This window comes from Mercenaria mercenaria, chromosome 18 (genome assembly GCF_021730395.1).
Source record: "Mercenaria mercenaria strain notata chromosome 18, MADL_Memer_1, whole genome shotgun sequence".
NCBI lineage: Eukaryota > Metazoa > Mollusca > Bivalvia > Venerida > Veneridae > Mercenaria > Mercenaria mercenaria.
In genome coordinates, this window is record NC_069378.1 from 19,843,426 (window position 1) to 19,983,544 (window position 140,119).

A 140,119-nucleotide genomic window follows, 5' to 3' on the forward strand; every position below is an offset into this window, starting at 1 on the left:
CTTTTTACAAAATTTGCCCTTTTTAAACTTAGGAGTTTTGGGTTAAATTTTATATGTAGTGGTACCAGTACCCACTAATGGGAAGGATTGAAATTCATAACTTGTCCACTGTAAAGCTGATAACACTATGAGGTTCCATAACCCCTTTTTTACTTTTTTACTAAATTTTGCCCCTTTTTCGATTTTTTTTTTAAAACGACGGCTTTTAAAATGTCGAGCGTTCTGCCCTCCAAACAGTTTTGTTTATTATGTATTTTAATGAACGGGTATTATTAGTCCAAACTTACTGTAATTACAGCTCTTATTCAATGCACTTTTGTTAATTTGGTCACTTTTATTACCTGCAAATTTAAAAATCGGGGAAAACGTCAATTTCCTGTTTGACACCTCCCCAACAATGCATTGACTGTTAAAACCCAGCAGTACCCTGGATTTTATTGTTAACCCTAGGTTCAGAAAAGTACCACTGAAAAGGTAGGGGTCAAATGCGTTGATTGACAAGCACTTTTAAATCAGCGTATTTTTAAAACGAAATTGACACATTAATGCATTGAAAAAAATCGAACATGTTTCAAGGAAGTAAATGCTGACTGCAAAAAAAAAGGAGGGTCAACGTTTTTAGTGAATACATTTTTCCATTGAATTTCTCAATGTGTTTCTACTTTGATTGTCACTTGATATTTTTACGTTTTTTTTCCTTTTTTCCGAAAGGTACTTTGTCAAAATCTTTTTTTTGGCATGTCTCGATAAATCAATTAAATGGCTGTGAAATTATTCAGGTGAAAACTTTTTTTGTTAAAAAAATAGACAAAATAATTTTAAAAACCCAATTCTGTCTTCACGTAATAAAAGTTTGTCAGCTCAAAATGAACAAATGACCAAAAAGTTAATTAGTTTCGGGGGAGTTGCTCATAAACCTAGGCATTAAAAATGGCACTGACTCTAAAGATATCAGGATGCGTTTTTTTAAAAAAAGAATTTATCTTTTTTTCCCTTTAAATTTTAATAAAAAAATTTTAAAATTTGTGTTTAAAATTTTCCCACATCAGGTATTAAAATGTTAATTAAAGTCAGCTCTCGAGAATCGACGGAAGTTTTTCTAATGGTTTGTTGTCTGCTTGACATGCCACAGCATCACAACAGATAAACAACCAAAAGGGCCAAGTGCGGAGTAAAAGAAAAATGTAAACAAATTTTTAATTCAAAAATGCTATGAATATTTTGAAACTTTTGAAGAGGAGCAAGATAGTGTGGGGGGGGTGTGTGTGGCATTTAATCACTAATACAAAAAAGTACCAGTTGACAAAGTATGTCAGGCTCTGAAAGTATTGTTGCAAAAATACAAAATTTGATGTTTGAATAGTTTTTTTTAGCAAAATAACACTTGAGGAAAGTGTCAAGAACACTCTTGAGAATGAAATGACTGCGAAACAAACACCACTTCACTGCATGAAGTGCGACGTAATTGTGTAAATTTGGGCTTAATTTTTTGTTTTTTAAAAACATTTTAAAACGTCACCTTCGAAAAAGCCTCCGGTCAGATGCAGGAATTCTTGTTTTTACAATGCTTGTCTCCATTAATGTTTGTTTAAGTATTTTAATACGTACTGTAAGGAAATATGTTAATGTATGAAAAATTTAAAGAAATATTGTGACTTAACAAATGGATTGAAATTTAACTTAAAGGCCAACCTAAAAATTCCTTTTCTAGGATGCTCTGGGGTCCCCCCAACCCGATTTTCTCCCTCAGAAGATCTCCGATTCGATTAAATTGTTTATTAACTTTAAACCCCGCTAATTTCAATATGGACTGGGCCCAATCTTCTTTTGGGCAAACCATTTTTTTATTCGAAAGGGGTGTTCTCAAAAAATTTACTGACGGAATTCATAACTTTATCATGACATCACAGTACATTAGGGGTTCTAACTGACCAATCAGAGAGCTGCATTTTCAAGTACCTGCCAGTTTCCACTTGGGTATAACAAAGTATATTTACAATGAACATATAGTGACTTTAGAAACAAATATCACAGCATTTTAGAAATCAAATTAAGATTTTTCACTGCTCATGTCCCAGATGATGCTACAAACGACAAAACTTTGAAGTTTCATTGAAATATCATATCGATTTAATAGCTTTATTTTAGTTAAAAGTTTGAGATTTTACACAGGGAGTCTATGATAAAGTCCGAGTAAAATGTAATCAATACCCAAGTGAAATAAGTATCATTCCACAATGTTTTGGACATGTTAAAATTATGAATAGCGAACAGTGCAGACCATGATCTTGGTCTGTAATGGTCGCAAAGGCAGAATCATCTGTCGCCAGCAGGCTAAAGGTTAAAGTTTCATCAGTTTACACATTTACATTTTGTGCAAGTATAAAACCATAAAATATTGCATATAAGCCAAGCTGAAATGAGACTTTTCTACATTTTAAGTGTTGATAACAAATATAATATTAATATAATGATAAAAGGTGAATGCATAGTATATTTTTAAACAGTTTCAAATAAGTGATGAGATAATTCAGCTTGTGCAAAAAAGAAGATTGATGAAACAAGAGTTGATAAACTGAAAAATATGTAAGAATGGCAACATTTACCTATGAAGGGCAGGGCTTTTGAATGTTTAACAAAAAACTGACAACATTTATGGGCCTAATGATATTGTTGACAGCTTTTTTTGCCGTCATATGCAGGTGAACAAATGATATTATGCGAAAACATTTATCTGTGTACAAAAGACTTGTGTTACAATTGGTCATTTCGTGTCAAAACATAAATAGATTTCACACTTTACAAGTTACCTGCATAGGTTTCCTATGGTCATCTTGTCATTGTGAAGTGTCGGTAAAGTATGTTTGCCGTCTGACACATTATTATAGTTCATTTTCATAACCATATTTGCTAATTTGCTAACACAATGTTTCGGTTTGTTCACACAAAATTATGTTTGACCTGATTCGGAATAGTTTGTATGTATTTTAATGGTATAGAGTAAATATTTGAAAATCAGGTGTTTCAAAATTTTATTATTGTTTTACAACATGCTAAATGTGTTTACACATACTACATGTGTTATGTTAAGATTATAGGTGAACTACATACTTATTTTTGTTTGTGTAAGTAAATTAAAGTTTTTAAATCACTCTCAAGTTGAGCTTTCTTGAAAAAGTTTATATTTTGAGACATTTAGAATGGAGCCTTGTCATTGGTTAATTTCAAGAATGAGTCGAGAATCAGCCAATCAAATGCTGAAGTTGTATGACCAGTGAGGTTGTTCTCTGCAGTGGACTTTGAACTAAGGGTTGAAGAGCTGACACCTGGATTGCTCATTTTAGATGATTATGCGTTTAGATGTCTGCATCAGTTTATGTATTTAAGCCCTCCTTTGACTTAGGTTAGCTGCTTAAGAGATCATTTTTTGTAATTACTTAATAATAACAATATACTGTGTCATTATAAATGTGTTGGTGCGACGTTAAAAAAAAAAAATATGTCTTCATGTTCGTCTCATTAAATATCCTAATAGAGATATTTGTCACTTGGTAGCACTGTTTAAATATTTATTCAAAACATGGCCAGTCTGACATTTAACAACTTATTTTTGGTACCTGTCACCGAAGTTTTACAAACCTTAATAAGTATATAGCTACTGTGGAGCAGCTTGAGGCATATTTTCTAGGTTATTACCATCTACCTGTGATATATATGTCAATTTAAACACCGATATATTGTAAACAAAACTTCTGTCATACTATACAAAGGTCCGTTTGACCACCATCTTTATTATCACACATTTAAACTTTATTATGATGTTTATTGTAAACTTTCTGATAACTTTAAGCTCTATGTTGGTGTGGAAAAATGTTTTGAAATACAATTTTACTGTTATGTTAATTTTCTCTGTCAACAACTTGCAAAGCACCAAATGTTTTTGTACAATTACAATATATATATAAAACAGCACTCCATCTGTTGATCTTTGGTTGGTCTGTGAATCAGGAGACCCATTTCAGGGGTGTAAAATTCTTTTTCACACCACTCGCCCTGCAGGACTAGTAGCTAGTAAAATCTACTCGCCCTTAGTGGACAGTCACTCGCCCTAATAATTGACATTTTGAATACTGTCACGTTTTATGGAAGGAGTATTATGTACAACAAGCAAATTTCAAACAAACACATAGCTCGTACACTACATTTCCTTTTTGATTATTCATTTTTGTTACTCTTAAATTTCCTTTTCACACCAGACATTTTTCTTTCACTAATTTTGTCACCTCCACCATCAAGTTGCTCTCCATATAATAACTGCATTGATAGTAAAAATAATCACAGTCTAACCCCTACCGTAGTTTCCCAAAGTGTCAGGAAAGTATTAAACATCAGTTATTTTCATTTTCTCAAGACTTATTTCCCGAAAAATAATTACCGTATTTTCCCGAATTAAGGCCCCCCCTCTAATTAACGCCCCCCACCCATTTTGGAGGGGAAAAAAGTCAACAAGAACGGGAAAAAATCACCTACCTCATTTTTATAAGTCCATGTAATAAGTAATTTACAGTACTAAAGTCCAATGTATTAAAAATTAAACACACTTTTAAACAGTCTATGTACGGTAAGTCCAAAACATTTGTACTAAGTACGGTACATATCCAATCATCAAACAGAAAATTAAACAGTAAATACAAGCAGCGTGTCAAACCATTGACATTGTGTATAGGAGAGATCGTGTTTGTATACAAATTCTATTTTTAGAACTGATAAGACAATGATCGGGTGGGCAGAAGCCGACCGCCCATGTTTTTTGTAAACAGTGATGTTTTTCTAACGGTCTAAACTTTCTTAAAACACAAATTACATAAATAATTTTTTGATCAATGGAAAGGTTATAAAACAAGCAATTTATTGATTATTTTTAATTGTTATTTCGAAATAAAATGGATTAATTATGAACGCTTAACTTACACTGTTTTTCTAAAGGTTGTGAAAATCACTACGCCGCTTTTAAAATTATATGTCATTTAAAACGGTTATTCATTGAAAAAAGATATTTGGATACAAAAATATGAAGACTGTTAGTATTTCAAATCTTTTTGAATTTTGAAAATCCATAAATGAGCAAAAAAGTTATTAAAAATTAAAAATTCTGATTCAATACGCAAACGGTGTTAAAATCATTTGTTTTGCCAACCACCAGATAAACAGATGTTAACGCGTGACGTCACGGCGATCTCTCCTATTGTGCTATTAGCTACCTGCATGTACTAACGAAAATGTTATCGGAGTACACAGCTGTTTGGGTCATGACGTAATGTGTAGTGTCGCGAGCGTGTCAAAATACACGAGGTATCGATACCGTATTCAAATGCATAAACACACTGCATTAAATTGGATGCCAAATAATTACGTTTTGGGGGGATTAAACAACACAGAAACACTTTACAGCTAGTTTGAACGATGTTTTTAAGTTTTGTAAAAATTTTCATTTTTTATTTTTTTACCTCAAATAAACGCCCCCTCTTTGGAAAATGTAACGCCCCCGGGGGCGTTAATACGGGAAAATACGGTATTTTGAAAAGTGTCTTATGGACACCATAATCATCATCCACCTACCCGTCTTGATAGCGAAAAAAAAAAGTTGAAGATCATCGGTAATTATTCTGTTGATAAACTAAGTAATTGGCCTGTTTTCACCATCAATTAACATCCCCTCAAAGAGCTAAAAGAAGTGTGTCGGTATCATGACATCTGAAGTGGAGATCAAAGCGGTATTGTTGCACGAGATTGTCATGGCATTACGTCATATTACAGTTTTCGCGCCATATGACCTATTTGCCCTCAAGGAATTTACATTATCGTTTGAGAAGAATATTTTATAAAAAAAAATACATGTACAAAGATTAATTTAAAACTTATTTAAAACCGCAACAACATCATTTTGTTTTATTTTAAAACCACATTTCTATTTACGTCCACGAGGTCACGTACCCTATTCGCCGCACTAACAGAAACCTTTTTACAAAACAAATCGTTTTACTCAATGTGTTTAATTTACTGTCGCTTTTTCATTATTTAAGATTTTTTAATTCTGTTTTTTGTTCTTTCTGGTCAAAAGTCTGAATTTTATGCCCATTGTATGTATCATTTATTTTCTCTTAGAAAGAAATCAGTAATTAAGATCGCGCTGTTTGAAATTTAACAAATGATTATATGAAAATTCAACCGTTTTCATACAAATTTGCTTACATTTCCGTCGATATTTTATTGAAATCTTAATAGAATTCAAATTGTATTACTTCTCAAGCGGTGTTGAAAAACTGAAGCGATAATGTTAAAAATGAATGCACTACGCGGGTTTTTTGTGTACTTGTCGATAAACAAAAGTAACGGAGATGTAAATTGGATATTACGATAGGTCGCACGTGCTCTCGGAATGGAAAATTACCGGCATGACGTTTTGATATCTTTACGATTCGCGGGTAAATTCCAGTCAATCAAAGTAGCAACTGAACTATCTCAAAGTTTGTTGACGTTTTTCAAGATGTAATTTCTGAATTTCATTAAAGCAACGACGTAAGAACCACTCGCCCGATCGGTCGAGTATACAGCGAGATCCACTCGTCCTATCCAGACTTTAACTCGCCAATGCGAGCGGGCGAGTGGAATTTTACACCCCTGCATTTCATATCTCAAGATCTGATCTAGAAGATTTGAATGTTGTTTACATAGTGGAAAATATTAGTGAATTTATTGTTTGTGATTACCTCCCTTTATCGCTATAACTAAAACGTTCATGTGTGATATTGAAGGTAGAGATTTTCTGTTCGTATAATTATGTATAACATCTAAACAGACATTTGCTTTATTTGATTTTTTAACATTTAACTTTCAAAATATATTTTTGAATATGCTCCGGTTGATGGGATATTGTTGAAGAATAAGCGCATATGTTAGTGCTCTGTATCATAGTCGTAAAATGAAAAGAAAAAGATATAAACATCATCTTGCATTTGTAAAACCGACTGAAGGTGTTATGTTTTAGGTAACCTTTCTAAACGCTGAAAATATCGTACATAATTACCTTGAACAACGCGATATAAAATGTTTCGTCCTCTGAGGTTACAGATTGTTGTTTATTATTTCATTACATAAATTTATGGGGAATAAATAAGATAATGATAAACTTGTAAAAAATAATAAAGTAAAATGCGCTTACCGCTACATCTCGTTTTTATCATACAGAATATTCCGTTTTGTATTTTTTCAAGACCGCGTTGTCTTCACTCATGGCTTAAGTCCTCAATAAATCACGATATAAATTAAAAGGAAAAAGGTTTATCTTTTCGTCTCGGAAATGTTTTGCAGAATGCTCCTCACTGTCAATGCGGTTTGCTAATAAATACAGACCGTGATAGGGTCGCCGGCTTAGGGATTACGTAGGATTAGAGCCTAAACGCAATTCCTGATGTTCTAATAACATAACTCCTACTGCCCCGCTGCCCCATTGCCCCGATTACGAGGGGATTAAGCCAGATTAGGGATTATGTCGGATTAAAATGCCCCGCTGCCCCGCTGCCCCAATGCACCAATGCCCCAATGCCCCAACTCTGTGAAACGCCTCGTTATATACTACTCACGCGGATACATACCGTCACCTCAGTGCAAGAAGTGGATAACTGCATTGACTTAAAGAAGGACTTATTCACTTGTTGCGCTAAGGTGACGATACTTACCTAAAGAAAAATACCCAAAATCGTGATCTGAAAAACAACAGCATTGGATTTAAAAATGAACATCTGAAAAACAACAGAAAACTACAGCATTAGTTTTAAAGGGATTACGCGGATACATACTAACCTGAAGAATTTTTTTGAAAAAAAAATACGCGGTCTGAAAAACAACAGCATTAGTTTTAAAGATGAACATCTGAAAAGCAACAGAAAACAACAAAATTAGTTTTAAAGATGAACATCTGAAAAGCAACAGAAAACTACAGCATTAGTTTTAAAGGGATTACGCGGATACATACTTACCTAAAGAAAAATACCAAAAACCGAGATCTGGAAAACAACAGCATTAGTTTTAAAGATGAACATCTCAAAAACAACAGAAAAAAACAGCATTAGTTTTAAAGATGAACATCTGAAAAACAACAGCATTAGTTTTAAAAATGAACACGCGGATACATACTTACTTAATGAAAGGATGAACATCTGAAAATCAACAGAAAACAACAGCATTCGTTTTAAAGGGGAACACGCGGATACATACTTACCTGAAAAAATTCTTTTTAAAAATACGTGGTCTGAAAAACAACAGCATTAGTTTTAAAGATGAACATCTGAAAAGCAACAGAAAACAACAGCATTAGTTTTAAAGATGAACATCTGAAAAACAACAGAAAACAACAGCATTAGTTTTAAAGATGAACATCTGAAAAACAACAGAAAACAACAGCATTAGTTTTATGGATGAACATCTGAAAAACAACAGAAAACAACAGCATTAGTTGAAAAGGGGATTACGTGGATACATACTTACCTAAAGAAAAATACCAAAAACCGAGATCTGGAAAACAACAGCATTAGTTTTAAAGATGAACATCTGAAAAACAATAGAAAACAAAAGCATAAGTGAAAGTGAAAATGAATATATATGGAGGTGAACAAAGTGAAATAAGCAACAAATATCAAGTTCAATAAAATGTTTAACAATACCAGAAAGAAAGACATTACAAGTATACAACAATGCAAGTCACAATTACATTTAAAGCCAAAATTAAAAAATTCTTTGTTTGCCCTTTACCGACCCTAGATTTTAGAGGTAGGTAGGTAGGTAGGAAAAATATTTTATTTTATTCAGGAAATTTTAACTGAACGTATAGTGGTTTGAAGGAAATGAAGAAGTGTCTTGACCTCTTTAAATGATTAATTGTATGTTGTGCTAGTATTATATGAATAAATTTATAGTAGCTTCTGCTCAGTTTGTTTTTTAAAACTTTTTCCTGTGCCATTTACATTTCACATATGAAGAATCCTGCCAGACTGAACCACACCATAGTATAAAAACAAAGAATAATATTTGGCCAGCTATAAAAACAAAATTGACTAGAAACAAACAAATATGTCAGGTTAGGCAACAACTATTTAACATATATACACTGATTTGAAACAAACTAAAGTGACTAAAAGAAACAAACTATATATCTCTGACTAATTGTGCAAAACAAGTGACTGAAAACACATCTATAATGGTATCAATTGTAAAAATGTCAAATAATAGTCAATTTGAACATCGATCATGAATTTTATATCGGGATACTGACCGTTTCTATATTAAATAGGTTGTTATATATATTTTTAAAATATTAAATTTTAAGTATACATTGAACCTCTTAACACTCACTACTAAAAGACCGCATGTAGACTGGGCAACCACATTGATTTGGGCTACTTTAGATAATTTGTAAATGTCTTTGTTGATTTTAAAAGAGACTGTACCATAAACAGCTAAAACAAGTACATTAGTCATTAATTTTTTTAAGCAATCCATATTTTTGTTGTCTTATTTTGCACATTGCCTAAACGTGGGTGGGGTATGGTGCCTTTGCATGTTTTTATTCTCGAAAAATGCTTCAAAATAAGAGCTGCTTTTGTAACAGTTATCACATTTTTCTTATATGCAGACTTTCCATTGGCTTTTTATTTAGATTGTACCAGAAAAATCTTGTGAGAAATGATAAAAATGTCTAAAAATCACAGTCGCAAAAACAGATGACAAATCAGGGTTTAAGCTATAGGCTAAGATTTTAGGGAGAAGTCACTTCTCCCTCAGTTAAGATTAGGAAGAAGTGGCGAGATTTTAGGGAAAACGTGGAAAGATTTTAAAGACCAAATGAGATTTGCAGAGATGATGTGATGTCCTGTTGCATATATTAGTGTTATTTCATTTGTTCAAATTTAAGATGATAGCGAGTTACTACGGTTTTTAGGTTTATTCCTAATTTTTCAACAGCCCGTGCTCGTGCTCGCATGAACATAAAGCCGAAATGGTGAACACTACAGCCCAGAGGCATGCCTTTGTATGGTGCACATCCCTGACAAACCCACGTTTGACATCCGGCATATATTTAGATGAAAGCCCTGAAACATTTAGACATTTTAACTATGAATTGCATACAACATCCTCCGTTAAATGATATATGCATCTAAATGTAACCAAACAGATGCAATGCTTCAGATTATCCAGTTTAATTGTGCATGCTTGCCAGATTTTCATTACGCAGCTGCATATCTGTGTATAGGCAGCTACACCCCTGTCTGACCTGAATTTTTTTGCCTAATTGCCACATTAGTTCAATAAAATGTTAAAACATTAAACACATCATTACCAACTTTTAGTAACATCTCGAAACCGATAAAGCGGGACAGATCTACCTATCATAAAAATCAATAAAACCAATAATCCAATATCATCGCTACCGGACGGATTCGTTGATTTCCGTACTAATTGTTGTTGTTGTAGTAACACGGGGGAAAAAATCTTTGGTCATTATCTGATGCATTTACAGGCGGGCGGTTTCCTAAACGATATACTTGAATTGAATAAAGTTTTGATAATTATTAAAGTGAAAATCGGAACAAGTCGAAAATTTATATAATACTTTATTAATTGTCAAATAAAAGTAATATTTGAGAATATGTTATCTAAAATATTTAGAAATCGTTACATTTTATATATCGAACACAGATTTACTTTCTTTTTAATACATGAAACATCATGCTAATGTATATCTATGTACAGAAAAGAAATATTAACGCACAAGAAACTGTCTGTAAATAAAATAAATATTCAAGAATATGAATATGTTATCTAAAATATTTAGAAAGAGTATATACTTCCTCTATACGCGCTTTCTTTCACATATTATGAACATTAGAATATGAGCTTTTGTTTCTAAACTATTTTCAAGATTCTGAATCACTAACGTTTTCCGATTTTCATCATAAAAGGTAGTAAACTCATGTATTTCCACAACATAAAGTTTTTCAGTAATTAGTTTTGAAGCCTTCATAAGAAATATAGCTTTTTTGTCAAGATATATAAAAAGTATTTTTGTTGTCGAACGATCTGCAGGCCGGTCGCTTTAAAGAAAAAGAGGGATAGAAATAAGACTTATACTTTTAAAAGGAAATGCTTTTAAAACCCTTACCATGCGGGACACGATTGGTTCTTCCTTTGCAATCAGTGTAGATCATTATCAGCCTGCAAATCCGTGCAGACTGATCATGATCTGCACTGTCTGCCATTCAGCCAGTAACTGGTATGCACCCTTTTCTTAATTAATGGTACTGTCCAAATTGAAAGATATACAAGTTCATTATTGTAATTTAGCATGGTAAGGATTAAGTTTCTTATATCGTGCCTAAACAGAAATATCATATTTGCGTGACTTGAATAAGTACTGCTGACAAATACTACTACCATAGTATATATAAATATATTGTTACAGGAAAAAACAACAACATTAAATAACAATAACTTCATCAATATCTCAATTTAAGAATAGCAGACTTAACTAATAACTTAAGATTTTTCTTGAAATTTAGGCCAGGATCTTTACTCAGTAAATATTTACGGAACAACTCCATTAACGATGTGAATTCTAAATTTGTACTGATTTTTTCTACTGTCATACGATTCATGGAACAAGGGTAAAAATCTAGAAAACAAAATTCCTGAAAGAAAGGGAAAAGACTATGTAAAGACAGAAGAAAGTGAAAGACATATATTACAACGCAAAAACCATAAAACCATAAAAATACCTATCACTTATAGTAGGTGGGGTAACATATCTTTTATGACCCGCCTTGAAACAACACTGACCGGATATTGCTTACCCCTAGGCAATATTGTAATACACAATAAAAGTCAAAGGGTAATTTTAAGATATTTGTTACAATTAAATCATTTTATGCTTAATGTGATCATGTGCAATCTTGAGACTAAAACAAATAATAGTTATCGCAATTTTTTAAAACGAATGATTAAAGAATGTACCAAAAACATGCATTAATTTAAGAATACAGAATAATATATAAATAGTAGGTACGGAAAGAAGCAGAATTATCAGTTTATCAAGGCCATCTTTCAAATTAAAGTTTGGTCATATTATGAATAATAGAAAACGATTTTGTTTTTCAAAATTATTAAAAAAAAATCCCATATGAAGAAAAAAAAAAACAAAAGATGACCGCGTCGGAGATCGGACCCGGACCGCCACGGCAATAAAAATATCTCCAGATCGTTCGGCAAAAAATAATATAGGTATCTGGAAATTAATCATCGCTATATTTCTTAAGAATGCTTTGAAACTCAAATACTGACAGACTATATTTTACGGAAACACATGAGAATTAGTTTCTTTAAGTATTTTTTGCGATGAAAATTAAAAGCATTAATTTTGTATTTTTAATGCGAATTGATCACTAAATCCTCCATAGCGTTATTTTAAACGACAGCGGATCTAGGTTTCGGCGTTTCTGAGTTCAACTTATAATTTGTTTTAATTTGTCTAATTACAATCTCAGTTTTTTTTTTGTCAGTGTGAAGTTGCCTACAATTCATAGGCTTTGAGCTATAACAATTTGTATCGACAAAGTCAGACTAGCAGACGACAATATTTTCCGTAACAGCTTCCGAGTACTTACGGATAACGGCGGAAAAAGCCGGAATTTTTTAAGAAATGTTCACTGTACACACTAAAATGCAAAAAGAACCAAACAAATCATTAAAAAATTTAAAACAAATTACACATAACGAAAATTGAATATTTTTTCTACATTTTTAGGGGTATCGAATTTTTGATTATTTGCGGAAAATATCTCATTTTATCTGTTATATTTGAAAAAGTCAGGTTTTTTTACCCGTTTCCTACAGAGTCTATATGAACTGAGGTGGGTCTATTTAAAGTCAAAAAGGACCAACCAAATTTTAAAATATTTCTAAAAAAAAAATATTCATAATATCCGGAATAAATTAAACTTTTATTTGTGGGGTATCGAATTTTTGATTTCCAAATAGAACTTTTTCTATTTAAGTTTAAGTAACTTTTTCCTTCTTTGTTTATATAGGCAAATTTATCGATTTTCCGATAGATCGATGTTACTAAAAGTTGGTAATGTGTCTTGGCCTAATATATGTTGCCGTCAGTTCGAAACTAAATTCTTGCATTATCTCATATTTTCATGCAAATCATGTATAACTAGAGCTGCTTTTGAGAAAAGCACATGTCTCCCACAACTGCCTAAACATATAAATAGTAAGTCAGTCTTTACATACTGTTTACTCACTACAAATATACCTTTGAAGAGTAAAAAGGCTGATTTTGGGTAGTTCAAGGGCCATCATAACTCTGAAGTGCCTTGGCCTTTTTGGCTAGTTATCCAACTTGGCCGAGGACTTATAGATATTAACACATTTTGTTCAAGTTTGGTGAAGATCGGATGAGAAATGCTCTACTTTGATTTATTTATTTTAATGTCGCACCGACACAATCATAGGTCATACAGCAACTTCAGCTTTGATGGTGTAGAACACCCCAGGTGCCCCTCCGAGCACCTGTGTAGAACCACCGACCTTCTGTAAGCCAGCTGGATGGATTCCTCACATGAAGAATTCAATTTCCAGAGTGAGGCTGAGAACTCACATCGATGAGGGGCAAGTGATTTGACCTTAACCCCGATTTTTAATGTTGGTTGTTACACAGCGTGTCCTAGTAAAACCCCATAGCATTTAGGCAACATAGGGACCTTTTTAATCTATCAGTATGCCTGTTTCTCGTCGATTCTAGCTTTCTCATCGATTCGAGCCCTTGTGTTTTAGTAAAATCCATGCTCATAATAGCATGTTCTTCCATCAGAAACTTGTGTCATGTACATTTTAAAATACCTTGGAAAATATTAGTCATGAAACCGCTGAAAAATAGGGTAAATACCTGTTTTAATAATTTGCATCAAAAATTGCATATTTCAAAAGGAAATTACACAGAGTGTCATACTGTGAGCCAAAATTCCAAGTTAAAAACAACCTGAGCATATTTCGACTGTTGTAACAATTAAGTGAACAAGAAGTCAATCTTGATAGAAATTTGCTTTATGGAAATAGACTGCAAACATTAACACTTATTGACCCACCAAACAAAGGGCTCGAATCGATGAGAAAGTTTTAAAATGATGTGGAGTTTGACCTCCTTTAGTCTCATGCAAAAAAGTACATATAAATGATGATAACATTATAATTCTTAATGTCAATTGTTAAAGGCAAATATTTTTGTAACAACAAACAACAGTTCTTTAATTGAACAGGTTTACAAAAATATGCACACCCTAAAAAGATTTAAGAGGCTTGAATCTAGGAGAAAGCAGCATATATACAGTCAAACCTGTCTTTAAAGACCAACTTTGCGAGAGCAAAAATGTGGTCTTTATTGTGAGGTGGTCTTTATTCACAGGTTAAAATACACTGTTAATATTAAAAATGGGAAACAAAACATGTGGTCTTTAGAGCCAGGTGGTCACTGTTCAGAGATGGTCTTTAACACTAGGTTTGACTACCTGGCCTGGACCTAGGCATGAGCCGAACCCCTGTGATTAGAGCTAGATCTATCTTTTTTAAAACAAAAAGATTTTTTTTTTCGTTCTAGGATTAAAACAACTTAGTTTTTAACTTTTTTATGGGGCCCATATATGGATACCAAGACAGTATGGTTATGCATAAATAAGAAACAAAATATGTAAACTGAAAAATACAGAAAATGACCAAAAAATATCAACAACAACCAAGTTGAAGTTACCAAGTCAAGTGATTCTGAAATAGTAGAGATGGTACCTACCCAAATAAATCAAAGGGGGACAACTCTGAATTGACCAAAAAACTGAAGCCAACATTAAACATTGATCAAATGTGAAAGAAAAATCAGATAGGTCCTTATTCAAACAACTTATCAGGCAGACAAAATATGACCTACATTTGTTTAAATCCCTTTGTATTCAATATACAATATGCATGCTTTTCTCATGACTTACACTGACAGTTATTTTGTAAGTTGTAGTGAGGCTCTGATAGAAAGTTTAGTAATGCATGAAGATGATATAGAATAATGCATACATTCCTTTGAAAAAAATTAACGACATTAAGAAACGTTATTAAGTTTTGATCTTTTAGCCAAAGTTATTTATTTATTGTTCTCAATGGTGATACATTGGTTTACACAACATTTATGTATCAAAATGTAAAATGTATATATCTAACAATGAGAAATAACAAAAAACGTTAAACTGGTAACACAAAAATTCATTGTCATCAAATATAATTACAATGTTTTAAGGTAGTGGTTGTAATTACTACATGTTAAGGTAGCTGATAGGTAATGACTATATGTAATGTATTTTAAGCAATTCTCAATTTAAACATTCTCTGGAGGGAACTAGCACCGAATAACCTGTGTACAAACAGGTTGGTATCTTTCTTTCGAGTGATTACAACTGGCATTCTCATATCGACTATGTCACGAGGAAGGCTTGAAAAAGAGTAAATAGCAGCGTAAATTAAAATTCTCTCTTGACCGTAGATTATTGGAGGTCATGTATACATTATACTTTAAAATCGGTAATTTCTAGGGGAGTAATTGTACCAGATATGAATTGTCAATATCCAGGACGAACGTGCCCGCATGTCGACTGATTATTTCATTGGAAACGAAACAGTACTGGAATCACTCGCGGAAGGAAGATATAAACAAAAACAGTGCTTACAGAGCAATGAATAAGCAGTCTAAGAATCTCGGAAGGTGTCTCGGAAGGTGTCCATAGAGTTCAAGCCCGTACCACACTTTATTTCAATTCATATTCACCTTTGGTTATCCGGGTCGGGACTAGAACCTGTTGACTATGTGTGTTCGATATGGTGGCATATTTCTGCCAGGAGATAGCTAGGTAGCTATCGCTATACTTCAAAAGGTTATCTTGATAAAACGAGGTTTTCTGAAAAGACTTTCTCAATAGTGGAAGGTTTCCTGGAAATATTATTGCGACAACTTACATTATTTTCTCGATACCTTTTGTGTAATTACCCACAACTGCCATTTATTAGCTAGATAATCTTTCTCGAACGTTTTTGAAAAGTTTATCTCAAGAGTCTAAAGTTTCCTGGAAATAAAAAGCATATCGAGAAAAAATAATTTATTGCGAAAATGTTGTCAGAAAAACGCACAACTTTGCTGGAAAATTTAAAATATTATCGTGATAGTTAACGCGCATCTCGTGGCAGTTCCAAGCATTAACGCTTAAAGTTTTGCGCTCAAACATTTTCAGGAAATAATTAAATATATCTAGAACATTTTATTTATTGCTGAAATGCTCTCAGAAAAAATGCACACGTATCCTGGAAAGTTTACAAATTATCGTAATAGCTACCTAGCTATCTCGTGGCAGAAATATACAACCATAAACAGTCTGCCTTTCTGTACGTTTCATAAACCGAAAGTAATGGTGTTACGTAATTTATCCGGATACCGTTAAATAAAGCCTGAACTCGGTATTCGGAACATGAAATCGTTTTATGTATTAATGGCAAACATTCAGTAAATTTTTAAGACTGAAACGTTACTATCTTTCTAAAGGTATAATGTAATATTAATACGTTTAACTCTTTAAATAAATCTAAATAATCATCGTGTAATGAGCGCATATCTCTAATCATGTGCAAATATCTCAAAAAGAAACACAAGGACCTATACATTTTATTTCGTCATGCACTTCTTCGTACAAAATGTAGTTCTCTCAACTGTCATCTGTTTCCGAAAAAACATACCCTCTATGCCTTTGTGCGGTTGTGGTGAAATTGAGAAAGATTTAATGTTCTATTATAATATTCTTATGATTCTGCTTAACAGTCTTCAAAACTTCTAACATAATCCAGGACACACTATTATTCGGTAAACCAACAATTACAGATCAAGAAAATACCTTAATCTTACATAAGTACAATCTTATATATCAGACGCAAGGGTTTTATCCAATTATCCAAACAGATCCATTCCATTTGAAGTGAGATATTGCTTTTCCTTTCTTTTTATCTGCCTTTCCATCTTCCCTCTGTAAATGTCGTTTCAGTTTCAGTCATATACTTTGAAATGAATTTTTAAGTGTTTTTGCCTTTTCCATTTGTTTCCTCCTTAACTATAAATATTCCGTAAGTCCTAAAACTCAAAAGCTCTGGTTAATACAAATAAAATAATACAAAATATGTCAAACAAAAAGAAAGGATTCTACAAGACGCTGTCTAAATTGGTTATAATTCTACCTATTTAAAAGTTATATGTTTACACAAATAAATGCACATTTATTTGGAATAAATATTTTTAAAAATAATGTACTTTCGTTCTTAATTATCATACTATGATAATGGATTTCACTCTATTGTAAAATCAATGTGTATATGTGTGTTTATGTATATTTATGTAACCTTTTAAAAATGGTTATGGTTGTATATTGATTATAAGAGCACGGTGACATCATTCAAGTTTCTATCTCAAATGAGATTCAGTTTCATAATGATTCTAGAAAAAATGATATGCATAGTTGTTTATCTTGGCGATATAATAATGTTTTCCACAATTGTCTAGTGGCAAAGCACAATACTCAGACTCAGCAACATAGAAGTTACATAGTTTGGAATGATTCCTGCACCTGGTCTTTCAGCATTGTTTTCATCCCATGTACGTTCTCTGTCGACACCGTTTTCATCCTGTGTGCGATTTATGTCAACACCGTTTTCATCCCATGTACGTTCTCTGTCGACATCGTTTTCATCCAATGTACAGTCTTTGTCGATACCGTTTACATCAGCTTGACCGTTCAGATAATAAACATTGTAACTGTTTTCTTTTATTGGACCTTTATCTACTTTAAAGATATTGCAAGATTTGATTATTACTTCTCCTTCGAACGAAAACTGTGAAAAACTTGAAACGGCCACACCATAAACATTGGATATCTTAAAAAGGTTACCATTTTTGCATGAAATAAATCCCTCAGCGATTGATTTCGAAGTACTTGTACTAGTAATTTGATTAAAGAGGAAATCTTCCCCAACAACTGGACTTGTATTTATATTTCGACATCCCCTGTAGAGTAAACTATGAATCGTTGGTCCAAGAATATCTAGGCCCCTGTTAATAAGGTCGCCAGCTCGTTTCCATATATCAGTTGTATTGTCTGGGTACATGTTTCGCATTTCGTAGTTCAGTGTTGAGTAAAACTTACTCTGTTGTGTGTACAAGTTGATAACACCAATTGCGTATTTCCTGTCCCATGTCCCTTCTGATGTACTGATTTTTGTCTTTGCACTTGCTATATTGGTCTTGTATGAGGTTAGATCTTCAAACAAAGCTTTCACTTCACCAGAATAACCGTCTGTCTCTGTATCTGTAACATAAAACGATTCTAGTATTCAAAATGCTGAAGTAAGATACAACGACAAACACAGTCTCAATGCAGCTTCAAAATATTCATTCAACACAAATACAGTAAATTAAAAGAAAAACTAAGCACATTAGAATAATAAAAAGAACACATTGACGAACATGCGCCTTTGAGTTGAAAATATATAATTTTCACATGAAATGCTCAAAAATATAATTACCAGTTCTTACAACTCCAAGATAACAGAGAAAGATGCACAAAGAAACAACTGCTGCAGTAGACATTTTGTTATTAAGACCTTCCCCGAAATCTGAATTTATTTCCTTAAAACTTGAGTTTTGAAAATAATTTCCTCTCGAATTATTGTCCTTATGACGTATTTGTGGCATATAGATATTTTGTTTCCTCCGTAGCAGTATTCTGTTCATATGAATACACATTGGTATATACATGATGTCTGGTCCCCCTGTTGTGAAGAATTATTCTCAAATCAGGCAAGAAAATCTCAGTACATTTAATCCGATTAGAATATACAAATAAAAGTATATATTAAAATTTCAACAAACACTATCTGACTATTTTAAGATACAGACTTTATTTAAAATACAACTCAAAATACCGTTCAGTAACACTAGTTTCAAGACGGGATGTAATAATGTTTTAAGTGCTTACAGCTTATAATAACGTTTTAAGTGCTTACAGCTTTTAATAACGTTTTAAGTGTTTGCAACTTATAATAACGTTTTAAGTGCTTACAGCTTATAATAACGTTTTTACAGCTTACAGCATAAACTAACCATAATGCAAAGTATACTCGTATGTTAATACCTAATAATTGTCTGGTTTACATGTTGGGGCAAAATATGATTTACTCTTGATAAAGCATAATTACGTTTCAATACATACACAATTTCCAGATAAATTTAACTTAAAAAAATGAACAGAAAATTTAATATTGCAACACGGACATGCTTTAATCAGTCGAATTTACGTTTGAAATGGTACTAGAAACCGACAGTCAAAACCTTCCTTGTGGTTAGAAATTATTGGTTATAAAATCTTTGAATAAACACGGCAAAAAGATCATGCTTTTTTCCTTATATCAAAAGAAAATGAGTCAAACACTTTTTGAGATATTGCGACACAACCTTGTATGCCTTTATGTATATTTTTACTTAATCGAGAACCATAACTCTGGTTAGAGCAAAAGAATCCCAATCAAAACACCAGGTGTACAACTTCACATGCTGAATAATATCCCTATTATGTTTCTTGACCCTAAGCCAAATCCATTTAAAAAATGCCAGTAACCCAAACTTACATGCCCTTTATGTATATGTTTTTACTAAATTAAGGGCGATAATTCTAGTCCGGCTAAGTGAACACTCCAACAAAACCTAAGGTACGCAGCTTCTCTTGCTGCACAATATTCTTGTAATGTTGCATAATCATAATCCTAAGTTAAATACTTTTTGAGATACATGTGACACAAGCTTTAAGGCCCTTTTCTGCATATTTTTGACTAATTCAAGGGTTATATGAACTAGTCTGGCTGTGTGAAATCAAACTTAAAACTTTAGGTGCACAATTTCACATACTGAATAACAGTCCTGTGAGGTTTGATGACTCTAGGTTAATTTTTGTTTTGAGATATGTCCGACAGAAATTTGGACGAACGGTTTGATGGACAAACACATGGACAAAATTTAGTGCCCCCACCCCCGCCTTAACAAAGAAAAATGGGAAAAAAAACGTGATTTTATGATCCATCATAACCCATTAAACTTCAAATATTCGTCATAATCAAGAATTGTGAATACAATTAAAATAAAAACTTATTACTATTGTATTTTAACAAAACACTTACTGGACGACTTGCTAGTTCCCCAGAATAACAAAAGTATCAAAGTCATCTTAAAAATCTTATAAACAAGCAACGCCGCTAGAGGCCGGAGTCATTTTTTTCGTGTAAAGTTAAGGTATTAGGCCCCTAAAGTAATGTTAAAAAAATGGTATATTCTTAAAGTTGACTGTGTACAGTTAAGGTATTAGGCCCCTAAAGTAATGTTAAAAAGATGGTATATTCTTAAAGTTGACTGTATTTTGCATTGTGTTGCAAATTTTAAACAACTTTTACCGTGCCGTTTTTTTCGTTTTTTTTCTTTTTGTTTTTTTTTTTAATTTTGTATAATTTATGGTATTTCCTCAAGCTCAAGTAGAGACAAAATGCAAAGTGATGGCCACTGTCCAAAACGTTTGCAGAAAATTCATTATACCGTTAATTTTAATAAAAGAAACACCAAACTATTGGTAAACAATAATAAAACACAAAATAAAAATGTCAATATCATTGTATTAAGGTGACTCAAGTAAACGGATTTAATGAGACAAAATGCTAACTCCAACATTGATAAAAATTATGGTCGAGTCCTTTGGGACTGTTTTAAATTTTGCTCACTTCATTCAAAATTAATCTTGGGGCAGAAGTAAAACCTACCTACATTTCTTCCACAATATGTAATCTAAAGAGTAAAGGCAAAATAGAGAACTTTTACCGCATGTAACTCAATATTTTTAAAGACGTCTAACTCTGCTCTCTTCTGTTTCAGAGGTAAATTCACTTTGAACAGCAAGAAATTGCTTATCAAATGAAATATGTCCACTTTTGTACAATAAATCAATAATAAGTCTTGAAAAAAGTAAAATCTTACTAGGAAAAAAGCAAAATAAGAAGAAGAAAATATTGGTCCCAGAGGGGCTTGAACCTACGCCCCCTGAAAATTTCAGTCAAAGTAGTTTCATTGTAGGAATTGAATACTCTTCAAGAAGGAGGTACTCTATTATGGGCCTAATACCTTAAGGTAGCAGGGTACACTTAGATTCAAAAATTTTGGGCACGGCCACGCTTATATGTAGAGAGTCGTAATATTGCACTTCCCTAATGAGCAGAATCAGGGTGGCCATTTTATAAATTGTGTGCTTGTTTTGTGCTTTTAATTAATGACAAGATCAGGACTCTGATACAAGAATACAGAAAGTTATGAAAACGAAAGTTTCGCACCATCCATTAAAAATAACATGCCAAAATCATCAATTTTGCACTTTTTGAACAGCCTGCAATGATCCCGTTTTAGGAACAATGTCCAATTTTATTGCATTTCTCAATTTAATAGTCCCTACTTAACTACAGGATATTAATGGAATTGGGGCCCATCCGTCTCGTTTTTTCACAAAATAGCAAAAATGCTCCTGAGTATCAATCAACAAGCATGGAACCCTTCTATGATTTGAACTTCCCGCGTCAGTGTGACTTCGATTCATACAAAGCTAGCAGAAGATAGTTTTACAACTGACATCAGAATTTTACATGTATCAGCTGTTTAAATTTTCTGAAGAATTAACAATCATCATCTCTCACTTTAATTTACAGACATCCAAAATCACGAAGTTCTAATTATTACAGATATTGACGGGGGCCAAATTCGAAGTGTACCCTGCTACCTTAAACTCAGATATAGCGTACTTTTCGGGACAGTGGAAATTTGTTCCTTCTGAGCTGATCTGACTATCATATAATGAACAGTTCGCTATATATTGGATGAACTATGAATCAGATCGTTATATGTATGATTATTTATCTGCTAGATGCTTATTGTGATAATCTTTTGTAAGCATAAACGAAATTCTGTTGTAAAATCGCCTGTTTTTGGTTAAGCTATTTATTGTACCCATATCGGCCGTCTATAACTTCATTAGATGATTGTATAATGTTTTTTTTTTCAGTACGTTAAATAGAAGGTGCATTGTTCTGTAAGTATAACTTATTTATTTCAAAGATCCACAGTTAATAAGATTAAATCTACCTTTTTAAAAAATAAATTGATTGTTGAAATATGATTTACAGTAATACGTTAATTCTTATTCAAAAGATAGCATTCGCTGACAGCTTGCCGGAATAAAGCATAATGAAATACTTGTTAGAATTAAGTTATCACTTCCATTTATATTGGTATTATAAGGGCATATAATTGAGCCGCACCATGAGAAAACCAACATAGTGCGTTTGCGACCAGCATGAATACAGACCAGCCTGAGCATCCGAACAGTCTGGTCAGGATCGATGCTGTTCGTTTTTAAAGCCTATTGCAATTAGATAAACCATTAGCGAACAGCATGGATCATGATCAGACTGCACGGATGCGCAGGCTGGTCTGTATCCATGCTGGTCGAAAACGCACTATGTTGGTTTTCTCATAGTGTGGCTCATGTGTCAAATAGCGTTTAACCTGATAATTCACCAACAATCATGTTTTTGACCTCAGTGATCTTGTCCAACATCTTGACAGCATATAGTTTTAATAAAGAAAAAACTTTACTAATGTTAATGCATGATAACACCTTGATTCTACATTGAAATCAATTGTATTTAAAAGTATTGCTTGATTTCTTAGAAAACAGTTTATTTTTTTTTTCGATTTCAGCACTTCAAAACATGCGTTCGCAGCGTCAACTTAGCCGGCAAGTGATTCTGCCTTTGCATCCGTGCAGACTCATCCTTAAAATGATAAATGGTACTATCCAACTTGAATAATAGACCAGCCCGTGGTAAAGGTTAATATGAACGTTTGAATATCAAAATATCATCAAACACGATGTTTTAATGCAGTTATAACATATTTTTGACTGTGTATATGGAAAAGTCTCGAGCTACAATCTCTTTCATTACAATATACAGTGGAATCCTGCTATTACGACTACTAATGGTTCTTAAACTGTTCTTAATACCGGGGTGGAATATGCATTACATGACTTTTTGATAGGGCCTGTTTTGCCTGTTTGCGGACATTTAGAGAGCGTTCTTCATACGCATGTGATTTGGTTCAAAACGGTGGAAAAAAGAGCCGATCAACCCCATGTTTTTTTGTGGCTGGAATTTTTTCTCTTGAATATTTCTGCAGAGTTCAGGTATTTTTAGGGGGTTGGAATGCATGCAAAATTGCAGTAGTGTCCAGTGCCTATATAGAACATATTGTAAAAATAACTGTGGTCTTATGCGAGTGGTCGTATGTATCATGTAAACTGGAATCGGACTGGTAGTGGTGGTCGCATAAGTGGGTTAACGGGATGGTTGCATTTCTACACAAGCGATCATTGCATTTTAAAACAAATTATTCCGCTCTTTGAAAAATCGGTCGTATTAGCGGGGCGGTTTTATTTCTTTGGTGTTCGTAAGTAGGGATTCTACTGTATAAACAAATCTTACGATTGACGGTTCAAAATGAATTTCCATGGGAATACCAGTTATGTAAAGTGTAATAGAAACTGCATATCAATAAAATCTATGAAAAGATCTTTTGGATACATAAAACGTATCCAAACAAACAAAAATAACAGCCTCGGTTTGACTGAGTCTGTTCATGAGAGTTGAGAGGCCCAATACACTTCATGCCCCCTAGCACCGGTTTAAGGGGAACTCTGTTATTCTTAAACATTTAATTGACTCCATGATCCCAAAGGACCAGAAAATTTAACAACATTGAATATAATAAAATGGCACAATAATACCAAATATTACAAAAACTGCATAAATATTTTCAGTTAAAATGTATAGTTACTTCCGTCATATGTCAACATCGCACAATGATTAACAATGCTGCTAATACTGAACAAGAGCTTCACAGAAATTTAGCAATCTCACTAGCAAAGTGAACCTTTTCTTCAGTAGTTAGCTAGTCACTTATCAAATTATGTGGTCAAGTGGTACAAAGGAAGACAAATCATGTGTTCTTGAACATGTAAAACAAAGATTTTGGGTTTTCATGGTTTAAATGTACATAGGAATCAAAGCAAAATATGAAGAAAAACATTTTTGAAGTTTAATATACATTGTCAATGCTCATCAGTTCACTTTGTATTGTTTTGTTACTAGATAAGAAGTTAAATGCTCATGGTCAGATCATTTTGATGAGATGTTTCAGAATACAAATATAGTTTCTATGATTATAATTCTACATATTTTGTTGTTTTAGCTTCATGTTGTGTTATTAAAACCGGTATATCAAAGGTAATTATTTTAAAGTTATATGTAAGAATGGATCAGTTGGACCGCAATCATCAGGCAAATAGATGAGGGGTATGTAATGTTATATACTAGTTCGATTCTAATATGTCTTTTCTGTAAGCAAGTACTAGATGAAATAGAGAAGCAATATTTCATGGCGCACATATGACGCCAAATATAGTAGGCCGATGTGACATCAACGAGTAACCATGCTTGAAAAGTTTTACAACACGGAAAGTAACACGTCCCGCGGACTAATTTAAGAGGGCGTAGACGTCTACACATCTAATAACCTATACAGTGTGTACGAATTTAGCTGTAACACCTTTCTGTTATATAGTCTCTGAAAACACTGAAATGTGCATGGATTTTTCATATTAGAGCATTTATTGTTACACTTCAACATTTGAAAACGAAGTGTTCCGCAGGCATGTAACCTCCTCGTATAATTTCGCTATGTAAAAGAATGATTCTGCTAACTATCATTTCTTAAAAGGTATGGGATTGCATAGCTCGATCATAATGTCAAATATATTTGTTCTTAACAAAAGATCTTTCATTTCAAAGAAATCCGTGCAGTAAAAGGGTCGAAATGTGTACCTTCTGCGAAAAGCATAAAAGTTGGCACGGTAGTACATAAATATTATACGCTTCATTTAAGAATAGGAAGCGGTTTGTGGAAATCCAAGATGGCCGCCATAATACAGTTTACTAAGAAAATGGAAAAACAAGTGTGTGTATCCTGTAAAAAAGCTTTGGAATAATAGTGGAATATATACCACGCTTCGAATGAGTTTGCGATTTATATTGAAAAATCAGTATGGCCGCCCAATCCCAAGATGGCCGCCAAAAATCTACTTTTATTTGAAAATGTCGAAATAATTGATTACATCACATAAAAAGGTGTTACTTGGAACAGTCATATATATAATATATACCCTTACATAATCAAGACAATCGTATTAAGACAAAATCTTTTATGGTCATTATATTTTCAAGTTGGCCAGCACTATGAATCTATAGATTCGCTACTGATACTTGATTGTCTCTTCTAACGTATACAAGCCATGTTTTATATATTAAATTGGACTGAAAAATCACATTATCTTATCCTATGCTACTTGTATTCCTTGATACTAAACAGTTATGTATAAAATACATTTGTTTACATGCAAAAATTATAAAAGAAAGTTGCCCACCCCCACTTGTTTAAATGAAACCTAAATTAAAACAGTACCTAAAATGTCAAGGGACAAAGCTCAGAAATTGATTTAAAACTATTCAAATTAGCAAAATATTATTTTACCAACTTATCTTTTTTGTTCATAATAATAAATGTTTTGTCAATATAAGTAATTGCTTGTAATTACAAAAAATTGTGCAACAATTGGCTCAGATAGGTATATAGCAGGTACTTGTGAGGTTAATAATGCATATGTTAGTGTACAGTGCATAAAGTAAATGGGTACCTAGTATATTGAACAAGCGATAATTTATCTTCCATCGTGCACCAGTCACATTGTCTCAATATTCCATGTTGCTGAGATTATCAACATATTTTATGCTTTCGTTAACGTTACAGAAAAAACTTGCGTGGCCTTCCCTAATGAACATCCGGTCTAGAGGTCATGGCAGTGTGCACATGTTTGGGGAAATGTTAACAAACAAAAACAGAATTATAAAAAATCACAGTTTTACGCTAAAACTCGAAATGATGAATGAAATTCATCTTGTATATGATCTTTAATTTGAAATCGTACATTTGTCTGTATCTGTTCTGTTTATTTTATTCATTTTGCACATTTATGCTGCATTTTCACATTTTAGCGAACACGTGTAGTAAAATGACGATTGACATATATTTTCCTAACAGCCAGTCAGAATGGTTTTGTAATCTAGAACGGAACTTCACCAGGGAAGTTCAAGCAAGTTTTTTGTGTAACGTTGAAATAACTATAAACTATCCGTTGTTTTTTCTAAGATAAAATGTATTGAAAAAATGTGACCGGTACACGATGGAAGATAAATTACCACTTGTTAGATATCCATAGTTCACATTTACAGAACTGTGTGTTTTAGGTATGAAATGCGCGATTGAAACGGGTTAGTATATTTTCCCCTTAATGACCATGGTTCTTATAGAATACCTAGGGGTAAGGTATAACATGTACAGGGGCATTTTCTTTCTGTTCTGGTGCCAGTGTATTTGATATATTGATAACGTAAAACAAAAGCACAGAAAGTTCTTGTCAAGCTACATTTACTATAATTATAGTTCAATTGCTGGAAATAATAGGATTTGGGTCATTTATGGATGATTCGGGTAATTACAGAGATAGCTGGATCCCAGCATCACATATTATGTTATATACAAAAGTTAAAGGGAACCAGATATTTGTTAGAGCAAGTACTCGTTGTAAAATATTATGTACGAATTTGAACCAATCAGAAACAAGTTCTATAAATAGCACCAATCAAAGCTCACTTCTGCTAAGGTATAAATAGGTAGATGGATGCCAGGGAGATCATTCTGTATCCAGCGGTAGAAGAAGACACATCAAAGATTCAACTAATAATTTACCACAGTACCTTGATAAGGAAGTGCTTGCAACTGCCCTGTCAAGGCGGATAAATTATTAAAAAGAAGGCGTTTGAAGCTCATAGACTAAAGAAGAGTTGCAGATTTTCAACAAGGTTTTGAGCTATAGGGCCAGTGCATAGGAGTTTACCTTAAGAGTAGTTGAAGGCTAAACACGATAGCAAATATAGGCTGTGCATCGGAAAGCTGAGACAGAGACCCAGAGTTTGGTAATCTACTGAGAGAGTAGGATAGTTCCAGCTTATAGACGGTTCAGCGTTATTGGCGGAGTACAGTCAAGGCATCGGGGTTATACCTATATGGTAGTTGAATGTTACATGTGATAGCATTAGGGCTGGGACGATTTCAAAATTTTGAAACCGGTTAATCATTTGTATGAAATCGAATTGAACAAGATAATCGGCCGCCATATTTGAAATGCTGTTTTCTTTTCTGACGACCGTATAAAGGTACTTTTCAAGCAGTGTGATAATTAATAAGTTATATATTGGTGTATTTTATTTCAGATATATCGTCTGAGACTTTTGATTATGTTCAAGCTAACGTGATTTAGAGGAAATATACTGTGGATCTATGTGCTGGTCAAAGAAATGTATAAAGATAAAGTATTTGTGATGTTTATTGTTTGAGAGCGATTAGCGGTTTTGCAAAATTGAAACCGGTTTCACCTTGTAATCGAATCGGATCCGATTAACCGAGTAATCGTCCCAGGCCTGGATAGCATATGGGCGCTGAGCATTCAGGAGTCTGGGCAATCATATAGATTTGCAACTTCAATTAAGAGGACAGAGGCCGAGCATCTATGCGATAGGACTCGTATGTTGTTGATTCAAAGACACTGTCTGACGGGAACTTCAACAAAAAGACTAGTCTCAAGCATATAGGAGTTTGAGCTAATTATTATTTACTGTAGATTGTTAGTTTGAAACATTTAGTTATTTGACTGATCTCTGAAATTATCTAGCTCATAACTGAAATCATTTACGAATCAGTATTACACGAATCATTTAGACAAGGTAGCCAGAGGAAAATTTATGTATGAGATATTTGGTCTCACCAGCTATACGTTTAAACAAAGGATATTCTATATCGTTTGTCAGCTAGTCTAAGACATAGTCACCTTAATGATTGGATCCATTTTATTGTTCAAGATACTAAAGGCGTAGGCACTTCCCTGGGTCATATAACTCGTATCCTGGCAGGCTGCACACTATACGTTCATACTCTGAATCAGTAGACACTGTTTTTTTTTGACATTTCATGTTTACCCGTTGACATTTGAGATGCTGTCTTCCTTTCAGAAAAGAATCCTGATATGTTTTGTATATTTTCTACATTCTGCCCAGTTAACTGAAAAATCAAAATTCTTTTCCGGTTCTCTCGACGTTGGGTAATTTGCGGTCAGAAACAATTCAAGAACTACTGTCAACACTTGAGAATCTGTCTACGAGTGTCACATCAACAGACGCATCCAAAATTAATGCAGAGATATTGGATGGGCTGCAATTCTGAACAGACTGAAACGGATCCCACTAAAGCTTTCATTGAGTAGATACTTCAACCATACATGTAAAGGTTCTTCCAAGAATTCTCAACAGGTGTGACATCGTATGGGAAATCTATTTGTAGGATATTCTCAAAGCTATTTGTGATCAGACCCCATTCTTCTGTTTTGAAAAATGGAAGAAACCAGCACTTCTCTTGAAAGCAGCATCGGTGCTTACAGTGTGGCATCTGGGACTTCACAGGTTAATGTAATATTGCAATTATATGTGTAGTTTGTTGCCTTTCGTATGACAGAATATGTGCAAAAAAATTATTGTCAATACTGCCATAATGGAGCTGTTAACATATTAGGGACATCAGATTTGTCTATATTTGCAGTCTTACTGCGACATACCAAGAGAGGGGTACTAAGCATTGTTATTTGTCCGTCTGCTCAATTATTATTTTGGTAATGTTTCATTAATTGCTGGAATGAAAAATGTTTAAACTAAAAGGCAGTTAAATCTAGGGTCAGTCAATGACTGAAGAACAACATATACCAACATAAACAACCGGGGCTGTATATGGCTAATTAATCCAACGGCAATAACAATGACCTGTTGTAGATCTACGAGGTCAGGTGTGCATTTCCGAAGTAAATCCATTCTTTCTGATTTTTTGCGGCCATTTTGGATTTCACTGGTCATATTCATGGACTTTTTTTACCCAATGTAAGTGTTATTTTTTATGAGCATATTTTACAAGTCTATATACAATCATGCAACGTTTCACAATATTCACACAATATGCCCGACTGATGGAAGATTTTCATGGAAAAATTATTTTATGGCGGCCATCTTGAATTTTATTGGCCATATTAAATTTATTTCTTCAAAAGTTTCAATGTCAGTTTTACAATTATTTGAGGAGCGTATTATACGAATACATATACTACCATGCAATGTTTCAAAATTTTCACACAATATGACCAAGTGACGCACAGTTTCCATGGAAAAACCATTTTGTGGCAGCCGTCTTGAATTTTGTTGGCCATATTGAATTTTTTTATCCGCTGTTAGTGTGAATTGTTTGAGGTGTGTACTTCACAAATATATATTCTATATGCAACGTTTCATAATTTTCGCACAATTCGTCCATTTGAAGAGCGATTTTCATGGAAAAATGATTTTATGGCGGCCATCTTGGATTAGGCCGCTATATTGGACTTTTTTCTGTTTGCATATAGTGTTGATCTGTCGCTAAATATTACTTTCTGCTACATTTTTTTCTATTTTTTTTCTTCTCGCCATGTATACAATGCTAGAGCATTTTTACAAAGATGTTAATTATGGCGGTCATTTTGAATTTTGATGGCCAATTTGAATATCCAAAACCTGCTTCCCAGTCAAAATTGAAGAACAATACATCCATCTACAATCATGCCAAGTTTCATATTTTTCACAGGAAGCGCACAATTGTTTTACGAATTTCTTGGACTAGTTGTCGTTTTAAAAGATTTGTAAAGTGTAGATACAACCCATAGGTGCACGGCGCGTGGCCATGACTTAAACTACTACCCTCCCCCCCTCTCTCTCTCTCTACAACCCCCCAAAACCCTTGTGCACATCAAATGTATTCTAAAATCTAATAAACATCATCCAAACACCGTAACTAATGACAAAAGTCAATTATATGGACCAGCAAAAACTTTATACTCTTAAAAAAACACAAGGTATTTGACTCTACATTCATTGTCTATGGGAAAAATACAGTCGTCTCGTGTTTCATCACATTGGTGTCAATTCTTAGAGAAATAAATACTTATTAAGGAAAAATAATGGCAACTCCTATAATTACACGTCGCCAGAAATATTCAACCTCAAACTGTCAAAAATGACACTAGGCAGAGATCTGATTGCACCGTTTTGCTAAAACTATCACGTGTATAACACAGTCAAATCGTAATTAATGCACACTTTTCGGCAACAATTATTTCAAGTCTATCAAATGAAATCTCGCTCCACACTTAAAGTCACTATAAATCTATTAAACACAATAAAACGAACCTGTTTTCTTCGCGATGTGTTTACAATCGTCCTGCAGCGGCCATGCTAATCCAACGCGCATGCTTCGGCAGATTTTGTAAGACGACGTCTCATTGATCAGCGGCGGAGATGTGTCTGGGCCCGGCATCTCATGTACGGTAATGCTGGAAACAGAGAATCATAGTGTGTACATGTCTCGCGCCATATGCCAACATTAAGATGGAGCTTAACACGGCACAGTCTCAAGCGTTTAGATATGTTTTAAGCGGACATAATCTATTGATACTTGGAGCAGCAGGCACAGGTAAAACGTATCTATTGAAACAAATTGTCCAAGCACTGAAAAATGAAGGCAAATATGTGGCACTTACTGCAACAACTGGAATTGCCTGTTGTTTATATGACGAAGCATCAACAATACATAGGTGAAAAATAATGTTCAGTTCGCTGAAGTGAGAAAAAGAATAACCCAGACTGATGTTTTAGTGATTGATGAATGCTCAATGTTGAGCAAGAGACTGTTTGAATCTCTTGATGAAGTGTGCAAATTGAAGTTCCAAAAGCATTCCTTTGGTGGTATTCAGTTGGTACTATCCGGTGACTTTACTCAACTGCCACCAGTTCCCAACCAGTTATATGGAGAAGAAGGTGAATTTTGTTTTCAGAGTAAACTGTTTGAAAATATCTTGCCACACAGGGTCACACTGACAGAAGTAAGACGCCAATCAGAAAAAGATCTAATAAAAGCCATACATGAGGCTGCGAATGGAAATGTGACTAAAGAAACTGAAACTTTTATTCATGGATTAAGTCGACCTTTGCCTTGTGATACTGAATCTATTAAATTATATGCTAGAAATGAGCAAGTTGATGAATACAACCGAAATAGAATTTTTGAATTTCCTGGACAGTTGTTTAAATTCCAGTCTTCAGATGAGTGTGACCAGATGCATCTTAACAAAATATAAGCTCCTAAAACACTTTGGCTTAAAAAGGGTGCACCAATTATATTGCTTCGTAACTTGTCGGATAAATTGGTTAATGGTCTGCGTGGTCATGTGTATGATATCTGCGAAACAGGACCAGTGGTAGAATTTCCTACTTTGAGCATTAAAGTGCCACTTGAAAAGTTGAGATTTTCAGGTAAGTATCTTGCATAAACATTGACCTAAGATGTAACAAAATTTTACATTGATTTGAATAGACATTCCTTAGATTAAACCTTGATATTTTAGCCTTGTTGACCAGTGTAGGCCCATTCTAGCCATGCACATGCTGGAAATGAGAGGTCAAAAACCAGCTCCTGATTTTCTTTAGTAATTTAATTTTGAATATTACATGATTCATGTGAATATACCTAGTGCTTATAGTATGCTTGATTGCTTTCTGTACTACAAAACATAATATTTATTGATTTTATTACTTAAAATTAACAACTTTATAAGAGCTTTTAACATCATCTCTGTGTAATAAACTTTTCAATAACCTTGTGAATCAATTTTAAAATGCATTTTTCAGTTTTCAGTCCATCAAGAAACACCGATGTGGCCATAAGGCTTCAGTATCCAGTAAAACTGAGCTTTGCTATGAGCATACACAAGTCACAAGACTTAACACTGGAAAGATAAATTATTCAGTATCATAAAATAAATATGTTTTACAAATTTCTAAATCAATTTCAACTTAACACATACTTATGATTAATCTCACTCAATATTTTACATGCAAAAAACAGTAAATGCAAGCAAAAATAAGTATTATACCACTGCATGTAAATTTGCTTTAAAACAAAAACAAAATGGAAATAATTCAACTGAAAATACCAGCCCCGTTCTCAATATGCTTAAAACAAAGAAATATTTCATGACTTATGCTAAAATACTTTTCTATAAATAGTACTGCTCTTTTACTGCATTTAGGCATTTATCAATCTGTTGCAGTTTAGACATTGACTGTCGCCAGATCTTCAAGCCGGGACAACTTGGCGTTGCTCTTGGTCGAGCTCGGGAAACAAAGGGTCTGCGAGTGATCAACGTTAATGCAAAACAAAGCGTGATCCTTCAGTCTGCTAGTGTCATGAACTTCCTGCAAAAATCATCTGCTGGTTTTGAAGAGGACAGAAGTTGTTGCAACAATAAACAGCAAAGGTATATATGATTATTAAACTATTTCACTTACCAACGTTCATAGCTCACAATTGATCAGGTACCTAGGCAGAAGATGTTTTCCATTCAGGATGACTGGTGAAGCAGGAAGGTGAGGTTTATAAATGGTAAAGTATATCTCCCTGGTATACTGGATATGCGTAAATCCGATAAGTATCAAAGTTCATACTGGTGCTGTTGTGATCAGAATATCACTACAGGTTGACAAGTCAAGTAAATAAAAGTCAGTTAGGTTATATTACACCTAATGACTTTTTTGATGCTCACTATCCGTCTATAAAATATCACATCATAAAATGATAAATTGGCACTCAATAGAACGAATGAAGGAGAAAGTCACAAAATTTACATTTGTTTTTTTTAAATACATCTGCGGATGTCTCTTAATTGTTTTTTTGTACTTTTAGCATGTGTAAATGTTGAGTTCTGCTCAACCCGGGGCTAGAGGGCGTGGATGGTAGCATGCATTTCCAATACTGTCCATGAACAGGCTCAATCAAACCCAGCCTGCAACATATTCGTTTTTGTTGTGTGAAGTTTCCACTTTTTTCTATTTTGTAGAGTATAAGTGATATATTGCCTACCATTTTAAAATACTTACATTCTGATGACTTTGATTTTGGTGAATTCCTTATTTTCTGATTTTCTTTTTTTGAGCTGGCACCTGCTTTCTTAAAGCACAGTTATATGAAACAGCGATTTTTCCCGGCATTGGCTTTTTGTGACACTGTGGTTTGTCCCAAGACGATACTGTTTAATGCCTGTCTATACTGGAGAGCATTTGGATTTGAATTCGCACCATGATATGTTGTCCTTTGCTGGTTGAATGTATTTTCAATAACATCAGAGTTTATGAGACCAGGAGAGATATAAATTCTGGTTGCTTTACTTAGTAGAATTTTGGTTAATTGAATAAAGTCGATGATACATGCCTGGATGTCTTCGTGGCATTGTGCAGACATTATCTGCTTTTGTCTATCCTTTGGTGAGACTGAACTATTAGACATAGCACTGACTTTCCAATCATCAAACCATTATGCAACTGCAAGTAATTCATTTAGTCTGGGATAATCAATTTTTTTTTATAGGACGCATGCCTTTAAATATTTGTATTAATTTAGAAGTTTGTCTCAAAAATTCAGTTGTGCAATTCAATACAGAACCATTACTCCCTAGACTTTGTTGATACTGTAGCATCACATGCAGCATGTCTGAATCTAGGACATCTTCTGCCAAATGGTGTCGCATTTTAAGCTGATTTGATGGGTACATATGGTCGTTAGTAAGTTTTCGGTGTAGCTGGAAAGCATTTAACTTGTCTCACTTGTAACAGTCTACAAACATCTGCCATTGTACTGATTCTGAATTTGGAAGTGTTTATAATCTTGTTGATGTCTTAAGAATGCCACTTTTTAATACATTGTTCCTAATTTTCTTTATGACATGTTTACAGTCCATAATAAATACCATTTTTCCAAAGTTGCATGGACAGTCACATGTAAAATATTTATCTGCAATGGTATCGATGTGCATGAACGTTCTGTTGCTTTGGGTATGGTACCATGCACGTATAAACAGCCTTAAAGCCAAACAGACTGAGGCCATCTACGGCTTCCCAGAATAGCGGATACAACTCAGGGGCTTGAACACCGTCAGATATAAAATGGGCGAACGGAAACCGAAAACCATTTACACCAAGAAAACAAACTGTAATGCATGCGTACCAGGGATCTTTTCATTCTTCCCTTTTTTCAGAGTATTGCATAGATTACCGTCCTCCCCAACATCCATTGATCCAGAAAGCTCAATGACATCGTTATTTTACAAATCTGTATGTCTGATTGGATCGACATTTCATCTGTTGTGATACCACCAGTGTAACCTTCTTCTGGTATGTCTCTTCTTTTGGCCTCCTCAGGCATTCAGTCAAATATGCTGTCGTCAAAATGTTCATAAGACTTCGGACTTTTACAGTACCACTGCAAACAGACATTAATCATACCCTCTGTCCACCGCCTACCCCTCGGATCTTTACTGGCATTATTTGCTTGACTTAATATAAGTTCTATCATTTCGTCAGTTGCGCCAGGAATTAATTGTTTGATATCTTCTTTTTCACATTTTTTCGGTAACTTTTTTGACATATCTTCCTTTTCATTTTGTCGTAATGTGTGAGTATTGAAACTTTTGTTGTTTTCCATGTCATCTGTGTCTTTATCTTCATTCTTTTCATTTATCATTGTCATCTTCTGGCACTTAATACAAGTATTGTTAAGTGCATTAAATGGTGTCACTCTATTACACAGTTTTGATCTTAAAACCAGCCAGTTTTCAAGAGTATGAAATCTTGTCATTATTATATTTTTGATTTCTGGCACTCCTTCACATAATTGCACTTTTCTGGCAGCACTTATTACTTTCTTGTACTCCTTCTGTGTTTGACTGATATGTATTTGATATCTGAATCTGGTCAAGATCAACATTTTGGTCACTGATTACTAATTTCCACTCACCGGAATCTGTAAAAGTTATCACTTTCATTATAGAATTATCATTACTTTTGCATGTTGTTTCTAGGCTGCACTTTAACGTATTTGAGCTTTCTTCCACAATTTTAATATCACTTTCACATTTCGTAAGAATGTCATTTACTGTAATCAGATTCACATTCACAGGTATATTCATATCAACAGGTACTATACTTATTCCCGTACACTGTGTCACAGTTGATTTCCGTAATTTCTGGACTCTTTTCTTCTCATCAGTCGGGTAGACTTTAATAATGTGGTCGACAAACACACGTTTTGAGGCAATGTTTTTTGCACCGCACTCTTCCATTTCAAACTTACACGCATTGAAGAGGTCATTGACCTCCACACTTCCACTTGTGTCTTCTTTGACTCTGGTCAAAAGCCTGAAATGAAGGATATTCATTTATTATAAATATATTAACATTCTGTAGTCTTTTACTATATACCCTCATTAAAGTCCCAATTTTCTTGCTTTCCAATATTTATAAGGACTTCAATTTTATTATAGAAAAAATGGTAATTTACTGCATACCAGCCACAAATAAAAACTTCATTTTTCTATATATTGATCTGTAAATGTATGAAATTGATATAGTTTAGTGTCAGAATACAAAATATAAAATCTGGTATAATTATGACTCTCACTTTTGGCTTTATTATTAAGTGAAGATTAGTACTAAACACATTTATAAGAATCTGACAGTTTCTGAGAAGAAGAAGTGCCAAGTCAACTGCAGTTCTGAATGGATTTTAATTCTTGGGCAATTTGAAAGGGGGCCACCCAAGGATCATTTTGTGAGGTTTGGTGTAAGTCTGCCCTGTAGTTTTGCAGATTTTTTAAATTTACAACATAGCCATATAGGAACTAGAAATGTGTCCATGGGACACAGATGCCCCCACTACATGACATTAGTCAGGGGCCAGAACTCCTACAATACTGAATGAATCCGGATGCGAAACCCTAGGTGCACAACTACACATGCTGACCAACATTCCTGTAAACTTTGGTGATTCTAAGTCAAATACTTTTGGGGCTATGCGCGACACAACATTAAAATGACCAATTTTTTACTAAGTCAGGGGCCATAACTCCTACATGACCGGATGAATCCGGACGCGAAACCCCAGGTGCACAACTACACATGCTGACCAACATGCCTGTAAAGTTTTGTGACTCTAGGTCATATACTTTAGGAGCTAGGCACAACACAACATTAAAATGACCAATTTTTACAAAGTCAGGGGCCATAACTTCTACATGACTGCATGAATCCGGACGTGAAACCCCAGGTGCACAACTACACATGCTGACCAACATTCCTGTAAACTTTGGTGATTCTAGGTCAAATACTTTTGGAGCTATGCGCGACACAACATTAAAATAACCAATTTTTTACTAAGTCAGGGGCCATAACTCCTACATGTCTGGATGAATCCGGACGCGAAACCCCAGGTGCACAACTACACATGCTGACCAACATGCCTGTAAAGTTTTGTGACTCTAGGTCATATACTTTTGGAGCTAGGCACAACACAACATTAAAATGACCAATTTTTACAAAGTCAGGGGCCAGAACTTCTACATGACTGAATGAATCCGGATGCGAAACCCCAGGTGCACAACTACACATGCTGACCAACATTCCTGTAAAGTTTTGTGACTCTACGTCAAATACTTTCAGAGCTACGCGCTACACAACATTTTCGGAAGGACAGACGGACGGACGGACAGACGGACGGACGGACTGACAAGAGCAAATCTATATGCCCCCCCTCCCAGAGTGGGGGCATAAAAATAAGCCCCGCCCCCTGGCGGCCTTGTTTTTTACCGAAATAGAACGGCTTAAGCAATTTTGGTAGTGGGTCACCTAGAGATCATTTCTACAAAATAATTTTGAAATCCAGCTAACAGTTTCTGAGAAGATTTTTTTAAATTTTCCTTTCGGTTGCCATGGCAACAAAAGTTCTGCATGGATTTTAATTCTTTGGGCAATTTTGAAAGGGGGCCACCCAAGGATCATTCCTGTTAAGTTTTGTGTAAATCTGCCCATTGGTTTTGAAGAAGAAGATTTTTTTTAGAAATTGTTGACACATGACGGACGACTGAGGATGTTGACACACGATGGACGACGGACACTGAGTGGTCACAAAAGCTCACCTTGAGCCTTTGGCTCAGGTGAGCTGAAAATGAAATACCATTACATTATTTTGTTGGCTTTTCAAGTCATATTGGCATAGTTTTTAGGTCATGTGTCAACTTATTGCCACTTCACTGGCTAAGGCAGCCCTGGGAGAAGTCAGGGGACCCTTGGAGCCCTGTTTCAGCGACAGGAATTCAGATAGTTTCCTCATAGGAGAGAATACTATATCCCCAGTGTCGGTTAAAACCCAAAACATTGAGAAGTACATAGCCGCTTCCATACTTTCTTACCTGTAAAGCATAGGACACTGATAACCCCACTAGTGCCCCATTGATGTTATTTCTCTCGACGACAGCAAACAGTGAGGCAGCCAGTACAATGACTGCTCCCATTATCTCTAGACGGAAACCAAGCCACCTAGGAAAATATATCAAAACATCCATTTTGGTGATTTCACAAACACTTAAAAACTTTTCAAGAAATGCAAAAGAAAATTCTTTTTCAAATAGAAACAGTGATTGCCACTGTTTGCAGGCAGATTATTTAGTAAGCAAAATTTATTTCTGCCAGTATGCCTGTATCACTTCAACTTTCAAATTCAAAACTGTATTCCTTGCAGCTTTAATGCCAGTCTAAAACAATATTAAATACCAGTAATTTAAGCAGGAGAATTAAGTGTTACCATAAGTTCTTTAACTTTATATGTAGTACTTTTAATATTTTACCTGTTAACTGGGTATGTGCTATCATAAATATCCTACCTGTTAACTGGGTATGTGCTATCATAAATATCCTACCTGTTAACTGTGTATGTGCTATCATAAATATCCTACCTGTTAACTGTGTATGTGCTATCATAAATATCCTACCTGTTAACTGTGTATGTGCTATCATAAATATCCTACCTGTTAACTGTGTATGTGCTATCATAAATATCCTACCTGTTAACTGTGTATGTGCTATCATAAATATCCTACCTGTTAACTGGGTATGTGCTATCATAAATATCCTACCTGTTAACTGTGTATGTGCTATCATAAATATCCTACCTGTTAACTGTGTATGTGCTATCATAAATATCCTACCTGTTAACTGTGTATGTGCTATCATAAATATCCTACCTGTTAACTGGGTATGTGCTATCATAAATATCCTACCTGTTAACTGTATGAGTGGTACTATTCATAATTTACAGTATTTACCTTGTATATGATGCCATAAATGAGCTGAGCCACGAGAAAACCAACATAGTGCGTTTGCGACCATGCTGTTCGCTTTCAAAGCCTATTACAATTAGAGAAACTGTTAGCGAACAGCATGGACCCTGACCAGACTGCGCAGATGCGCAGGCTGGTCTGGATCCATGCTGGTCACAAATGCACTATGTTGGTTTTCTCATAGCATGGCTCAAATAGTTTACCCAAAACTGTGAATGTGGTAAAATAAATATTTTACCAGTAAATTGTGTATGTGGTACCATAAATATTTTACCTGTTAAATGCAAATATGATACCTAATTTACCAATTTTATTATATATGTAGTACCATAGATATTTTACAAAGTAACTGTATATGTGGTTCCATATCTTATTAATCTTAGAATTTACCATGTATGTGATACTGCAATTATTTTACCTAGGTATCATAAATATTTTACCTCTAACTGAGTATATGGTACCATAAATATTTTACCTGTTTACGGTGTTACTAGCAAATGCATATTCCTGGTTGAAGTCCACTCTATGTTCCGACTCATCTATAAACCTATCTTGCACGTTGAAAGCTCGTATAACACTGGCACCTGTGAGACTCTCACTGAAGTTGTTGTAAATTGGTGACCTGGTTTTAGACTCTAATCTCTTTAATTGTCTTGAGGTAGGTATATAGAATCTCTAAAACATTGCAATATGAAAAGTTTGAAGTCTGATGAAACACTGGTGTTGCAAAATTGACAATTAGGTACTGCAAAATATATATCAAACAAGAGGACCATGATGGTCCTGAATCGCTCACCTATCCCCACATGACCCAGTGTTGAACTGAGTATGACGTCGTTATTTCTATTATTTGACATAGTGACCTAGTTTTTGAGCACATGTGACCTAGATATCATCAAGATAAAAAATTCTGACCAATTTTCATGAAGATCCATTGAAAAATATGGCCTCTAGAGAGGTCACAAGCTTTTTCTATTATTTGACCTAATGACCTAGTTTTTGATCCAACATGACCCACTTTTAAACTTGACCTAGATATCATCAAGGTGAACATTCTCACCAATTTTCATGAAGATCTCGTGAAAAATATGGCCTCTAGAGAGGTCACAAGGTTTTTCTATTTTTCGACCTACTGACCTAGTTTTTGACCGCACATGACCCAGTTATGAACCTGACCTAGATATCATCAAGCTGAACATTCTCACCAGTTTTCATGAAGATCCATTGAGAAATATGGCCTCTAGAGAGGTCACAAGGTTTTTCTATTTTTAGACCTACTGACCTAGTTTTTTACCCCACGTGACCCAGTTTCGAACCTGACCTAGATATCATCAAGGTTAACATTCTGACCAATATTCATGAAGATCTCATGAAAAATATGGCCTCTAAAGAGGTCACAAGGTTTTTCTATTTTTAGATCTACTGACCTAGTTTTTAACCCCACGTGACCCAGTTTCAAACTTGATCTAGATATCATCAAGGTAAACATTCTGACCAATTTTCCTGAAGATCCATTGAAAAATATGGCCTCTAGAGAGGTCACAAGGTTTTTCTATTTTTAAACCTACTGACCTAGTTTTTGACCGCACTTGACCCAGTTTCGAACTTGACCTAGATATAATCAAGGTGAACATTCTGACCAATTTTCATGAAGATCCATTGAGAAATATGACCTCTAGAGAGGTCACAAGGTTTTTCTATTTTTAGACCTACTGACCTAGTTTTTGATCCAACATGACCCAGTATCGAACTTGACCTAGATATCATCAAGGTGAACATTCTCACCAATATTCATGAAGATCTCATGAAAAATATGGCCTCTAGAGAGGTCACAAGGTTTTTCTATTTTTAGATCTACTGACCTAGTTTTTACCCCCACGTGACCCAGTTTCGAACTTGACCTAGATATCATCAAGGTGAACATTCTGACCATTTTTAATGAAGATCCATTGAGAAATATGGCCTCTAGAGAGGTCAAAAGGTTTTTCTATTTTTAGACCTAATGACCTAGTTTTTGACCCCACGTGACCCAGTTTCGAACTTGACCTAGATATCATCAAGGTGAACATTCTGACCAATATTCATGAAGATCTCATGAAAAATATGGCCTCTAGAGAGGTCACAAGGTTTTTCTATTTTTAGACCTACTGACCTAGTTTTTGACCCCACGTGACCCAGTTTCGAACTTGACCTAGATATCATCAAGGTGCACATTCCAACCAATTTTCATGAAGATCTTTGAAATATATGGCCTCTAGAGAGGTCACAAGGTTTTTCTATTTTTAGACCTACTGACCTAGTTTTTGATGGCACGTGACCCAGTTTCGAACTTGGCCTAGATATCATCAAGGTGAACATTCTGACCAACTTTCATAAAGATCCCATGAAAAATGTGACCTCTAGAGTGGTCACAAGCAAAAGTTTACGGACGCACGCACGCACGGACGGACGGACGGACGCCCCGCGATCACAAAAGCTCACCTTGTCACTTTGTGACAGGTGAGCTAAAAACAGTTTAGTCCCTTTGTGTTTCATAAATTTACGACTCTAACACTGGTTTGCGTAAGGTAGTTCTGCACATTCCGCTCAATTTTTTTCTACAATGCAGAATGATTGTAATTAAACCCTGATTTAAAGAGGTCTGCAAATTTCAAGTCAATTTCACAAGTCAACATAATAATTATCTATTCTTAGAAAGAAAGCAAGTTGCACCAGTTGCTATTAATTCATAGGATAATTTTCTTTTCAGTATGCAGAGTTTAGGCTCTATTCTATGTAATCTGGCTAAGTGACATTATGTCATTACATAATATTTACATTCGCCCTATTCTTTTCCATTGAAAATTATGACGTTCATTTCGTATGAACAGCAATAAGAAAGGCGCGAAAGTTACGTTAACGCTGCATAGAGACAACGGGCCCCGTTCTGACGACAGGCGGGAGAACGTTCCTTAGATGACGTCAAAGCTGTTCTGTCTGGTGAACAGAATGGCTGGGATGCTGATTTTAATGTTAAATGCAACAAAATGTGTGAAATTTATAATAAAATCTTGTTTACGAATGGAAAGGAAATAAAATGTAAATATAAGAAATGAAATATTTTTTCGGTGTTCATGCGAAATGAATGACAGAATAGGATTGGCAAATAAAACATGAATCGCTAGTGCGATTCATGGATTTGCCAATCCTATTCTGTCGTTCATTTCGTATGAACACCGAAAAAAATATTTCATTTCTTAAATGCATATACAATGTGTACTTCATGTAAGCATGTACACATAAATGTGGGCATGGCACACATTTAGCAAAAGCTCCTATACCAATTATCATTTTTACATTGATTTGATTCTCAAAGTAAAACACTCGGTTTCTGGGATTTTGCGATATCTAGTTTCAACTATAGTTTTTGTCTTACCTGTAACATGATATATATAACTCCAAGTGGAAGGATGACACTCAGGAATACAGGTGTGCTGTAGGATATAACTATCAGTATGCTCATTACCAGATAAAAACAGTACAACACTTCAACAAACATGTGTGGCAGTGTAGTGTCTATCGCCTCGATATCTTGAGAAAACCGGTTCACAATGCGCCCCACTGGTGTTGTATCGAAGAACCACATTGGTCCGCGTAATACGTTGGTCAGCATGTTTTCGTGAAGTATTTTAGAAGCTTGGACACAACGGATTGCTTGAAGAATGGAGTAAGAAATGACAAGAACACCTGAAAATATAAATATCATATATAGAAAACATCTGCTTACATACAAGTATTAAAACATTTCTTTCTTCTTTCTTCTTCTCGTTTGCAATCATACTATTATTACATTAAATTAGGCCACACTTCTGCACTGTAATATCCAAAGACAGCACACTGCTAATTTCAAATACACAGCAGTTATGAAACAAGAGGACCATGATGGTCCTGAATCGCTCACCTCTTCCCACATGACCCAGTTTTGAGTATGACGTCATTTTTTCTATTATTTGACATAGTGACCTAGTTTTTGAGCTCATGTGACCCAGTTTTGAACTTGACCTAGATATTATCAAGATAAAAATTCTGACCAATTTTCATGAAGATCCATTGAAAAATATGGTCTCTAGAGAGGTCACAAGGTTTTTCTATTATTTGACCTATTGACCTAGTTTTCAAAGGTATGTGACTCTGTTTTGAATTTTAACTAGATATCATCAAGGTGAAAATTCAGATCAATTTTCATGAAGATCCATTGAAAAATATGGCTTCTAGAGAGGTCAAAAGATTTTAATAATTTCAGACCTACTGACCTAGTTTTTGACCGCAGTTGACCCAGTTTCAAACTTGACCTAGATATCATCATGATGAGCATTCAGACCAACTTTCATACAGATCCCATGAAAAGTATGGCCTCTAGAGATGTCACAAGGTTTTTTTTTATTATTTAACCTACTGACCTAGTTTTTTAAGGCACGTGACCCAGTTTCAAACTTGACCTAGATATCATCAAGGTGAACATTCTGACCAATTTTTATGGAGATCCATTCACAAGTATGGCCACTAGAGGTCACAAGGTTTTTCTATTTTTAGACCTACTGACCTAGTTTTTGACCGCACATGACCCTGTTTCAAACTTGACCTAGATATCATCAAGATGAACATTCAGGCCAATTTTCATACATATCCCATGAAAAATATGGCCTTTAGAGAGGTCACAAGGTTTTTCTACTATTCGACCTATTGACTTAGTTTTTGACAGCATGTGACCCACTTTTGAACTTGACCTAGATATCATCAAGATGAACATTCAGACCAACTTCCATACAGATCCCATGAAAATTATGGCCTCTAGAGAGGTCACAATGTTTTTCTATTATTTGACCTACTGACCTAGTTTTTGATGGCACGTGACCCAGTTTCGAATTTGACCTAGATATCATCAAGGTGAACATTCTGACCAATTTTCATGAAGATCTCATGAAATATATGGCCTCTAGAGAGGTCACAAGGTTTTTCTATTTTTAGACCTACTGACCTAGTTTTTGACCGCACGTGACCCAGTTTCGAACTTGACCTAGATATCATCAAGATGGACATTCAGACCAATTTTCATGCAGATCCCATGAAAAATATGGCCTTTAGAGAGGTCACAAGGTTTTTCTATTATTTGACCTACTGACCTAGTTTTTGATGGCACGAGACCCAGTTTCGAATTTGACCTAGATATCATCAAGGTGAACATTCTGACCAATTTTTATGGAGATCCATTCATAAGTATGGCCTCTAGAGAGGTCACAAGGTTTTTCTATTTTTAGATCTACTGACCTAGTTTTTGATCGCACATGACCCTGTTTCGAACTTGACCTAGATATCATCAAGATGAACATTCAGACTAATTTCCATACAGATCTCATGAAAAATATGGCCTCTAGAGAGGTCACAAGGTTTTTCTATTATTTGACCTACTGACCTAGTTTTTGAAGGCACGTGACCCACTTTCGAACTTGACCTAGATATCATCAAGATGAACATTCTGACCATTTTCATGAAGATCTCATGAAATATATGGCCTCTAGAGAGGTCATAAGTGTCACGAGGTCCAAAACCACTGAATATCAGTATTTTGTCTATATGTTGTTTTGTCCTTGTTCCGTGTATATATTGTATGAAATGTCTTTATGTGTTATTATTTAGTATTATTTCCATACAGCCCGATCCTATATGAATTCCTATATCATTTTCTTTTCATTCATCCATCTAACATTTTCTAACACTTACCAGTTAATTAGAGGCCTTAACAAGATTTGCATGCCGGGCCTCATTTTTTTGAATTTTTCCCGGATGTTACTACACGCATGCGCACTTGGAAATATATTCTTGATGGTTTGCGCCTGAAGTTTTTCCTTCTGATACATTTATTTATCAAGGTCTTGTTTTTGTGCCTTTACAGGTAATTGTTATTGCATTCATTTTGTCATGTATTCATGCATCTTTCCATATCGTATTTATGTAATTCGGTGCTGTATTTATTGAATTGCACTTGGAAATATATTCTTGATGGTTTGCGCCTGAAGTTTTTCCTTCTGATACATTTATTTATCAAGGTCTTGTTTTTGTGCCTTTACAGGCCAAAACGCCCCATCCCAAGAGAAAGAGAACACACGACATTGGTGGCCAGTGTGGATTTTTCAAATACAGATGGGCGATATTTTATGGTACGAAATTTTGGGGACGAAACAGGTACTACGGGAATGACGTCACGGATTCCCGCGAACAGCCAATGAAAACGGTTGTAATAAAGAGTATTACTTCCGGAAGTTGGGTACTTCCTCAGGAATGTCATGTAAACAAACACATGGACATGACTATTAAAGTGCACATATTGAAAGTTTTCTTTATTTCTTTTAGAGCTCAGTTAAACTATTTAATTAAATACAATTCGGTGGACTACCTTTCTGGATTGTGTCGTCGTTGGAAATGAACCAGGTTCAAAGGATTTTCTACACTTTCAATGTACAGTGACTTTGACAGTTCACTGACAGATTTGACAGCTGTGACTTTGTAAAAGTTTGGGAGTTTGTGATAAGAGTTAGTGACTCTATAAGTGATTAGATTTATTGTGGCAGTAAATATTGACATTTTACTGGATACCTCACCACACTTTATTTAGAAAAAAAAAAAATTCATTGACACATTTTGTACATGTATATTATAAAAATGTATTCTTAGAAATTAATTTTGCATTGATATTTTCAGGCTGAAGTTTAAGGAGCCTTGTATCTCAGGCTGCCTCACTATACTTTGAATAATTTGCTGATTGATTGAATGGTCTAAAGTGTACAGTGGTTGGCACGGGTGACAGCATCACAACTTGACACAAGCACAGATTTACAGGTGGTGAAGGGTTGGTTACTTGGTATTTGGTGAGCTAACAATTTCATACTTCATTAAATCATACCCCAGTCCAAGAAAATCCTATATTGAAATATATCAAATATATTATAAAATATTCACACAGTACATTATTCCGGTCACAATACATTATTCCGGTGTAACATCATTTATTTATTTGTGTGTAATTTTCATCAGTGGTGTTCTTCTTTTAAAAAAAAAAAAAAAAAAAAAAAAAAAAAAAAAAAAAAAAAAAAAAAGGAACCAGCTTTGAACAGAATTTCTTGTAGCTTAGTATTAGATAAGGGCAGTATAGCATTTAGATTAGTTTGACACAGTTGTAAAGGACTGAAGAAGCCATATTTTAAATCTAAACCAGAAGTGATCTTGTTGAGCTTGTTAGATTGGAGCAGAAGTTTTGAAATGCAATATTTATTCTTTAGATAGAATAAATTGTTCATTTCAAAAAGTTGTCGCAAAATTTTGAACGGTGATCAAGACTGAGGCGCAGTAACTTAGGTGGAAGATATACAGTCAGGTGGTAAGGTCTGAATTGAAAATCAGACTTATTATTGAATAAAATCTGAAACCGTGTTGTGTTATTTCATCCAAATTTTCTGTTTTTGTGCAGAAAAATATAGAAAGCATTTGAAATTAATATTTGCAGAATATATTTCTTGTGTCTTCTTATTATCAAGATTACTGGTTCAAATTAAAATTTAGTTTGATCAGTATTTATACACAAAACCGGTTACCACAGAAAAAGCTGTTTTCCGGATTACCACATTTGGCAATTTATTGCAATAATTTTGTCCGTGGTTGAAAAATTTGTTTACAACTTTGTGTTTGAGTTATACAGCTAGTGGTGAAGCTGTCATTAGAATATATTGTAGGGTGAGAAGCAAACAGTGTTACAGAAAAATTGTCTGCATAGTATGGTGTACCAGGCAGACCATAACAGTCATTGATTTTACATAGAATATTTTTCTAGAGTAATAGAAATTGACTTCAAGATCTCTTGTTTGTGTAACAAGTTTGATCTTTTGAACACATTGATTGATACTCATACTATTGTCAGAACAGATTGTATGGTGTACAGAGAAGGCCATTGTGTATGAATTGAGTACATTGGTGACTTAGCCTTATCAGTGATAGCTTTTTGATTTTTTTCAGTGAACTGCTGATAGCATCATCGTTACCCCGACTTACGTTTTATAAATAGTATGGTGTCTTAGTAGAGCCATTTCCCAAAACCTGAATTTTATGTAACATTTTTTAGTCTTATCAGTGATAGCTTTTTTTTGATTTTTTTTCAGTGAACTGCTGATAGCATCATCGTTACCCCGACCTGTGCTTTACAGATAGTATGGTGTCTTGGTAGAGCCATTTCCCAAAACCTGAATTTTATGTAACATTTTTTCTTTTGTCATATGTGATCCCACACTTCCAGTATTAGTGTACTTTATTTTGTGAGGTACAGTTGAACCTTTTTGAATTGATTTGGTATATTTGTTTGCTTTGATCATGGCGGATGGAACAACACGGTCAATGGAGTATTCTCCTGCAGATCTTGAATATTTTGCTTCAGAGTTACGCAAGTCTGGCAAATTTCATGTCAGTGAGTTTACTAGTACCCCACATACTACAGGTGTATCCCATACTACCACGTATAACGTGACACCTACCCCAATACGAGAATATAATAGGAGGTCCAGTAGATTTGGTGCAGACAGACCACATCCTGATGAAGCTTCTTTTCATCCTCCTACTACTGCCCGTTTATTTCCAGATCTAGCCCTTCCCAGTATGCTGATAGATCTTTTGTGACCCCTCGCATGGATTATGTACATCCTCGCATTCCTGAGTTACCATCTTTCTCTGGTGATGGAAAGTTAAATTCTTCCATGTTTGAAATTTGGAGGTATGATGTAAATTGTCTCCTTGATGAGGGCATTTACCCCTCCCATATTATTAGGGAGGCTATCCGTAAGTCCCTCAAGGGTAGTGCCAGAGGTGTTTCTTCTCCATTGGGTGAATATGCATCTGTTACAGAAATTATAGCTGAACTGGAGGGTATATATGGCAATGTACAGTCGAGCGAACGACTCAAAGAGCAGTTTTATAGCGAGAAGCAGAACGCAGAGGAGTCAGTTGCAGATTATAGTCTACGTCTAGAGCGACTTCTTAGCAGGGTCCCTGGACACCTTGATAGAACAAGCAGGAACAACATGCTGAGGAGTAGGCTATGGTCAGGACTTAGAGATATGGACCTAAAGAATGCATCAAGGTACCTCTTTGAGAAGCACATGGATTATAACACGCTTCGAAAAGAGCTGAGAGCCATAGAAGAGGATCTTCGCCAATCCAGAACTCCAACATCTGTCCTTAAACCTTGTAAACCTGAAGTGAAACAGGAAATATCCCTTCCATCTGAAGACAAGAAGTCGGATACAGCTGACCCAGTTGCTGCCAAACAGTATGCTACCACCGTAGAAAGTAGACTACTTAAGGAGATCCAGAGCATGGCCAAGCAAATGGAACGGATGGATGCCAAAATCTCTGGCATGGAGAAGGACATTAGAGACTTGAAAGCTAACCAAGCCAGTAGAAAACAGTGGAACGGTGGTAAGTCCAAAGGAGCAGATACTCCAAAGGAAGAGAATGTTGACAAGCCAGATTTAAACTCCAACCGACCTTCGTCGTAGGGCAGATCGAAGGTCGAGCTCATCACAGTGTTAGCCCTAGTTCGTCTTTGCCACTTGTTGGTACATCTAATGAGGCCGATATTCTTATCAATGGTACTTTGACTAAAGGTTTGATAGACACCGGATCTATGGTTTCTACCGTCAGTAAATCCTTTTTCAAATCGTTAGATCCACTGCCAAAGTTGTGTCAGCTTTCAGACTTCAGTTTGGACATTACTGGTGCTAATGGTTCTCAGATACCATATTTGGGGTATTCTGTTTTAGATGTTTCTTTTCCATCTTTTGCATCAACTACCATTCCAGTCCCTATTCTGATTGTCCCTGACACTGCATATTCACTCACTGTCCCATTGATAATAGGTACCAACATTTTGAACTTTTTGAAGTCATCTGGAACCGAAGGATTATCATCTTCTCTGTCGGATGCCTTGGCTTCCCTGCCCGGAGAAAATACCACACCTGTCACACTTCTTCATCAACGCACAGTTATCGTGAAACCGTATGAGACTACGACTCTTGACGGCAAAGCAAGGAATATTGGTAACATGTCAGCAGGTGTTACAGAGTCTACTGATTCCTTGATGTTGAATGTTTGTCCTAGGTTAGTAAAGTTGCAGCCAGGTAGCTCTTTTTGTAGAATTCCTGTGCGTGTATGTAACTTAACTGCCAGACCAATCTCTATACATCCTAGAATGACACTTTGTAATTTACAGGATGTTTCTGTTGTGCGGTCTATTGATCCCTGTGAAGGAATTGTTGATAAATCACACAACTCTGACAAGTCTCTGGAAGATCTTGGTATCATGATTCCCACTGACACATTAACTTCTGGACAACAACATGAAGCCATTTCCTTTCTTTGTAAGTGGAAACATATTTTCTCGGCCGGACCTACAGATCTTGGTTCCACAGACTTAGTTGAGCATGAAATCAAACTATCCGATCCCACTCCTTTTAAAGATCCTTACCGTCGCATACCTCCAGGAATGTTTGAAGAGGTTCGTGAACACCTGCGAGACATGATCAATGCTGGAGCGATCCGGGATTCGAACAGTCCTTTCTCTTCCAACGTAGTTCTTGTTAGGAAAAAGGATGGCTCCTTGCGTTTTTGCATAGACTACCGGAAATTGAATAATCGCAGCATCAAAGATGCATATTCACTCCCTCGTATTGATGAAACTATAGACTCTCTTGTTGGTTCTACTCTCTTTTCTAAACTTGATCTTCGCTCTGGTTACTGGCAGGTCCCCATCAAAGAGGAGGATAAGCACAAGACCGCCTTCAGTGTCGGTCCACTCGGCTTTTTCGAGTGCAATAGGATGGCCTTTGGTCTTACAAATGCCCCTGCAACGTTTCAAACGTTTGATGGGAAAGTTGTATGGAGAGCTCCATCTCAGAGAATGTTTGATATATCTCGAGATATCATTATCTTCTCTGATTCTGTTGATTCTCACTTCGGGGTCTGGAAGCAGTATTTCAACGTCTTGAGCTGCATAACCTCAAGTTAAAGGGATCCAAATGTGAGTTTCTTTAGACCCCAGGTTCGTATCTTGGGCATATTGTGAGTTCCAGAGGTGTTGAAACCGATCCTGAAAAGATCAGAGCTCTGAAAACCTATCCAGTTCCTACAAATATTAAGGAACTCCGAAGCTTTTTAGGTTTTTCCGGCTACTACAGACGGTATGTGGAAAATTATGCTCAGATTGCCAAACCCTTGAACGATCTTTTAGTTGGAATATCTACAAACAAGGCCTCTCGTAAGATGAAGGTTCCCTTTGTTTGTGGTCCAGAGCAACAGAAAGCTTTCTCTGCCTTGATCGAGAAATTGACTTCTCCGCCAGTCCTGGCTTTCGCAGATTACACCAAACCTTTTATTCTTAATGTCGACGCTAGCTGCAGTGGTTTAGGTGCTGTGCTTTATCAGACTGGACTTGATGGAAAGGAGCATGTTGTATCTTACGCAAGCAGGGGCTTGAGAGCTAGTGAGAGACACTATCCAGCTCATAAGCTTGAGTTCCTGGCTCTCAAGTGGGCTGTTTGCGATAAGTTCCATGATTACCTATATGGCAACTCTGTGGAAGTCCGTACCGACAACAACCCACTCACGTATGCTTTTTCTTCTGCTAATCTGGATGCCACTAGCCACAGATGGCTTGCTTCTTTGTCCACCTATGACATCAAGATGAACTACAGGTCTGGAAAGGAGAACATCGATGCCGACACCTTGTCTAGAATTCCGTCTTCTTGTCATGACTCCAACATTCTTTTTTCTGATGCTGTAAAGGCTTTACTTCAAGCTCAGTCTGATGGTCCAAGTCAGCGACCAGCTGTTGAGTGTATTTCTTTCAGTCAGCAAGTTCTTACTGACAACCCCCGTGATGAGGTACCTGTTGGAAGTGGTTTGAAGTCGATAGACTGGAAGCAGGAACAAGCAACTGATCCGACTCTGACCCGTGTTATTCAGCTTCTTGAAATAGGTCACAGACTCACTGAACGTCAGAAGGCGCATGAGACATCACAGGTGAGAGCTTACCTCAGAGAGTGGAGTAACCTCTATCTCAAAGATTCTGTTCTTTTTCGTAAGGGTATGTCCAGTGGCTATCCCGTCACTCAGCTTGTTCTTCCTGAACATCTTTTTGACCTTGTTTTCCAAGGCTTACATGAAGAGGCAGGTCATCAGGGTTGTTCCCGTACTATTTCCTTGGTCAGATCTCGTTTCTTTTGGCCCCAGATGGAGCAGTCTATTGAGCATAGAGTACGTAACTGTCCTAGGTGTATTCGACGGAAGAGGCTGGATAAGACTGCAGCCAAGCTGAATCCTGTACATTCCAGTTATCCTACGGAAATCGTCTGTATGGATGTTCTTATCCCTTGAGATGTCCCGTGGGGGTTATGAAAATATCTTGTCATAACCGATCATTTTACTCGGTTCGCCCAGGCACTCCCAGCCAAAAACCAGACTGCACATACTACCGCAAAGCTTCTCTTTGAAAATTTCATCTGTCACTATGGTTTCCCTAGTCGGATCCATAGTGATCAAGGTCGAAATTTTGAAAGTGAAGTGATCCGGGAGCTCTGCAAGATCGCCAGTATTGACAAGTCCAGAACGACCCCTTATCACCCGCAAGGCAACGGAATGCTGGAGAGATTTAATGAGACACTCCTCAACATGTTGGGAACACTAGAAGATCACCAGAAGGCCAACTGGAAGTCTCATGTCCCGACCCTTGTCCATGCCTATAACTCTACCCCTCATTCTTCAACTGGTTACACACCCCATTTTCTTATGTTTGGGCGCCATCCAAGGCTTGCAATCGATGCGTTCTTGGGCATCGAACCAGATAAATCTGAGGTCAAGGACAAGTCCTATGTTTCTGGTCTTCGCCACAGACTGAAGTTTGCTTATAGTGTAGCAAGCAGAGAAGCCAGGAAGCAAGGTAAAAGACACAAGAGGTGGTATGATCTCCGGGTAAGGGAAGCCAAGCTTGAGGTTGGAGACAGAGTCCTGGTAAGGAATGTTGGCATCAGAGGGAAGGCCAAGTTAGCAGACAGATGGGAGAAGGACGTGTACATCATTGTTGGTCAGCCTACTGAAGGTATCCCCATATTTGAAGTGAAGAAGGAGCACAGCAGAGAAAAGCCTAGAGTTCTTCACAGAAACCTGCTACTCCCCTTTATGGGAATTCCTTTGAACAGAACCCCACCCAGTCCAAACTTAGATTCTCCCAGTAGTGTTTCCCTCAATGCACAAGATTCTTCTCCAGAAACTTCTGTTCATTCTTCAGGTACTCCTGAGACAGAGAACATTCAACATACATCTGTGAATACATCACGGAGAACGTCCCTAACAAATGATGTTTCTCATTCTGTTTCAGATCAGGCAGATCCTGTTGAAAAGATAGAACTTAGCCGGGCTCCTAGTGCTAAATATGTAATACCAGCTCTACGTGGTAAGCCTGACGATCAGACAGAGGTGCAGAGGCCTAGACGAACCAGAGCTAAACCTGGGTGGATGAGATCAGATAGCTGGAATTTTAAGTGATACTGGTCACTTTCATTTTATTCGCATACGGTACAGTGTATAATAGTTGTATTTGATATGTTGCACGTCAATATACCTGTTTTTATTATTTTGTTGTCCCTAGTTTATTATGTGGTTCATTGAATGTATCACATAAAAGTACTGAAATCCTTGATTTGTGTACTTCACAGTACAGATTGTTCATATTTATTGTAGACTGTGCACATCTACGATAAATTTACACATATTTATTTTTGCGATCCGTGGTTGAAGATTCAACATATAATTTATTTCGCGGAGTTTGATGTTCGGTGGTTAGTTTTGTTGAAGCGGAAGAACTTTGTTTGCTATATAACCATGTAAGGTGTTACTATAAGTGTTTGTACACGTATATCTGTAGTAAACATATGCCTTACTGTAGTGAGTAGTTTAGTTACTTTACCGTCTAGACTGACATTAATAGTACATTAGTAATTCTGCTCCAAGCTGGTATATTTAGATTCTTTTGAATGTCGGGTCGACATTCCCCGAAGAGGGGGAGTATGTCACGAGGTCCAAAACCACTGAATATCAGTATTTTGTCTATATGTTGTTTTGTCCTTGTTCCGTGTATATATTGTATGAAATGTCTTTATGTGTTATTATTTAGTATTATTTCCATACAGCCCGATCCTATATGAATTCCTATATCATTTTCTTTTCATTCATCCATCTAACATTTTCTAACACTTACCAGTTAATTAGAGGCCTTAACAAGATTTGCATGCCGGGGCCTCATTTTTTTGAATTTTCCCGGATTTTTACTACACGCATGCGCACTTGGAAATATATTCTTGATGGTTTGCGCCTGAAGTTTTTCCTTCTGATACATTTATTTATCAAGGTCTTGTTTTTGTGCCTTTACAGGTAATTGTTATTGCATTCATTTTGTCATGTATTCATGCATCTTTCCATATCGTATTTATGTAATTCGGTGCTGTATTTATTGAATTGCACTTGGAAATATATTCTTGATGGTTTGCGCCTGAAGTTTTTCCTTCTGATACATTTATTTATCAAGGTCTTGTTTTTGTGCCTTTACAGGCCAAAACGCCCCATCCCAAGAGAAAGAGAACACACGACACAAGGTTTTTCTATTTTTAGACCTACTAACCTAGATTTTGACCGCACGTGACCCAGTTTCGAACTTGAGCTAGATATCATCAAGATGAGCACTCAGACCAACTTTCATACTGATCCCATGAAAAATATGACCTTGAGAGAGGTCACAAGGTTTTTCTATTATTTGACCTACTGACCTAGTTTTCAAAGGCACGTGACCCAGTTTCGAACTCGACCTAGATATCATCAAGGTGAACGTTCTGACCAATTTTCATGAAGATCTTGTGAAACATATGGCCTCTAGAGAGGTCACAAGTTTTTTCTATTTTTAGACCTACTGACCTAGTTTTTGACGGCACGTGACCCAGTTTCGAACTTGACCTAGATATCATCAAGATGAACATTCTGACCAATTTTCATGAAGATCTTGTGTAATATATGGCCTCTAGAGAGGTCACAAGGTTTTTCTATTTTTAGACCTACTGACCTAGTTTTTGAAGGCTCCTGACCCAGTTTCGAACTTGACCTAGATACCATCAAGATGAACATTCTGACCAACTTTCATAAAGATCCCATGATAAATGTGACCTCTAGAGTGGTCACAAGCAAAAGTTTACGGACGCATGCACGCACGCACGCACGGACTGACGGACGGACGGACGACGGACGACGGACACCGCGCGATCACAAAAGCTCACCTTGTCACTTTGTGACAGGTGAGCTAAAAATAAAACAGTTTGCTTTTTAAATACACTATTTGCTATTTTTTTATCAACATTTCAATTCTAAAATTGTAAAACGTTTTAATTACTAATAGGCAGTTAGTAAAATATATGTGCCATTAAAACAATCTGTGCTATTACAAAAATACAATCACAGATTATGTAACTAGAAGTTGTCAATCCTGAAACAAATTTCAAGGGTGAAGACCCTTCAAAAGTTACTGACAACATCAATACAACACAATTCAAGAGAAAAATGTGGGGAAAAAACCTATGGAAATTTACTAATCTTTTGTAACAAACTACCAGCACTGAGGTTCTAGGTGTACAGCCAGCAGACTGAAACCTTGCCTCCTAATCTTAACTTGTCCATATACATACAGGGAAAAATGACAATGCCCATTTTCCATTACATTTTTTACAAATCTGAATAATTTTAACCACCTAAATTAGTTGGGTCAGACTAATGAAAAAGATCAGGAAATACAAGTAATTAAAAACTTACCTTGTGCTATACCAAAAGCACCATATATACCCAGATAATAGTCATTCTTGTGTCTTCTTTCTGAACTGTTGGCTGGCCAGTATGTCAAGTTCTGAAATATACAACAAGAGGGTCATGATGATCCTATATCACTCACCTGTTAAACTTGGCCTTGGAATCATCAAGATAAACATTCTGACCAAGTTTCATGAATACAGGGTCATAAATGTAGCCTCTACAATGCTAATAAGCTTTTCCTTTGATTTGAGTGGTGACCTTATTTTTGACCCCACATGACCCAGTTTCGAACTTGACCTAGGAATCATCAAGATAAACATTCTGACCAAGTTTCATTAAGATAGGGTCATAAATGTGACCTCAAGAGTGTTAAAATGCTTTTCCTTTGATTTGACCAGGTGACCTAATTTTTGACCCCATATGACCCAGTATTGAACTTGGCATAGGAATCATCAAGATAAACATTCTGACCAAGATTCATGAAGATAGGTTCATAAATGTGGCCTCTAGGGCTTTTCTTTGATTTGACCTGGTGACCTAGTTTTTGACCCCACATGACCCAGTTTCTAAATCTGCCTATAGATCATCAAGATAAACATTCTGTGCAAGTTTGTATCAAATCAAAGCATAAATGAAACCTCTATATGCAGGCCCCCCCAGCAATACATTTGAAAAAACTAGGAGAAAACTAGGAATTTTTTAAGCAGAAAACTTGGAAAAAACTAGGAAAATCTTGGAATACTGAGACAAAAACTAGGAGGTATTATCAGATAAAGTGTTACCTTACTACTGTTTTTCTATCCAATTACCATACATATAAGCTATACAGAAATTTTTGACAGGGTGGGAGTGGGGGTCACCAGTCTAGGACGAAGATGTCACCGCTGAGAAGCCTAGCGGGGTATTTGAGGGGTGCCTTTGCCCATATTAGAGGTTTTCTGAATTTTGTTGAAATACAGGCATGAAATGGTGGCTTCTGGTGCATTTTTAGGTCTAAATTTTGAGGTAGTTTTTATATGCTGTGATGTTATATTTATTGCCTTTGTTATTGTGTATTATGCTATTGATGTTAAATGTCAATAAATAAATAAATAATGGAGGGGTAACCTGGAAAATTTTGAAATACAGGTATGAAATAGTGGCCTCTGGTGCGTTTCTGGGTCTAAATTTTGAGAAAAAATTATTCCATTGCCAAAACAGTATGTTGCATCTTTGATGAGTATAGGTCACTTCTCAGCCAACGGGGGGCATGGGCCCCCTCGACCTGGACATGGATCAGGGCCTGGTGTTCAGCTGACTGTAAATTTGCTTCTGCAGTTTCTGTTTGGCATCACTTAAGCATAGTCCAAATGTATCAGTGACACCAAACCACTACTGCCAGTAACACAGGCAAGTCAGCTGAACATCTCTACATTGTTTTCTGCAAGAAAATATTCAAAACACATTTAAAACACAAAACTGAAACTTTCAGACATAATGCTGCAAATGAAAAACTAGGAATACTAGGGGCATTTTAGAAAAACTAGGAAAAACTAGGAGCACTTTTAAAAAACTAGGAAAAACTAGGAAAACTAGGAAAAACTAGGAATGGCTGGAGAGCCTGTATATGGCTTAAAAAGGCCAGAACAGAAAATGTTGTCCGTTTCAGGGGCAGTAACTCTAGAACCCATGAAGAAATCTAGCAAGTTTTCAAAAGGAACCGAGATGTTATTGTGACTTAGGTTGAGTGTGTGGTTAAAATCGAATGTAAAATATCACCTCTTTTGTGTTCACAAGGTAAAAATTAACAAATCTGGCTCTTTCAGGGGTCAATCAGGGGCTGTAACTCTGGAACCTATCAGTGGATCTGAAAAATTCATCATGGAATCCAAGATCTATTTTGCAAGTTTGAATCAAATCAAACCAAAAATGAAGCCTTTATATGGCTGCAAAAGCTAAAATAGCAAATGCTGACCCTTTAAAGGGTCATAACTCTGGAACCAATGATGGGATCTGGCCAGTTTTCGAAAGGAACCAAGATATTCTGCCAATACAAGATTTATTAAAATCAATTGCAAAATGTGGTCTCTATCGTGTTCACAAGCCAAAATAGCAAATTTTGGCCTTTTAAGGGGCCATAACTCTGGAACCCATGATGGGATCTGGTCAGTTTTCGACAGGAACCAAGATATTATGCCAATACAACTTGTGTGCAAGTTTGATTAAAATTTATTGCAAAATGTGGTCTCTATTCTGTTCACAAGAAATTGTGGACAGATGATGAGGGTGATCACAAAAGCTTACCTTGTCACTACGTGACAGGGGAGCTAAAAACAATGGAACTGGAACAGGAAAAATGCCTTTTATTAAGATAATACTAAGACTTTTTAATCTCTACAGATCTGTTTTTTGTTTCTGTTGTGTTTACAGTCACATATATACAATTCAGGTCATAAGGTAACTTTTCCAGCTTTTTCAGATATCATCATGTTTCTGCCATTGAGTTAATATATCATCATGATCCGGCCATTGAGTTAATATATCATCATGTTTCTGCCATTGAGTTAATATATCATCATGTTTCTGCCACTGAGTTTATATATCATTATGTTCCTGCCACTGAGTTAATATATCATCATGATCCAGCCACTGAGTTAATATATCATCATGTTTCTGCCATTGAGTTTATATATCATCATGTTCCTGCCACTGAGTTCATATATCAGCATGTTCCTGCCATTGAGTTAATATATCAGCATGTCCCTGCCACTGAGTTCATATATCATCATGTTCCTGCAACTGAGTTCATATAGCAACATGTTCCTGCAACTTAGTTTATATATCATAATGTTCCTGCCACTGAGTTCATATATTGTCATGTTCCTGCCATTGAATTTAAATATCATCATGTTCCTGCCAATGAGTTCATATAACATTATGTTCCTGCCATTGACTTAATAATTATATCATCATGTTCCTGTCAGTCAGAATTTTTCTATCATGTTCCTGCACTTTAGTCTACATATTGTCATGTTCCTGTTTAAGTAATGCTCTTACCTGTAACTTTACATCTGATGTCCAATCAGTGAGCCATACACTGGACCACACTGAGAATATCTGATACACACCATACAAGATGATAATTACTAGGGATGACTTGAGACCCACAGCTCTAGCGTAAGACATGAAAACTGAAAACCGAACCTGCAAGAAAAACACAGTCAAACTAGTATTAACCCTTACCCTGCTAAATTTCTAAAATAGACTGGTCCATCATTCAATTTGGGCAATACCATTTATTATTCGAAGGAGAGAAAATTTAAGTTACTTCTAAGCTAAAAAGAAGTGTCCAACTCCAGAAATCATTTTCAGCAAACAATGTCGGAGTCTTTCTTAGTGTTTTTACATAGAATTATTCAATTATTCTAAATGCATTTGTCTGCAAAAATCTATAGCAGGTATTTTAATCCATATTTCACCATGTGTATGTACTAGGGAAGTTTGCATCATTATATGCTCGTGTTCTGAATCTGGAAGCTGTGAAAGAGTGTTGCTACTTCTTTATAAAGTGATGCTAAATTTTTATCTCAGTAGTATTAAAACTCCATTGTTACTGAATTAACTTTCTATCTACATGTACTTCCGGTCAGAAGCTGGCACATGTGCCTTATTAGAGAACATGACCTTAATCCAATAAAGCCTCTAGGATTGCCATCTAATAAAAATCCCCTTAATAAAATAGGCAGTACGAGTATATGAAAGTGAGGCAAAATTTTAAATCTAAACCCAAACCAAACAACATAATCTTACATTTCCCACTTCTAACTCCTCTTCTTCAATCAATTTAGCCTCGTCTACTTCGCTTTCCTTCTCTGACATCACAGATGCCTGCGTCTTATATGACTTTGTATGGTCGTCTTTGTGACTTTTCTCCGATTCTGATATCCTTAATGACTTTGACCTTTTAACAGAAATAAAAAAAAATTAGGTATAAATTTAAATGCCCTTGACACTTTAACTGAAAAGTCTGACCTTAAAGGGTAAGGAAAGCCTGAAAATAAGTTAATTTAATATGAAAGCCATATCCAAGCCTTTTATAATGCTGAAAGAATTTTTAAAATCAGACCATTATTGAAAAAGATATGGCAGTTTGAAATCTAAGAAAATGGCTGACCATGGAGGCAGCCATTTTAGTGTGTTTATGACTTCATTTACACACTGCTGAAATCTTTATTTAGCAAATAACCTTTTAAATAGATGAATTTCCATATGTTTTTGTGTGTAAGGTGTAAAACATAATTTTTTACATTATAGCTGGAAAAAGTAGAGATGTTTTTTACTAAAATAAGTAAATACAGTTCAAATGTGTACCTAAAAATTTAATAAATCTGCCATTTTGTTTTTTGTTGCCATGGAAACAAAATGGCCACCAACTTGACCAAATATTTAAATGCTCATAACTTTCTCATTTTTAGTCCAACTTTGAAAATTCTTTCTTTTCTTTAAATGTTTTAAGAAATTCCAGCTGATGAAATTAACATAAGAACAACCTTGCCTTTCCCTTAAATAACCTTTTAACACAAATTACTGTTTCTAGTACCACCTCTTATGGCAATAACCATTTATAAAAACCTGAACAAATGTAGGAACAACTGAAATGACCTTGACCTTTGCAAAAAAATTGAAATTTCAGGCAAACCTTAAGTGACCTTGACCTTTACAGAATTAAATTCTACAGGTCACAACTCAATCGCATTAGCATTTTCATGAAAATTATCTATTCATGGGAAAACTCTGCATGCCTCATGAAAATGCTTAACAGAGTAAAATATAATGTCAAAATGCGGTGAACTAAATAAACTGAATACACAAGGTACAGATATAGTTGTAATAGGGTTAAGTCCAAAAAAGGGGCATATCTAAACAAGAGAACCGCCTGTGGGTGCCATCGTTCGTCTGCAAGTGCTGGACAATATTGAGACAAGAGGGCCAAGATGGCCCTAGGTCGCTCACCTGAGAAACACACCACAACAGTGTAAACATGTTCGACCTAGTGATTTCATGGAAAAAAATATTCTGACCAATTATCATTAAAATTGGAGCAAAAATCTGAAGTATAAACAAGTATTTTTTTTATTTGACCTAGTGACCTAGTTTTTGACCCAGATGACCTATATTCGAACTTGACCTAGATTTCATCAAGGCTATCATTCTGACCAAATTTCATGAAGATCAATTGAAAAATACAGCCTCTATCGCATACACAAGGTTTTCCTTTGATTTGACCTAGTGACCTAATTTTTGATCCCAGATGACCCATATTTGCACTTGTCCTAGATTTTATCAATGCAATCATTCTGACCAAATTTCATGAAGATCAATTGAAAAATACAGCCTCTATTGTAAACACAAGGTTTTTCTTTGATTTGACCTACTGACCTATTTTTTGACCCCAGATGACCCATTTTCAAACTAGGCTTAAATTTTATTAAGGTTATCATTCTGACTTAATTTCAGGAAGATCAACTGAAAAATACAGCCTCTATTGCATACACTAGGGTTTTCTTTGATTTGACCTAGTGACCTAGTTTTTGACCCCAGATGACCCATTTTTGAACTCTGTGTATATATCATCAAGGTCATCATTCTGACCAAAATTCATGAAAATCGTTTGAAAAATACAGCCTCTATCGCATACACAAGGTTTTTCTTTGATTTGACCTAGTGACCTACTTTTTAACCCTAGATGACCCATTTTCGAACTCGTCCTATATTTTATCAAGGTAATCAATCTGACCAAATTTCATGAAGATCAGTTGAAAAATACAGCCTCTATCGCATACACAATGTTTGTTTTTTTTATTTGACCTAGTGATCTAGTTTTTGACACGAGATGACCCATTTTCGAACTCGGTCTAGATGTCATCAAGATAATCATTCTGACCAATTTTTATGAAGATCGGTTGAAAAATACAGCCTCTATCGCATACACAAGGTTCTTCTTTGATTTGATCTAGTGACCTAGTTTTTGACCCCAGATGACCCATGTTCGAACTCGGCCTAGATTTTATCAAGGTAATCATTCTGACCAAATTTCATGAAGATCAGTTGAAAAATACAGCCTCTATCGCATACACAAGCTAAATGTTGACAGACGACAGACAGACGCCGGACACTGAGCAATTACAACAACTCACCTGCATTGCTCAGGTGAGCTAAAAAAAAGTTATAGTTCAGATTACAAGTACAAAAAGGGCCATACTTCTGACAAAATGCATGTTAGAGTTATGGTTCTTGGCCTACATAGTCCCCTAATGATGATAAACAAGTGTGCAAAGTTTCAAAGCTGTAGCTCTTATAGTTTTTGCAAAAAGGTGGACCAAAACAAAAAGTTTAACCAACGCTGATGCCGGCTATTAAGTGATGACAATACCTTGTAGATTTTTTCAAAAATCAGATGAGCTAAACAAGAGGACCATGATGGTCCTGAATCGCTCACCTGTTCCCACATGACCCAGTTTTGAGTATGACGTCGTTTTTTCTATTATTTGACATAGTCACCTAGTTTTTGAGCTCATGTGACCCAGTTTTGAATTTGATCTAGATATCATCAAGATAAAAATTCTGACCAATTTTCATGAAGATCCATTGAAAAATATGGCCTCTAGAGAGGTCACAAGGTTTTTCTATTATTCGACCTATTGACCTAGTTTTCAAAGGTACGTGACCCTGTTTTGAACCTGACCTAGATATCATCAAGATGAACATTCTCACTAATTTTCATGAAGATCTCATGAAAAATATGGCCTCTAGAGAGGTCACAAGGTTTTTCTATTTTTATACCTACTGGCCTAGTTTTTGACCACACGTGACCCAGTTTCAAAACTAACCTAGATACCATCAAGATGAATATTCAGACCAATTTTCATGAAGATCTATTGAAAAATATGGCTCTAGAGAGGTCAAAAGATTTTCTAATTTTAGACCTACTGACCTAGTTTTTGATCGCAGTTGACCCAGTTTCAAACTTGACCTATATATCATCAAGATGAACAGTCAGACCAACTTTCATACACATCCCATGAAAAATATGGCCTCTAGAGAGGTCACAAGGTTTTTTCATTATTTGACCTACTGACCTACTTTTTGACGGCACGTGACCCAGTTTCGAAATTGACCTAGATATCATCATGATGAACATTCTGACCAATTTTTATGAAGATCCATTCAAAAGTATGGCCTCTAAAGAGGTCACAAGGTTTTTCTATTTTTAGACCTACTGACCTAGCTTTTGACTGCACGTCACCCAGTTTCGAACTTGACCTAGATATCATCAAGATGAACATTCAGACCAACATTCATACAGATCCCATGAAAAATATGGCCTTTAGAGAGGTCACAATGTTTTTCTATTATTTGACCTACTGACCTAGTTTTTGACCGCACGTGACCCAGTTTCGAACTTGACCTAGATATCATCAAGGTGAACATTCTGACCAATTTTCATAAAGACCCCATGAAAAATGTGACCTCTAAAGTGGTCACAAGGTTTTTCTATTATTTGACCTACTGACCTAGCTTTTGATGGCACGTAACCCAGTTTCGAACTTGACCTAGATATCATCAAGGTGAACATTCTGACCACTTTTCATGAAGATCTTGTGAAATATATGGCCTCTAGAGAGGTCACAAGGTTTTTCTATTTTTAGACCTACTGACTTAGTTTTTGACCGCACGTGATGCAGTTTCGAAATCGACCTAGATATCATCAAGGTGAACATTCTGACCAATTTTCATAAAGACCCCATGAAAAATGTGACCTCTAAAGTGGTCACAAGGTTTTTCTATTATTTGACCTACTGACCTAGTTTTTGATGGCACGTAACCCAGTTTCGAACTTGACCTAGATATCATCAAGGTGAACATTCTGACAAATTTGCATGAAGATCTTGTGAAATATATGGCCTCTAGAGAGGTCACAAGGTTTTTCTATTTTTAGACCTACTGACCTAGTTTTTGACCGCATGTAACCCAGTTTCGAACTTGACCTAGATATCATCAAGATGAACAGTCTGACCAATTTTCATAAAGACCCCATGAAAAATGTGACCTCTAGAGTGGTCACAAAGTTTTTCTATTATTTGACCTACTGACCTAGTTTTTGAAGGCACGTAACCGAGTTTCGAACTTGAACTAGATATCATCAAGGTGAACATTCTGACCAATTTTCATGAAGATCTTGTGAAATATATGGCCTCTAGAGAGGTCACAAGGTTTTTCTATTTTTAGACCTACTGACCTAGTTTTTCACCGAACATGACCCAGTTTCGAACTTGACCTAGATATCATCAAGGTGAACATTCTGACCAATTTTCATAAAGACTCCATGAAAAATGTGACCTCTAGAGTGGTCACAAGCAAAAGTTTACGCACGGACGGACGGACACTGCGCGATCACAAAAGCTCACCTTGTCACTTTGTGACAGGTGAGCTAAAAAATCAAACATGAAAATTCTGACAATATGCAGATGTCCTTTTCGTGTAGTTGATGTATACCACATTTAATTCTAATTGGATGGTTTTGCATTTGTCCAATTCCTGTATATGATGTGTACCAAGCTTCATTTTCTTCTTTTGATGAAATCCTTAGGAATTGAGTACACATGAATTTGTGACAGATGGACAGACTGACTGATGGCCAGTTGAAATGCTTCGACACCATGAGCATAAAAAAGAATCAAGACCATGCCTTAATATCTTCAAAGCAGCTCTTTCATGAACCAATGATTTTTTAACAAAAAAATATGTTGCAATAACACATTCAGAGCTGGTCCAAAATCAGACTAGGTTGGCTATTAAACATTATTTAATGCTAACACATACATGCCATAATTTTTCAGGACATTTCCGGGATTTTGAGTTAAAATTTCCGGGATTTTTACCCTTTGTCCGGGACATACACCATGACATCAGTATTCGTCTGTTTCATGCATAAATATCATAAAATTACATGTAGTTTCCGGAGATAAACATTGTTCACTTGCTTAGGAATAATTTGCTGCAAATGTCGTCTAGCTTTCTAAGGGAGGTAAATAGGGTAATTCTCGTCTATAGTTTGGCACGTGAATTGGTAGCATTCCCGAGGTGAACAGAATTAGGAGACTTACTACATACAAAGAATTAACTTGGTCATCGTGATTTAGAATCCAGCTTATATGGTATCATTTTAAAGCTTAAACGTTTTTCTAATCATTAATAAAATGGAATCCTCAAAGGAATAAAATAAATCTTGTAGATTAAATCGATATAAAATATTTCGGGTTGGGTCAATTTTCATGGAATCGGTCAGCAAAGGCATTCAACAGTCAAAATTTTAATTTAAAATATGTGTGACAATCAATCTACATTTTAAAAGATTACAACCTTTTAAAATAATTAGCGTTTAATTGACCGTTTTCAGCCATTTCTTCCATAAAGGCTACTTGTAGCTTCACCGCCTACGTGCTAAAAACAACGAGATTTTCGGCTATTGTTCCTAATATTAAATTATCATAAAACTGTTACTGATTGCATAATTCTGTCAATTCATAATCAGGGTCATCAAAATAGCTGACTGTAAATTAATCTGGGTCATCAAAAGATCGCGGGGCGCGTTCAATATGAGTGTTGATCAGAGCTGACTTAATCAACATGTGTCCCGCTTGAGGGCATGAAACTGATATCGGATAATTAGGAATAAACAGTGTGACACCGAGGACTGTTTATTGTGTTTTATTAATGTAAAATTCAACAATTTATAGACCAAAAAAACTAGTTTTTTGGGGGGTTATTTTTGTTTTCTGTATTTTTAAATTTCCGGGACATTTCAACACTGTTCGGGACACCGGGACGAGTATGTCATTTCCGGGACAATCCCGAACAATCCGGGATGTATGACATGTATGGCTAACACCAAACAAAACAAACAAACAGTTTCACCTTTTGACTAAAATGTTTTCAAGATGTTCTGCCTCACTGTCAGACTGTATAGAGACAAGACGTTGCAGTATCACTTCCTTCAGTTTCTGTGCTGTAAAAACCAGACGAAAAACAAAATAATATATGGATGTTTTAATGTAGAAGTAGGACATGTTATGCAACAAAAAAATGACAATCTGTCAATTAATAATCAATGGTACAGTTCCCTCAAAATAAATCCACATAATTACCATCTACAATACAAAAATTGCTCTAGTCAACGAGAAAACCAACATGTGGTATTGAAAATGTTTGACACTTGATAAACACTGAAAAAGAATTCACAGTCTTTATCATTACAAAGAAATGTCCAAGATATTGAGTATTCGGCAAAATACCAAAGACTCTGTTTCATTTCTGTGATTTTTAAAAGATATTTACTTCCAGTGCCATAAGACCATTAGAAAGCATGAAATTATGGAAGAAAAAGTCTCATGTCATGAGATATGGCATGTATGACCTTCAAATCTGACCTTGACCTTTCACCTACTGACCTTCCTCATCCTCCTCCTCTTCCTCAGATTCCTCATGCTCTATTAAGTAGGTCCGCAGAAACTTAGCAAATTCTCCATCATGACTTAGCAATTCATCATACGATCCCACTTCGGATATGGCACCATTGGTAACCACAAATATCATGTCAACATTTGGTAACCAATGGATACCATGTGTAACCAAAACTCTTGTCTGAAAAAAGTTAAATTAAGTATTATATATACCAAAATCGGCATAAGGTATCTTTAAGCACACTAAAGAATATGCATGTTATTCCTCTAAAAATTGATTATGTAATTACCATGCTGATAATGTATTTAACTGATAAATAGTATGGCAAATTATTAATTCAAGCACTGTTTTTTGTTGTTGTAAAGGTTTTGAATGATTAAACACAAAAATCAGTGTATTGAAAGTTATATGCTGAACCAGTTTACTTTTTATGAAACATTTTCTGTCAATAAATATTTGGTTTTGAATAATTGAGTATGACCGGTCAATTATGTAATGCTGTCATGCACAAAAATTAAAAAATGTAGACCCTCCTACAACTAGTCCTGCTCCCATGTTTTCTTATGAAACAAAATGAATTGAAGGAATTTAGTTGAAGGTCACCCAATGAATATTGCTGTGAAATTACTTTGAAACTGAGCCAGCAGTTTCAGAGGATAAGATTTTTTGATTTTTGTATAAAGTCATACAGATAAAACTAGCCCCACCCCTAGGCAGCCATATTTTTAACAAATCAACATGGCTTGAAGGAATCTGGAAGAGGGTCACCGAAGCAACAATGCTGTCAAATTAATTTGAAATACAGCAAGTGGTTTAAGAGAAGAAGATTTCCAAGGTTTTATATTTAGCCATATAGGAAAAACTTGCCTCCAACTCCTTCCAACATGGGCAGCAATAACTTTTAAAACGAAACAGTATAATTTGAAGGAATTTAGTTGACAGTCTCCCAAGGAACATTGCTGTGACACTATTTTGAAATCAGGCCAGCAGTTTTAAAGATCAGGTTGATCATGGTCTGCACTGTTAGCTATCCAGTCAGTAAAATTTTAAGTGAACACACCTTCAAATAAATGGTATTGCCCATATTGAATGACGGACCAGTCCATTTTAGAAATTTAGCAGGCTAAAGGTTAAATTCCTATTCATTTTGTCTTCAAGTATTGAAATCAACAAATACTTATTCCCACAAAAAAGCTGTTTTGGCCAAACCCTGAAATTTGTTGCCCACCTAATTAAATGATTTCAAAGTATATTAGAATATTATGTATAATACCTTTTTGTTGAGAAGTCCTTCTTTTCCAATGACATTTTCAAAGATGTGTTTACCAACATGCGAGTCCACAGCACTCAGTGGATCATCTAGAAGATATGTATCACTGTCAAAATACACAGCTCTTGCCAGGCTGATCCTCTGTTTTTGTCCACCACTTAAATTTATACCCTGCAAAAAATGATGTAAGAAAACACTTCAATAATTTCTACATCATACTGGTTTTTTATGTGATACTTCAGATCCTTTTATCCTTTTTTGGATATTTGCATTTATTAAGTGATTGGCAAATACATTACAATATCTGTCTGACTAAATGCCAAAGCAGAGTACTAATAAATGTTTTATGATGTACAAGCTATTTGGCTAAAGCCACAACACTCAAAACTGATGTAATAAGAAAAGAGAGGGATCTGTATGAGCAGATCTTCATACCCTTAAAATACATATGACATTTTTATAATGTTACTAATCCACTAATCCTCTATTTACAAAATCAAACTTGGGAGTTGGCAGATCCTTGCAGAGAAATAGCAACAGATGATTGAAAATGAAGAGACATTTGAAGGGTAAATGCCATATGTAGCAGAAATGATTAACGTTTTGAAAAAATCTGGTGAGTCAAAATAGTGAGAAATCATTTTATTTCAAGGATACAAAATTTCATGGTTTGAAATCCACGAATATTAGTCCTCCTTGAATATTAATGATTTAAAAGTATCTGATTTCACTGTATTACAGCCTAAAAACAAGAGCACCGCAATGCAGAGCAAGATACGCCCAAAGGTATGACCTCTGACCCCTAAGTGTGACCTAGACCTTGTAGCTAGCCTTCCAGAACATGAGCTCTGCACATCGTCTCGATGTGGTGAACACTTGTGTCAAGTTTCTTTGAAATCCTCCAAGGGGTTCAAAAGTTACATAGCAAAGACCTTTGCCCCTAATTGTGACCATGACCTTGAAGTAAGACATCCAGAACATGCGCTCTGCATGTCATCTCAATGTGGTGAACATTTGCGCCAAGTTTCTTTATAATCCTTCAAGCAGTTCAAGAGTTACAAAGTGGACACGAAACACACTCCTATGACTATTGATCCCTAAGTGTGACCTTGAAACGAGCCATCCAGAACATGTGCTCTGCACGTTGTCTCGATGAGGTGTACATTTGTGTCAAGTTTCTTTGAAATCCTTCAAGGGGATCAAGAGTTACAGAGCGGACACGAAACACACTCATATGACCCCTAAGTGTGACCTTGACCTTGAAGCGAGCCATCCAGAACATGTGCTCCACATGTCGTCCCGATGTGGTGAACATCTGGTTCAAGATTCTTTGAAATCCTTCAAGGATTCAAGAGTTATAGAGCGGACACGAAATCGCTAATGGACGGACAGAGGGATGGACACCGGAGGTATAACACAATACATCCCTTCAAGCGTATAATGAAGGGACACTTGAGATTAAAGGTTGTCAGTCACATTTAAGCAATATTTTATGACATTTTTCACTTGTAATGCTTTTTGTTAAAGTTTATTTAAGGAACCAAAAAACCTATTACATACAGATAGATCTGTATTAGAAATATGTCTTGTATAATTGTAGTGAACTAGACCTCAACCAAACAAAGAAAACAAAAATAAATTTCTTTTACCTTTTCTCCTATCTCAGTCATATCTCCCGCCTGTAGAATGTCAAGGTCATTCTTGAGGGCACAAGCTTCGATAATCTTCTGGTATCTCTTACTGACCAACTGCTTACCAAATAAGATATTGTCTTTTACTGTAGCATTCTGGATCCAGGCTTGCTGGGGGACATATGCTGTACTTCCCTAAATCAAAAATAGAGTCTTTCCCAGACTAAACTATGGAACTACTTTTTTCTTTCTGAAAGTACACTTTCTCCTATCAGAAAATGAATATTGTATTTTGTTGGGTTTACTATTAAACCAGAACAATCATAGATCATACAGCGACGTTCCAAGTTTTGATGGAGGAGGAAGACCCCAGGCGCTCCCTCCCGGCATTATTTCATCATGGACAGCCACCAGGGTGAACCTCCAACCTTCCATTAACCAACTGGATGGCATCTACATCTAAAGCAAGGTTTCAAACCTACAGTGGTGAGGGACAAATGAGTTGAGCCGTGCCATGAGAAAACCAACAGAGTGGGTATGCGACCAGCATGGATCCAGACCAGCCTGCGCATCCGCGCAGTCTGGTCAGGCTCCATGCTGTTCGCTTTTAAAGCCTATTGGAATTGGAGAAACTATTAGCAAACAGCATGGATCCTGACCAGACTGCGCGGATGCGCAGGCTGGTCTGGATCCATGCTGGTCGCATACCCACTATGTTGGTTTTCCCATGGCATGGCTCATTTGAAGCCAGTAATCTTAACCTTTTGACCACAGGGCCCCCTGATGTTGTAATACCAGAAGCAGATCCTGATGTCCCTGATTACACATCAGACATATAAAATGTATACAAGAGAACATATTTAACCAAATTCCAAATTAGTACTTTCAGTTAATATATAATATAAAATCTATTGCAGAACTTGGTTGTATAACCTACATTTATGGATCAATTTCTGCATTTAAATCGTTTGAATTTTAGGCGAAGAAATTTTGGAAACAAGTATTGCTGGTTTCCTACAATAAGTGGATGAGTACACCACTAAAACAGTACATTCAGCCATTTTCAAAAAAAAAAAAGCCGGAGTTATAAATCTACAGTTCTGAGCCACTTTTGCTGGCATAATAGTTTCACAAAAGATATTCAGTTTGATATTTTGCATCACTGTCTTCAACTGTAAGTGAGGAAGTTGTCAGATTCCTGTGGAATACAAGAAAGTAGCAAATTCACATCTTCTATAAATCTGAGCACCACCAAAAAGGGACAAAAAGAAACCATTTTATCTGATTATTTATCATTTTTCTAATTCAACCTGTGTTCATATGACACAAAAGAAAAGTAATGCTTACATCTACATTAACTTGACCTTTGACCTTGTCCATTTCTCCCAGTATTGCTGACATCAAGGAAGATTTTCCTGCCCCTACAACTCCTACTACTGCCACAAGACTTCCTTTTGGTACCTTCATATTTATACTGAAATGAAATACGGTTAAACAAACCCTGAATAAAGCAATGAAATCAAATGAATAAACTGTCTGCATATTTAAGGTGACCTGTAGGACTAGTGGGAAAAAGCTTGGCTGTCAATCCAGCAGTCAGGTGTTCGAATCCCAGTCCGGATGCTGGTAATTTTTTACATGCTCATGAGTGTCTCCTATTCAAGTAAGAGGCCAGTATTATTCTTCCAAGGGAAAAGGACTACATCAGTGCTATACAATGAGCACATTAAAAAGGACTAGGATTTCTATTTGCAAAAATATGCAAGCCATTCCTATATCTGGAAGATTTCTCTCTCTACTATTATGGCGGGGAGGGCTTTCTCTCTCTCTCTCTCTCTCTCTCTGTCCCCACCCCCACCCTCCTCGTTCAGATAGCTCTGTGTCTGTGCTACTAGAAAATAAAGACTGTTGCTACCATTGTATGTAAAACACCTTTGAATGTTGTTTTTATATAAATCTGGTAAAATAACCTTTGACTGCCAGTAATAAACACTAATTCAGCTTATTAAACTTATGTATTATGAAAACCAGACTCAAAATGGAACATGACCATTGGTCAATTTCTAGACTGTGCTCAGAAAAAAACAAATGGCTCTCAAGTTTCTGGACTGGTTTTCAAATTAATCTTTAATAGACCTATACTGAGAGATGTCATAATTCATCGCTGTTTTAAAGTAACCATTTCCCTAGTTTTACAAACATTAACATTTCTATTTTGCTTTGAATTGGCATTACTGTAAAACTGTACTTTTACAACAATGACAGAAACTGTCTTGATGCCAAAACAATGAAAATGCCGAGTGCTCACCAAGGTAAACATATTTACAACAAGGTACTAGTTCCTGAAATAGGCAAAACACAAAGAATGTACCTTTCAAAATCCAGAGTAAATTTAATACTCACTCTTTCAAACATGGTCCTAATTCAGGATCCCATGAAAATGTCCCATCTTCTACTGTGATAGCACTCTCTACAATATATCACAATGACAGAAAATAAATATAAGGTACAGAAAACCCTGCTCGCACGCACATCCAAGATTGCTCGAGCAATTCATGACTTCACCAGCCATCTGTGTTTTTATTACATACTCATTTATAATCTCTGTCAAGTTATAACAGAACCTAAAACTTCAATATTTTTCCATATTGACATTCAAATTGCGTATCAGGTGTGTGAGTTTATTTGTGACAATGGACCTTTTCAATTTCTCTCTATCTAAAGAACAAATTTATATTCATAAAATAATCACAAGTACAGATGCATATTTAATAAAGAGATTATTAGATTTGAATTGAGATATGTGCACTTGTTAGTTCGATAAATAATATTGCGTTCCTAAAGTTGTGCAATATTTCCAATGCAGAACTTGTGCATATTTCTTGATACAAATCTAGTAATCTATAAATATTTGTATGTTCTGACTGCTCATAACCACTGGTATTGTAATTATTTTTCTCCTCCACTTTTAACCTCAAGTAATCAATGTTATACTCTATATCTAATTTTTTACTGTAATAGAAAGTGTATTTCATCTAATCTATAACCTACTACATTTCCTTCAATAAAACTATAAGCAACAATGACATTTCTTACTATGAATTGTATATTGTAAACTTTGCAATTTTCAAATAGATTTTTTTGAGGGAATTCATGGTTAATAACCTTTTTCAAGATGTTAAGAATCTGCAAAACGCGAGTGTTTATATTTTAGGAAATGATCCAGATAAATATTCACAAATATTTTGAATTCTAGAGTGGTATTAAACATTACACGACTCACCTGAGGAATGATGGGAAACACTCGTAAAATCCAGATCCTCATTATTCAGGAATTTCCCCATTCTTTTTATAGACACAGATGCCCGGATAAGTTCCATAAACATAATCGGTGCGATATTCAAGGCAAATCTTAAAATGTTGAACAACGTCACAGCAACAAAAGCTGCCTGGGGATCAAACTTGTGATCGTCTTGCGTGTAGATGTAAGTAGCGAATGTTGCTAGTCCAACCTGTTTAACAGAAATATAAATGACTGAAGTTTGCAAATTTCAATACTGGGAACTTCAACATATAAGCTATGACGGTTCCTAATTGGGGTCAAGTGGAACTAACATTTGAAAAAACCCGAGAAATGTGCATACAAGGATGCTACATACAATATTCTTTAAGTTGGTATTTTGTAAGTATAGTCAATATAAAATACTGCTAAATTTCTACACATTTTCACTGTATGGCTAACACAGTAGGCAGATTTTCTTACAAACATTAAAGAATTACCCCATAATTTATACATAAATACAGACTAAAACTAAAAGAAACACTTGACTATTTCTTTTATTTCAAAATTTCCAGTGAATCAAAGTTCTCTATGTTTTGGGTTTAGCACCTATTTTCAACAGTATTTCAGTTCGGTAATGGTGGGCAATTAACCGTACCAGTGTTCCCGAGTTCTGTGCTTGTTCACGCCAAGTAACTGTAAATTTCCCCACATAAATCAGAGATGGAGAATTAATGATTTCTAACAAAATGTACTTCATCAAATCATCACGGAGAACTTACACCTCAACTGGAGATCGAGACTCATAACTTCATGATCCGTTGATATATTTTCTCATGAATAAAACTAATTCTTAAGTTTGCAAACTCTGACATAAGTCTGAGATGAATCTCTTAAAACCAGCAACTCTTTTAGTTTACTCTTTCATCTCTTTTTAGTTATATGTCCATCAATGTTTGGAAACCTAAAAATTAGACTTTGAAATGTCTAAATTGCTTATTGTTGTTTATTTGTAAATCCTGTACAAATTTAAATGAAACTTGCCATAAATATAGTAAAACTGATAATGCCATGTTTCCGCAATTTAAATGCATTACAAAGGAAGTTATAGCAACTTGAGTTTTTACAGATTTAAATTTTAAACTTCAGATTTAGAATGTTGATGAAAGTGGTCCCAGGGCTACCTACAAGAAAGACTTACAGTAAATGGTGCCACAGTCCAGGAGAACAACGAGATACAGTTGAGAAGTTCCCCCTTCAGTAACTGTGCCAGCTCCTGCTTTCTAATTTCAGTCACTTTGTCACCAAATGCCATCTCCCAAGCATACAACTTCAATATCTGAAAGCAAATGTGGACCTCATTTTCTGATAAAACATTTATCATAAATCTGATTACCAGAGTTTGGGGACCAGTTTCAAATCTAAAGCATCTGATTGGCTGTTTCAAAACACATTTTTGAAATTGACCAATGGCAAAGCAGCATTCCTAGATTGGTCTTCAATCTCAATTTTACACCCTTGGATCTCAGTTACTATTGAGACAGAATACTGTTATTGCTACTGCTTCGAAACACTTCTTTTGTAAACAATAAACTAATAGTAACAGTTGCAAACTGTCACAATGCACACTTGTCATAGCAAATTACTTCTGACTTTTAGAATACCCTATTGTACAGATTAGTTGTCAACTTTCTCAATTTTAATCAATTCACTGGTCATAAAGTTCCAGAGCAACAAAGTCTATCTAGCAAGTTATCAACCTTGACCACGAGTCTGTAAAAGCACGTATTTTCGCTGGGTCAAAAATTTCGCAAATTTGAAATTTTGCATATGTTTGCGAGGTTTAATATTCATAAAATTGTAAAAATGGTATCCTACTGGAATCTGAATTATACTAATGGTGAATATTTATGTGAGGATTAATCTTCGCGAGATGCAGAGTCTCGCAAATATAGCAAAAAATTAAACCCTCACAAAAATTTCTGCTTTTACAGTAATATACCAATAAACATTTTGACTAAATTTGGTGAACACTGAACAAGAACTACTCAAGTTATAAAGCGCACACTATCAATTTTTGCAATCTTATAAAACTCAAGGGCAGTAATTCATGACTGACTGAAAGTATCCAGGTCGTTGAGATATTTAATGCCCATAAACATTTTGACCAAGTTTGGTGAAAACTGTGTAATAACTGCCTCAAATGGAGAACAGACACTGTTTATCTTTCCAATTTTTGTGTAATTCAAAGGCCATATCTCAAAACAGACAAGGTAGATCAAGCTGGCTGTCAATCTTGGCTGAGATATTTTTACCCATAAACATTCTGACCAAGTTTGGTAAACATTTGATAAGAGCTAAAGAGCGCAAACTGTCAGTGTTCACAATTTTTATTAATGCAAGGGCCATTACTCCTGAGGCTCTGGGAAAATCCAGCTGGTTATCATATCTGGCTGAGATATTATGTCAATAAGCAGTGTGACCAAATTTATAAAGACTGCTCAAACTTAACAGCAGTCACTGTCAGTTTTCCCAATTGTTAGTAATTCAAGGGCCATAACTCTAAAGCCTGTAGTGTTCCTGAATTCTCTATCTGTACTAACCTATTCTCCAAAAGCAACTGCTAGCTTCTCCATATGAACCAGCTCTCATCTTTTAAACATGAATTGTAGGTGGAGAACAACTGAATTTAGATACATTGTCTTTTATTGAACCGCCAAAAGGAGCACATTCATACACCCACAATCCAGATCCGTAATTCAATGCTCTCCAGTAGGTGTACCATTTGGGAATGGGGACTGTGGGTAGATGACAAGGGGAGATCACTCATGTTAACCAAATTGAGATTTCCACCTTTACATTCTTACCTTTATCCCATTCAGAATTTCTGTCATCAATTTTATCCGGTCATCTTTCCTCTCCATTATCAGAGTCTGGTATTTCTGCACCTTATCTAAAATCACCATATTTAACGGCACTAACAGTATCATGACCCCTAGACCGGCAAACATAGCGTAACCGACGGTGAAGTACAAGTACACTATTGAGCCGATGATTTGAAGGGGACTGGACCATACACCCCACAGATAGCCTGAGATTTCTTTGATATGTTCAGCATCTACAGACATCATATTCACTACTTCACCAACTGTTGATTCTGTTCTTGCCTGATTGTTCATTTTTAATGACTGAAAAACAAATGAATTGTCACATGGCTGAATGCAGTAAAACAAGAGGGTCATGATGACCCTGGATCGCTCACCTGAGTAATGTGAGCTACACTGACAAGTGTAGGAGATCAGGTAAGAAAGTCAAATATAACATTGCAAACATGAGGGCCATGATGACCCTGGATCACTCACCTGAGTAATATAAGCTACACTGACAAGTGTAAGAGATCAGGTAAGAAAGTCAAATATAACATTGCAAACAAGAGGGTCATGATGACCCTGGATCGCTCACCTGAGTAATATAAGCTACATTGACAAGTGTAAGAGATCAGGTAAGAAAGTCAAATGTAACATTGCAAACATGAGGGCCATGATGACCCTGGATCGCTCACCTGAGTAATATAAGCTACACTGACAAGTGTAAGAGATCAGGTAAGAAAGTCAAATATAACATTGCAAACAAGAGGGTCATGATGACCCTGGATCGCTCACCTGAGTAATATAAGCTACACTGACAAGTGTAAGAGATCAGGTAAGAAAGTCAAATATAAGTAAGCATTGAAATGTTTTCTCAGTTGTGTGAACATGTTTCAAATGTCAAACTGATGCTAAAATATTAAGGAAGTCAGTAGGTCACATTTATGGTCATTGAAAGTCAGTTTTAAGATCGGTGTACAAAACTGTACATGTCATCCAAATTTCAAGGCTGTATCTTAAAAAACAAGAAAGTAGGTCAGTAGGTCAAGGTCACAGTTAGGTGACCCCTAATCACTTCATCAGGTAATTATAATTAAACAGTCTAGTAAATATGATCTGATAATTTTTTAAGTATTTTTTCCTACATAACTCATATAACAAGTGACCCCTGGGGCGGGGCCTCTTTTCACCCCAATGGTTAATAATTTGAACAGTATTGTTAGAGGTCCACTACACAATGCTATATACCAAATATGAAAGGCCTAGGCCTTGAACTTTCAGACAGGAAGATTTAAAAAAAAAAATCAATATAAGTCTTTGTAAAATTTGGGACCCCCAGGTCAGGGCCTCTTTTCACCCCAGGGGCTTAATTTGAATACTTTTGGTAGAGAACCACTAGGCAATGCTACATACCAAATATCAAAAGTCTAGGCCTTGCAGTTTCAGACAAGAAGATTTTTACAGCTTTTTCCTATATAAGTCTATGTAAAACTTGGGACCCCCGGGGCGGGGCCTCTTTTCACCCCAGGGGCATAATCTGGAAATTTTTATAGAGGAACATTAGATGATGTTACATGCTAAATATCAAGGCTCTATGCCTTGCGGTTTTGGACAAGAATATTTCTTAAGTTTTTTATTTTGGTTGCCATGGAGTTCTTTGTGGAATTCAATTCTTTGAACAATTTTGAAAGGGGGCCACCCAAGGATTATTTCTGTGATGTGTGGTGTAAATCTGCCCAGTGGTTTTCAAGAAGAAGATTTTTTTAGAAAATGTTGATGGACGGATGGCAGACTAGGGATGACGCATGACGGACATTGAATGGTCACAAAAGCTCACCATGAGCCTTTGGCTCAGGTGAGCTAATAACATCTTGTATATCAAGGCATCTTGTTTATCTAGTAAGATTTTAAACTGTTTTTGAATGAAATGTTTGCTAAAAAGTATTTCTTCATTGGTATTTTAACATCAGTGCAAGACTGATTGTTTATGATATTATGGCATCATCACATACACAGATTATCTGTGACAGATATAATATATATTCAAGAATAAAAATCAAAGGACCAATACTCTGTGAAAGTATTAGCATCCATTGAGGACTAAATTTTGTGGACTTCAAAATGAAATCCCAAGGAACAAGTAAAACTAGAGCCGCTTTTGAGAAAAGCACATGTCTCCCACATTTGCCTAATCATCTGAATAGTAAAAAAAAGTCAGTAATTTTTGGAGCAGGTTTTAGGATGAATGGTTCAGCATTTTTATGAGTCTAGGTGATTCAGTAATTATGGTCAAGGGCCATAATTCCAAAGAGCCTTGGCCGATTTGGCTAGTTATCGAACTTGGCCAAGGACTTATTGGCAAACACATTTTGTTAAAGTTTGGTGAAGATCGGATGAGAATTGTTCTACTTAGAGTGCGGACAAGATGAATGGTTTTTGGAGCATGTTTGAGAATGAATGGTTCAGCATTTTTATGAGTCTAGGTGATTCAGTAATTATGGTCAAGGGCCATAATTCAGAAGAGCCTGGGCCGATTTGGCTAGTTATCGAACTTGGCCAAGGACTTATTGGCAAACGCATTTTATTCAAGTTTGGTGAAGATCGGATGAGAAATGTTCAACTTAGAGTGCGGACAAGCTTTGTGACAGACAGACAGACAGACACACACACAGACAGGGGTAAATCAATATGTCTCCCACACCACTGTGTGGTGGGAGACATAATTTCAATTCATATTACATTAAAAAGTTAAATCAATAAATTCATATCTACACAGAACAGCCATTTTGGCCCAAACCACAAAATTGTGTGCCCAGAAAATCAAATGGTTTTACAGTAGCTGGCTAAATTAAGGAGAGTGCAACAAGAGGCCAAAATGGCCTGAGTAGTTCACTTGAAAAGGAACTTGATCATCTGACCTTGCTTCTGACCATGTTTGGTAAAAATCGTTTAAGAAGATTAAAATAAAATCTATTTAAAGGCTTTTTATATATTTTGCTGTGACAGCCCAAAAATGCATTACCATTAGAACAAACATCAAGATAAGAAGTTACTGATTTATATTCTATTTTTAGCTCTGGTGTCCGCTAAAAGGGACAAATCAGAACCATCTGAACATATTTGGGTTAGGACCTTACAATGACACTACAGACCAAGTTCGAAAAAGATTCATCAAGCCGTTTTCATATTTTTAGCTCTACAGGCCCCTAAAAGGGGCTAAGTGCCGCCATTTAAACAAGTTTAGGAGATGACCTTACAATGACGCTACAGATAAAGTTTAATGAAGATCCACCAAGGGTGTCATGAGAAGATGTCATTTAAAGTTTTTCTCCATCTTTAACTCTAAAAGGGCTAAACATCCCCGCTTGAACAAATTAATGAGCGGAACTTACAGTAATGCTACAAAGTTTGATATAGATCCATCAAGCGGTTCATGAGAAGTCTTTTAATGGTATTTCTACTTTTAGTTCTAGTGGCCCCTAAACGGGGCAAATCACCCCAATTTGAACAAAATGAAGAGAGGACCTTATAATAATACTACAAACCAAGTTTGATGAAGATCCATCAAGTGGTTCATGACGAGAACTTGATTAGAGGTACAGTCGAACTTCGATGGCTCGAACTCGAGGGTCCCGTGGAAATTAGTTAGAGCCATCCAAATGGTGGCCATTTTGAATTTGAGAATTCGAGGGCATGATGTGTTACAAGCCTTACATCATAATATATTGTCATATTGTACCTAAATGTGTATATGATAGGATGATAAATAAAAAACGAATGCTGAAATATTGATAGGAAAAACACAAATAAAACACTAATATAATTTTGATTTCAGACCTTTTTCACATTCGATGATGGTGTTATATTTTGTTTCTAAAGTTTTTGGATCCAATTTTCGTTTTGTTCCTGCTTTCCAGTAGCCGACTTAGCTATTCCCCCATTTCCGGGTCCTTTACTAAGTTGTTCAGCCATGCTAAAAAGCAGTATGAAATTTGACTTCGGATCTCCCGTTTTTATGCAGAAAAAAAAAATAGACAGACATTGCTCAAATAATTTTATAATAAAATATTAATCAAAGCCCATTAAAGAATTGCAGTGAATGAAAGTCACTTTGTTTAATTTGTTTGTCATACACTGATGCTAATTACATAAGCGGGTGAAAATTACGCACAATCCGATTAAAGTGGAAGCTTAGCGAATGTCAGGCAGAGATGTGAAAAACTTTGTAAACACAAGCAATTTCGGGGACAAATTGTCTGTTCGGCCGAATAGGTGTAATTACCACTGTAATTGAGTCGAGGGGACCACCAATTAAGTTCGAGAGTTCGAATTTTCGAAGTTCGAGCGATCCGAAGTAGAACTATATAGAATAAAGAAGGAATAAATTCGGGACAAGACAAAGAGTTCGAGCGATCCCGGGTGTTCGAAAGATCTGAGTTTGAGCCATTGAAGTTCAACTGTATTCTTAATGTGAGCCTTAGCCGCCCCTAAAAGGGACCGATTGTTCCCATTTGAACAAATTTTGGAAAAGTACTTATAGTGATGCTACAGACCAAGTCTGATGAAGACCCATGAAACAGTTCATGGGAATCAATTGTTTAAGGGTATTTCTATTTTTAGCTCTAGCTATGCCTGAAAGGGGCCAAGTGCCCCTACTTCATCAAACTTTGCACAGGACCTTAAAAAAATGCTACAGACCAAGTCTGATAAAGATCCATCAGGTGGTCCATGAGAATAGATCGATCACAGGTATTCTTATTTTCAGCTCTAGCAGCCCCCCAAAAGGGGCTGACTGCTCCTGTTTAAACAAAATTGGGAGGGGACCTTATAATGATCCTACAGACCCAAGTTTGATGAAGATCCATTGTGCGGTTCATGAGAAGAAGTCGTTCAACAGTATTTCTATTTTTAGCTCTAGTTGCCCTTAAAAGGTGCCAAGTGCCCCCACTTGAAAATATATTGGAAAGGACCTTATAATGATGCTACAGACCAAGTTTGACCAAGACCCATTTGGCAGTTCATGAGAAGAAGTTATTAAAATGTTTTTCTATTTTTAGCTCTTGGGGCCCCTTAAAGAGGCCAAGGTGAATAAACTTGATAGAGGTTCATGTCAGGATGCTACTGACCAAGTTTGGTGTTAATCTGTCCAGTAGTTTCAGAGGAGAAGATGTTTAAGTAAAAACGTTGATGCAGGATGATGGATGTTGGATGCCAGACCATCTACCTATTCTAATAGTTCATCCTGAAAAAAAGTTCACGTCAGCTAAAAATCAACCAGTTCTAGTCCCCACAAAATGGTAATTTTGCTAAAAAAAAGGAATTCTATGCCCATGAAATGAAATATATATATATTGTCTTGGCCTGTCCTTTATTCTGAGCACAAGTAAAAATTGAAGATTTCAAAAGTCACTCAACTTTTTAATTTCAGGCGAAACATTGAAATGACATCAACCACGTGATATAAGATATATAGAAAAATATCAATGCAGAAGGTTCTGTTATAACTTAACAGAGTTTTGAAAATGAGTACAACTAAAGATTGTTTTTTATGGAAAAAAACATGTCTCCCATTACTTTAACAGGTAGACACAAATTTCCTGTGAAAATCAATGAACCGTGATATTCAAACAATATACACAACATGGCTTGGCAATGAACACTCCTGTGAAGTTTGGTGGCATTCAAACCAGTGGTTTAAGAGAAGTAACACAAACATCATAGAACTTGACAGATCATAGCTCTGTTGGAAAATAAACATGCAGATTTAATGCACATCAACACTTCGCACTGATCACTAGTGAGGTTTGGTGAAATTCAGCCAAATGGTATAAGCCAAATAGTGTAAACACTGTAAAATATGACAAATAAAGAGTCATAACTCCACTGGTTTGGCACTGATAACTCCTGTAAATTTTGGTGAAAATCAGGCCAAAGGAGTCAGAGAAGCTGCCAAAACATCATAAAATTTGACAAATAATTAACTCCCCTGAAAATCACTGAACCAGAATATGTATATGACTTGCACAACTAAGCTTTGCAATGATAATTATTATATAGTTTAGTGTATTTTTTCCTGTTGGTATAAAAGCAGTTGGCATTACAAGGTGAAATAGGACAAATCAAGGGCCGTAACTCCACTGATAATCACTGCAACACAAGATGCTAACAATAAGCATAATTAAGATTGGCACTTATCACTCCTGTAAGATTTCATGAAAATCTGCCCAATAATATAACAGAAGTAACTAAAGTATAACAGAATTTTGAGAAATCAAGGACCATAACTCCAACGAAAATAAATGAACCACAACATGCTAACAACATGCACAACTAAGCTTGGCAGTGATAACTTTTGTGAAGTTTGGTGTAAATCTGCCTGATGGTGTCACAAGAGTTGCATGGACAAATTTTGTGACAAAAAAAAAAACAACACTAAAACAATGTATCACATCCCAACCAAGCAGAAGACACAACAGGGTAGTATCAATGAAAGTAACTGACAACCAGTTCTCGTTACTGTAAAATCATGTAATTTCGTGGGCATGAAATTTCGTGGTTTTGGTCAAAATGGCAATTTCGTAGGGATATGAATTCATGGATTTCAACTTCTAAACAAACAAAAATGAATGGGAATTTTATCTTTAATTTAATCATTGGGATTAAATTTCGTTGATTTGCCTCAAGTAGAAACCCATGAAAATTAGTCCCCCACAAATATTAATGATTACACAGTATCTGAAACTAAAGCTGCTTTTGAGAAAAGTGCATGTCTAATCATCTGAATAGTAGTATATGAGTCAACCATGCACCTCAACTGCCTTAACAGACTTTCAATGCTTTGATTATCAAAAACAAGTTTCAAAAGCCATAATTCCAAAGTGCCAGGGCTGATTTGGCTAGTTATCGAACTTGGCCGAGGACTTATTGACAAACACATTTTGTTCCAGTTTGGTGAAGATCTGATGAGAAATGTCCAACTTAGAGTGCGGACAAGATTTGTGACAGACAGACAGACACACACACTGGAGTAAATCAATATGTCTCCCACACCATTGTGTAGTGAGATACATAATAACTACACAATGTTCCAGCTTTAGAAGGTAAACATAAAATACCTTTTTAAATACTGCAGATATCAGTGCAGATCTCATTCTAATTCCGATGGTCATAGTCTGATGCATTAAGAAATGGAAGGAGAATGATTGGACCGATATAACAGCAAAGAATGCCACGCTGTAAACATAACCTTTCCATACTGGTTTACTGCTGTCCACTGCAAAATCTATCAATAGCCTGCAAATAAATAGAAAATAGCATATTGCTCTATATATTTTTTGTTGGTTGGATATAACGTCACACCAACACAATTGTAGGTCATATGCCGACTTTCAGCTTTTGATGGTGAAGGAAGACCCCAGGTGCCCCTCCATGCATTATTTCACCAAGGGCGGGCACATGGGTGGAACCACCAACCTCCCATAAGCCAGCTGGATGGCTTTCCTCTGTAAATAATCATAATCAACTTTATTTTTACTAACATACCATAATGGTGCTGTCACTTCCTGTTACATAACAAAAGCTACTTGTCAACTGATGTATATTCCCTGAATATATCCTGGACAAAGGAAGTGCAACAGCATTCATTTAAATGACATGAAAGAACAAGGCTTAACAACAATCAAAAGGCACATATGTTTTTACAATATTAAATACATGGTAATAAACTTCTATTAAGTATTTACAAAGTTAAAAAAATGTAAAATCAAGTGCAACAAGAGTGCCAGAATGTCACAATATACGCCCGTCACAGCAAATTTCTTTACTCTAGCACCTGTATTTGCACATGTAATTTTAATTTTGTGGTTGTTTAGTAATCATTGTAATTCTTTTGTTTTTCTAAGTCCACAAAAAAACTCCTTACCAGGTAGAGATACCTTAAAATACACCTAAAATTAGAAAGTAACAACTATGTTGTACCACAGAAAAGTGGTCTTGGTTTTTCCCTACGGTCAATTATAAAAAAGTTACAATATAAGTTATTTATAGTCACAACTAAAAGAAGTTAATCTTAAAAAAAAAAAATTCAAAATTCAAAATTCAAAAAAAAAAAAAAAAAAAAAAAAATCCTTACCAGGTAGAGATTGGTCAAAATACACCTCAAAATTGAATGTAACATGCATGTTGTACTACAGAAAAGTGGTCTCGATTTTTCCCTACGTCTAGTAATGAAAAAGTTACAATATAAGCTATTTATAGTAACAACAAAAGGAAGTAATTCTAAAGAAGGTAACTGCGCATGACATTTCGTCTCATGATGGTGTATAATTGTGCCAAGTTACATCAAAATCCCTCCATGCATGAAGAAGAAATGCTTCGGACAGTCATTCTTGTATCTGACCTTTGGCCTCTAAGTGTGACCTTGACCTTAGACCTAGGGACCTGGTTCTTGTGCATGACACTCCGTCTTGTGGTGGTGAACATTTGTGCCAAGTTATATCAAAATCCCTCCATGCATGAAGAAGAAATGCTCCAGACAAAGTTTTCATTCTTGTATCCTTTGACCTCTAAGTGTGACCTTGACCTTAGACCTAGGGACCTGGTTCTTGCGCACGACACTCTGTCTCATGATGATGAACAATTGTGCCAACTTTCATCAAAATCCCTCTATGCATGAAGAAGAAATGCTCCAGACAAAGTTTTCATTCTTGTATCCTTTGACCTCTAAGTGTGACCTTGACCTTAGACCTAGGGACCTGGTTCTTGCGCAAGACACTCCGTCTCATGATGATAAACAATTCTGCCGACTTTCATCAAAATCCCTCTATGCATGAAGAAGATATGCTCTGGACAAAGTCATACTTGAATTTGACCTTTGACCTCTAAGTGTGACCTTGACCTTAGACCTAGGGACCTGGTTCTTGCGCATGACACTCCGTCTCATGATGGTGAACAACTGTGCCAAGTTTCATCAAAATCCCTCCATGCATGTAGAAGATATGCTCCGGACAAGGTCTGTGGACGCCACCCGCCCGCCAGGGGCGTTCCCATAATACGTCCCGTTTTTCAAACTAAGTAGTATTTTCTCAATTTTGATTTACAGGAGTGGGAAGGATGTGTTTATTTGAGAGGCAAGTTTATCCTGGGGTATATAGTAGTATATGTATATATTAAGAATATGAAAAAATGTAATTAAAATCATACTCCGTTTTTGCAAACGAGAGGAGATGCCTTTATTACAGCAGGGGAGTGGGGGCATTTGTACATAGGTATATGGCAGTCCATGTATGATAGCAATTAAATGAATGCAAACAGACAAGTTGAAAGAAAGGACCTTTCTTCGGGTAATTCAAAGGATAGTGTGCATTTCAGGGCCTCAGTCAGTTGTAGCCACTTTTTGAGAGAAACTGCCAAATTGAATCTGAACTGCTGAAATTTGGCCACATTTTAATAAAATTCTTGTAGTCACTTTCAAAAATATGTAGCCAGTTCTTTGAATTTGTAGCATTTGGCTACATTGGCGAATGGCAGAGGAGGCCCTGCATTTATAAGGTAGATATGTGTGAGGGATGGGGAGGATTTATACTGGGATGTATGACAATTTGATAAACAAAATATTTTATTGATTTTTGTAAGTCTTGACAATATATACTAGGGAATACGGTGGTCCTTATTATTGAATCAATTCTCTTACATTTCTTTTTGCATGATTTCCTGCCACAGAGTAAAAGAAACAAGGGTGCAGAATGTCACAATATACGCCCGTCACAGCAAATTTGTTTACACTAGCACCTGTATTTGCAAATGGAATTTTAATTTTCTAGTTGTTTACAATGTTGTTTTTTTTTAGAAATTATTGTAATTCTTTTATTTTTCTAAGTCCACAAAAAAAATCCTTACCAGGCAGAGATACCTTAAAATACACCCAAAATTTGAAAGTAACATCAATGTTGTACCACAGAAAAGTGGTCTTGGTTTTTCCCTACGGTCAATTATAAAAAAGTTACAATGTAAGTTATTTATAGTAACAACTAAGGGAAGTTAATCTTTAAAGAGAAAAAAAAAAAAAAAAATCGAAAAAAAAAAAAATTACAAGTCCACACAAAAATCCTTACCAGGTAGAGATAGCTCAAAATACACCTCAGAATTGGATGTAACATGCATGTTGTACTACAGAAAAGTGGTCTCGATTTTTCCCTACGACTTGTAATGAAAAAGTTACAATATAAGCTATTTATAGTAACAGCAAAGGGAAGTAATTCAAAAGAAGGGACCAGTGCATGACACTCCGTCTCATGATGGTGTACAATTGTGCCAAGTTACATCAAAATCCCTCCATGCATGAAGAAGAAATGCTCCGGACAAAGTCATTCTTGTATCTGACCTTTGACCTTTAAGTGTGACCTTGAACTTAGACCGAGGGACCTGGTTCTTGCGCATGACACTCCGTCTCATGCTTGTAAACATTTGTGCCAAGTTGTATCAAAATCCCTCAATGCATGAAGAAGAAATGCTCCGGACAAAGTTTTCATTCTTGTATCCTTTGACCTCTAAGTGTGACCTTGACCTTACCCCTAGGGACCTGGTTCTTGCGCATGACACTCCGTCTCATGATGGTGAACAATTTTGCCAAGCTACATCAAAGTCCTTTCATGCATGAAGAAGATATGCTCCGGACAAAGTTTTCATTCTTGTATCCTTTGACCTCTAAGTGTGACCTTGACCTTAGACCTAGGAACCTGGTTCTTGCGCATGACACTCCCTCTCATTATGGTGAACAACTGTGCCAAGCTACATCAAAATCATTCCATGCATGAAGAAGATATGCTCCGGACAAAGTCATTCTTGAATTTTTCATTCTTGTATCCTTTGACCTCTAAGTGTGACCTTGACCTTAGACCTAGGGACCTGGTTTTTGCGCATGACACTCCGTCTCATGATGATGAACAATTGTGCCAACTTTCATCAAAATCCCTCCATACATGAAGAAGATATGCTCCGGACAAAGTCATTCTTGAATTTGACCTTTGACCTCTAAGTGTGACCTTGACCTTAGACCTAGGGACCTGGTTCTTGCGCATGACACTCCGTCTCATGATGGTGAACAACTGTGCCAAGTTTCATCAAAATCCCTCCATGCATGTAGAAGATATGCTCCGGACAAGGTCTTTGGACGCCGCCCGCCCGCCCGCCCGCCCGCCCAACCGCCCATCCGCCCGCCAGGGGCGTTCCCATAATACGTCCCGTTTTTCAAACGGGCGTATAAAAATCTAGCTGTTGCATTATCAGTATACTATCTTCTCTGCAACTCAAACCCCGCCCACCCCTACCGTCCCCCCAAAAAACCCTGAAAGCAACATCAACATAGTATATTTATTTGAAGTAAAATTAAATTACAGTACCAGTATATCAAGACAGTAGATACACTTACTGTAAAAGGAATGGATTGACAAACACCAGTACATCATATATCAGTTTCCATATGTTGCTCACAAAAAGATCCCAGCCAAATGTCTTCAATAGCACTAGTGGAAGGGAGATTCTATTTTTAGCATCTTTGCCATGACCATGTGACTTATCCTGTGACTTGCTTGAATGAGGTGCAAGAAGGGGTGTTGATTCTGATATTTCACAGTCTTCCTGAATTGAATTTTCACCCAAATGAACATGTGCTTGCAAGCTTCTATTCCTGAAATGTAATTAGATATAGGGAGCAGAGCAATTAATTACCACAAAGAAACTGATTAAATTTTCTTTTCAAATGAGAAAACAAACAAACAAAACATATAAGAGAACAAGAAAAATGTCTACTGGAAATAGGCCCCTAAAAATATTTTAGGGTTGAAAATTTTCAATTTTTATGTTCTGCACAACCAGTATGGCCAGAGAAGGTTAAAGGCCTAGATTTTGGCAGTGGGCCAAGAGATTTCTGTCTTCACCAGCACAGTTGGGGGCTAATCACCATCACAGTATGGTTCCAATTAACAAGGGTCAATGTTTATTGGAGAGTCAGTCTACCTTACAAGTGGATCAATCAGTGAGAAGGGGAAACAAATTAATTTATCTTAAACTGATATATAATTGATAACTTTTAAAGTTATACTATTTTTTTTTTGGCATTTCTGTGTAAAGAAAAATATTTGTTGATCAAACACAATAATCAGATAATCAGAAACTTATTTTCACAATAATAAAATAATGATAAACTTACTTAAAGAAATATGCAAGTTTTTATTTTTTTTCAAAGTCTGTCTGGAGAATTGTGATATTTCAGAAAATTGTGACATTCACTCATCTAAAGCTTGCAGAATACTGTAAATAACATTTGTCTAAAAATTGAAAACAGTATGTGCATTTCAAAGTTACAAAGCAAAGCGTGAAAATGTCACTTTTGACAACATACTGAAAAAGAAAATTCAGTATAGATGGAACACAATAATTTTAAGTTCAAATAATGTTGATTACATGAATACAAAAAACCCAGTTTCCAATTAGAAAAAAATTGTTTGTCAGCACAAAAAACTCGTGAACTTTTCACTTGTGTTTTATTATCATTATTAATTTAAATATTATTACCTATCTTTAATCATCCTTTTTTATGTAATATAATAATAATAATAATAATAATTATTATTATTATTATTATTATCATTATTATAACATTAAAGTAATACTTATTATCATCTATATAATATTAATTATTATCATTTCACATTCACTGAAGAAAAATTGATTTCTTACTCCACTGCACACATCTTCATGGTCTAGTTGGGGTCCCTGCTGTGCTAATTGCCCTCTAATCAGTTACGGTTACATAATCGCTGATAAGCAGCAGATAAGATGGGAGTTGTATATTGGATTTGGGGGGGGGGGGGACACTTATATAGTAGTGAATCTAGGATATTTTCCGAGGTATAAAAGACACTTAAAATGGTTCAATTTTGACATTTAAGAAAAATAAAGAATGTGATTTTCTGTTCCTATGTTTTTCCTCTTTTTTGGATTTTTATTCTGTCGCGTTTAACTGAGAATGATATCAGTCAAAATCAAATGTACCCATTTCAGTTAAAAGTTAAAAAAGATTGTGAGCATTACAGTCATGTAATTTTTTATGTTGAGAAAACAGCAATTGAAGACTTTTCATATTTTCAGACATTTATGTGGTAGTAAGATTCTCATACCAAGCTAATTTTTGTTTTAACTTGACTTCTTGCTCTCTCCAGTGATATTCGAATTTATCCACAACTGTTCTAGACTGGTCCCGTGGATTTAATGCAAACATGTCATCTTCTGTCAGAGGTTTTCTATAACCAGTCACAACCAACCTGAAAAACAGGTAACTCTGTCCATTTCTTACCAAGGCCTAAAACGAAGTGTTTTGTTTACTGTAATATGACACTTACAAAATATCAAGTCCATTTTCTATGCAGCTAAATATTTCACACCATTTCACGTGTAATAACTCCAAACTAGAGTGCAAATGTGTGTGTGTGTGTTCGGGTTTAACGTCTTTTTCAACAGTTTTTCAGTCATACTGTACAAGATCAAAATAATCAAAACATATTACTTGTCCCCTTCTGATCTCCAGCAATCGATGTTTCATTGTTTGTCAAGTAGGGTAACTAACCAAGACGGACAATTCACCTCTGCATCCAGTGACGCTGTTCTCAAGAAGGACAACTAACCATGTATCCGGGAAGGTTTTTCTCGAGGAGGACAACAAAACTCTGTATGCAGTGAGCATTTTTTGTGATGACATCTCACCTTGTACCTGGTGAGTTTTTAAGAACAACTAACCTCTATCATCACATTATAATTATCTAGAGAATTACAACTCATCTTGCATCCAGTGCAGTTTTCTCTCGAAAACAACTCACCTCTGTATCCAGTGGTAAGTTATTCTTGAAAAGAATGAGGCTCGAGTTTCTGGACAAGGTCTCTGAAAAAAATATTTTTTACACAGAACATGACTTATTGCATTAACACAATAACATTCAACAAAACAATTTATATTTCACTTGTAATCAAAGTTAATGCTTTTTCACAACACTATCTACCCAATTAGTAACAGTCAGTTAGCCTTAAAGAAATCTCTTTGAAGAACTTATGTATATCTATGAGCAAATACTAAGGCCACACCAAATTGATTACCTGTTCGTCGGATTTCCCGCACCAATTTGACGGGAAATGAAAAAAAATATTTTTATTTTTTTTGACCGCCCGCACCTGGCGTATTTTTGCGCTGGGTCGAATTCAGTAAGAATGAAAAAAAAGGTGGAAATTCCGAAGTTTAAACGCACCTAGCTTATAATTTAGGCCAGCATATTTTAATTTTCTAGTTAACGGGAGTGCCGACCCTATTTTTTGACAAAACGAAATAAAAATAAAAGTCATTTCCAGTACTTTTATTTTCGTATTACCCGCCGACCGTCCATATTTGCTACTGTCAATACAAGTTAAAACTGTATGGTAGTGGTTTTTGTTTCATCAAAGTGAGCAGACGCATGAAAATGGCGGCCTGCATGAGAATGAAATTGTGTAAAATTAAATTAGGAAAAATATACTAGTTAACAGACAATAATCTTTGGAATAAGTTGGTAGTGATAACAAGTATTGTAAATGAATTGGAGCTGAGTAGAAATTACAGCAGCTAAAGCTCAACATTGGGAATAATCACGTCAAACTACGAAAAATGACGTTCACTAAGACTAACAACGCTGTCGAGATGTTGAAAATTCTGGCGTATCACATGTACGAGATTTGTTGTCTGTATATTATAATTGGACAATGATCAAATTCATGTGGGACTGCCAGAAAAATACCACAATTGATAAAAAGGAAAGAAATGGCGAAATGGAAGAGCAAAAGTGAGTATCAGCTTGTAAAAACATTTTTTTTTAAGTATTGAGGGTCTTTTCCTTTGAAGTATTGAAGGGCAGAGAAGAAAAAAATAAGTAATATCACAATTGTTAGTAATTTTGTTCAAAACAAACTGCATTTTCAATGTATAATGATTGATGTTCCCTGCAAATACAAACACGCGATAAAAAATTCAAACTAGTCCAAATAATTTGACGCTCACATTAATAGTTGTTTTATATTTCTGTCGGGCAACCTAATGGATTGGAGATATTGCGCATATAAAAAGCTTATCTCAGTATTCCGAGGATCAAGTCAAATTAGTTTGACTAAAGTTCTAACCAGGTACCCTAACTAAAAAGATAATTACCAAACATGAAACTCCTGGCAATATTCTCATGTCCACTTAAGTATACTAATAAAGAAGACCCATTGAAAGTATGTATGGGACAAACATTCAGACACTAATTGCCACATGTGCCTTTTACACTGAGGAACACAATGACATATCCAGTAATAAATGTATTTTCGGACTCCTAACTTTCTACGTCCAAGTCCCGTCTCAGTGAAGAGTCTTTTCTCCAAAACGGGTGTTTGAACATCAGCCAAAAAGGTTATTTTGTACACATTTTTGCTGAACCAAAATTAAGATTACTTTGGCTTTTCATACAAAGTAGGTGGAAATACACTTTACTTGGTGTTAAACATGACACAAGCAATTATTTACTCTTTTTTTTATTTCATCGCTCTTCGCTCGCATCAATAAATGATGATCTGACAAAAAAATATTTTAATTTTTTTTCGCTCGCTCGCCCCAAATATTTTTGAAAAATATCCGAAGAATAAGACATCAATTTGGTGTGGCCTAATTTATCTTTTTCTCTTGCTCTCTCCGAGTACCTACCAATTTATCTTGTTCTCTGCATTTTTCTAAATTGTTAGGCCCCAACCCCATTCCAAAATCAGTGAGAAAAAAACACTACATATTCTTTTGTACAAATGAGTTAAATTAGAACAAACCTTCCCCTCAGGTGTTGGCAGTGTTTCAGCTATACAACTCAATACCAACTGGATTAGACTTAGAAAATAGTACACATTGAAGAGCACAAAATCTAGTGGCTCCTCATGATAACCCTGCAAGAAAAGAAATAGACATTGTCTGCAAAGTATTTGCTCTAGTCTACTGTCAAATGGCTGATTTTTTGTTTCAGTTTTCTTTCATGACTGCACTGTTAGCAGCCTAATTTTTTTTGTTAACAAGGGGCCCAAATGGGCCTAAGTAGCTCATCTGAAGAGAACCGTAACCATCTGACTTTGCTTCTAACTAGGTTTGGTGAAAATCCTTTAAGATGTTCATTAAAAAAAAGTTACTTAAAGGATTTTTCTACATTTTGCTGTCATGCACCAAAAAATGCATAACCAACAGAAGAAATCCTCAATAAAGGTATTTCTAATTTTAGCTCTAGTGCACACCCCCACCCCCCTCCTCTTCTATAAAATTGGGAGAGGACCTTATAATGAGGCTACAGATCGAGTTTGATGAAGATCAATCGAACAGTTCATGAAAACAAGTCTTTTAAAGGTATTTCTATTTCTAACTCTAGTGGTGCCAAAAAGGGGCTTAGTGCCCTTATGACCAAAACAGACCAAATTTGATGAAGAACCATCTAGTGGTTCATTGGTAAAAGTCTTTTAAAGGTTTTTTCTAATTTTAGCTCTAGCGGCCCTTTAAAGGGGCCAAGTGCCCCAATTTGAACAAATTAGGGAGAAGACCATATAATGATGCTACAGACCAAGTTTAATGAAGATCCATCAAGCGGTTCATGAGAAGAAGTTCTTTAAAGGTTTTTCTATTTTTAGCTCTGGTGGCCCCTAAAAGGCACCAAGGTGAACCATTTGAACTCCCTACCAGGATGCTGTTGACCAAGTTTGGTGTAATTCTGACCAGTAGTTTTTGAGGAGAAGATGTTTAAGTAAAAATGCTGACGCAGGACCATCCACCTATACTAATAGCTCACCCTTAACAAAGTTCAGGTGAGCTAAAAAATTGCAAAATAAGTGTCCACATTTCTACATTATTCACAGATGATTTAAACTCACCAGTCATTCTGCTCTGTCTGAAAGTATCAGTGAAAATTAAAGCAACACAAATATTTGTTGATCTGCTGTCTTCCATGTACTACTAGACTGTGTGTTCCAGGCTTACGCATTGCTAGTGGCAATTTAAAATTATATGGACAATTTTTTACTGACATTATTTTTCTCTGCTTAGTACAAATTTGACTGTATCTAACATTTTTATCTTTTCAGAACCTTTAGTTACACATGCAGAAAATTGGAAAAGCAAACTACATTCTTGTAGCTTATACAGTCAAATTTGTATTAAGCAGTCAGTCAAGAAAGTGACACTGTCTGGCTGTTTACAGCAGGTAGCTGATTATCATAGGTAGAAACAAAGAAGTATAAAATACACAGAATGGCAACAGGAGATAATCTCGTGTAAGCTCGTGTCAGTGCGTTTTCTTAATGAAGCGTTTGCTGACTTGATCACTCGTGATCAAATAAACAGACGCTTATTAAAGTATTACACTAGCAATATGGCCGGCACGTAATAAACCGAATCGGGTCCAATTTTCAAACAACAACTGTTGATTTCTCAGACTTCCAATCATAAATTCATCCCTTCCCCATGTAGAAAATACTAATAACATTAAAAAGACACCATTATCATTATAAACAAGGCAGTCTGAAAGACAGCTAAATCCCCGCCACTGCTGGATAGTGAAAGGGTAAACCTTTGACCTTTAGCTGTGACCTTGACCTTGAACTGATATGGCTGACTCATGAATTTTGCACAACATCTTGATGAGGTGATCATTTGACCCAAGTTTCATGAAAATCCTTCAAGGGGTTTCGGAGATAAAGAGCTCAAACCTTTGACCTTGAGTTGTGACCTTGACCTTGAGTTGAAATAGCTGACTCATGAGTTCTTGATGAGGTGATCATTTGACCCAAGTTTCATGAAAATCCTTCAAGGGGTTTAGGAGATACAGAGTGGACACAAAATGGAAGGCTCAAACATTTGACCCTTAGTTGTGACCTTGACCTTGAGCCAGCATGGCTGACTCCTAAGTTCTGCACATCGTTTTGATGAGGTGATCATATGACCCAAATTTTATAAAATTCTTTCAAGGAGTTTAGGAGATATAGAGCAGACACAAAATGGAAGGCTCAAACCTTTCACCCTAAGTTGTGACCTTGACCTTGAGCTGGCATGGCTGACTCAAGAGTTCTGCACATCGCCTTGATGAGATGATCGTTTGACCCAAGTTTGATGAAAATCCATCAAGGAGATATAGAGCGGACACAAATGGAAGGCTCAAACCTTTCACCCTAAGTTGTGACCTTGACCTTGATCCGGCATGGCTGACGCATGAGTTCTGTACATCGTCTTGATGAGGTGATCATTTGACCCAAGTTTTATAAAATTCCTTCAAGGGGTTTAGGAGATACAGAGATGACACAAAATGGAAGGCTCAAACCTTTGACTTTGAGTTGTGACCTTGACCTTGAGCCGACAAGGCTGACTCATGGGTTCTGCACATCGTCTTGATGAGGTGATCATTTGACCCAAGTTTCATGAAAATCCTTCAAGGGGTTTAAGAGATATGGAGCGGACACGAAAGTGTTACGGACAGACGGAAGGACGGACGGAGACCATTCCCATACCCCCCCACCATTTGTGGCGGGGGATTAACAAACGATATGATAGAAAGTTTATCTCGACACAATTTTTTATCCTTCTGCTGTCTGTTTCATACACCAGTAAAACGAGATCTCATTCAGTTCCCATGTGATGTTGGCGAGATTTGCTCTGTATGCCTTTCAAGTTGCTGATCTATTTATTTTTATAGCTCTTTGGTAGAAATAAGAAACTTATAACATGTCCATTCAGGAAGTAAACTGCCTGGCTGCTTAAGGCAAGTAGCTGCTTAATATAGATGGCTGGAAAGGCAGACTCAACTGTATAGAAGCTGCCATAAGAACAATATAGCCTTTGTAACTTGGGTTTCATAAACTACTGAAGTAGAAAGTGGAAGCTGCAAAGTTGATGGAGGTCTTGGGGTCCTCTCTTTAGAACTTAATTTGCTACAGAAGTAGACAGGGCTTCAGAGCACTGCAGCAGGGGGAAATCCCTGCCACCCAGCCCTTGTATTAACAACATTTCTGAACAGCAAACTCTTCAAGGCCAGGTATTTTCTTTCTGATTTCATGAACTTCTTCATAAACTAACCTCTCCCAAGCGAAAATGTCTCGCCCAATGTTCACAAAACATTTTCAGTCTTAGCCGTGTTTGATCATAAGACCTTTTTTCCCCTAAACTACATGTTCAAAATTGTATGTTACATTAATGCCTATTTTCAAGTGAAGAATTAATGGTCAATTTCAATTGGAATTTAATCTTGGAGTTCTGATAACATTTGCTTTCAAAATTTAAATCTCAAACTCAAAGTGAGAATGAAAATGTTTCGGGAACAATTGGGGCCTGTACACAGGGTTCTCACTAGCAATTTCAAGTTGCAGTCCTGGGACTTCCAAAGCTGAAAAAGTTGCAGTCCCAACTAGACTGATGGACAGACTTAAACGTTTCGTCAAAACGCTGACCTCTATTGTACTTTAAAATTAAGTATAGACGGACAACAGACATTTAGTAATCACAATTCTTCACCCAAACTTTGTTAAGGTGAGATAAAAAGGTAAAGACTGAATAGGTGAAAAATATAACACTTTTATTTTAATACTTATTAACAGCATAGTATCACTGTAACCAAGTCACAAACATTTACATTCTTCTATTGAACATTTCACAAAATTTTAATACTTATTAACAGCATAGTATCACTGTAACCAAGTTACATTCTTCTATTGAACATTTCACAAATTTTTGTTCCACTTGCAAAAGTGTCAAAGTCTTTAACAGAGGGACCTTCCAGTCTGATTCTCATTAATGTCATACAAATGTAATACTTTATTTTAATACTTATCAGGAGCATTGGTATGAAATATAAAAATTCACAATATGATCATTTTTGCATATATACACAACATATTGTAATATAGAAACATAATGCTTCATCAATGAGGAGAAAAGTGTGTCAGTTGTACAGGCTGTACAACTGACACACTTTTCTCCTCATTGATGTTTGCTTTAGAGAAGTAGCACTGTATAATACTTATTTCTTACTAATTATGTGATAATTACCTTTTCAATGATTTTACGGTAGAATGGAATGATATAGGTGATATTTGCCAGAACCCAGTACATAAACAGTACACCAGAAGTTATAAATCCCTTCCTTCTCTCTATCTCTATATAGCATGCTACCAAAATCTGTAAAAACAAATGAAAACAGTTTGTTATATTGCTTTAGGGCTTAATGCATTTTAAGTATATAAAAAAAGTACCTTTCTTTGTTTTGTTGAGTTTTAACTTTTTGCTTTTGATGGTAAGGAAGATCAAGGTTCCCCTTCAGTATTATATCAGGCATGGGCAGGCACCCATCACGTACCTTCCAAAAGCCAGATGGATGGCTTCCTCGCATGAAAAAAATTCTACATGCCAAGCTTTCGATCATACAGGCATAAGGTCTAATTTGACCATTAAGCTCCATGTGTGACCTTGAATTTATTGATTGGAGATGTGTTTGCTTTACATCTTATTATAATGGTGATGTATTACTTATAGATATTTGAAAATCCTATTCTAGAGTTTTAGATATAAGTCTCTGGGAAGCAATATCATACAGACGGACAAACAACCAATAAACAGGCAAACATACATGCCTGTCTGATATATTCCCCATATACTTTGTACTTGTATCTTGAGGTATATAAATACAAAACTACCGGTATTCCACTATATAAACTTACAATAGTCAATGCCTCTATCAAAGGACCAATGAAGTAAGCTTGGAAATATGTTTCATTTTTTCTGTTCAACTCAGCGGCACCATAGGACAATTCTATAACTATAATTATAAGCTGCAACGTGGCTATACACTGAAACATAGAATACAATATAACGTATTATATGGGTATACTAGTATATGTAAAATTACAAATAGAAATCTGAAATCTAAAGGAGCATATCTTCATTTCTTTAGAAACCTAGTAAGTATACGTTATATAATGAGAAAAGTGTGTAAAAGTAAAATTAATGCATTCTATGCAGTATTTATTAATAAAACCCTTGTGTAGTTTCTAAAACATGTATAAAAGGTATGTATCACTGTGCCAAATTAGCTACAAAGTAAACAAGACAGCTATATCCCTTGCCGCTGTTATGGATAGTGATAGGGTTGATGTTATTGCGTGGAAGCATTGAATTTGTTAAGTACATTTTATAGTCCATGTATAACGACATCAATGAATTTGTTCCACACAATATGCAGTTACATTAAAATCCTTCGAGGGGTTTAGGAGATACAGAGTGGACACAAAATGGAAGGCTCAAACCTTTGACCTTGAGATGACATGGCTGACTCATAAGTTCTGCATATCCTCTTGATGAGGTGATCATTTGACCCAAGTTTCATGAAAATCCTTCAAGGGGTTTAGGAGATACAGAGCAAACACAAAATGGAAGGCTCAAACCTTTGACCTTGTTTTGTGACCTTGACCTTGAGCTGACATGGCTGACTCATAAATTCTGCACATCCTCTTGATGAGGTGAACATTTGACCCAAGTTTCATGAAAATCCTTCAAGGAGTTTAGGAGATACAGAGCGGACACAAAATGGAAGGCTCAAACATTTTACCTTAAGTTGTAACCTTGACCTTGAGCCAACATGGCTGGCATGGGTTCTGCACATCGCCCTGATGAGGTGATCATTTGACCCAAGTTTCATGAAAATCCTTCAAGGGGTTTAAGTTATATGGAGCGGACACAATTGTTACAGACGGACAGACGAAGACCCCATTCCAATAATCCCACACCACTCATGGCGGGGGATTAAAAATGCAGTAAAATAGCAGTAATTTAGCTTTACTTTAACAAACTCATAAAAATGTCAACTTCAATTATGCTGATTTGTGACATTTTGTAGAAGGATATACTTCTTGTTGTAAAACTTTTGTCTCTTACAATGCAAACAAGATAATCTACTAGTGCAAATATACAGTTATAAATAAAGTGTAATAGCATAACTAGACATCAAAGACTCAACAACAGAAAATCATTCAAAGGTATCATAGTCTGGGCTAAAACAGGTCATTCAATATATCTGGTGTTCATGAATTCTGCATCAGTACTGACTTGTTCTCCACAAGTAACTGACAACTTTCACACATGACTCACTGGTGCACGACGAACAACTTCAGACACATTACCTTCTGTGAAATCGTCATGATTGCTCAATTCACAGTTATGTGCTTTACCTACTTAGTCAAATATTTTTTACTAGAAGCATGTCCCAGGATCTTATCTAAATATCTGATATTTTTTAACTAGTCACATTCACGGAAGTGATTTTTATCAAACTGAAATATATGAACTTAAGTGGGCACCTATAAAATATGCAAACATATTTAAATGTAATATATTTAGGGGAAAATAATTTTAAAGACCTTACCAATTTTGAATGGTTCTTCCAGGAGCTTGTCAAGGCGTTGGTTTTCTGAGACAATAGATATAGTAGGTAGAACGGCAAGGTCAGCCACAACCACCCACTGGGGATCCATATCAACACACTGTTCTGGAAACATTCTGTGAACCCTGGGTAACTTCTATCATCTCCCCATGTCAAACTTGTGTTCTGAAATAATAAGAGCCCTTAATTTCAAACCCTGAGCATTTGAGTTAACACACAGACAATTTTCATTGTAAACACAAGCACTTAGACTCCCTAATATAGAATTATAATGGGCACATATTTCAGTCTTTTTTATTTGTATAATAGCTGGTTTTCTAAAAAAAACTGTCCCAACTCCTAAAATTCAACTACAATCAATCCAGGAATGTGGGTAAAGCCTTAATGCATGTCAAGGTAACAGTCCAGACAAGATCAGACATGACCTTTTTCCCAGTGTGTACCTTGACCATTTTTTTTTACCTACACCAAAGACCTTGGTTGTACATCTGGATGAGGTTAACAACTGATGCTATTAACCCTTAGCCTGCTAAATTTCTAAAATGGACTGTTCCATCATTCAGTTTGGGCAATACCATTTATTATTCGAAGGGGTGTTCACTGAAAATTTACTAACTGAATAGCGAACAGTGCAGACCATGATCAGCCTGCACGGATGTGCAGGCTGATCTTGGTCTGCACTGGTCACAAAGGCAGAATCCTCTGCCGCCAGCAGGCTAAGGGTTAATAAAATTATTCAATGGTGTAGAAGATATGGAGTGTACACAAATCTAAAGTATTTGACCTTTGACCGCAAAGTGTGACCTTGACTTGGACCTTCTGATCTGGGTTATTAGATCGGCACATCAAGTTGATGAGGTAAATAATTGGTGCTAAATTAATGAAAATCTTCCCAGCGGCTCAGAAAATATGGAGCAGACACAGATTTTAGCTTTTAGATTTCCAAGTGTGACCTTTACCTTGAACCTGGTGACCTCGGCTATGTACTCTGTGTGTCCCCCTGTTGAAGGAAACAACAGATTTTAGTTTTATGAAAACCTTTCAATCCGTTCAGACAATATGGAGCGGACACAAAATTAAGCTATTTGACCTCTGACCTCCAAGTGTGACCTTCACCTAAAATTGATGTTAGTTTTATGAAAATCTTTTCAGTAAGATATGGAGCTTTTCAGTAAGATATGGAGCAGACACGTAGATAAGCTATTTACCTTTAACTTTCAAGTGTGACCTTGACCTTGGAGCTTGTGACCTGAGTTAAGCGCTGTGCATGTTGTCTTGGAAAAGTTAACAATTGTAAGTTTTATGACTTTTTTTACCTGCTAGAATCACAGAGATACAGTAAAACCATGCGTTCAGACCCTTACGATCATGCATGGTAAGACAGTGGTTCCATTTCTTTTCACATACAAAGTGTTGTCCCAGAACCACAGCAGCAATAAATATTTCAGCCAGTAAATGCGGATGAAATGCAAATCTAACTAGGTAGTAAAACCTCCTGTGAAGTTGTGAGGATAAGAATGTCAGGACAAACACTGATAGAAGGAGAGAAAAAGCTACAACTGCTCTCCAAGCTTGTCAAAGTTACCACCCTAGCAAGCTCTAAAATGACTTTTGACCCCTATGTGTTACCTATGCCTTAAGACAGGGCTTACGATTTGCACCCAACACTTTGTTTCATTCAAGCAAACTTATGTGAAAAAGAAAACAAGATTGCTCTATGCTTGTCAAAGATATGACGCAGACAAGCTCTAAAATGACTTTTGACCCTTAAGTTTGACCAATAACAATTGAGACAGGAATCCGGGATTTGGGTGCAAACATTTATGCCAAAACCAAAAAGGTTGCCTTATGAATATCAAACTTATGGCTTGGACAAGATCTGACATGACCTTTGACCCTCTGGTGTGACTTTCACTTAAGACTAGTAAGGAACCAGGAGTTTGTGTGACACTCCAATTGAGATAACTCCAAATATAAACACCATTGTTCCATGCATGTAAAAATTATTGTCCAGACAAAATGGGATAGATGCCGTGCACTAACTAATGCACTTATGCAAATACACCAAACAACCATTCTGACAACTTTGTCCAGCTCACCGCAAGAAGGTACCAAAACTAGAGAAAATCGGCGCAGTCTGGTCAGGATCCATGCTGTTTGCTTTCAGAGCCTATTACAATTAGAGAAACTGTTAGTGAACAGCATGGATCCTGACCAGACTGCGCGGTGCGCAGGCTGGTCTGGATCCATACTGGTCACAAAGCCACTATGTTGGTTTTCTCATGGCGCGGCTCATTTATTTTAATATGATGGAATAACCGATCACACTATTGTCTGATGACCTTTTTCTTGATTTCTCTTTAAATATACATCTGAGTCAAATTCATCAGTTTTATACATCGTTTTAAAGAGTTCTATGAGTTGTAATAGGACCTCTTTCAATTTTCAAAATATCTTAATTAGCTTTGGATTTATTGTCAAACAAGGCAATCGGTAACACTGATGGATGCGCCCCACTATTACTGTAGCATAAGGGGCTTTTCAATCACAGAGGTTATGTTAAGGAGAAATGAGGTCAGCAAGAGTTGTGGTTTTTTCACACTGCATTCCCTCTCACTGATATTAATATGTAAAGTATAGCTTACATATTCTGAGCCCGGACAAGGTTTTATAAAAAAGTGAGATAATTCAAAAATTGGACCACCTAGAATTATGGTTCCTTGTCACTGCACTTTCTTTCAATGAGGTCTATCATTGTATAAAGTTACAACTTGGTACCTTCAATACCAATACATTTTTGAGTTATCCTCTGCAAAAGAAGTGTCAAAAAGGGGGATAATTAAAAAATGGGACCACCTAGAGTTATAGTCCTTGTCTATGCACTTCCTCACATTGACCTCTAGGAATACGTAAAGTATGATGTCGATACCTTTCATAGTATTCAAGTTATGCCCCGAACAAGGTTATCAGAAAAAGGGAGATAATTAAAAAATGAGACAACCTGGAGTTATGGTTCTTTGTCACTGCACTACCTCTCAATAACCCCTATCAATGTCATCTTTTTGAAAGTGATGTAGATATTTCATTTAACCTTGAATTACTGAAGACAGCCCCATTGAATGCAAGAGTAGGTTGCTTGATAATATTAAAGCAGAAAGATGCATTACACTGTGACTGCAGTACATAAAAGCACAGTTTTGATATAATCTGTAGCCCTTATCAAAATTACTGACATTTCTCACTTCATCATGGCATGAATAAAACAAATATCAAACACTGTTGATTTTCTATCTTTATAAACATCTAACTCTTAAATGATTATAGTAGAAACAAGAATTTCCGAAATCATCTTAGTTTTTTTTATTTTTTATTTAGATTATTGTGTAATAAATATTGTTCTGGAAGGTGCTTTGGTTATTTTGTATTTTCATAACAAGTTCTATCTGGCAAGTATAACAAATATGTCATAAATGTAATACAGTACTAGGTCACATCTGACTTAAAAAGCAATGCTAATTAGGTCAGTGTCATTAGACAGAACATGACATTACATAGTTGAAGACCATTCATTGTTAAGTACCATACGGTGTCGACTATCAAAATATTTAATAAGCTTTGATCTAAAAATTGTGATGGTTAACAGAACTGTGTATGGAACTTATGAAATCACTACTCAACTGTTGCAGAAAATATCTCAGGTAGCAATTACCACAGTAAAGATAACTTTTGCAAACCCTTGAATCAGGATTTCCAAAAACTGTCCACAAACAACTGAGAAATGCTTGCATTTGTTTTTCAAACCTACCTTACTGTGTTGTAAAGAGGGTAATTTAAATATTGTATGATTTTAATACATAAAAGTGTGCAGACTGGAAATGATACACTACTTTCCAAAGTGAAAATACCACGTACTTAAATGTTAAATGGGTCTAAAATTTCATTATAATTTTTGTATTGCTCTGTAAAGACTTAAGGCCATTGTAATAGATGAATAAATTATATCAGAATAATTCAAATATGTGTAGCAGAAATGGTGCAATTAGCTGTGGACACTTGTGTTAAATTGCACACACAGTGGCAAAAAAAAACAAAACAACAAACATGTCAAAATCTAGGACATGACTTTAACACTCCATAAAACTTTATCAGTAAATTTTATGTTCATAAGCACAATTGATTTGACATGCATACATTCATCTAGTAATCAAAACTAACTAAAAAGTGGTGGTTGTTGCTACTCAGTACCTGTGTATTCCACATGTCATTATCAAAATAACATGTAAAATTTCAATGACAGTCGATGTCAGTTTACAAAACCAAGAAATATGAACAAATAAATGTTACCCAAATAGTTTCCCCACCACAGAACTTCTCCATCCCTCTTTTCAAGTAATTATTTGGAACAATAAACTCTTGTTGCACCATCAACAACTTCATGTACAATGTTTTAAGCGGATTTCTTCGGACTTTTTCCTGTTGATCTTCGGATGTTTTCGGAACTGTCCGTTTATTTACCATACCGACAAAAAAAAAATAGCAAAAATGACAGACAGGAAAAAGATAAATTCATCTGATGATATCCCAAAAGAGTCTGACAGGCAATTTCTTGGTAAAGTTTCCACGAAAATTTCGTTCTTCAATAAATGTAAAATTTGCGTTTCGTGATAATTGAGTAAAAATGTGTTTACATAACAGGATTACAATCAATTCGCCCCATAGTCAACTCGTCTCCCAGTCAGCTCGTATAATATAATTTAATATAATAATGATGTAAAATGTGAGTCCCTACTGTAAAACAGGTTCTGCATAACAAAACAAAATGTTTCTTTAAAAACTACTTTTCTTTTTGTTTTATAAATACCCGATTGTATGTTAAAGTGCAGAGTGCATGCCCGTTTCGGCAGTGGCTATCGGCATGGTAAACGCAGATAAAATGTGAGGGCATGACTTGCTGTAGTAAAATTAATAAAGTTAGTGATATGCATGATACAAACCAAAAGAAACAATGACACTTCTAGTTAATACCTCAGAGACAATTGTAGTAGTGTGTCTTCGTCTGTTCAGTCATTATTTCTGTCCAGAAGCATTTATCTAAACTGTTTAATGGATTTTCTCATAAATTTTAAATACACTTGAATTTTCAATCATAATATGACATTGAGACACACACATGACTTGGGCCACTATGTCTAACATCAAGTTGGTTAAATTAAAATAGCTTTACTTTGTATTCATTAAATGAGCGGTGCCATGAGGAAACCAACATAGTGCATCCGCGCAGTCTGGTCAGGATCCATGCTGTTCGTTTTCAAAGCCTATTGCAATTGGAGAAACCGTTAGAGAACAGCATGGATCTTGATAAGACTGCGCGGATGCTGGTCGCAAACGCACTATGTTGGTTTTCTCATGGCACGGCTCTAATATCTTTTATCTGCTGAGATGATTGTCATACAGATAGCAAGCATTGTTTACCTTGTCAAAATGACATGCAGAACACTAACAATGTCTATATTCCCTCAGTATGAAGTAGTGGCCATCTGCTAGGGTAGTTATCTCCTTCTGTTGTGCGGGGGAGGGGGGTGCCTTTGTGGCCAAGTGGTTAAGGTCGCTGTCTACAAATCACTTGCCTCTCACCAAGATGGGTTCAAGGTATGATATTTAATTTCTCATGTGAGGAAGCCATCCAGCTGGCTTATGGAAGATCAGTGGTTCTACCAAGTGCCTGCTCGCGATGAAATAATGCACAGAGGGGCACCTGGCATCTTTCTTTACCATCTAAAGGTTGAAAGTTGTCAGATGACCTATTGTGTTGTTTTGATGTTTAACCCAACAAAAACAAAAATCTCCTTCTGTGAGTGCTCTTGTTTGCTTCTTGTCAGTGAACAAATTATTATTTAATGTTCATGTGGATTTTCATAGTTATATTGTTTAAGTTCTTAATTGTTATTCCATGTATAGATTTGTCAGAAAAATCTTATGCCCCTGGTGTCTGAGATCTGGGAGGCATACATGTGGTGTTTGATCCATCTGTCTCTACATCCGTTCATCATTACATCTGCCTGTCACACTTTATTGCAAACACAACATCTCCTACAGTTTTCATCCAGTCGAAATGAAGCTCAAAAGGCATAATCAGCATGAAGTCGACATGTGCATATTATTGGGACTTTCATGTCCGATTACTATTTTTTGAATAATGCCCTTTTTTGGATTTACCTGTATTACAGCTACATCTGTATCTTATGTACTTGACTTATCCTACAGTTTCCATCCAGTCCAACAGGAACTTGGTATTCTTGATCAGCATGGCATGGACGTGTGCATATTTTCAGGACTTTCATGTCTAATTACTATTTATAGAGTTATGACCCCTTTTTGGACTTTTCCACATTAGAGTTACCTCTGTACCTTTTGTACTGAACTCCTCCTACAGTGACCATCCAGTTAATAAAGGGACATTACCTCTCATGAGCAGACTCAATCAAACTGAGTCTGCTGTTATTCTTCTTGGTTGCATTCTTTGCTTCCAAAGGATCTTTTTACAGATTTCATTTGTATGCTTCACCAACATGACTGCATATTTTCAGGGCTTTTTATGTCTAGTTGTAATTCTTGGAGTCTCCTGGTTTTAAAAATAAAATCTCTTGGAAAGCTGCTCTTGGAACTTGGGATGTACATAATTACAGCACACAAGAGTAACATGCTAAATGCAGTACAGCATTAAAATGTTTGTTTTCTTCTTTTTTAGAGCGAACGTCTGTTGGTATGCTGATGAGAGATGCACTGGGAAAAATAATAGCCAACAGGCCGGAGGACCCAATGGCCTTTCTTGCAGACTAGTAAGTAACAGTATTTCATCAACTGGGAAGCTAAGTGCTTCCCATTTGGTACCCACATATGTTTGGTTGAAACTTTTTGTTGGAAATGGAGCTTGAATGGGTTAGGTCATGCAGAAAAATAGTTGATCACAATGAAATATTGTTTCAAAGTTGTGCAAACCATCAATTTCCCCATTAAACTCACAGTTTACATTTTATAGCAAGCATAAATGAGTAGACAATACAGATAAAGTCTCACATCTAGTCATGTGTCTGAAGTTTAAGTCATTACACAATTGTGGTTTTAAGAGATATTTAAGGTGATTTGTTATTGAATGGTGTTTTCAACAAATTTAAGGTGCTACATGCAGCACTTGATCCTAAAATATAACTTCTGTGGCAAATGCTGCTTTTTAAGGAAAAGAGCTGATTTTTTTGACATCCACAGAGCAATTATGTTTCCTGTAAAAGTAGAATTGGCAAAGTACTTTCTGTGTATTTTTTTTATGTCTTTAGTTTTGACTCGATTGAGGACAGCACAAGTCTAGTTCAGCGTGCAGACCAGATGTTAAAGATGACCCATTACAGTAGACCTTTGTTTGAATCCAATGTTAGAGCAGCATACGATATACTCTCTAGTCACAAAGGTAAACCTTTAACTCTCAATTCATAGCACTTTTGTAGTTATACAAAAGCCATACTACAGGGATCTTTATATAATATTTTTGTGCCCCTCCCTCCCTCCATGAGTGTTGGGGGGCATACAGATTTGGTCTTGTCTGTGGGTCCGTTTGTGGATGCGTATGTCTGTCCGTCCGAAGTTTGAAATAGTAAAAAATGCACATTTTCATCTTGTGACGTGCCTAGCTCAAAAGTATTTGAAATAGATTGATGAAACCTGGCATGAGTCTAAATACTGATATAAACTTGCAAACCTCTTATTTTTTGTCTGGCTGCACTCCTATTTCCAGAGTTATGGCCCCCTGAAATAGTCAAAAATGCACATTTTCACCTTGTGACAATTGCCTAGCTCAAAAAGTATTTCATATAGATTGATGAAACCTTGCATGAGTCTAAATCATATGAACTTGTGTACCTCTTATTTTTTTATCTGGCACAGACCCCTATTTCCAGAGTTATGGCCCTTGAAATAGTCAGAAATGCACATTTTCACCTTGTGACGCGCCTAGCTCAAAAAGTATTTCATATAAATTAATATTAAACCTTGCATGAATCTTTATCGTGATATAAACATGCACGTCTTCTACTTTTCGTCTGCCTCTGTCCCCTATTTCCAGAGTTATGGCCCCTAAGATAGTCAAAAATGCACATTTTCACCTAATGACATGCCTAGCTCTAAAAGTATTTGATGTAAATTCATGAAACCTTGCACAAGTCTTTATCATGATGTGACCTTGCACACTTGGCATTCTTCTTGAAAATCTTAATGCTTATTATAGCCTTTTAAGACTGCAAACATTTGAATTATTGCCCCTTATTTGTGACAAATGTACCAGTGGGGGCACACCCTGTGTCCTACAGACACATTCTAGTTATTGTATACCTACCAATTTTGTGTCTCAAATACAACATGTCTTTTGCTCACAAATACAAAACCCTGTAAGGAACGAAAAAATATTCAATGGTTAGACTGCTAGCTTTAGTTGTGATGTAATTAAGGCATCTTGACATTCCATGTGTTAAAAGTTAACCATTTCAAACAAGTTTTTAGTCTCACCTGCCTAATATTGTAGTTAATTTTGGTTGGTATAACACTAAAAGTAGGTATATCAATAAAACAAAAGGGATCGTTAAAGCAGTATATTGATCTGCAATGATGCATTCAGCTCATAATGATTTTGGGGGCAACCGCCTCTTTGGTTCCAGGCCCTGCAAATCCAATTGAGCTGAATACAGCTTGAGATCAAGATACTGTTTTTATAACACTTCTGTATTTGAAGAAATGTTTTTCAGTTCTTAACCAGTTTATACTGGAAATAGTAATATTTAATGTAGACGGAAAGTAGATTCTTAACCCTTCTCATGCTGGGCATTATTGATTCTGCCTTTGCAACCAGTGCCTGCACATCCGTGCAGTCTGATCATGACCTGCATTGTTTGCCATTCAGTCAGTATCTTTTTGGTATGCACCCCTTTCAACAGTTAATGGTACTGTCCAAATTGAAAGATTCATTTTAGAAATATAGCAGGGTAAAGGTTAATAATTTGTTTCCTCAGGATTCTGTTTAGAAATGCAATAATTCATAGGTGACAGTGTGTCTTTATTTGCAGTGAGTAAGAAGGTGTATGGTGTAAATGGAATCATATTTGCAGATTTACTGCTAGCATTATGCAGGTATGTATTTGCAATTTGAGTAAGAAAGTGTATAGAGTAAATGGAATCATATTTGCAGATTTACTGCTAGCGTTATTTATTTGCAATGAGTAAGAAAGTGTATGGTGTAAATGGAATCATATTTGCAGATTTACTGCTAGCATTATGCAGGTATGTATTTGCAGCAAGTAAGATAGTATGTAGTGTAAATGGAATCATATTTGCAGATTTACTGCTAGCATTATGCAGGTATGTATTTGCAGCAAGTAAGATAGTATGTAGTGTAAATGGAATCATACTTGCAGATTTACTGCTAGCATTATGCAGGTATGTATTGGCAATTTGAGTAAGAAGGTGTATGGTGTAAATGGAATCATACTTGCAGATTTACTGCTAGCATTATGCAGGTATGTATTGGCAATTTGAGTAAGAATGTGTATGGTGCGAATGGAATCATATTTGCAGATTTACTGCTAGCATTATGCAGGTATGTATCGGCAATTTGAGTAAGAAGGTGTATGGTATGAATGGAATCATATTTGAAGATTTACTGCTAGCATTATGCAGGTATGCATTTGCAATGAGTAAGAAGGTGTATGGTGTAAATGGAATCATATTTGCAGATTTACTGATAGCATTATGTAGGTATGTATTTGCAATGAGTAATGTGTATGGTGTAAATGGAAACATATTTGTAGATTATGCTAGATGCAGGTATGTATTTGCAGTGAGTAAGAAAGTGTATGGTGTAAATGGAAACATATTTGCAGATTTACTGTTAGCATTATGCAGGTACATATTTGCAGTGAGTAAGAAAGTGTATGGTGTAAATGGAATCATATTTGCAGATTTACTGCTTGCATTGTGCAGGTATGTATTTGCAATGAGTAAGAAAGTGTATAATGTAAATGGAATCATATTTGCAGATTTACTGCTTGCATAATGCAAGTATGTATCTGCAGTGAGTAAGAAAGTGTACAGTGTAAACGGAATCATATTATTATATAGATTTACTGTAAGCATTGTGCAGGTTTGAATAAATAAAAGGTTGATGCTGAATCTGATGCACAGATCAAACTGATAGCACATGATATTGAACAGTAGTTACTTACATACTTGGTAGACATGTCTGGTTGATACATTTCCAAGTCACTTTTCGCATTAAGATTAGTCTGGTGCTTGAGTAATTCCAGAATGGATATGATGTTGAAGAAATAATTGTAGTCATTTACAAATGCTCAGAATAAAGAAAAAATCAAAAGTCTTGTCAGTATTGGTATGTGCCAGTCATTGCTGATATGTTAGTAGACAATTTGCTAGATTTACTGCTTGTACTGACACCGGGTGAGAAAAATGTGCAGAGAAATTGAGGCTTAAACTCAAGATTGTTTGAATATTATTTCAATGCTTTACCAGCAAAGCTTAAAAGGAAACAAGTTTTTGCAAACAAGCATATCAGTCTTGAATATACTTTTGCTTTAGGAATTTACCAGATGCTGTTGTCACAAAGCTATTACAGAAGATAGAATGTTCCCCACATGAAGCTGTGCATTATGATGTGTTTAAATCTGGCGTGTTTGCGTGCTGTGTACTGCAAGGTATCATGTTATATCCTTTATTAATCCCCTTCTGATGGAACACCAGATGGGACTATAGGAATGCCATCTGCCCATCCGCAAATCTGGATCCTGCAATTACTCAAAAAGTATTCAAGATAGGTTCATAAAACTTGGTTTGTGAATAGAGGGCAATTTGTAGACTATGCGCGTACATGACGTTTGCTTCTAGGTCATAGGTCAAGGTCAGTATTGAAGGTCATGTAAAAATTGTTTCCACTCCATAATATTTATATGCATTGATGGATTATCTTAGTGCTACACACAAACGTTTCCATGATGAGACAATATGTCAGCACATCATCGATGCTTGTTGGTTAAAGGTCAAGGTGACTGTTTAGTCAAGTAAAATATGTTCTTTATTGACTTAGGCATTTATGTTTTTTTGATATTGCATTTTTGAAAATAGTTTAGAAATACAAACCCATATTCTAATGTTCATAATATGACCAAAATTCAATTTTAAAGAAAGATCATTTTTAACCAAAATCTGGAGGTCAGTGCTATTAAAAGAGTTAACCATTAGTAACCTCCTTTTACACAAATCTCACCATTTGTAAATAAAATAATTATTTGTTGTTGTTCTGTTTTTGCAGATTATGTGAAACTAGCAGAACAATTATTTCAGTGTTTAGACATTCAGCGGACAGGAAAGGCAAATAAATCTCTCTGTGATATTGTTGTGGAACAGTTACATACAGCACTTGGTAGTTCAAGAACTGATGCTAGAAGAATATTGGAAAGTGGTTACAACCTTGGTGTTGATGGATTGTATTTAGCTCTAGAAAGGGTAAGTTTAGCTAGATTGTAAATAGTACTTTGAAGAGAGAAGTGTTTTTGGATTGCATTTAGCAGTAGAAAGTGTGTTCATAATGGTTAGTGTTTACAGGCTACTGACAGCAGTAAAAAAGGGAAGGGGAAAATGGACTCTATTAAATATCTAAAAGGTTTGTTTTTTTGTTTCAGCTTGTATATATATTTTACACTGTGGAGTTTTGTTAAAACTAAGATTGACCAAGCTTAATGACTGCCCCAGCACTTTAGCTAATGTAAGGGATTGTAGAGACCAGTGGTACATTTTGCTCCCTTTTGGAGTTAAACCCATGATCTCTTGGTCTGAGTCAGATGCTCTACCCTTTCATTGCTATGGTATTGTAGAAGGATTGTAATGGATAAGCATGTAGATGTATTGTAATTAGCACTAGCAAGGATTAAGGTGCAATTTATTATAAAGGAATTGAAATTATAAAGTTATAAAGTTTAACTGCTGTTACATCTTCTGTTCCTGCATAGAAAGAAAGCTATTAATCAAAATTATATTATTTAAATTGTAGTATTTTCTTTAGTCAGTTTTTATGTCTTTGCAATGCTACTACAACTAAAATTATGTTTACTCGGATAAGAGTCTTGTGTCATCTGGCACGCTAAAGAACTGGGAAAGATTCTGATATTGGAACTTCTTCTATATTTTGTAATATTTTCCAACTAAAATTGATAATACTAACATTCTTGTGGAGAAGTTACCATCCGTCCCGCTTAGCTCAATAGAGAGAGGGCAGATCGCAGGGTCTTGAGTTCAATCCCTGGGCGGGGCGTATATTCTCCGTGACGATTTGGTAAAAGACATTGTGTCTGACATCATACATCCTCCAACTCTGATTCATGTGGGGAAGTTGGCAGTTACTTGCAGTGAACAGGTTTGTATTGGTACAGAATCCAGGAACACTGGTTAGGTTAACTGCCCACTGTTACATAACTGAAATACTGTTGAAAAATGGCATTAAACCCAAAACAAACAAATATACAAACCAATATGGGCAACAATTGGAGACTATGAAGATACTTAGATACTTATTGTACACAGCTTATTTAGCTGAATGGTGAGGTCTAATACATGTAGGCACTCGCAGTCATAGTGTCTCTATTTCTTTGTAAACTAATATATTAGTATACCTTTTCAGTCAAGTACAAAGTATGTTATTTCCAAATTATGAAATCTGTAAAAGACTAAAGAGTAACTTAAGAAAACCCACAATAATACAGTATATACAAATTTCAGGTACTGTCAAGAAGTCAAAGAAATGCCTCCTTACAGACATGTGATCAGTTTGTTACAGAAATCTGTGATGCATTTTTATGTAAAGTAAGTTGAAATCAATAAAATTTGATTGATTAAGTTTGATACACCTCAATGCTCATTTTATTAGAGAAGTGACATAGTTCTTTTATTGATATGCAGCTATATGGCTGCTTTGTTGATGCAGATTAAAATAAACACTGAAATGTGGAAGAGAAAATTACTACAGTTATTACATGTCTTCTTAATTCTTATATAAATCACTGGTGTTTAGTTTGTGCTATATGCCTGGTCTGATTTAACACATTTTTAGTTCGACTTTTCGAAGAAAATATAGAGCTATTGCACTCGCCCCCGTGTTGGTGTCGCCGTTGGTTAAAGTTTTTGATAAAGTCAAATATCTCTGTTACTATCAGAGCTATTGACTTGAAACTTAAAATAGTTATTTACTATCACAGTCTACACCAGGTAAAACAATCCCCATAACTCTGATTTGAATTTTGACAGATTTATGCCCCTTTTTAACTTAAAATATTTTGGTTAAAGTTTTTGATAAAGTCAAATATCTCTGTTACTATCAAAGCTTTTGATTTGAAACTTGAAAAAGTTATTTACTATCAAAGTCTTCACCAGGAGAAACAATCCTCATAACTTAGATTTGAATTTTGACAGATTTATGCCCCTTTTACTGGCAAAGCACTAATTCAGAGTCAAGCACTGAGAAAAGTCAAGTGTGCTGTCTGATGGACAGCTCTTGTTACTGAGCTAGTAAGTTGAAAAATTGAAAATAAAACAGAAAATTAATTTTAGATGTCATATAACAAAACACTTATTGAATGGCTTTGCTTATTAACTAGCAGGCCAGTCAGTAAATGAAAATCAGAAAAATTTGTGACAGATTAATTTTCACTATATAGTGATTTTGATTATTACATGAAATCTAGTCCTTGCTAAAACTCTTAATTTTAAGTACTATTAAGGCAAAATACACTGCTTTGAAGGAGATTAAATCTGCCATAATTAGACTTTTAGAAGTTTGCAAAATTTAGGTCTTGCCAAAATATGTGATAGTATAGCAATTTTTCACCAGAATCTAATTAACAATATCTGCATGCTCATCCATGATACTATGGTCTATTTTATACATGTATACAGATAACATTAACTGCATTCTAGATTTAAGTTGCTCCTGTGTGAGTACAGTATATTTCGTAGAATCATCTATAAGATCCTTAGGAGGCATAATATGCAACAAAGCAAAATAATAACAAACTGTTCGATGTAGAGCAGAAACCACTGTCCGCGCCGCCTAATGCACTTTTCCACAAATTTCCACAAAAAGGTCGTAAAAGAAGGTTGATAAACAGAATCTTCATTGTAAAATGGTGCTGACAGACTTGCACTGATAACCACAGGTACTATGAGCCCGCCCGCTTAGCTCAGTAGGGAGGGTGTTGGTCTATGGATCGCAAGGTCGCGATTTCGATCCTTGGGCGGGGCGTATGTTCTCCGTGACGATTTGATAAACGACATTGTGTCTGAAATCATTTGTTCTCCACCTCTGATAATTCATGTGGGGAAGTTGGCAGTTACTTGCGGAGAACAGGTTTGTACTGGTACAAAATCCAGGAACACTGGTTAGGTTAACTGCCCGCCGCCGTTACAGGACTGAAATACTGTTAAAAAACGGCATTAAACCCAAAACAAACAAACAAACACAGGGACTATGATATTGGGAGACTTTTTAAAATTCATTTAAAATTGTAATATCCTGATGTATTTTTTGATTTGAACTAATTTATTAACATCTCTCTACAGGTCAAGAAATTTAGCTGATAGCTGTGAAAAAGGAGGAAGAAACTAATAGGAGTATTATAAAATAAGCTGATGCTAGATGAATCAGCGAATGTGATACAACAGTTCGTTGTCAGATACTCAGTACACAGTGTTTACAAGAGAATATATTTATGTGTCTGTAATAGACATCAACAATTCTGTCATGGAGTTATTGACATTTATACACAGTAAGGTGTCAAACATTTGATATTGGCATGGAGTTGGATTTTATGCAATAGTATTGTGTTGTTATCATAGCTGAAAAGATAGTTCAGGAAAAAAATGGTTTTGGTAGACATTGTACATGTGACCACCTGTATAAAGTGACTTTTTAGCTCACCTGAAGTTTGTTTAGGATGAGTTATTAATATAGGTGGATTGTCCAGCGTCAACAATTTTTACTTGAACATTTACACCAAATTTGGTCAGTAACATCCTGGCATCATCTCTGTCAAGTTTGTTCAAATGGTTCACCTTGGCCCCTTTTATTGGCCACCAGAGCTAAAAATAGAAAAACCTTTAAAAGACTTCACATGAATTGCATGATGGATCTTCGTCAGACTTGGTCTGTAGCATCGTTATATTTTCTTCTAGAGCTAGAAACACCTTAAAAAGGCTTTTCCCATGAACTGCTTGATGGATCTCTTGCAAACTAATTTTGGTCGGTAGCATCATTATAAGGTTCTCTTCCAGTTTCGTTCAAATGGGGGCACTAGGCCCATTTTAGAGAAAACCCTTAAACGACTTCTTCTCATGTACTGCTGTATGGATCTTCATGTAGCATCATTATAAAGTCCTCTCGAAAATTTGTTCAGATGTGGGCAGTCGGCCCAAGTAGGGGCCGCTAGGTTAGAAAATAAAAATAGCTTAATAGGTTTCTTCCTTCAGTGGCCACTAGAGTAAGCTTGATGGTTCCTCATCAAACATTGTCTAGAGCATCAGTATAAGGCTTTTTACCATGTTTGTTCAGTTGGCGGCACTTGCTCCTTTTAGGGGCCACTACAGCTTAAAATTGAAATACCTTTAATGTACTTCTACTAATGAACCGCTTGATGGATCTTCATTAAACTTTGTCTGTAACATCATTATAAGGTCTTATGCCAAATTTGTTTAAAAGGGGTGCATTATAGGGGCCACTAGAGTTAAAATAGAAATACCTTTGAATGATTTCTTCTGATGGTTATGTGTTTTTGTTGTGTGTCAGCAAATTACAGAAAAAGTGTTTATTAAAAATAAATAAGTTTTGTTTTGATGAACAGCTTTAAAGGATTTCCACCAAACCTAGTTAGAAGCAAAGTCAGGTTGTCTTCAGGTGAGCAACTTGGGCCCATTTGGGCCTCTTGTTTTTATTAAGCGCCTGCTTAAAATTCCTCCCAAATGTTTTTACTATATTGGTACATACCATTAAATGACTTTTTCATTACTCATCCAGCGACCAAATAAAACAGTTCCCAGTAGGCAAAATTGCCTGCAAAAGTGTCAGTTAAAACAACTGCTTATGAAGCCTCTCACAACTATCTCACAGCAAATGTTTGCCTTTACTAAATCTGCTATTCCAACAGTCTAGCAAAGAAACAGTCAGTTGACTTTGAGTGGTGTTTTGTATCTTAAAACTGATCTTGAACAATGCCACAGTTTCAGCCTTTGTCGACTTAGTATTTTAACATATTTCATGTCTTTTTAAATTTACCAGATCTGTTAAGAGACCACTTTCAGTGCTGAGTTTCTCATCATTCTGTCTTACTGTTAGATTCAGATACATCCTTGTATAAAGCTCTCACAAGTTTGTCGAAAACATGATGGGATATTTAATTCTGTTATCCGTTATTTGTCAAATCTGCTTTTAAATTCACATGTATATTCCGTCCTAAGTTTAGCACCTTAGGCCTATTTGGGCCTATTGCTACAACAGTGAATTTCAAATGATTTATGATCTACTGATAATTACATAATCTATCACTAGTTATGTTTTCTTTTACTGATCATTAAATAAATTTATTTATTGGAAGATGTTACCATTTTTATGTATCCACAGTTGTCACTGCACTTATTTCTTAAAAGCTCGCCCGCTTGGCTCAATAGGGAGAGCGCAGATCTACGGATTGCATGGTCGTGAGTTCGAACCCTGGATGAGGCGTATGTTCTCTGTGACAATTTGATAAAAGACATATCATTCGTTCTCCACCCCTGATTCATGTGAGGAAGTTGGCAGTTACTTGTGAAGAACAGGTTTGTACTGGTACAGAATCCAGGAACACTGGTTAGGTTAACTGCCCACCGTTACATAACTGAAATACTGCTGGAAAACAGCATTAAACCCAAAACAAACTAATTTCTTAAATGCTACATACCTTGCATACACTTTTCAAATAGATTTCAAGTGGCCTGTATTAGTGATAAAAGTCACTTGTTGCTCAATGTTGGAGTTCTTTAAGGTCATTATATTTGTTGTGTTTTCAAAAACCAGTTTGTGGCAGATGTTGTGTTCTACCTAAACCAGCTTGAGGCAGATTTGTGATTCTACCTAAACCAGTTTGTGGTAGATTTGTGCTTCTACCTAAATCAACTTGGGACAGGTTTGTGCTTCTGCCTAAACAAGTTTGTGGTAGATTTGTGCTTCTACCTAAACCAGTTTGTGGTAGATTAATGCTTATTCCTAAACCAGTTTGTGGTAGATTTGTGCTTCTGCCTAAACCTGTCTGTGGTAGATTTGTGCTTATTTCTAAACATGTTTCTAGCAGATTTGTGCTTCTACCTAAACCAGCTTGTGGTAGTTTTGTGCCTCTACCTAAACCTCTTTGTGGTACTTATTCCTAAACCTGTTTGTGGTACTTATCCTAAACCTGTTTGTGGTAGGTTTGTGCTTCTACCTAAACCAGTTTGTGGTAGGTTTGTGCTTATTCTTAAACCTGTTTGTGGTAGATTTGTGCTTATTCTTAAACCAGATTGTGGTAGACTTGTACTTGTTCCTAAACCTGTCTGTGGTAGATTTGTGCTTCTACCTAAACCAGTCTGTGGTAGATTTGTGATTCTACTGTTCTAACTAAACCTGTTTGTGGTAGATTTGTGCTTATTCCTAAACTTGTTTGTGGTAGATTTGTACTTATTCCTAAACCTATTTGTGGGGGATTTGTGATTCTACCTAAACCAGTTTGTGGCAGATTTGTGCTTCTAGTTCTACCTGCTTATTCCTAAACCAGTTTGTGGTATATGGAGCTTATTCCTAAGCCAGTTTGTGGTAGATTTCTGCTTATTCTTAAACCTGTTTGTGGTAAGTTTGTGCTTCTACTTTAACCAGTTTGTGGTAGATTTGTATTTCTACCTAAACCAGTTTGTGGTAGATTTGTGCTTATTCCTAAACACGTTTGTGGTTGATTCCTGCTTAATCCTAAGCCAGTCTGTAGTAGATTTGTCCTTATTCCTAAACCAGTTTGTGGTAGATTTGTGCTTATTCTTGAACCCATTTGTGGTAGATTTTTGCTTATTCCTAAACCTGTTTATGGTAGATTTGTGCTTGCTACTAAACCTATTTGTGGTAGATTTGTGCTTCTATCTTAACCAGTTAATGGTAAATTTGTGCTACCTAGACCAGTTTGTGGCAGATTTGTGCTTCTACCTAAACCAGTTTGTGGTAGATTTCTTATACTACATAAACCTGTTTGTGGTAGATTTTTGCCTCTACCTAAACCAGATTGTGGCAGATGTATGTGCTACTACCTAATCCAGTTTTTCCGCAGATTTGTGGCTGTACCTAGACCTGTTGGTGGTAGTTCTGTTCTACCTATTCCAGTTTTTTGCAGATGTATGTACTTTTGCCTAAACCAGTTTGTGGCATATTTGTGATTCAACCTTATCCAGCTTTTTGTATATTTGTGTGTCTACTTAAATACTTTGAAGAGTAATATCTATGGTTTTCTAGTCAATAAGCTGCAAACTAAGAAAAGCATCTGTGTAAATTAGTCAACGATGTGCATGAATTTTATATTCCAAATGCAACCAGCCCGTCTGTCTACAGGCCCACTGGTATGAAATCTGCCAAATGGACTTTAGCCTCTTGGAAGAAACGATAGTCCGAGAGTTACCATTATGAGCAGATCCAATTACTTAGATTTCAGAACACCTGTCCGTCCAAATGTCCTCTTGTTCGAAAGTCAACATGACATCATAGGGTTGAGTAAGGTTAGCCCATTCTTCAGTATTAGGTTCATTCTTCAGTTCTAGGCTGGCAGGTATCTCTGGACTATTTACCCTTCATGCCATCGAGTTGTAACCATATATACAAGTGGATGACACATCGAATGTGCAGACGGTGGTATATCATTGCTACATACTAATCTAGGAGTAAGAAATCCAACTCTTTGAAACCTAGACTGGCACTTACATTGTCACCTTCTTCGTGTTTAGGATTTTCACAGGAGACTTTTTGCATTTATAGAAATGTAAACAAACCTCATTACTCGTGTGTCCATGCCCACATTTTGCATGTCAGTTTAGAAGTTATTCCTTAGTGTTGATCTGTGAGACAAAAAAATCTTCCTTAGAAGATACATGATTCCTACTTTCCTTGGTGTTTTTGGTGGTTTATATGTCATTTAAGAACACAAGGCTAGTAATCCCTTTTAAAATGGGTCTGCATGGGTATGCGTTACAGCTCTCAAAAGATTGTTAATTTTATATAGAACATACGCCAAATTTATTTACTGCTGTATAGCCGTATAACATAATGGCGTGTACGGCCTTCCGTAAATCAAAACAAAAATTTATTCACTTTTTTTTCAAGAACTATCTCAGTTCGATCAAAACAACGTAAGAAAAACATGAATAGTGATACTTTATTTAAGCATTTTTCACTTAAATGTTACCCAGGCCTGTCATGGTGGAAGGAAAACCATTTCGTGAAACCTTTTGCAAAACCACTATTGTCAGATTGTGAAAAGATACTCTAAACGCACTAGAAAGATTAATTCTCGAAAAACAGTTCGATATTTTGGTCTGTTTACATTACTGACTGACTGACCAATCAATACGGACTAAACCTTACCTTATTCCCATGTATACATTTACCTTATTCTCAGGAAGTTATCTGTACAATTTGAACTTGTGGTCTCTGACCTAAAAGACACCGACTTTATTTCACGTTGTGGACCACTTTTTCCAAGGTAAAAGTTTTGTTCGGTGTCGGCATTGGTTTAGATTTTTGTTTAGGTCTACTTCCTTTGAAGACTATACGAGTTGTAACTTTGATACTTTGTACACTTGTTTCATCATTAGGTGTGTAGTAGGTTTAGAACTATAATTATTTCCAGCATTTTGTGGGAATCATGGCCAATTTTTACATAGAAAATATGTACAAATGTATTTCTTGATTTAATGTTTACAAAGTTCTAAAGGTAAACTATAGTGATCACCCTCTGTCCGTCATACTGTGTTGTCCGGCGTCGTTAACACTTTTACAGTTAACACTCCAGAGGTCTCAATTTTAGTCCAGTCTTAATATAGAACTTGGTCTGAATGCCAAAATCAAGTTTCGGCGAGTTTCATACTGGGTCATCTTGAGTTTAAAACTGGGTTACCATGTCAGATAATAGAAAAACATTGTTAACACGCTAGAACACACATTTTCTACCCTATTTTTATGAAACTTTGATAGAATATTTTTTCTTCATAAAATCTAATTCAAGTTTGCAACGGGGTTATATTGGGTCAAAAAGCTAGGTCACTAGGTCAAAGAATTTTTGTCATTTTTAAAAAAGTTACAACTGTTACACTGACGTATGGTTTGAATTACATCTTGCCTTTATTCATTTTGTGTATGCATATTTAAGAGCATTTTTTTGTCAGTTCCATGGCTCCATCATCCTTCTAGGGATTTTGATTGAGTAAAACCTAAGCCGAAAACCACATTTGAACAGATACCCAATGTCTCTAATGACCATACGTTTCATTTCCTATTTTAATACACGTAGTTTATTTGAAGCTGTGAGTAAAGACCACCTGCGTATAAAGATCTCATTTTAACTCCCCCAGTAATAGCCTTCATAGAAAGGTTCGACTGTATTACTTATATCAGTATTAGATTTGAGGTGAAATGTTAACAGAAATAAGCTGATCGCCCTTGACATTTGAGCTTTGTGTTCGGGTGTTGCGCGCGACACATAATCTCGTAATGGGGAGATTTTGAGTTTTATTCATATTTTGCATAATCAAAGTCGACGCCTGTGACTCTGAAGTTATACATGTTATATGTACCTTCTCAACAGAATTAATTTAGTTTCATGATAATAGAAATTACGTAAGCAGCCATTGATTCGCACAAGGGAATGGCTAATAAGTAGTTAAATCAACAAACAGGAAAGACTTCGAAATGAAAACGTCGTAGATTTTGCTGTTTTGGCATTGCATTCATGTATTTAGATAATTTATGCTTAATTAGTGGAAATAGTGATCTACTGACTAGTAATCTTTAAATCAAACGATAGATGACGCATTATCTCCGTTTAAAGTAACTTCCTATCTTGTCCGTTTTATAAGGTCGCCATCTTGAGTAGTCTGTGTAAACGCACCGGATCTTATCGTCTCATTACATCGTATCATTATAGGGAAGATTTGTGCTAAGTTTTACAAAAATCTCTTGACGGATGCCTTTGTCATGAAGTGGACACGAAAGAAACACTGTTAATACTTTGTTAACATGGTTAACATTTGACACCTTAGTAGTTAGATACATGGGTTTTTTGGCATTTTAACCCCCCCCCCCCCCCCCCCCCCTGGCCCCTTGTCCCTATTCTAAAAAATCCAATGCTGGACATTTTAAAACCCACAGGGGTTTATCAAAGATACAAGCTAAAAATCTTTTAAATCTTTAGTTAAACCGAATGAAAACCTTTGGTTTAACCAAAAAAAAGATTTAGTCTTTGATTCGTTCTAACCAATGCTGGACACTTTAAAACCCACAGGTTTTAAACCCAGTAAAAACCAACTAAAAAGTTTTAAATACATATGATATAGATGAGTTTACAGAATAAAATATATTGTTTGAAAGAAAGAAGATTTACTGATAATATAAATCCTCATTATGTTACAACAAAAAACGGGAGAAAAATGATAAAAGCTACTTGTTCATCTTGTGGAAAAATGAAATCAAAGTTTGTTAAAAGTACAGGGGGTAATTTAGATATTCACAAAGCAATGTTACCTTTATTACCTAAGAAAGGTTTAACACTTCCAGGATATAATTATTGTGGGCCAGGAAATCCCCTAGATAATGGACCCCCTGTCAATGAACTGGATGCAGTATGTATGAACCATGATTTTTGCTATGACAGTGGTGTAAAAAAGGGTACATGTGATAAGCAAATGCTTTTTCCAATTTAAATAAAACTAAATCAAAAACATTTGGAGAAAGATTGCAAAACATTTAGTTGTAAAACCAGCTATCAAAACGAAATACACACTTGGTCTCGGACAAAAATCAAAAAACGGGAAAAGGGGTAGAGCAAACTTTTACTACCCCCGGAATCACATGGAGCGATGAATTAGCAGAAGAATTACACAAACCAATTAAAAGAAAATTTAGGAAACGAAGAGTGATAGTTAATGATATTGATGATACTTGGTCTGCTGATTTAGTTGATATGCAAGCCTTTTCAAAATATAATAAAGGAATAAAGTACTTGTTAACCGTTATTGATATATTTAGTAAATATGCTTGGGTTATTCCATTAAAGAATAAAACTGCAGAATCTGTTACTGAAGCATTTAATAAAATAGTTTCAGAAGGGAGAATTCAGGGACGAAAGTCCCCGAAGACTGCAAGGATTCCAACAAATTTATGGGTAGATGAAGGAAAAGAATTTTATAATAAAAAGTTTGAATCATTTTTGAATAAAAATAAGATTAATATGTACCATACATTTAATGAAGGAAAGGCTGTAGTAATAGAAAGATTTTAATAGAAGTTTAAAAAGAATAATGTGGAAATATTTTACAGCAAATAATACTTATACTTATTTAAATAATTTGCAGGATATGGTTGATAAATATAACAAAACAAAACATTCTAGTATAAAAATGACACCAATCGAAGCTAGTAAAAACTTAAATAAAGGTACTGTTTACTTTAATTTATATGGTGATTTAAAGATACCAAAGAGTAAAACAAAATTTAAAATTGGTGATCGAGTTCGTTTAAGCAAACTTAAAAAACATTTTGAAAAAGGATATACACCAAACTGGACAGAGGAAATATTTATAATTTATAAAATTAATAATACAAATCCCAGAACATACACTATTAAAGATTTAAATGATGAAATAATTCAAGGTTCATTTTACGAACAAGAACTTTTACCTACTACACAAGAAGTTTTTAGAATAGAAAAAGTTATTAGACGAGACTATAAGAAAAAACAAGCTTTAGTAAAATGGAAAGGTTACAATGAAAAATTTAATAGTTGGGTACCATTTAGTGAATTGGAAGAAATTTAATTTAAAATATATATTATATAAATGGTCCATAAAAATTTAATTTCTAATAATGGAATAGAAACATTAGATCAGTTAATCATTCACTTAAATAAACTAGCTGCTGCTTACAGAAAAAGTTATAAATTTTGCGGGAGAGTAAGTACCGGATTATATATTACAGCAGGTGTCTTTGGTTGCTCAGCTGCATTAGCACTTGTTCCAGCTATTCCTATATTTATAGCAGTTGCTGGCGCTGTTCCATCAGTAATTATCATATTTACTAACAGACTAAAACTTGACGACAAGAAATTTATTTTAAAAGCACATCATCAAAAAATAAAACAACTAATAACAAAAGCACGGATTGGAAAAGTAAATAAAGAAGAAGAGAAACAAGTTATTCAGGATATTTTTACAATACTATTAGAAATGCAGAAAGAAAAAAAATATTCAATGCCTTTTGAAACGTATATGAAGGAATTTAAACTTAACGGATATAAAAGTAAAAAAGAAGAAGAGTTATATTAAATTTTACGTGTGTTTTTAGAGATTTTTTTCTATAAGTATATTATATATAGATGGTTAATAGAAAGGTAGATAGAATGATTATGTCAAAATTATCTAGCACTTTAGGAGAAATAATGAATCCAGATAAAAATTCATATAAGAAAGTTCTTAAAAGAAGAAATGTTATTAAATCAAAACTTGATCAAATAGTTAGCGATGAATATAAAAATCAAGTTATTGATAAATTACAAAATGTTATAGATCCTTATCTTTTAAAAAATAATTTATTTGAATGGAACTGTGGTTGTCTATTAACTGAAGAAGAAAATGCTGAAAGATTATGTGATTGTCCCAGACCAAATAATATTCGAAACAATCCTAAAAAAGTTATTGTAACCGACTGTGATACTAATGAAGAAAAAACATATAAAAGCAATTATGCAGCGTCTAAAGACCTTGGTATTAATTCTGGGTTAATAACAATGTGCTGCAAAGGAGAAAACCGAGTAAAATGTGGAATATCAAAAGTTAATGGAAAAAGATATAAATTCAAATATTTTATTTCTTCTTAAAGATAATTTAAAACTTTATTTATTTTATTATTTTTTAATGATTTTTTTAATCCTTTTTTGCTTAACGAATTTTATTTTCTAAATATAATATATAGATGGAAATCGAGAGATCTACAAAACAATATTATAAGAATTTGAAATTAAAATACATATAGACAAGATCCAAAAATCAATTATATTTAACTATAAACAACTCTTATGAAATACTTAAATCTGAACTTAAAACTTTAAAAGTATACAAATAAACGTTGTTTTAAAAATAACTTTTGCAAAAATGGATAAAACTGATACAATATATAAATCAGCTTATTTTCAATCAAAGGCTTTAGAAATTATTAACACAAACGAAATAAAAAAAACTTTACATCAGCTTTTGATGAAATAATAAATAGAATTGGTAATTGGATTTACTGAAGGAAGTGGCTGGAGAATAGAGTCAGTTGATGCTCATTATATAAATAGATATAAGTATAGTCCATTGGCTGCTTCAAGTTATTTAGAATTACCAAACCATTACAACATCCAATGAAAGGATTAATAAATATAAAGAATGATGATAACGAATGTTTTAGATGGTGTCATTTAGCTTACAAATTTCCTGTTGAAAAAAATCCTCAAAATATTTCAAAATATATAAAAACATATATAACGATCTTGATTTACTGGAATTAAATTTCCTGTTACATTAAATCAAATACCTAAAATTGAAGTTTTAAATGAAATATCATTTAATATATTTGGTTATGAAGAAAATAGTATTTATCCATGTACATATCAAAATATCAATACGAAGAACACTGTGACATGTTGCTAATTACTAATGATAAAATAACTGATGATGACTGTAAGCCCTCAAGAACTGTAATCCAACATTATGTTTGGATTAAAGACTTTAATAGATTAATGTTTAACAAAACCAAACATAAAGAAAAAATTATTTCTGTAAAAGTTGTTTACAACATTTTACAAATGAAAGAATGTTAAATGAACATATTCCAAATTGTTTAGCTATTAATGGTATCCAAGGTGTAAAAATGCCAAAAGAGGGAAGTAAAGTACAATTTAAAAATTATCATAAAGTGTTTAGCAGTACCTTTTGTAATTTATGCTGATTTTGAATCAATAACTAAAAAGTTTTAACTGTTTTACCATCAACTGAATCTTCATTTACTGAACCATATCAAAATCATATAGATTGTGGTTACGGCTATAAAGTTGTTTGTTGTTATGACGATAAATATACTAAACCAACCAGATTATAAGGCCCTAATGCAGTTTATAAGTTTATTGAAAAAATGCTTGAGGAAGAGGAATATTGTAAAGAAATATTTAAAGAGCACTTTAACAAAGAACTAAGAATGTCTAAAAAGGATGAAATTGATTATAAAAAACAAAGTTTTGTCATATCTGTGAAAAAGAATATATAGAAGATTCAATCAAAGTAAGAGACGAAAAACAAAGTTTTCCGAATGGACCAAAGGTCCGTGACCATTGTCATATAACAGGAAAATTCAGAGGAAGTGCTCACTCAGAATGTAATATTAATTTTAAACTAACACATAAAATTCCTGTTATTTTTCATAATTTAAGAGGTTATGACGGTCATTTTATTATGCAACAATAGGAAAATTCAAAAAGAAATTAATGTTATTCCTAACAATATTGGAAAGATATATGGCATTTTATATTTCCGACTTGTCTTTATTGATTCATTTCAATTTATGTCTCAATCATTGGATAACTTAGTAAAAGATATTCCAGAATTTAAATACTTATCTCAAGAATTTGATAAAAATATAATATTATTAAAAACAAAAGGTGTTTATCCATATGATTACATGGATTCATTTAAAAATTCAAAGAAACAGAATTACCTTCTAAAGAAGAGTTTTATTCAATTTTAAATGAAACACACATATCTTGATAATGAATACGAACATGCTAAATAATTATCTGGAATTAAATTTAAAATTAAAACAATGGTGAATATCATGATCTTATTTAAAAACTGACGTATTATTTTTTAGCTGATGTATTCGAAAATTTAGAAAACTATGTTTGGAGATACTACAAATTAGATCCTTGTCATTATTTTAGTAGCCCTGGTTTAGCTTGGGATGCAATGTTAAAAATGACTGGAATTAAGTTAGATTTAATAACTGATATTGATATGTATCTTTTATTGAAAAGGGACTGAGAGGAGGAATAAGTTATATTTCAAACAGATACAGTAAAGCAAACAATAATTATGATAAGATTATGATCCTAAACTTGACAGCAAATACATTATGTACCTCGACGCCAATAACCTTTACGGTTGGGCTATGTGTCAACCTTTACCCTCTGGAACTTTAAATTTATATCCGAAAAACAATTCAAAAAATTAATTGCAAAAGTAAAACTAACTTTATAGTTGAATGTGATCTTGAATATCCAAAAGAATTACATAAAACCCACAACGATTATCCTTTGGCTCCTGAAAAAATTAAAATACCAGATCAATGGCTTTCTGATTATAGTAAAAATATTAAAACAGAATTTGAAATAGGAAAAAGTAATGTAAAAAAATTAGTTCCAACTTTAATGAAAAAACAAAATTATTTAGTTCATTTTAAAATCTTGAACTATATACACAATTAGGGTTAAAAGTAACAAAAATACACAAAATATTAACTTTTGATTCATCTCCTTGGTTAAAAAAGTATATTGATTTTAATACTCAAAAAGATCTAAAGCAAAAAATTCATTTGAAAAGGACTTTTTTAAGTTAATGAACAATTCTGTATTCGGTAAGACGATGGAGAATTTACGCAAAAGGGTTAATATTAAATTAACACATGATGAAATATTTTATTAAAATACATAGCCAAACCTTCATTTGTTAGTTCAACGATGTTTAACAAGAATTTGTTTGGTATTCATAGAATAAAAGAAAGTTTGTTATTAAACAGACCTTGTTATGTTGGAATGTGCATTCTAGATTTATCAAAATATTTAATGTATGATTTCATTATAATTACATAAGGAAAAGTACGAGGGTAATTGTAAATTACTATTCAACTGACACTGATTCATTATGTTATGAAATAAAAACCAAAGATGCATATGAGGATTTTTATATGGACAAAGATTTATTTGATAATAGTGATTACGATAACAACTCAAAATTTTATTTTGATAATAATAAAAAAGTAATTGGAAATTTAAAGATGAAGCTGCCGGCATTCCATTGTTGAATTTGTTGGATAAGAAGTAAAATGTATTCTTATTTATTAGAAAATGAAGTTAATGTTAAAAAATGTAAAGGAATTAAAAAACTTGTTGTTAAGAAAACAATAGTTCATAAAAATTACAAAGATACTTTGTTTAATTCAACCCAAATGTAATCACACCTTTAAAGTTATTCGTTCTGATAAACACAATCTTTCCAGTTATGTTATAAATAAAACATCTTTATCATGTATGACGATAAAAGATATATTCTTGATAATGGTATTGATACATTAGCTTATTCTTAAATTAACTCTTAAATTATAGAACCATAAATTGTTAACTGAATATTCATAACGTTTTAAAGAATTAATATAAATAAATCATTTATTTTAAATTCATTTGCATAATTAATAGAAATAGATTCATTTTTTCTGTTTTTTTTACATGATAACTTTGAAGAATTACATTTTCTTTATTTTTTAATTGTAATTTAGCTTCTCCTTTATCTAATTTAATTGCATCAACAAGAATAATAAAATGCAATTAAAATTAATTCTTACATTATTACCATTTTGAACTAAACCAGGACTAGCATTTACAGTTTTCCATTGAAATAATCCACCATCGGTATCTTGGGTATAACATGTTAAAAACAATGGAGGTTTTCTTATTATTGTCTTTCTATTTTATTTACTTTTTCATTTATATTATTGAATATTCCCATTATATTAATTATTCCAGTTAATAAATGTCCTTATTGGTTAAATAATTTATAATAGTTTGTTCATTTACTCTTTGATTGTTAATTTTTAGTATTTATACAATAAATCATACAACAGTACTTTATTTGTAACATTTTAATGAAAATATAAACAATAATATCCACAGAGTGTACTTGTTTTGTCTTGATATTGAACATTGTTGTATTTTTACATTTGGTATATACATAATTATTCTTTTGGTGGAGGAAGTCCAAATGGGTCAAAGTACAAAGTATTCAAGTAACAAACCCAATGTGTTCCAGGACCAATAGAGTCGTCTAAATTTATAATTCCACACTCGTCCTTACTTTTAATTTTAATAAATTATTTCCACTAAATACACCCCTAAAGTTTTAATTTTTAAGTGTTTTACCATTGTTCAATTTCCAAGTTAGATATTGTTTGTTTATAAATTTTATTTTTTTTTATTAAATTTTTATTTTTTTTTACTATAGGAATTCGTCTGTAAGGTCTCCGTTGTGAATCAATCTGTAGTCCTTTTCCACTTAACAAAGATGTAATCAAAGGTATTCCTAGACTAGCAGCCAACATACCTAAAAACCCACCGTCTTGTTTTTGTTTTTGTGTTAATCTAATCACTCCAGATCCTACTAGTTGCTTTCTTTGATTAGTGTAAGATACGGGATATCATATTTCTCTTACCATTAGCTACTGAAATCATACCATTTCAAAAGTATTTTACTAACACCAGTACTGGCCAGTCCAGAAAGGCCCCAATGCCTAGAGGGGCTAATATTTTTGGAGCTATTTTGCTGCCATTGAAGAATTGTTTTTCCTAACAAACCAGCTAAAAGCTCCTAAAAATCCACCATTTTGACCTTGACTGGACATTTGGCTTTTTGAAATTGTAATTTCTAATCCCTTATTATTTGCAACAGCTTTTTTAATTTGATTAATTTGTGTTTTTGTTTAAAAGTAAAGGGAAGTTTCCATGTAATTGTTCATGTTTTAATCTAAAAGTATGTGGAATTCTATTATTATTAAGCTTGTGCTAATTTTTCTTTTGTCCATCTGTAAGGTTAACTTTATATTCAATAAAATTTGATGTCATTATATATAATTTATATTTATTTTATTTAAACAATAACAAGTTCATTTCCAATAGTATTTATTTCAACTGTTTCCTCATATAATACAATTGCGTAATACACGAATATTAGCTGCTGGTGGATATTTAATTTAGCTGTTAATGAATCTGCTTAGGATCTTCTGTAGTTACTTCCTTTTTATATTCTAAGTTAAAAATGAACAATCCAAAAAAACTTTGAAAATTTGATCTATTTAGCAGACTTCCAGTAGTTTATTATTTTGTTTATAATAATTAATTAATTACATCATCATATATTCTTGATATACTTGTGTTTCTGTTTCTGGATAAAAAACACCATTACCAACTTCAAGACGACAGGAGCTCAAAGTGCAATTTTCATTTGCTGCATTAATTCTAAATGTATCTAATAAATGTGGATTATGTTCTTGTGAATTACTTTTATCAGGTCGTTGTAAATAAACAAATACATGTTGTGGTTTTGTTACACCAGCTGTTATTCTAAAGGTTATATTAGTTTGTTGTGTATCAGTTGATTGCGTCATCATTTCCCGAAGGTATGACCATCTTGCTTTTTTAAATCTTTCAGTAGTAATTAGATCAAACCCAAATTCATTAAAAACCAAACGTGGAACCCATAGAATTAATTTTGTTACAATTACTCTACCTGGGTCTCCACCAGCTCTAAAAATTAATTCATCATCATCTGTCAGCTGCAGTGTTATTTGAATTTGACTTGGAGGTATAATATTAGTTTCTAAACCCTGAAAAAATGAATAATTATTTAGTGGAATTTTAGCATTTACCTCTTTACCCTGGATTAATGATTTTCTTGTGGCAAACCCCGAATTATATTTAGCTTGGTCATCCCTACTTTCAGCACTATCGTTAACGTCTAAATAAATAAATTCATTTGTTCCAGTTGATTTTGCATAATCCTCAGACAATTCAACCAAACTCTTTACATTTACTACCTTATATAATTATTACAATCATAAACAATTTTTCCATTTTGTTTAACCACTATTGATCAATTATGAACTGCATTATTAATTAGAGCAATTTGATCTCCACCAGCATAATTATTACCATTAGCAAGCTTATTTACTTTAAAACTTACTCAAAATAACCATTAAACCAATCAAAATATGAGCTTCTATTCATTAATTTGTTAAGTGATATCCGTTTTTTTTTGTTGCTTAACATTAGGTCCTATAAAACAGTATATTAAAGCTGTATCTAATTGAATAGGAGTTAATTCATATCTTTCGCAATATTTGTTTTGTTCTAAACATGTATATATTATTTATTATTTTATTTTTATTTTATTTTTTATTTTATTTTTTATAAATTAATCTTTAATACGTTTTTGTTGAGCTGAAGTTCCAGATCCTGAAATATTCTATTTATTCTCATATGAATATCCTCCTCTTTATCATTATTATTTTTATTATTATTTTTACTGTTATCTTTTCTTGTAATTCCTTAGCAATTAAATTACCAACTGCCGGAGCAGGTTCTTTTTAAGTTTTTCAACAATTTTATCAGCAGCTAATTTCCAACTTCAGTTCCAACCTTTTTGTTCCACTTTCAAGTGCTGCTTTTCCTGCTGTTTCCAAAGCTTTTTTTCCAGCTGTGCTAATTGAAGATGCAACTCCGCTTGAAAACAATTCGTTAATGTGTCAAAGATACCTGTTCCATGTATGATTTCTTTTCTGTGTGAGCATCAACATAAATAAATATTCCTTTATTTTGTCATAAACTTTTTTGTACATTATATAAAACTAAAATTTATAATTTCATATTTCTTTTAAAATATGTTAAACTTGTTTCAACCTCATTAAAATTAATTATTCTACCAAATACATCTGTAATATATATTCTATTAAATTGAATTTATAATATATTTATTAATTTCAGAATATCCAACTCTTTGTGGTTCTTTTGTAAATGGATAAGCTCTTGTTAAATCTGCAGTACTTAAAGCATAGATAATATCACTGAAATTACCATCAACAAGTGAATTATCAATAAGATCACAATGAATGTAAATTGTATCCACAGAGTTAGTTATATTTGGTGTTGTAGTTCCCCATTCGGTATTTCTCAATGCTTCTTTCTCAAATCCAAGCAATGTATGAAAATTTGACATTCTTAAATCCAACATAAAATTATCTGTAATTGAAATCAAAATCTTAAAACTACTTAAATCAAATTCCAAACTATGGAGCAATTTCTGATTTATTAAATTCAAAATCATCATTACTTATTAATGTTTCCCTAATATAAATATTAATATCTGTGTAACTGTAAGAACCATTTGTAAATATGATATCTTTCCATTCTTACCATTATTATAACGAATTCTTTATTGTCATTATTATCACTAATATTATGCCAAGAGTAGGTCATAGTGTTAATACTATCCAAACCAACAACATAAGTTTTATTTTTATCTAAAATTAAAGAACGACTAAATCTGATTGTAAATATCACTCGGAGTATTTTTGTTATTATCTTTAACTGTTTCAGAACTTAATACTATTTTTTGTTCCATTTATATATTCAAGAAAAATATTTTTTATATAACATTTCATGTTGTTCTGGTAAGAGTGAATTCATTTTTAATAGTTCATCAATTTGCTAATACCTTCATTTTTTTAGTTCTTCATTATTATTTCCAGCATCAATTGAACCACAAATTAACTCCAAGTCATTAACCAATTCTTTTGGATTACATGGACAAACGTCATAACCTTGTCCCCTAATTACTTTTTTAAATTTCATAGATCTTTTATTGATAGGTAATCCTGATTTTTCTGTTAATTCTTTGAATATTTTTCTTGAATGAATTGAATGTTTTTTATTATTGTTATTATCTTTATTAATCAAATCAATCAATCATTATCTACTTTAGTGTTTATTACTTCCTTTCCAGATATTCTATCCTTAGCAACCAATTTGTTTTGACCATAAAGTCTATTTAAGTTAATAATTAAATTACCATATTGTCCATTTGGTGAAACTTTATATGGGTTATGATATCTTATTCCTTTTCCAAATACCTCTGAGTCATTAATCATTTTTGATAAGCGTTCACCATATCTTTTAAGATTTTTTCTGTCTAATTCTAACTCCGAAACATAATCACCTGCAGTCATAGGTTCTGCATCTGTAAATTCAATTATTTCATCTGGTTCTTCTTTACTATATTTATTTATATTACGAGTACATTTCTTTAATTTTTCGGTAACCTTTTTTTTTGTTTTTATCCAATCATCTTTATCTTTGTTTATTGCTAACTCTGATAATACAGGTAACTTCCAATCTGATAATACATATTTATCAATATTTACATCTAAATTTGCCTCAAATTCTTCTGATTTTTCAATTGTATCTTTAGTTGTATCATCAGATGTTTCAGTTATTCCCATCTTTTCTCTTCCATAATCTTCTAATTTCTGAAATTCATCTTGAGGAACCCATCCGACAGGTTCATCCCCCAATCTATTGATGTATAGGAGCGGTTTTGATGGTATAATGGTGGTGGTTCTTGGAATAACGTGGTAAAACCCTGGTATGTTGTATGTCTTTCATTTCATCACCTAATAACGCTAATTGCTCCTTAATTCCAGGTAATGCTTTTAACTGACTTGATAATTGTTTCTTTTTGACTTTCTATTCCTTCAGTAATTGGCTTATAAATTTCAGTGTACATATCCCGATTTGTAGCTTTCTTAATTTTTTCTCATATTATCTTCTCTAAGATCTCTCATCTTTTGTCCGACTAATTTTTTTCTTATTCTTATTTCATTAAGTTTTGATTGCATTTATATAATAATGTAAGATAATGTAAGATATTGTAAAATAATGTAAAATAATGTAATATTATATAAATGGAAATTCCAAATTATGATACAAAAAGTGATAAATCCAATAACTTTACACACATTATCCTTTTATGCCAGATTCATGTTTTAGAATGTTAATATGTGGATCTTCTGGATCTGGAAAAAAACAAATACATTAATGCATATACTTCGAAAACCTCTTATATATTATGATAAATTATACTTATATGCTAAAAACCTAGAACAATCTAAATATCAGGTATTTAATTAACAACTTAAGCCAAATGCAAAAAAATTAAAGTAGATCCAAATGAAATACTTGAATGTTCTAATAATGAAATAATTGATGTTAATGATCTTGAATCAGAAAAACAAAAGTAGTAATATTTGATGATTTTGTATGTGAAGATAAAAAAGTTCAAAATGAAATAACAAAATACTTTATTCAGGACGTCACAAAAACTGTTGTGTTATTTATTTAAGTCAGTCTTACTATAAAACACCAAAAGATATTCGAATTAACTGTTCACATTATATTTTATTTGAAAGTCCAGGTAACGAGAAAATGATATGATTTGTAATGAACAAAATATAGATCGTGATTCATTTGCTAATGCAACAAATCAAAAATTTGATTTCTTATATATTGACAAACCAAGAAGTTTTTAAGAAAAAACTTTACTGGTAATATATAGATGGTGTTTTTAATAATATAGAACAAATAAGTGAACCTGACAGTATAAGTAAAGTTAAATTTGATATTGTATTTAAGTGATTATGCTACTAAAAAACAATACAAAAAGCTTATAAAGGACATGGAATCATATCTTCACAGAAATAAGGAAACTTGATAACACAATGAACAGAGCATTAGATATGGGAGGTAATAAAAATAATCAACCTAGGAAATCCAGATAAATCCGCTGATGTAGTTCCAAGACGGTTTTTGTATAAAAAATTCAAAGTGTATAGATACTATAATCTTGAAGATGTCAAAAGTATAAAACAAACACTAGAAGCAGAAGTAAAGAATATTGAAGAATTAACAAAAGATTTTAAAAAGAATTCATTATTAATAGTTGAATTACAAGGTAAACTTGAAAAAGAAATGAAAGCTATGGTTGATTCTATTAAAGAACTTGAAGAGAAATCTGATTTGACAGATGACAATATAAAAAAAGTATTTAGAACCATTTGAAAAGTTACACACTCAAGTTCAAGAATTAAAAGATAGTATGATTAAACATGAAGAACTAAAAGACAAGATTATTGAAGCTGAAAAAAAGTTACAAAATATGTATCAGTTAGAAATTAGAACAGAAAAAATAAACTAAATACTGAAACTGAAAAAAAACATAAAGATTTATTAGAATTAATTTCAAATAAACTTGCAGAATATAAGCTGAACTGGAAAAGGCAGCTCTCAAAGAGTGATGACCATGACACAGCATTAGATGACTTTAAAAAAGAGCTCAATCTAAAATAGATGACTTTAAAAAACACAAATTCGAAATTGGATTAGTATTGTTGACAACCGTCATAATTTAAAGTATGCAGACTTAAGTAATATTACAAAAAAAATTACAAGAAGATATGACGCAGCTTAATGCTAAAGTTGAAAAACATAAAATGAACTGGACTTTGTAGTTGAAAAATCAGTTAAACAAGAGAGTTAATTACTGCTAATACTGAAGCAATTAACACAGTTAATGATAAAATTAAAAATAATAAATGATTTGGACTCTGTAGTTAAATATCAGCTAAACAAGGAGAATTAATCACTGCTAATACCCAAGTAATATACGCTAATACTAAAGCAATAACCTCTAATGTTGAAGAAATTGCTACTAATGATGAAAAAATTTCTAATAATTAGGAAACAATTATAGAAGTAAAAGATGCTTTCTTAAAACAAGAAACACAATTAGCTAGAACAAAGGCTACTGTTGACAATTTGCTTGATTATAAAGTTGCTACAACAAAACGAATTGATGATTTAGCTGACATAATTCTTAAACTTAAAAAGAAAGACAAAAAAATAGAAGAAAGGCTAGAGGAAGTGGGACATGAAGTGTTTCTCCTTGAATTTAAGAGTTTACATGAATACGTAAAAATGAAAAAGTATTTTAGCCGTCAGGGTGTCTGGATATATTCAACATATGAAAATATGATCGGTCTGAACTATTTAAATGCATTTGATTTAAGACCTGGAATTTTCGTAGATTATAAAGATTTTATACACATAAACCAACAATATAGTGTAGCTGTACCAAATGTACTTTTGAAGGGTGTGTTTGCGGTCGGAAAAACTGGAATGTATATAATAGATATTAAGATTTTATTAAGGGGGAGGGGTACGCTCACAGGTGACCCGAGTAAAAGCCCAATATCACATTTTATATTTAGACAGTGGAATATAAATGATGATCCATTTCTTAGTACATTTATCGGTAATGTAAATATAGTAGCTGAGGACTATGACACTGATCAGTTAATATCTATGTATAAGAAAAAATTTAAAGTTTATCTATTAAGTGGGACAATGTTTGACATTAATCCTTATAACGATTCGACATCTACAGAAGTAATATTTACGCTTATGCCGGGTAGTTACATCAGATTATACATATCGGATGAACCTGAATCGTATAGAGCTGTATCGGATGGACCTGTATTGGATGAATCTATATCGGATGAACATGTATAACCTGTATCGAATGAACATGCATTCCATGACAGAAACAAACTTTTGAATTAAAAGCTTAGTTAAAGTTTTAATTACTATGTGTACCCTAATAATATACTTACTAATTGAAAATAAGATCAAATACTTTACATTTTATTAATAAATATAATATAATATAATCTGCCAAAGTTTTGCCAAAGTTCTGCCAAGTGGCAGGAATGTGGCAGTGTCTGCCAACTTGGCAGAAAAATGGCAGGCTTTTGATTGGTTGAATTTGTGGTTTCCCACATAACCATTTTCAGAAAATGCACTAGATTTATCTTTGACACAATAAGTACATAAAGGACAAGTATGTGTCTTACAAGTAGGACAAGCTCTCAATACACAATAGAATTATATTTGTTATAGCCTAGTATTTGTTCTCCAGTTAAACTGAAACCTGATCTTTATCTTGATATGCACTGTCAATCAGGAAGTAAATACCTTACGGTGTACTGTATTGATATTTAAGTCAATTTTATTTCAGCTTGTATCTTTGATAAAACCTATGGGTTTTAAAGTGTCCAGCATTGGATTTTTTAGAATAGGGACAAGGGGTCAGTCCGGACTAACGACTAAATCTTTTTTTTGGTTAAACCAAAGGTTTTCATTCGGTTTAACTAAAGATTTAAAAGATTTTTAGCTTGTATCTTTGATAAACCCCTGTGGGTTTTAAAGTGTCCAGCATTGGATTTTTTAGAATAGAGACAAGGGGGGGGGGGGGGGGGGGGGGGTTAAAATGCCAAAAACCCCATGTATCTAACTACTCACCTTAGTGTCAATATGTTTGGTACAAATCATAATTTGTTATGTAGATAACAAACAGTTTCTTATGTACATTTACCCGGTATATTTCTTAGTTTGTGTTGTGCACTTAATAGTTCATCTTTGGAATTTTCCAATATATTCGGTACAAATTATAATTTGTTTTGTAGTTAAAGCAGTTTCTTATGTACAATTACTAGTTTGTCCGGTACATTTCTAAGTTTGTCATACTGAAGAATTGGGCAAAAATCGATTCTATTATCTGTCCTTGTTTATTGAGATCAACGCTATACCTTGTTGTCTCCCTCCGACCGTTTAGCTAAATATCGATCACTATCGGATATTTTTTAGCGAGTGTTGGAGATCGTTATGGTTCGGCTATCTCCGCTTATCGTATCACGGGAGGTGCCGATCATAAACAAAACAAGGATTATAGATTAGAGATCCCCTGTAAAAACGTAGTGGGAAGGGTGGTTTATTTTACACACTACCGGTAAACCAACAACAGCAAATATAGTCATCAACTTGGTTTAATTCTGTTTTTCAATAATGTAAAATACGGAACGGAAAAAAAGAAGACACTACGTTATTTATTCTTTATTTTGCATAGTCAAAGAGATAAAAAAAAGTGTTTATACTTCTTTGGCATAGTATATGAAAATATGATCACACTATATTATCTTCTTTATATTTACATTAAAGAAACTGAGACATAAAAACAAATATAAATACACAAATCATGTATATTAGGCGAGCATAACATACATGTACATGAAACTACTATTATCTTAAAAATAGAAAGCAGGAAAAAATATATTTTTTTTTTTAAAGTGCTTACAAACTTGACAATTTCATTTTCAGTTATTATAAATAGATGTGAAATGCGTTTTTTATTATTATTATTAATCATATTTTAACTTGTCAAAATTAATTTTGCTATGTAATGAACATTTTGAAAAACATATTGTCACACACTGATGAAAAATGAACAAAAAACAAACTAGCAAACATACTTGACAATGTAAAAGGTATCTTTTTATGACACCAGAGCCTGTTAATTGGAAGTGTGACCTATTTGCCCCCGAGCCAGTCATTGTGTAATAAAGGATGTGCGAATTAATGACTTCTCAAGGTTTCTCAAAAGGGACTGACTGACTGATTTAATAAATGTCAGGTTTTTTAAAAAATGTGGAAAACCTAAGAATAAAACAAGCACACCATAGAAAAAAGTCTTTTAGAAAAGATTTAGGATAAAGTGACACTAATGTAGTGTAAAGGTTATTCATAATAACTATCACGAATATTTTTACTATATGAACAGGGGATTACAGATTTTTCATATCTTTTAGCGCGTGCTATACCTTCTTGAGATTAGCTGTGCGTACATTCAGTTCAATTCAATTTCGATTTAATACAATGCCTACAGCAAGTGAAAGCATTATATAATATGGAGCAGAGAAAGTACATACAATAAACCAAAGAGCTATAAAAAATTAAAAATGTATTTTATACTTCTTTGAATAAACTTATAAATCAATAAACGACAATTTTGGAAGTGGCTATTCCTACGGTCCCGTAAGAATAGCCTTACAGGCTATTCCTACGGCTCTCCCGTAAGAATAGTGAAATAGCCCGCAGGTGGCTATTCCTACGGCTCTAAAGACAGTTTTGTATGTCCATCTTGAACTGTTAGTAATAAATATGTAATTATTCTAAGTTTACATCATGTTTTGAATATCATGTTACACGTTGTATGTTCCCTTCATGTCTCGGTGATAAGACATATAAAAATAGAGAAGAGAAATAAAGATTGACAATATTGAGAGAGTTTCTTTCGTGAAAATGTACGGACCTAAAAAAGATTCTATACTTTTGTTGAATTTATTGTAAAAAAAATAGTTAGATTATGATTTACAAAGGGAAGTAATAAAATGCGTTTGCATAGAATGGGGATAGGTCCTTTCGCTTTCAAGCCGACATTTCATTTGATTATTATATAGTCATTATATAGGCTGTTGCATAAGTTATAGACAATAAGTTATATGTATAAGATGATGCTGATCAACTTACACGTACTGTAATTATGCACGTGCATACACACGCGCCGATAAAGTAACAATTTGGGGAAAGAATTCGGCAGTGGTCCTTTAATTTTCTGTAAGGCGTAAAAAAAAAATTGTTTGTTTCCGGTATCCCGACCTAGCCTAAATTTTTGGCCCGACCCTAAATGTTTTTATGGCCTTGGAGAATATTTTTTTCAACTTTTTAACAAAAAGTTGCAAAACTGCACTTTTTATGCTTTAAACATGGCCAGTGATGTTAGAAATCAACTTACTGATGCTCTCAAGGCATTACCCCCTTATTTGCATTCATTGATTTTTTGACACAAAAATAATTTTTGAAAAGTCTCCCTTAATAAAAAAAAAAAATCCAAAAAAAAAAATATTTTCCGACCTACCTACCCTAAATTTTTTGAGCATGTTACCGGAAACAAAGAATTTTTTTTTAGGCCTAATTAGTTATATCAAATACATGCACAAACATTATAAGAATGATTGATTTTTTTATCTTTAGGTGATAATTAAGCCATTTCTTTAATATAACATTTTATTCTTTATTATTTGAGTACAGATATAAATGATAATTTTGGACTGTCTTTAGAGCCGTAGGAATAGCCAACTGCGGGCTACTTCACTATCCTTACGGGAGAGCGGTAGGAATAGCCTGTGAGGCTATTCTTACGGGACCGTAGGAATAGCCACTTCCGACAATTTTTCACAATGTTGTCACAAAACTTCTATAGTATAATATTTTCACTCTAAGGCGAACTTTTAACACGTGTTCTATATATCTATACTTTAATATCGAACAATTAACTTGTACTCGGGAAAAAATACTGTTAATCAAATACAAGTAAATACTCAATCACTGTCCCATTATCTTATGTATCTAACAACATTTGTACTTGAAAATGAAAAAATATATTTATTGTGTATTTAAGTCTCGTTCATTAAACATGTTACAATTTTCAAAATGCTCTTACGCAGTCACCGAGAAGATTCTTATCTGTGTAATAAATAGACCTGATCCATACGTCCCTAATCCCCTAATAAAAAGGTGTTGATAAACAATAAACTTGCAAAAAGCTGTTATAATTGGTAATAAACAACTATCGAAAAGCACTTTAATATGGCTGTTTCAGAGGCTCCGAAAACAATTTACTCAAATGTTGCATTATATAAATTCTTTTTAACATATTTATGGTTAAAACTTAAACTAAGGGGTATAAGTATAATTAAACGAATCTTTAAAATACGAGACAGTTGTTTAGAAAGAAATGTATATAGTTGCAACGTGCATCATGTCTTATATTTTTTTTTATTTATTAACAAGATACATCAGCATCTTTCTCTGTAACATTTATTTTGCGGAAAGCTTGTAATTCCCAAAAACTATGGATCGCCTTAATATATTAACTGATATTTTTCCCGCACTGTTATTATCACTTAATACTATGTTGTAACAATCATATTTTCTGTATCATCGGCAGCTAAACTTCGGGCGAGTTCGTGCGTTTCCGCACGCGTCCGGAAATACCACGGACACGTCAAATAAAGAAATAATGCAAAAATCACCAACTTTTAAACGTCTAGGGAAGCAAGAAGACATTAAAATAATTTCAAAATAAAAACATATATAAAAAGTTTATTGTCTGTAGAATACTTCAATAGGATAATAAATATTCTCAAAATATGAATAAAGTGGCTACATGGAAAAGAATAAGATACGTATCACAGGTTTTTGCTTATTTTATTCAGTAACTATATGCCGTAAACAGAGACTGATAGTGATGTTTTTTATTCGCCAAGGGAAGCATTAATTCTTTATTTTAGATAAATAATTTTTATATCTTTGTAAAGAGAAAAGAATGACGAACACTTCAATAGGATAATAAATATTGTGTGTTTATTCTAATTAAAACAATATTTGTTCAAACTTTGTTTCCTTCTTTGTTTCTATTGGAAAATATCAACCAGATAAAAAATCGATATCGCACTGCCAGGTGATTTCAAGGGGGATAATTTTACCGATAAGACGACAAATTTTACCTAATTGTTGATCATGTGTTGTGCATTCGCTAATTTGTGCTGTCCAATGAATAGTTCGTCATGTGCATTCTCCAGTATATTCGGTACAAATTACCGGAGAAACTAGTAAATGTACAAGTACAAAACAAACTGCTTTAACTACAAGGCAAATTATTATTTGCACTGGGAACATCCTTGACGGATTGGGGAACCAAGTGTAGACAGACTGAAAAGCGGACAACAACAACCATATTGTCCCCGAAAGCGGTTTTAGACCCGATAGGGGACTGAAAATATGAATTGCTTTTAATAACTTGTACCAGGACAATCAGAACTCTGAAGATAATTCTGACTAATAATACACACAGAAATATTAAGTGCAGCGCAATCACAGTGTATAGACTCTCTGTACGCCCAACCGGAAGTCGCCAAAAACTAGGCGTTCAGAAATCAAAACACAAATTTTTGCTGTCGCGGATGGCTTGGATTTTCATTGTTTATTTCGTTAATATCGCAAAAAGTAAGTGTATTTTTTAATTTACGTATTGTTAAAGAGCTACTGTTTACGTAGATACCAAACACGCCTGTTAAAACTCTTAATATCACAGTGTATAGACTCTGTACGTCCAAACGGAAGTCGCCAATAACTAGGCGTTCACTTTCGTTTTTCAAATTTTTGGCTGTCGGTAGTAAGTATTTTTATGTTTTTCTGTGGTTATTTGAAATAAATATTCATGTTGTGTATATTTTTCAATGTATGATAAATGTCTCTGCAACACACTGTCGTTAAATAGACATTAACACATGAAATTAAAACGTATTTTCACCAAATACACAGCTGGTCAAAGCAAAAGGCGATGCATTCAGGCTAAAAATGCCCATTATTTAGGAACTGCGAAGGAAATACGTGTCAAAACAGATTATCAATCCATGCACATGAGTTTATACCTATAAATATGAATTTACAATCCTGAATAGATGAAATATTGTTTAATTCAACATGCATCTGAATTATGCACTGGCCGCCTAGTTGCAAAACTTTATATAAAACTGTTCCACTATTCGCCAAAACACTGTACGCCTATTCAATAAAGAAATGACGAAGTGTTTGGGCTTGTACGCTCCATACACTATACTCACTGAATTAATAAATATAAGTTTTGTATTGTATTTTACTTGCGACAGTGAAACAGTATTTATTGGTCTGTTTCACCAACGATGTCCTTGTCTTGGACAAGAAATAGAATCTGTATACTTGTTTCCACTAACATACGAGAAAAACATATATTTATTCCGCTCAGTTTGACAGGACACTTTGTTTTTTACTGTTTTTTTTTCTTTGTACTTTTTGCTCGACTATTCGGGGAATAGGGGTGCTATTCTACTCGCCCCGGCTTCGGCGTTGGCTTTCTTGGTTAAATTTTCGGCAACATTTTTTTCTGTCACATCTTTTTTACTTTTGCTTATACCTTACTGTAACTTCACATAAACATTGTGCAGCATATAAACAAAGCCTTTTTATGCAGGGACTGTGTCCATTATGGTCAAGGTCACTCAATGTGTTGTACTTTAAAGTATTTGAAATTATTTTCTGAATGTAAGCTCCGCCTACAGACACACGCGCTGTCAACCTGATTACTTTGTACAGTCTAAGTGTCCAATTAAAACGAGTCCCGCTCATCTATCTTCCAAGACGGTGGTAGCTTTATTCAAATAAGTTATACATGTGGAACAACTGATGTAATCGGTAGGAGCCCGGTCATTTTCAGTTTGTTCTTTAGCGAATACTGCAATAATTATGAATGAAAACGAAAAAGAACTGGATGTTAGCTTCGATCTGCTTGATTTTGAATGATATCAGCGGTGTTTAGAAGCCGGATATTAAAATAAACAGAAATTACCAGGTACCGTGCCGACGGCAACTGTTTCTTTTGTGAATGATGATAAAGTTCCCGTTGTTAAGTCCGAACAAGTCTCTGAGATGCCGGAAATAGATCAAACACTGAGTTGTGCCACGTAACGAGCAGGCTAGAAAAGCAATGTTTAGTTTCAAGAAATGTCGTAAATTGCAGTAAGGAATTGATTTGATTTTGCATTTATTTGAAACAATGGTCAGTCCCATCTTGTTGTACGGAAATGAAGTGTGGGGCTGTGAAGACCTTAGTGTTATATGCACTTTTCAGATGAAATTTCTAAAATTGTTACTAAATGTTAAGAAATCTACGCCTAATGTTATGGTACTTGGTGAGCTTGGTGTTTTACCATTAGATGCAGTTGTTAAGAGTAGGGTTTTGAATTACTGGAGTAGAATTGTGAACAGTAGAACAGAAAAAATCAATGTTATTATGTATAGGTTATTATACAGACTAGATTTTGAAAATGTATATTCATGTCATTGGATAAAGTTTGTGAAAACATCATTACAACAATTAGGTTTGGCAGATTTTTGGATACCATTATCACAACCAAATAACTAACATACGTATTAATTTTCTACAAATTTTGGGGTCAGTCATCCAGGCAGTGTGATCTGTCATCACTGGCGACGGTAAATACGGTGTGTTATATTAAACTGGATATGTATGATGTTCATGGTTGTGTAAAGTAAATAAATAGAGGATATTACATGAGTGTCTTTTCATATTGAATTTATCAAACTGTCTGAAATTATAATTTCTACTAAATATATTGAAAAATGCACATGA

At 34.7% G+C, this 140,119-nt stretch overlaps 3 protein-coding genes across 4 annotated transcripts; 1 reads left to right on the forward strand and 2 right to left on the reverse strand.

Annotated features, from left to right (window-relative positions):
- Positions 1–16,789: 16,789 nt before the first annotated feature.
- LOC128550437 (uncharacterized) lies at positions 16,790–35,706 on the reverse strand. Of its 2 annotated transcripts, XM_053529490.1 has the most exons (3): positions 32,860–35,706; positions 30,703–30,845; positions 16,790–18,494 (listed from the first exon to the last, which is right to left on the reverse strand). In XM_053529490.1, exons 2-3 carry the CDS (start codon positions 30,827–30,829, stop codon positions 17,689–17,691), a joined length of 933 nt encoding a protein of 310 aa, XP_053385465.1. In that variant the 5' UTR covers positions 30,830–30,845; positions 32,860–35,706; the 3' UTR covers positions 16,790–17,688. The 2 variants fall into 2 exon arrangements, with proteins under 2 accessions (XP_053385465.1, XP_053385464.1); XM_053529489.1 differs by lacking the exons at positions 30,703–30,845; positions 32,860–35,706 and adding an exon at positions 18,712–18,853.
- On the reverse strand, positions 35,229–101,182 carry LOC123538309 (multidrug resistance-associated protein 1-like). The gene is made up of 25 exons (XM_053529691.1): positions 101,060–101,182; positions 96,698–96,880; positions 94,998–95,126; positions 94,330–94,458; positions 90,087–90,200; positions 88,085–88,146; positions 87,389–87,532; positions 85,639–85,896; positions 81,326–81,503; positions 74,211–74,531; positions 72,545–72,682; positions 71,347–71,575; positions 70,467–70,533; positions 69,411–69,537; positions 68,082–68,258; positions 66,436–66,603; positions 65,150–65,342; positions 64,617–64,707; positions 58,449–58,599; positions 57,696–57,842; positions 54,663–54,753; positions 42,151–42,461; positions 39,211–39,410; positions 37,801–37,935; positions 35,229–35,760 (listed from the first exon to the last, which is right to left on the reverse strand). Exons 1-25 carry the CDS (start codon positions 101,150–101,152, stop codon positions 35,229–35,231), a joined length of 4,368 nt encoding a protein of 1,455 aa, XP_053385666.1. The 5' UTR covers positions 101,153–101,182.
- Positions 101,183–101,195: 13 nt separating this feature from the next.
- Positions 101,196–113,405, forward strand: LOC123538310 (tubulin polyglutamylase complex subunit 1-like). The gene is made up of 8 exons (XM_045322297.2): positions 101,196–101,324; positions 103,464–103,554; positions 104,050–104,180; positions 105,826–105,889; positions 107,351–107,466; positions 108,081–108,274; positions 109,544–109,627; positions 111,380–113,405. The coding sequence occupies exons 1-8, from the start codon at positions 101,258–101,260 to the stop codon at positions 111,395–111,397; spliced, it is 765 nt and encodes a 254-aa protein (XP_045178232.2). The 5' UTR covers positions 101,196–101,257; the 3' UTR covers positions 111,398–113,405.
- The last annotated feature ends 26,714 nt before the right edge of the window (positions 113,406–140,119 follow it).

Excerpts from the sequence above, each read along its gene's own strand:
- LOC123538310 (XM_045322297.2), top strand. The coding sequence starts at position 101,258 with ATGACAGACAGGAAAAAGATAAATTCATCTGATGATATCCCAAAAGAG. Across the intron at positions 104,181-105,825 it reads TATACTCTCTAGTCACAAAG|TGAGTAAGAAGGTGTATGGT; the intron begins GTAAACCTTTAA and ends CTTTATTTGCAG. Across the intron at positions 105,890-107,350 it reads TTACTGCTAGCATTATGCAG|GAATTTACCAGATGCTGTTG; the intron begins GTATGTATTTGC and ends CTTTTGCTTTAG.
- LOC123538309 (XM_053529691.1), bottom strand. The coding sequence starts at position 101,152 with ATGAAGTTGTTGATGGTGCAACAAGAGTTTATTGTTCCAAATAATTAC. Across the intron at positions 70,534-71,346 it reads TGTTTCCCATCATTCCTCAG|AGAGTGCTATCACAGTAGAA; the intron begins GTGAGTCGTGTA and ends GATATATTGTAG. Across the intron at positions 65,343-66,435 it reads AAGGACTTCTCAACAAAAAG|ACAAGAGTTTTGGTTACACA; the intron begins GTATTATACATA and ends AACTTTTTTCAG.
- LOC128550437 (XM_053529490.1), bottom strand. The coding sequence starts at position 30,829 with ATGCCGGGCCCAGACACATCTCCGCCGCTGATCAATGAGACGTCGTCT. Across the intron at positions 18,495-30,702 it reads ACACATCGCGAAGAAAACAG|ATACAGAGACAGACGGTTAT; the intron begins GTTCGTTTTATT and ends TTTATGTTACAG.